This window comes from Mobula birostris, chromosome 2 (genome assembly GCF_030028105.1).
Source record: "Mobula birostris isolate sMobBir1 chromosome 2, sMobBir1.hap1, whole genome shotgun sequence".
NCBI lineage: Eukaryota > Metazoa > Chordata > Chondrichthyes > Myliobatiformes > Myliobatidae > Mobula > Mobula birostris.
In genome coordinates, this window is record NC_092371.1 from 94348083 (window position 1) to 94482864 (window position 134782).

Sequence of the window (134782 nt, forward strand, 5' to 3'; positions counted from 1 at the left end):
GAAGGAAATGTCGACAGATTACGGGAGAAGATAACTTGGGGCAGATGTAATTTAATCCTGAAAACTATGAAGTGATAAGGAGAATGAGAAAAGGCAATATAAACTAGAGGTTGTGATGAAAAGCCTTGGACCTGATCAACAACTTTAACTCCCTTTCCTCAGCTATTAACTGACCTGCTGAGTATTTATAGCATTTTCCGTTTCATTTCAGATTCTAGCATTTGCAGTTTTATTTTTATTTCCAATATAATCTAGAGTATGTTTCTAAAAGAAGTACAATAATAGAGGTCTGGGAGTATATGTCCTTGTAAAACAGAGGTCGGCAACCTATTTGCCTCTGTGGGCCGGATTGCGTATTAATTAATGAGCGGACAGTGGACCAGATAAATGCCATAAAAAAACTTGAAATGTGGAAATTATCCATTTAAATACATCTAGTTATGCGTTGCCTCAAATTAATGAATGACTCATGCTAGAAAATCATTTGTGCGTAACCAAGGATGCCAATTAGTAATCAAAGAACTCAGTTTAGTTACAATTTATTTCAATCAAGGCATCTTTTGAATCTATTAAAAGAACACAAAGAATCTTTAAACATAAAATGTATGAATACAATGCATTGAATGTTGGTAAATTAAGTATAATAAAAAAGAAAATTTTAATGCAAACAGTCGATAAATCATTGTGAAACTTGATGCTGTTTGTTGCTTGAAAGCTTCTCAATATTGGGTGTCAGACTTGTTGATGCCAAGAGCAAGGCATTATCTAGATGGGCACCAGTCAATCTTGTTCTCAAATGGTTCTTGGTGTGCTTCATTTCTGAAAATAATTGCTCACACAGATAAGTGCTGCCAAACAATGATGCCATCTTTTTTGCATGGTCCACTAAGTTAGGGTCTCGTAATGTCACCTGATATTTGCCACCTTCTTCACAGCAACATTTTCTAGGCAAATGAGACAAACTGGTTTCCCAGCTTGCTCGAGGAAGGAGTAATCTGGTGTCCAAGTGTCTTGGAAATTTGGGCACTCAGTGCCTACCTTCCTGCGTTTTGCATTCATTGCCATTGGAATTTTTTTCTTTGATTTTATTTCGAAACGTGAGTTATTCAACAAGTATAGTAGCACATGTAAATATCTGGATATTTAGCGTAGATTTCTTGTTAAAACACAGTGACGCTGTTTCTGTTTACAAATTTGAACGATCCTATCTGAAAACCTGCGCGTGCACGGAGAGTATCTAATTCATATTAATAAGGTAGTCTGCCTTCCTGTCATTCGTATATACCAGTGTTTTGTTTGGAACAAAACAGAACCTGGAGCCAGTGTAACAAGACGCCATGCATGTCCATCAGTGTGGTCCTGGGAAACACTCAGAATAAGGAAAAATCGCTCGTGGGTTGGATAAGCATAGTATCCCAATATTTGCTCGCGGGCCAGTCAAAATACCTTCGCGGGCTGGAGGTTGCCTACCCCTGTTGTAGAAAGTGGCAAGGGTGATTGAGAAAGTGGTTAATTGCTTTTCAGATCCTGCATAATACGAGAACAAGAAAATCATTGTTATTTATTTTTCTTTCTTTTTCAATCTTTTTATTAGTTTCATAAAATATAAACATAACATAGCAATAATACAAAATTGTTGGAAATACATTGTTATACTTAAAATGAGTAATTACAAAACCAAATAGTATAAATTGACAATCCTCCCAATCATGTAGGATAACAATGAATAATACAGGACAAAAAAAAAACTGGAGAAAGATCATGAAAAAAATAGAAAAATAAACAAACCCCACCCCAAAAAAAAACTAAACTAAACAGAATTAGTCAACTAAACTAAAAAGACTTGGGCAATTCTAACAACGTAAAAATGGAAGAGAAGAAAACCTTAGTGTCGACGACTCCATTCCTCTCAACCAACAGTACAGAGAAGTAAAATGAGTTTGGAAATGGTCAAATTACATCATATGAAAATGCTGAATAAATGGCATCCAAGTTTTTTTCAAATTTAATAGAAGGGTCATAAACCACACTTCTAATTTTTTCCAAATTCAAACACAACATAGTTTGTGAAAACCAGTGAAATACAGTAGGAGGGTTAATCTCTTTCCAATTCAGCAAAATGGATCTTCTAGCCATTAAAGTAAGAAATGCAATCATCCAACATGCTGAAGAGGTTAAATGATTTGAGTCTATCATTGGTAATCCAAAAATAGCAGTAATTGGGTGAGGTTTTAAGTCTGTATTCAAAACCGTTGAAATAATATCAAAAATATCTTTCCAATATTTTTCCAACAAAGGACATGACCAAAACACGTGAGTTAAAGAGGCTATCTCGGAATGACATCTATCACATATAGGATTAATATAAGAATAATAACGAGATAGTTTATCTTTGGACATATGAGCCCTGTGCACTACTTTAAACCGTATCAACACATGTTTAGCACATATAGAGGATGAATTAACCAATTGAAGAATTTTTTCACATTTTTCAATCGGTATAATAATCTTCAGTTCTCTTTCCCAATCAGTTTTAATTTTATTGGAAACATCAGGACATAAATTCATAATTATGTTATAAATAATTGCTACAACACTTTTCTGAGAGAGATTTAGATCTAAAATTTTTTCCAAAGTATCCATTGGATATGAGTGTGGAAAATTAGGAGAAGCAGTAAGTAAAAAGTTTCTAATCTGTAGGTATCTAAAAAAGTGAGATCTGGGTAAATTATATTTATTAGAAAGTTGATCAAAAGACATGAAACAATTATCCAAAAATAAATCTCGAAAACGTACTATACCTTTGGTTTTCCAATCAAAGTAAGCTTGATCCATAGTGGAAGGTTGAAAAAGGAAATTAGATAAAATAGGACTTGCTAAAATAAATTGATTGAACCCAAAAAATCTTCGCAATTGAAACCATATACGTAAAGTATGCTTAACTATTGGATTATTCATTTGTTTATAGATTTATTTTTAAATATATCCTGTTCTGGGTATTACAAAGATTTGGAGAGATTCAAGGGGAATTTACCAAAATGACAAACATGAGATTCTGCAGATGTTGGGAGTCCAGAGCAACACATACAGAATGCTGGAGAACTCAGCAGGTCAGACAGCAACTACAGAAGTGAATAAACGGTCAACATTTTGGGCCAAGACCCTTCTTTAGGACTAGAAAGGAAGGGGAAAAATGCCAGAATAAAAAGACGGGCTGAGGGGAAGGAGGACCAGCTAGAATATGATAGGTGGGGCCAGATGAGTGGGAAGGTTAAAGGGCTGGAAAAGAAGAAATCTGATAGGAAAGGAGAGTGGTCCATGGGAGAAAGGGTAGAAGGTGGGGCACTAGGGGTAGGTGAGGAGAATAAGTAAAAGACCAGAGAGTAGAATAGAAGAAGAGGGAAGGTGATGTTATTGTTTTTACCAGAAAGAGGAAAAAATTTTCATGCCATCAGATTGGATGCTATCTAGACAGAATATGAGGTGTTGCTCCTCCACTCTGAGTGTGGCCTCATCAAGGCAAAATGATTCTTACGATGAGAAACTCTAGTTTTGTTGATCAACTGGAGAATTTAATTCTCTTGGTAACAGAGAACGATATTTGAAATCAAGGTTATGAAAGATAGAAAAAGAGAGGAGTTCCTCACATTGGTGGAGGTTTCAAAAACTAGGAAGCGCCAAAGGGGATATATGAAAATACTTTTTATTTACAGAGGTTAAGTCTGTACTGTCACTGTAAGGAAGATAGTGAATTGTCACATTCAAAAAGGAACTGAATAAATCTGTGAATGAAATAGTTTACAGGGCTTTGGGGAGAAAATGGTGGAGAGGGCCTAGCTGGATTCCTGTTTTATACAACAGTTATGCACATGATGTGTGCAATAACCTCCTTCCATATTGTGATCCTGTGATACTTGGGGACTCTTTTAATTAGTCTTGGTGTCTCTGGTAATTTAGTGGTTGACTGATTAGAGCAAAGTTCTCTTACAACACTGTCCTCACCACCATTTTGCAGTGAATTAAAGTCAGCAAGTACAAAAAGTGCAAATAAGTGACCTCTGAATATATCAACCAAGGAAAGAAGTTTTTATCATTTGGAAGTAGTGGTTACCCTAATAGGAACACTTCAAAATAGGATACCACAAAAACAAAATACTGCTGATCTTGAACATCTGAAAAAAGAATACTGAAAATGCAGGAAGCATTTAGCTGATCAGGTAGTAGAGAGCGAAAGTTACTATTTCCGTTTGATGATCATTAATGAAAATTAGAGAAGGAGCACAGATTCTACACATTAATGATTACTGATGTCTTTCTCAGATATCCCACCCTGCAAAAACTCAATTCAGTGAGGTAGCACCATCAATTTGCAGTAGACTCCCAGAACTTCCAGGAGAGGTGAGATGTCTGCAATAGAGTAGCTCCTTAGCAGCTAGCCAGCTAGTTTAAATAACGTTAGCTATACTAATGAATGAATGACACCTGTTAAATTCACCTCAATATGTCTTTTACAGTCTTAACCCACCATGGGCAATAGAAAAGTCACTGTTGCTAACAGTGCAGCGAGCAACATTGTCATTATTTTTGATCCCTATTAGGCAGAGGTACACTTTAGTATAGTGTGGGGTGACGTACGTTTTATATTTTCCTTTTTTGGAACACCCTGCCATGGCGCTCTGTCTCTCTCTCTCTCTCTCTCTCTTGTGGTCGCTTTTGCGCTTGCTCTCTCTCACACGGTCGCTCGCTATCACACACGCAAGCGTGCGCGCGCGCGCGCTCTCTCTCTCTCTCTCTCTATCGTGGTCACTCTCTCTCCCTCTCTCGCTCGCTCGCTCTCAAAAAAATTGATTTGCGGGATATTGTATATAATTTGCGGGCATCAGGGAGCCACTATTAACATGCGGGAGACTCCCAGAACTTTCAGGAGAGGTGGGATGTCTGCTTTCTGTCAAATGAAGTGGTAAGGATGTTATGTTTCAGGGTTGTGGATTTCCATTTAATCAGTTTCTGAAGGCTGTCATTGTGTCCTGCAACTCATTGTGTGTTTTCAAGTGATGGGTGAGTGGAATGGGTCAGCGTTACTCAGGAACAAAACTTAGAGTGACTGCGTAAAGCATTGGGGGGATAGAGTACTATACTAGTGGACAAACTACCATAGCAATAACTGGAGTGCCATTCACTGTATTGTTTCCATTCTACAAAGCTATGATTGACTCACAAGCTGATTTGTTTCTGAGGCTCATTAGTATCAGTGCATCTGGGCTGTTTCAACTGCTGCACAGTGGCTGGGTGTTCATGGCATGCCCTCTCCAAGGATGGACGCCTATTAGTGCTGGAGCTGCAGTGGCTGGTCCTATTGAATTCACCACACATGTATCTAAGTTTCAGAGTCACCCAAGTACTAAGGTTTTCAAGTATTATGTTCATAATCATTTACTTTCAGTATTCTTATGTTTATGATTTGTCTCACTTTTAATGTCCATTCACATATAGAAATTAAAAACAAATTTTCTATGATATTATTGCAGTAAAATTCCAATATCTTGTTTTCTGACTAGTCAGAAGTCCCAGTAGTTCAATGTCCAGTCACCAGAGGATGGATGCCATACTCCTGCTAATATACTAGGACCCCGCTTCCCTTTCTCATTCTAATACTGTACATTAGTGCAGAGATGGCAAACCTGACTGCATGGATTTCCTCTGGGCGCTCCAGTTTCCTTCCATATTCCAAAGACTTACAGGTTAGTAAGTTGTGGGCATGCTATGTTGGTGCCGGAAGCATGGTAACACTTGCAGGCTGCTCCCAGCACATCCAGACTGTTGGACATTGATGTAAATGATGCATTCACTGTATGTTTCAATGTACATATCACAAACAAAGCTAATGTTTATCTTTATAATTATGAACTTTTTAATGAAATGGTTGTCTCCTTGCTTATTTGTGTGTATTCATTGCTTTTTTCTTATTAAAAGTATAGCAGAGACAGATTGAAATAAATTAAATATTTTAGAAAACCTGTTCAAAAATTATTAATATTTTAATTTATTGTCCCAACCAACTGGCAGGCATGTTTAATCTCTCATTGCTACAGTCAGAGGTTCCCACCTGCTTCAAAAGGGCAACAATGATACCAGTGCCGAAGAAGAGAAGGATGAACTGCCTTATAACTATTGTCCAGTAGTACTCACATCTACAGTAATGAAGTGCTTTGTGAATTTGGTTATGGCTAGAAACAACTGCTGTCTAAGCAAGGACCTGGACCCACAGCAATTTGTCTATCACTACAATAGGTCTACAGCAGATGCGATCTCATTGGCTCTTCATGCAGCCACGGATCACCTGGATAATACCAATACTTATGTCAGGCTGCTATTTATTGACAATAACTCAGCATTTAACACTATCAGTTCTGATCAAAAAAACTCCAAAACTTGGGCTGCTGTACCTCCCTCTGCAACTGAATCCTTGATTTCCTCACCAGAAGACCACAGTCTGTGTGAATCAGAAATAACATCCACACATCCCTGATAATCAACACTGGTGCACATCAAGGATGCGTACTTAGCCCACTGATCTACTCTCTCTACACCCATGACTTTGTGGCTTGGCACAGCTGAAGTACGATCAATAAATTTGCTGATGATGCAACTATTATTAGCAGAATTTCAGATGGTGACAAGGAAGCATACAGGAGCAAGATAGATCAGGTGGTTGAGTGGCATTGCAAAGTCAGCCTAGCACTCAACGTCAGTAATACCAAAGAATTGATTGTAGACTTCAGAAAGGGTAAAACAAGGGAACGTACATCATCAGAGATCCTCATCAGGGGATCAGAAGGGGAAAGGGTGGACAATATCAAGTTCCTGGGTGTTCAAGTTTTCTGAGGGTCTGTCCTTGGCCCAACATACTGATGCACAAAAGCAGCTATGTTTCATTAGGAGTTTGAGGAGATTTGGTGTGTCACCAAAGACACTTGCAAATTTTTACAGATGTGCTATGGAGAGCATTCTAATTGGCTTCATCACTGTCTAGTATGGGGTGGGGGAGGGGACCACTGCATAGGGTCAAAATGAACTGTAGATAATTGTAAACTCAGTCAGTTATTTTCACATCTTCAAGGAATGATGTCTCAAAAATGCACATCCATCATCAAGGTCCTCCATCACCTAAGACATGCCTTCTCATTAAGAAGGAGGTACAGGAGCCTGAAGGCATACACTCAGTGATTCAGGATCAGCTTCTTCCCCCTATGCCATCAGGTTTCTGAATGGACATTTAATCCATGAACACTACCTCACTATTTGTTTTTTTTTTTCTTTTTGCAATACTTACTTTAATATATATATAGTAACTTATTGATGCATAACAACATATTTCATAACATATGCCAGTGACATTAAATTTGTGATTCTGATTCTGATTATTTCAAAGGTTCATTTATCAAAGTATACAACTCTGAAATTCTTCTTCTCCAGATAGCCATGAAACCAAGAAAGAAAAGAAAGGCAGCACGATCATCAACCCCCAAATCCCTCCTCCTGAACAAAACATGAGAAAGATTGCGTGAGAAACACAAAATATTAAAAACTATAAGACTGAAAAAAAAGGTTATAGTCTAAGTCCATATTCAAAATGCAGAAAACCTGGGTAACATTCTCCGGGCACAGCGGCAGGCCTCTCTGGTACAGAGTAATCAAAGGACAGGCAGCCGGCACTCAACCACCACACTCGCCTCAATGCTTCAGTCTCCCTCGTCACTTTAATCGGTGCACAATGGAAGCTTTAATCGGTGAATTGGAGTCAAACATAGCTTGTGCCCCATCCCACAGCCTGCCTGTCATTAGATTCATGCACACTGCCTCTGTCTCCTGGAATTCTCTCAGAGACAGCAGAGCTCTGCAACACCCAAATGATCTCCAAACAGCAAATCACAGGCTCCAACAGTTTCAGAATTACATCCAAAACAAAAAAACAAACATAAAAGCCAAAAAAAGATGTGGTTTCACAAGCTATCCAGAGATGTCAACCAAAGGAGCATTGTACGCAGGTGCCATCTTGATTGGAAGTCAATTGTCTTTTAAAAAGACAATTGAAAAATACCATCATTTCTTAATGGATGTTTAAATAACTATTTACTATTTAAATACTAATGTGTACACCAGGTCTACGAGGATTTCAAAACATATCATCCAATTCATGTCTTCTCACAACTATCTGGCTGGTGCCAACGGTTCCTGTGAAAACATCTCATGGGCTGTAAAAGAACATTTGCTGATTCACTTGGCAATAAAGGTAATCATAATGTATCTTTCCATGATGGGTAGTGTTTAAAGAATCAAGGGGTGGCACTACATGGCTGTGCCAACAGGATTTTTCTGTATGCCTTCTTAAGCAAACATGCCATAGGTTGCCACCCCTTGTCCTGTGGGGGCATACCTTATTCTGATTGTTGAAAGTTGCTTCTGTTGCGATTGGTTAGTTTAGAAGCTGCAGCTGCTTTTCCGATTGGATGGCTGCCTGATGTCCAGTTTCAAATATCCTGAGTATATAAAATAGCACGTGGAAGAAACTTGCTTTCTTCTTCCTTTGTTTAAGGCAAGGATGCACATAATGATTGAGAAGGTATATTCTATGTGCACTTTTAACTAAGTGTGTTTGTTGAATGTTCAATGTTTGTTGAATATTCAACATTGTAGTGTCTAACTTGGGGAACATGAATGTTTGGTCGAATTTTTACTGTTTGTAAATAAATGATTAATATACCTATTTGCAAAGAGTGCTTTCTGTATCACTCACAACACGCTGGAGGAACTCAGCAGGTCGGGCAGCATCCGTGGAAACGATCAGTCACCAGACGTACAAACCTGATTGAACATTGCATTTGGTGCTGTGAACAGCATTTGGTTTTTCAGTCATAGTCATAGTCATACTTTATTGATCCCGGGGGAAATTGGTTTTAATTACAGTTGCACCATAAGTAATAAATAGTAATAAAACCATAAATAATTAAATAGTAATATGTAAATTATGCCAGGAAAAAAGCCTAGGACCAGCCTATTGGCTCAGGGAGGAGTTGTAAAGTTTGGTGGCCATAGGCAGGAATGACTTCCTATGATGCTTTGTGTTGCATCTCGGTGGAATGAGTCTCTGGCTGAATGTACTCCTATGCCCACCCAGTACATTATGTAGTGGATGGGAGACATTGTCCAAAATGGCATGCTCTTTTCAGACACCACCGTGAGAGAGTCCAGTTCTGTCCCCACAACATCACTGGCCTTACGAATGAGCTTGGTGATTCTGTTGGTGTCTGCTACCCTCAGCCTGCTGCCCCAGCACACAACAGCAAACATGATAGCACTGGCCACCACACACTCGTAGAACATCCTCAGCATCGTCCGGCAGATGTTAATGAACCTCAGTCTCCTCAGGAAATAGAGATGGCTCTGACCCTTCTTGTAGACAGTCTCAGTGTTCTTTGACCAGTCCAGTTTATTGTCAATTCATATCCCCAGGTATTTGTAATCCTCCACCATGTCCACACTGACCCCCTGGATGGAAACAGGAGTCACCGGTACCTTAGCTCTCTTCAGGTCTACCACCAGCTCCTTAGTCTTTTTCACATTAAGCTGCAGATAATTCTGCTCACACCATGTGACAAAGTTTCCTACCGTAGCCCTGTACTCAGCTTCATCTCCCTTGCTGATGCATCCAACTATGGCAGAGTCATCAGAAAACTTCTGAAGGTGACAAGACTCTGTGCAGTAGTTGAAGTCTGAGGTGTAAATGGTGAAGAGAAAGGGAGACAAGACGGTCCCCTGTGGAGCCCCAGTGCTGCTGATCACTCTGTCGGACACACAGTGTTGCAAGCACACGTACTGTGGTCTGCCAGTCAGGTAATCAACAATCCATGACACCAGGAAAGCATCCACCTGCATCGCTGTCAGCTTCTCCCCCAGCAGAGCAGGGCGGATGGTATTGAACACATTGAAGTCAAAAAACATGCATTTTTGAGCAGAAATGCATTTCCTTAATAGGTTATTTAAAAGGGAGGACCCTCAGTATGAGAAATGCAGAGTCCCAGGGTGGACAGATATTAGTGCAGGCTTTGGATATCTGGCTGACTCACTGATGGGTTATAAAATGCCAGTAGATTGGTCAGACCAGTTAGATTTCACCAGGGTGGAAATGGGACATAACATTGTTTCTATGCTTAAATCACTGGATTTTCCCAAAAGAAAAGATAGCTAGCGGGATGCTTTCTGGCTGTTTGCAGCAATTGTAAGGTGAGTCCTAATGAATTGGAAGATCTCAGTCAGCGCTATATTATTCTAAGCAAATCACTATTGATGGCTCAGAGTAGGGCTATGAAGTTAGAAGATATGAAATTACAGATAGCCTGTCAGCAAATGAAAGTACAGAATTTAGAGGCAGCTTGAAGGGCCTATTGGGAACCTGATCCCATTAAGGTTTGAGCCATGTTGAGACGAGGCGATGATCCTACTACAGGGCTGGATGATGAAAATGAGAGAGAGAGAGTAGAGTGGATCCACCAGTTTAATCATCATCTCCCTTGTGTGTACAAAACAGTATAAGCCTGGTCAGTGATTACGCGTTTCCACACCCGCTGTGTGGAGCATCGATTCGCAGCTTCTTCCTCTCCGGAGGGGGAGGAGGAGGCTCAGGAATGTGCGGGAGATGGTGTGATGAACATTTTCAAGACAACAGAGCTCAGAGAATTCACCGCTAAGTAAGTTTAGGGGATAGGTATAGACAAAAGGCTGGTGAGTCTTTGGCCATGTGGTTATTGAGGGTATGGGGGAGTGGTGTACCAAAGTGAGCCTATCTAGTAGAACGATGGGTGTCTTAGGGAGCTTACTGTCCCAACATGCGATCAATAATACCCTGAGAACACTGCTTGTTTCCCCTGAGCATAATGCGTCACTAATGTTCTGGGTAATGGCAGCAGCTAAACTTAGATATCCCAGTCTTACTGAATGGAATTTAAAACCCCAAACAGAATGGAGCACAGTAGAGGAAAGTATTAAGGTTCTATGTCAGTGGGCTCTTATCACAGAAATATACCACGATCATGATAGCCCATCAGAGAATGTTGAATTAAGTTCTGGAATGGTGGGACACATGGTTACAGAAGCAGTTTTCCTAATAAAAGAGGTAGTGCTGTCTTTAATAGCATGAGCTGCTGGTTATCCTATAAGTGCAATGATTCAATTATTACAAGGTTTAGAGTATGTAGAAGAGGATGCACGTAGCCAGGTACAGAAGTTAGATGAGCAGATGGAGAGTCAGGGATCCCACATGTCCTGTAAAGAACATTTTCAGTGTTGCTTTAAGCTGGGGTTCCAGAGGAGAAGGTAAATGGGGTTCCTACCCCTACCCTCTCTGCAATATGGAGGAAGTTCTGTATGAAAAAGCAAAAAAGGGAGACAGTTGAGGAGGAAGGGTCTTTCTTTAAGTTGTCTACTGATAAGGGTTCCTTTTGTCCTCTGCCAGATTCCTCATACTTCATTCAGGGTTCTCTGCAAAGGAAATCGGTTCGCCAGCAGTGAGAATTGGTGGTGGGGGGGGGCGGGGCAGGGGGTGGTTAGTACATTCATTTCCCATTGTTGTAGAGAGGAAGTCATTTGTATCCCTCTTCCGTGTAAATGCATGAATGATTTGAATGCAGGGAAATGTGAGGTGTGGCCAGACACATCAGTTTGCTTGTGTGTGTGTGTGTGTGTGTGTGTGTGTGTGTGTGTGTGTGTGTGTGTCCTTTAACAGATTGTAAATGTGTTGGCTCCCACCCAGTTGCTTTTTCCTTATCAGTTGTTCTCTGATAAGTGCTGTTTCTCATGAGAAATTAACTAGTCTGTTTTAATTTTGTACAGTTCCATAGGAAATTTTAAAGAAGAGGAGTACATCCAGGCATTGTGCTTTGTGATTTGTGTTTTGTGTTCTAATCTGTTTATGTGTGTATTATGTCTTAGTTTGTTACATTGTTACTTGTTTTCCCCATGGTTTTTGTAATTGGTTTTAGGGATGACTCATTTTTCATAGTGGCCCTAAGAAATTTGAGTTGAAATTTGGTCAAAATTTGGGCAACTTTATTCCGAATATGAGATGGCACATTTCAGAGGGAATTGAGCATTTGGGGAGCATTTGTTGGATGCTGATTTCAGGGAATTGGGCATTTGGTGGATGCTGATTTCTGGTGGGAGATCCAGGGGATGGCGTTTTGAATTTGCACACTGGACCAACAGGTCAGGTGCTGAATTTGTATGAAGATTCTACTCCATCACAGAAGGAATGCTGCTGATATCGATCCCTTTGGCAACAAAGAAAGACTATTGGTGGAAATTATCTGACCTCTTGGGTTTTGGCATTCTGTTTTGGGGGAGCTAGGAGGGAGTAATCTATTTCAGCCAACCTCAACCTTAAGGTAACAGCCCTGGTGGAGTGAGTGCTTTGAGGGCTGGTATTTTCCTATGTACCATTTATACAATTGGAAGGTCCTGACTCTTAAAAGTGATTTCCCCATCTGCCTGGGAGTGCTGGTGTAGGTGGTATGTTGAGTACAAGTACAAGATGCATGGTGGATGGCAAGTGTGAGCAGGAGCTGTACCCTAGGATGGGCTATGATGGTCTTGTGAAGCTGGGCACTTGTTGGAAGCTGAATGGCACTTAACTGGATATGCAGTTCCGAAGCCTACCTGTGGTTCCCACAGGGTGGTGCGGTTGATATTTGGTGCCGTAAGTATGCCACCCCAGTGCCCTGAATGAGCACGATGCCCATGCTGGTCAGTAAGAGAGCTATTACAAAGAAAGGGTGTTTTGAATGATAGCCTTTCTCAGCATGGTACAGCCAGACAATCCTAGGATGCCTTGGACTACCTGCTCACAAAGGAAGGTGGCACTTGTATTGTTATTTATTAAGAATGCTGCACCTGCATTCCTGATGGGTTGGTGAACATCAGTTACCTGGTTGATCATATCTCAGAGTCAATGTATAAAACTAAGTGGGGACCATCTCATTGGTTATTATACTCCAGGTGGGGCTGGTGGCCTCTTGGGGCACAGGGAGGCTGGTAGACTACTGTGGTATGCTGGGAGGTGATTATTGGGTTTACAGTACTCTTGTAATCTATGTATAACTTAGTTGGGAGTTTGTGAGTGTCCTACTAGTCTGAGGGTTAGATCATCACGTTTGCAACTTTTGAGCGGTGGGGTACCCTGGGGTACCTTATTCCATTGTGATTGGTTAGTTTAGAAACTAACTTTTCCAATTGGATGACTGCCTGATGTCCAGCTTCAAATATCCTGAGTATATAAAATAGCACGTGGAAGAGGCTTGCTCTCTTCTTCCTTTGTTTAAGTCAAGGATGCACATAACAATTGGGAAGGTATACTCTATGTGCACTTTTAACTAAGTATGTTTGTTGAATATTCAGCTTTATATTGTCTGCAACTTGGGGAATATGAATGTTTGGTTAAATTTTTACTGTTTGTAAATAAATGATTAATATACCCATTCACAGAGAGTGCTTTCCGTATCACTTGCCAGAGGCACAAGCCTGATTGAACATTACACATCTGTACTAGTGCTTTGGTTCCCCTGCTTTCTCTGAAACACCAGGGCCTTAGTTTCCACATTCACCACTCACCACCAAAGTCCTAAGCATGCCAGACTATCACTGTACTTTGATGGCTGGAAACATTTCATAAGATTCCATGGCAGGTAATTAGTTGTATGGCAGTGTTTTACAAAAAAACCCACACATAGAATATTTCTCATCTACTGAACAGATCTGTTAAGTGTCATTGACTCTGTTAGCAACTGTCACAGTGCATAGATATAACGTCCCTAAGTGGCAGTCTGTCTAACCTAATTTATGTATTGTGCAACTTATGTCAGAATATGACACTTCTAACACTTCACATCTTCTCAAACTTGGCACAGATGTCATTCTGTATTTGCTTATTTTTAAAGTTAAAATGACAACTACAGTATAACTTCTAATAAATGCTTATCTTTCCATAATGATATCAAGATAACACTAATGCCCTTTGTCAAGCAGCAAAAACTTCATGAAAACTGTATCAATCATTGAGCTCTTCACCCCATTGCAGAATACAATAAAAACTGAGTAAAAGAATGCATGTTAAGTTCTGTAGTCAAGGTTATTCAAGGCAAATGGTTGATCAATGGTATACATAGCTCTGAATCTCAGCAGGTCCTCATTGTGTTCCATATTTCCTTATTAGTGTTAGAGCTGAATAAATGACCACATTTATTCTTTTACAAACAAGTGATGGAATCAATTATGATGAAAGCAGTATGTCTACTGCACTTTGCAGGCAGAAAATAGAAATCTACAGAGCAGGGTAATATGGCCACAAAATATCTTGGACTAAGAGGTACCAGAATCGCTAGCAAAAAAAAAAGATAGTGTCAATAGCAGAAATGGTCAAGCAGGATCTGTGGAAGGTGAATCCACAAAATTTATTGGGTCTTAGAATTGAATGGAATACACAATACAGTTCAATCTGTCTATATGCTGATGTTCACATTCCATTACCTTCATAAGGTCAGCTGGTGGCGCAGTGAGATCAGCGCTGGGCTCGAGAACGGAGGTTCCCGAGTTCGATCCAGAGACAGACCGCCCCTGTGCATGCTCTCCATCCACGCCGGGTTGATGTCGAGCTCGCAACTCGGCCTCATAAAATAATTCTGCGAAATGTCTGTGCGAGGAGTGGCGCCCCACACAGCCTTTCGAATTGCCCTTGTAAGGCATGAAAATGCCCGATGCTGGCCTCTCAGGTCTGAGTCGACATCATCATCATCATCACATTCATAAGACTGTAAGATATTGGAGCAGAAATAGGCCATTCATCCATCGAGTCTGCTCCACCATTCAATCATGGGCTGATCCAATTCTTCCAGTCATCCCCACTCCCCTGCTTTCACCCCATACCCTTTGATGCCCTGGCTAATCAAGAACCTATCTATCTCTGCCTTAAATACACCCAATGACTTGGCCTCCCCAGCCGCTCGTGGCAACAAATTCCACAGATTTACCACCCTCTGACTAAAGTAATTTCTCCACATCTCAGTTCTAAAAGGACGTCCTTCAATACTGAAGTCCTGTCCTAGAATCCCCTACCATAGGAAATAACTTTGCCATATCTAATCTATTCAGGCCTTTTAACATTCTTAATGTTTCTATGAGATCCTCCCTCATTCTCCTGAACTCCAGAGAATACAGACCAAGAGCTGCCAGACATTTCTTATATGGTAACCCTTTCATTCCTGGAATCATTCTCAAGAATCTTCTCTGAACCCTCTCCAATGTCAGTATATCCCTTCTAAAATAAGGAGCCCAAAACTGCACACAATACTTCGCGCGGTCTTACGAGTGCCTTATAGAGCCTCAACATCACATTCCTGCCCTTACATTCTATACCTCTAGAAATCAATGCCAACATTGCATTCACCTTCTTCACAACTGACTCAACCTGGAGGTTAACCTTTAAGGTATCTTGCACAAGGACTCCCAAATCCCTTCGTATCTCTGCATTTTGAATTCTCTCCCCACCTAAATAATAGTATGCCTATTTATTTCTTCCACCAAAGTGCATGACCGTACACTTTCCAATATTTTATTTCATTTGTCACTTCTTTGCCCATTCCCCTAAACTATCTAAGTCTCTCTGCAGGCTCTCTGTTTCCTCAACGCTACCTGCTCCTCCACCTATCTTTGTATCATTGGCAAATTTAGCTACAAATCCATTAGTACCTTAGTCCAAATCTTTGACGTACATCGTAAAAAGCAGTGGTCCCAACACCGATCACTGTGGAACTCCACTGGTTCAAGCTTCCTCTTATTGTTTACTTGTAAAAGCTCATCGAAAAATGACATGTTAATACATAGAACATGGCACTGCATATCGCAATGTTTATCATATCTCTAAGGAAAATAGGAATCCTTTGACTTATCAAGATGTATCATGAAAGGTCTAAATGCTGGAACTTCATGTCCAACAACAGTGTGGGAAAACTTCATCAGAAAGACTAAAGCAGTTCAGGAATGTATCTTCATCACAACCTTCTCAAGGGCAATTAGGAACGGGCAATAGCTGCTGCTATTTTTAAATGATAAAAGAAATATATTGTTTTACTTTGTTAGCAAATATAGTTTTGAAATAATTCATTATTTGTGAAATATTGTTGAGGTAGTTCTGAGATTTAAGTATGTGTCATTTTTTCAAAACATAATGCCAGTCTTTAATCAGCAAAAGATATTTCAGTGCTTTTGGTTCCACCAGTTCACACAGAAACAAAAATATCTATGACGACCATAACAGGAGAATCTTCTGATATGAAGAAATTGTAGCATAAAGCTATGTGTACATAGCTGACATTTTGAAATCGCTGGTATGTTTCTTAGTTTTTAATTTTACCATTGCCCTAAGGATTATCCTCACAAGAACCCTCCAGATTAAATGCAATATGCCAAGTTTAATGCATATAATCAATTTATCAAATAAAGGCACCACTCCCACATTATAACTTCTAATACTAGAAAGGCTAAGTGTTGTTACATTGAAAACATTAAATAATTCCAACCTAATGAGGTGATAATTATAAAAATAACAGAAAAAGAAAGTTCTGCAGAACAATAGTTACATAGTTCAAATTTCAACATTTTATTCTCCTTACTTTAGTTATATATAGGAAAACTATCGTAAATAAATTGTAAAATTATTTAAAAGTTAATAAGTAAGTAATATGATACTTAAATAATTGAGAAAATATCATCAGTAATAACAGAAAAGGGTTCGTGATTTATTAAATAATATCCCATACTTTGTGAAACTGCAAAAATAATCCTGGTCATCTGCTCCCCTTTCTTATTGTAATTACCACTTGTTTGGGAAAGCTTCAGTGAAATATGTTGAAAGTAAATGATAAATACATTATTACTCTTGTGATAAGGGCTATGCCATCATAATATCAATCTAATTGAGACTGAGAAGCAAATGGCGAAACATATAAACATTATCGAGTTGAAACAATAAATCATCACTAATCATCTAAATATATTCCATGTTACTGTTCACAATGAATCAGAAAATACATTGCTCAAAAAGCCCTTTTCTATAAGAGTGAATCTTATGTTCATCGTCTCTCCTCTTCCTCCTCCTCCTTCTTCTTCATGAAAATGGAGATGGATGGATTAGTAAGTTTGCAGATGATATGAAGATTTGTGGTGTTGTGGATAATGTAGAAGACTGGCAAGAATACAGCAGGATCAGTTGCAGATACGAGCAGTGAAATGACAGATGGAGTTTAAACCCAGCCGAATATGAAGTGTTGCACCTTCAAATGTAAAGAGACCGTACAAGAGCAGAGGGATCTTGGGGTCCAAGATCATAACTCCCTGAAAGAAAGAAAACTGGCTATTCAGATTGTTAGGGTGGTTAAGAAGGCATACATGCTTAAGAAGGCATACTTATCTTTAATAGTCCAGGCATTGCGTTCAAAAGTCAGGAAATTAAGTTGCAGCTTTATAAACGTCTAGTTAGGCTGCATCTAGAGTATTACGTACTACGGAATTATGGGAAAGTTACATACGTGGATAGAGCGTTGGCTGATTGGCAGGAAACAGAGAGTGGGAATAAAGGGATCCTATTCTGGTTGGCTGCTGGTTACCAGTGGTGTTCCACAGGGGTCCGTGTTGGGGCCGCTTCTTTTTACATTGTACATCAACGATTTGGATTATGGAATAGAAGGCTTTGTGGCTAAGTTTGCTGACGATACGAAGATAGGTAGAGGGGCCGGTAGTGCTGAGGAAACGGAGAGTCTGCAGAGAGACTTGGATAGATTGGAAGAATGGGCAGAGAAGTGGCAAATGAAGTACAATGTTGGAAAGTGTATGGTTATGCACTTTGGCAGAAAAAATAAATGGGCAGACTATTATTTAAATGGGGAAAGAATTCAAAGTTCGGAAATGCAACGGGACTTGGGAGTCCTTGTACAGGATACCCTTAAAGTTAACCTCCAGGTTGAGTCAGTAGTGAAGAAGGCAAATGCAATGTTGGCATTCATTTCTAGAGGAATAGAGTATAGGAGCAGGGATGTGATGTTGAAGCTCTATAAGGCGCTGGTGAGACCTCACTTGGAGTACTGTGGGCAGTTTTGGTCTCCTTATTTAAGAAAGGATGTGCTGACGTTGGAGAGGGTACACAGAAGATTCACTAGAATAATTCCAGGAATGAGAGGGTTAACATATGAGGAATGTTTGTCCGCTCTTGGACTTATTCCTTGGAGTTTAGAAGAATGAGGGGAGACCTCATAGAAACATTTTGAATGTTGAAAGGCATGGACAGAGTGGATGTGGCAAAGTTGTTTCCCATGATGGGGGAGTCTAGTACGAGAGGACATGACTTAAGGATTGAAGGGCGCCCATTCAGAACAGAAATGCAAAGAAATTTTTTTTAGTCAGAGGGTGGTGAATCTATGGAATTTGTTGCCACGGGCAGCAGTGGATACCAAGTCATTGGGTGTATTTAAGGCAGAGATTGATAGGTATCTGAGTAGCCAAGGCATCAAAGGTTATGATGAGAAGGCGGGGGAGTGGGACTAAATGGGAGAATGGATCAGCTCATGATAAAATGGCGGAGCAGACTCGATGGGCCAAATGGCCGACTTCTGCTCCTTTGTCTTATGGTCTTATGGTCTTAACCCCTCCAAAGGCAGCATATCTTTTTTTAGATCTGGGCTCCAAAATTGCTCACAATACTCAACATTATGTTCCATGCTTGCTTTTATATTCTCGCCCTCTTGAACTGAATGGTAAAGTTTCATTCAGCCTCCTTACTACTGACTTAACCTGAGGGAATACTGTACTAGGACTCCCTAGTCCCTTTCCACTTCCAATTTCTGAATTCACTCCCTATTTCGAAAATAATCTACACGTCTATTTCTAAAACCAAAATGCATGTCCATATACTTCCCTACACTCTGTATTCTATCTACCATTCTTCTAATCTATCCAAGTCCTTCAGCAGTTTCCTGCTTCCTCAGCCCCTCCACCTATCTTACATCATCCACAAACTCGGCCATAAAGCCATCAATTCCATCTTCCAGATCATTAACATATATTGTGAAAAGTAGTGGACCCAACACATCACTGGCAGCCACTCTTTGTCACCTGCAGTCAGCCAATTAGGCTCATGTGCAGCACTTTGTCAAGGGCCCTCAGAGATTCCAAGTAAAAAATATTCACAGACTCTCCTTTGTCTATCCTGCCTGTTATTTCATCAAAAAATTCCAAATATTTGTTAAAATAAACTTATCAGGCATAATTGTACATTACATGGATTGTTAGGGAAGTACATGAAGTAAATAGCGTTGGAAAGTTTGAAAGAAAGTTGCCAAAATTTAATGAGATAGAATCAACTACAACTGTGAACACTATATTGTGTTTTTGTAATTGGCAGCTGGTCTTTTAGTCAAAAGGGTATTTTCTGATCCCATTTAATCTTATTTTAATTCCTGCTAACTGACAATCTTATAAAAATACTGAATTAGTTCTATACAATTAGGCTATGATACATCATGATGCATAGAAGAACTTAGCAAATATTTGAATATATGCAGCCTATTTGATTAAAAAAATTAATTCAAATTAATTATAACATTGATATGTACAGTACTTCAATCTCCATCAATTCTGTGATTTACAACTTCTTTCTATGCCAATATGTCAAATGGAGAAGAAAACTCTCATACTGTATGTAAAAGAAGCACACATTTAGGTAAATTTCTCAGTACTCTGCAAAATTTAGCATAGTAAAGGAGTTTCACATCTTGTTATTTCCAGAATTTAAACAGTTAAGCTGACATCAGTGGTGGGGAAGATGCTGGAATCAATTATAAAAGATATAACAGCGGCATATTTGGATAGCAGTGGCAGGATAGGCCTGAGTCAGCATGGATTTATGAAGGGGAAATTGACTAATCTTTTGGAAATTTTTAAGAATTTAGCTATGAAAATGGACAAGGGAGAGCCAGTGGATGTAGTGTACCCGAACTTTCAAAAAGTCTTTGATAAGGTCCCACATAGGAGGTTAGTGTGCAAAATTAGAGGAAATTGTATTGGGGGTAGGGTACTGACATGGATAGAAAATTGGTTGGCAGACAGGAAACAAAGAGTAGGGATTAATGGGTCCTTTTCAGAATGGCAGGCAGTGACTAGTGGGATATCGCAAGGCTCGGTGCTGGGACCGCAGCTATTTACAATATACATTAATGATTTAGATGAAGGGATTAAAAGTAACATCAGCAAATTTGCAGATGACACGAAGCTGGGTGGCAGTGTGAAATGTGAGGAGGATGTTATGAGAATGCAGGGTGACTTGGACAGGTTAGGTGAGTGGCAGATGCAGTTTAATGTGGATAACTGTGAGGTTATCCACTTTGGTATCAAGAACAGGAAGGCAGATTACTATCCGAATGGTGTCAAGTTAGGAAAAGGGGAAGTACAATGAGATCTTGGTGTCCTTGTTCGTCAGTCACTGAAAGTAAGCATGCAGGTACAGCAGGCAGTGAAGAAAGCTAATGGCATGCTGGTCTTCATAACAAGGGGAATTGAGTATAGGAGCAAAGAGGTCCTTCTGCAGTTGTACAGGGCCCTGGTGAGACCACACCTGGAATATTGTGTCCAGTTTTGGTCTCCAAATTTGAGGAAGGACATTCTTGCTATTGAGGGAGTGCAGCGTAGGTCATGAGGTTAATTCCCGGGATGGAGGAACTGTCATATGTTGAAAGATTGGAGCAACTGGGGTTGTATACACTGGAAATTAGGAGGATGAGAGGGGATCTGATTGAAACATATAAGATTATTAAGGGATTGGACACGCTAGAGGCAGGAAACATGTTCCCGATGTTGGGGGAGTCCAGAACCAGAGGCCACAGTTTAAGAATAAGGGGTAGACAATTTAGAACGGAGTTGAGGAAAAACTTTTTCACACAGAAGGTTGAGGTTCTATGGAATGCTCTGCCTCAGAAGGCAGTGGAGACCAATTCTCTGGATTCTTTCAAGAAAGAGTTAGATAGAGCTCTTAAAGATAGTGGAGTGAAGGGATATGGGGAGAAGGCAGGAAAAGGGTACTGATTGTGGATGATCAGCCGCGATCACAGTGAATGGTGGTGCTGGCTTGAAGGGCTGAATAGCCTACTCCTGAAACTATTGTCTATTGTCTATTGAATTTGGATCCATCCTTAATTCTTATAAGAAGGTTTAAACCTAAAAGAATCCAAATGGGCCTAGTGCCTTTTTTTACAATTTATTGCACCTCTACTTCAGCTATTATTTCTTCTCACAAGTCTACCTACAAGTATTAATGTGCAGACATATCACTTTAAAGGTGGAAGAGGAACACAAAAGAAGACTGCAATTTACGCAAGCACTTTCTTAGGAGTGGGCACAGTGAAGTGTTTGTTTGCATTTACGAGGAAATCTACAGATGCTGGAATTTCAAGCAACACACATAAAAGGTGCTGGTGAACGCAGCAGGCCAGGCAGCATCTCTAGGAAGAGGTACAGTCAACGTTTCAGGCCGAGACCCTTTTTCAGGACTAACTGGAAGAAGAGATAGTAAGAGATTTTAAAGTGGGAGGGAGAGGAGGAGATCCAAAATGATAGGAGAAGACTGAAGGGGGAGGGATGAAGCCAAGAGCTGGAAAGTTGATTGGCAAAGGGGATATGAAAGGATCATGGGACAGGAGGCCTAGGGAGAAAGAAAGGGGGAGGGGGGAATCCCAGAGGATGGGTAAGGAGTATAGTGAGAGGGACCTCTCTCTGCTTTCCGCAGGGATCGCTCCTTCCGCAACTCCCTTTCCATTCGTCCCCCCCATCCCTTCCCACCGATCTCCCTCCCGGCACCCATCCTTGTCAGCGGAACAAGTGCTACACATGCCCTTACACTTCCTCCCTCACCACCATTCAGGGCCCCAGACAGTCCTTCCAGGTGAGGCAACACTTCACCTGTGAGTCGGCTGGGGTGATATACTGCGTCCGGTGCTCCCGATGCGGCCTTCTATATATTGGCGAGACCCGACGCAGGCTGGGAGACCATTTCCCTGAACACCTACGCTCTGTCTGCCAGAGAAAGCAGGATCCCCCAGTGGCCACAAATTTTAATTCCACGTCCCATTCACATTCTGATATGTCTGTCCACGGCCTCCTCTACTGTCAAGATGAAGCCACACTCAGGTTGGAGGAATAACACCTTATATTCCGTCTGGGTAGCCTCCAACCTGATGGCATGAACATTGACTTCTCTAACTTCCATTAATGCCCCACCTCCCCTTCGTATCCTATCCGTTATTTATTTATTATTATTATATATATTTTTTCTCTCTTTTTCTCCCTCTGTCCCTCTCACTATACTCCTTGCCCATCCTCTGGGATTCCCCCCTCCCCCTTTCTTTCTCCCTAGGCTTCCCGTCCCAAGATCTTTTCATATCCCTTTTGCCAATCAACTGTCCAGCTCTTGGCTTCATCCCTCCCCCTCCTGTTTTCTTCTATCATTTCGGATCTCCCCCCTCCCCCTCCCACTTCCAAATCTCTTACTATCTCTTCTTCCAGTTAGTCCTGACGAAGGGTCTCGGCCCGAAACGTCGACTGTACCTCTTCCTAGAGATACTGCCTGGCCTGCTGCGTTCACCAGCAACTTTTACGTATGTTGTTTGTTTGCATTTATTAGTTTCTTATTTTGGCTTTAAAATTATCAATCTTATTGTGATAACATGGTAAACAATTCAAAATAATAGACACAAGGGGAAATTTAGTCACTGGTGCCTGGAGCTACACTACAAAATAAACTAAATCTTCTTATACAATAGGTACACAACTCAAGCTGACCCTTGAAACAATCTATATTACGATTCTAAACTAATTTCAAGTTGACGCATTTAAAAGAATTTATAATTTCTCAATTCTTAAAGTCAGAAAGTTCAAGAGTTTAATAAATGATAATATTAAGAATCTAAAAGCTAGCTATTGTGTTACTTTTTCCTGGTTTTAGTCCTTATTTCCTTCATACTTGGCCTTCAATTTTACATAATGAACATGTTTATCAGACCTTGCTTGAGTTAATTATTTATGAAGTCCCAAGTTAATCAATTATGTATATCATAACTGAATGAAGTCCACATTCATTCCTTGCTGAATCCTTCATTGTGTCAGCTGTAGTGTGAGTTACTGTTTGCCAGATGAATGCCATTTATATTGATTCTTAAAGCTAGTTAAAAGATTTAGGGATAGTCTGATATAAAGTCGTAATAAAACTTAGATAAATACATGAAGGGAAATGTGCATCAGATTATGGGGAGAAAAGCAGGAGTTGGATTAATTGGTTAATTCTACCAAAGATCCAGTACAGAGGCAATGAATTATTGACTTCATTCTGTGTAATATCATTCTGTGGCTCTACAATACTTTTAGAAAATAGTCTGTTCATGATTTCAGTTAGCTACTGAACTGTAACATAACAATGGACATTTCTTTCTTTTCAGACAAAGTTTTTGGGCGATACATATTTCAGGCTTGTTTGTTGATTGTGAGCCAAATTTAAGTTTTGGTGGAAGCATGCTCTCAGTTTGGAATATAACCTCAAGAAATTCTCTTGCCCTGCTTACTGCATAATTATACAAATAAAAAGATCAAACCACATTCACGTTATGCTAATATCACCGCTATATATACAACACAACTTGAATGATCTTAAGAGGTTACAGTCAATACAGTTTTATGAAAGGGGATTAATGGTTGTCAAATTTATTACAGTTATTTGAGGATGTATCTATGAAAGTGGATAAACAGGAATGACTGAATGTCTATTTGTCTATATAGATAGTATTCAGAAGGGCAAAACATGAAACACTACTGCACAAGCTAAGATCTTCTGCAACGGAGTGTGATACAGGATTGACTACCTGACACTAAACAAAGAATGGAGATAAATCAGTAATCAGTAACTAGTTTGTGTCAGAGTGATCAGTGCTGGGACCTCAACAATTTACAATACACATAAATGGCTTAAGTGAAAGGGAAGAAAGTATAATGCTTCCATATTTAGTGATTATACAAATATAGTTGGGAAATTAAGTTGAGGGAAGTTTAAGTCGTCTCCTTCCGGAACTAAGGTGATTTCAACCTAAGTCATTCAGCTACAATATCCAGATGGCCCTTGCACACATGCAGTCTCAGAAACCAATTCCAAGTCACCACTAATTCTTTCGTAGAAAGTGCAAGAAATTGGGGTCTTACACTAAATACTCACAAGACAAAGTTGCTCTTGCTGCCTAACAACAAGGTGGGAGCCTGGAAAATGTGGGTCACTTTCCATATCTCAGGAGCCACATCTCAGCATAGATAGGCATCAAAAGAAAAAAATCATTACTGTCTCCATTGTACGAGTATTGTGTTCCACCATCTAAGGGAATTATCTCAAACCCAACATAATCCTCATGATGCTCTTATACTTTGCAGGGTTGAGGACTACCTGCACTTCAAAGCACTGGAAATCTGCTAAATCCTCTCAATCCCTTGGTGGAATAAGCAAAGTAACACAGATCTTCTCCCAAGTCAATGCTCCCAGAATCAAGGCTCTAATTACATCCATTTAACGCTGATGAGCATATTTTCATGTGCCCAATACCAGACTCCTAAAACATGCATACTGCTTCATGTTCAAACATGGAAATGACAGTAAAAACTCACTTCGAGACATTCTGAAAGCTTCTTTGGGAAAATGTAACATGCTTATGGACTTATAGAAACATACATAGAAAATAGGTGCAGGAGTAGGCCATTCGGCCCTTCGAGCCTGCACCGCCATTTATTATGATCATGGCTGATCATCCAACTCAGAACCCCGCCCCAGCCTTCCCTCCATACCCCCTGACCCCCGTAGCCACAAGGGCCATATCTAACTCCCTCTTAAATATAGCCAATGAACTGGCCTCAACTGTTTCCTGTGGCAGAGAATTCCACAGATTCACCACTCTCTGAGTGAAGAAGTTTTTCCTAATCTCGGTCCTAAAAGGCTTCCCCTCTATCCTCAAACTGTGGCCCCTCGTTCTGGACTTCCCCAACATCGGGAACAATCTTCCTGCATCTAGCCTGTCCAATCCCTTTAGGATCTTATACGTTTCAATCAGATCCCCCCTCAATCTTCTAAATTCCAACGAGTACAAGCCCAGTTCATCCAGTCTTTCTTCATATGAAAGTCCTGCCATCCCAGGAATCAATCTGGTGAACCTTCTTTGTACTCCCTCTATGGCAAGGATGTCTTTCCTCAGATTAGGGGACCAAAACTGCACACAATACTCCAGCTGTGGTCTCACCAAGGCCTTGTACAACTGCAGTAGTACCTCCCTGCTCCTGTACTCAAATCCTCTCGCTATAAATGCCAGCATACCATTCGCCTTTTTCACCGCCTGCTGTACCTGCACGCCCACTTTCAATGACTGGTGTATAATGACACCCAGGTCTCGTTGCACCTCCCCTTTTCCTAATCGGCCACCATTCAGATAATAATCTGTTTTCCTATTTTTGCCACCAAAGTGGATAACTTCACATTTATCCACATTAAATTGCATCTGCCATGAATTTGCCCACTCACCCAACCTATCCAAGTCACCCTGCATCCTCTTAGCATCCTCCTCACAGCTAACACTGCCACCCAGCTTCGTGTCATCCGCAAACTTGGAGATGCTGCATTTAATTCCTTCATCCAAGTCATTAATATATATTGTAAACAACTGAAGTCCCAGCACTGAGCCTTGCGGTACCCCACTAGTCACCGCCGGTCACAGTTTGAGGATAGAGGGGAAGCCTTTTAGGACTGAGATTAGGAAAAACTTCTTCACACAGAGAGTGGTGAATCTGTAGAATTCTCTGCCACAGGAAACAGTTGAGGCCAGTTCATTGGCTATATTTAAGAGGGAGTTAGATATGGCCCTTGTGGCTACGGGGATCAGGGAGTATGGAGGGAAGGCTGGGGCGGTGTTCTGAGTTGGATGATCAGCCATGATCATAATAAATGGCGGTGCAGGCTCGAAGGGCCGAATGGCCTACTCCTGCACCTATTTTCTATGTTTCTATGTTTCTATGTCCCGTTTATTCCCACTCTTTGCTTCCTGTCTGCTAACCAACTCTCCACCCACACCAATACCTTACCCGCAATACCGTGTGCTTTAAGTTTGCACACTAATCTCCTGTGTGGGACCTTGTCAAAAGCCTTCTGAAAATCCAAATATACCACATCCACTGTGAGAATCACTGGCTCTTGACCAATCAAAATAGAGACAGAACATCCAGAAAAGTACTGAGAAGCATGTGACTCTCAGCTGCTCATGGAAAACCATGATAACAGCAAAACAGCAAACCTCCATCCCTCATCCAATCAAACATCTCCTGGACTACCTGAGGTCAGCCTGCAGATCCCATAATGGCCCCTGGGTTGAAGCCAGTAAATTTTGACCTGAAGGGCTGCCTGTGAGAAAAGGAAGAATGTAAATTATGAGGAGGAGTGGCGAAGGAACTCCAGTAAGTTGTGGAGAAATATGAGACCGTCAAGGTGCAAAGAATTGAAATACTATATGTGGTGACAAAAGTTAGTCCAAAAATTAAAACAAAACAACTGCCAAGCCTGCAACCCCAGAGAGAAATTTTATACTTGTGTGACATGCCCACAACTCCAACGATTGCTCTAAAGAATTGAATTCCTTATTTTGGTCCCTTATTAGCAATTAGCAAAAACACAATTAAACATTATTTCAGCAGTCAGCAAAGATATAACTTCCACGGTCCCAAGCTGCATATTGCCATGAAATAATCATGAATATGTAACTTGCCCCCTTTGCTTTTACCACACACCCACTCAGGTGACTAGTTACCATAAAAAACACACAGCACAGAATACATGGCTCCTGCATTCCAACCCCTAATTATTATACTGTGATAATTACAACTACGTGCTACTAAGACACAGGAGACATAAAATCTCAACATTTACACAAATGTCCTCTTTTGGTAAACTGTCCATTCTGGATTGTGCTCTTCCGCTAAATCTGGTTGTCCCTTTTAACTGCATTCAGGAAGTTTATCTTGAAACACTGCTGCCAAAGCTCATCCAAGCACAAAACTGAAATCCCATTAACTCTTAAATTCATTAGGTTCCAGGGCAGTACTCGCTACTGTGTTTGCTTCATTCATGGCTTGTTCTGAATATGCACCCTTCTCATCAGCTCCAGGCTCATTTTCACTTTCCACAGTAGCCACAGTAGTGGCAAAACTGCCTCCTTTAGCTTGAGAGCAAGTTTGTGATCAGTTTTGTACACGCATTTGCTTACTGCAGATGATGTAGCATTGTATTTCTTTCTAAACACTGGGTGTGCAGCAATCTTCACTTGCCTTTCAATGAAAAACTCTGGTTAGGCCACACTTGGAGTACTGTGTCCAGTTCTGGTCACCTCACTATAGAAAGGATGTGGAAGCATTGGAAAGGGTACAGAGGAGATTTACCAGGATGCTGCCTGAGTTTAGAAAGTATGCATTATGATCAGAGATTAAGGGAGCTAGGGCTTTACTCTTTGGAGAGGAGGAGGATGAGAGGAGACATGATAGAGGTGTACAAGATAATAAGAGAAATAGATAGAGTGGATAGCCAGTGCCTCTTCCCCAGGGCACCACTGCTCAATACAAGAGGACATGGCTTTAAGGTAAGGGTTGGGAAGTTCAAGGGGGATATTAGAGAAAGGTTTTTTATTCAGAGAGTGGTTGGTGCGTGGGCATGCACTGCCTGAGTCTGTGGTGGAGGCAGATACACTAGTGAAGTTTAAGAGACTACTAGACAGGTATATGGAGGAATTTAAGGTGGGGGCTTATATGGGAGGCAGGGTTTGAGGGTCAGCACAATATTGTGGGCCGAAGGGCCTATACTGTGCTGTACTATTCTATGTTCTATGTAAATCAACAAAGTCAGTGAAAGTAACCTTACGGTTATGCCTTTCTTGTAGCTTTTACATTGCCGATCTCCATTTTTAAAAAAATTTCATTGTGTAATTTATTTAGGACAATTTTGATATTAGCAGGCATGTTCAACTCATGCATGGCCTGCATGTCTTCCATGGTATTGCAACAAGAAAAAGACTGCAGTCTTGAAGAGCTTTCACAGCTTCTGATTTGATATGTCGCCAAGAAAGAGCCTTTTCCATGTAGGCAGCAGCAATTTTGTACTCATCAGTAAGACGTTCCTATAATAAAGCTTGGGCCTTTAGATATCCCTGCTCTGAACCAGCCGCACCTTTGACAAGCTCTCTAGGGCACTGTACTGTACTGTTCGAGAAAATAGAGATGGTCATCATAGTTATCCGTCTTGCCTTCAATGCTATTCTCGAAAGCCCTCATAAATAGAGGACTCTGCAACGGATTGCCACTGAAGATTTGAATCTCTCTTTTAGGCAGAGATGCAATGCTTTGTTGTTGCATCACGATTCTTGTTAATTCCCTTTTGTTTCTTTATGGCTTCCAGTGTGGCAGTTCAACCTTTATCATCTGAAACATGAGTGTCATCACATCGTAAGTCAATGTTCACAGAAGCACCTTGTGCTATTAGATATAGCATAGGTTCAGAGTACCTCTTTAGTACTGGCTGAGAGTGAACTACCACTTGGGATTCAAACTCATGGCTTGTAAAGTTTTGATTCTCAAATGTATCCACTTTGACATCGAGTATGTTGGATTTTCTCTGTTGCATGTCAACATAGGAACTCTCACTAGAAAACTGCTCTGCAGTAGCACATTTAGCACTTAAAGCTCTGGCACTTTAATTCTGGCTATTGTGGCTGCAATTTCTTCAGCAACTTACGCTCCTCCATCTTCCTCCAAAGCTGTTCCACTTGTTCCTGGCTTCTTCAAAGCTGTTCCTGGTCTCTTTGAAGTGTTCAACCTTTTCGTCCAAGCCGTGCTTATCCCTCAATATTTGTTGTCTTGCATGCAATTCAGCTAAATAAGCCTCCATTTAAATGTGTACCGATGTGATATTAGATTCACTGGATATCTTGCTAGCAACAGAATATGCTCCATGCATATTAGACATGCTGTCTTCAACGTGCATGCCATTCTGTAAACCATCACCTTTATATACAGTCACAGCTTGATCTCTGACTTCATATATATTTTCATTTCGCCCAGGGAACTGACCTTTAACGTGTTATGTTTGCTTAATTGCTCCCTCAGCTTCAAGGTCACTGCTTCCAGCTGAAATAATTTTGTCTATCAGACCAAACAATGGTAGTTTCAATTCAGCTTTTCAACAATAGAAGCAATTCAATTATTTCAATTCTTGAGCATTTCAACTGAACCAAGGATTGAACACTTAAGGCAACCACCACTACACAGCTGGTCACAGCAATCTTGACCACTTCAAAACTGTGTTTCAAACCGAACACATAGCGTGAATAACAAAAAAAGGTTGTTGTTTGGTAAAAACATAGAACTTAGAACATAGAACATAGAATAGTACAGCACAGTACAGGCCCTTCAGCCCACAATGTTGTGCCGACCCTCAAACCCTGCCTCCCATATAAGCCCTCACCTCAAATTCCTCCATATACCTGTCTAGTAGTCTCTTAAACTTCACTAGTGTATCTGCCTCCACCACAGACTCAGGCAGTGCATTCCACGCACCAACCACTCTCTGAGTAAAAAACCTTCCTCTAATATCCCCCTTGAACTTCCCACCCCTTACCTTAAAGCTATGTCCTCTTGTATTGAGCAGTGGTTCCCTGGGGAAGAGGCGTTGGCTATCCACTCTATCTATTCCTCTTATTATCTTGTACACCTCTATCATGTCTCCTCTCATCCTCCTTCTCTCCAAAGAGTAAAGCCCTAGCTCCCTTAATCTCTGATCATAATGCATACTCTCTAAACCAGGCAGCATCCTGGTAAATCTCCTCTGTACCCTTTCCAATGCTTCCACATCCTTCCTATAATGAGGCAACCAGAACTGGACACAGTACTCCAAGTGTGGCCTAACCAGAGTTTTATAGAGCTGCATCATTACATCGCGACTCTGAAACTCTATCCCTCGACTTATGAAAGCTAACACCCCATAAGCTTTCTTAACTACCCTATCCACCTGTAAGGCAACTTTCAGGGATCTGTGGACATGTAACCCCAGATCCCTCTGCTCCTCCACACTACCAAGTATCCTGCCATTTACTTTGTACTCTGCCTTGGAGTTTGTCCTTCCAAAGTGTACCACCTCACACTTCTCCGGGTTGAACTCCATCTGCCACTTCTCAGCCCACTTCTGCATCCTACCAAAGTCCCTCTGCAATCTTTAACAATCCTCTACACTATCTGCAACACCACCAACCTTTGTGTCATCTGCAAACTTGCCAACCCACCCTTCTACCCTCATATCCAGGTCGTTAATAAAAATCATGAAAAGTAGAGGTCCCAGAACAGATCCTTGTGGGACACCACTAGTCACAATCCTCCAATCTGAATGTACTCCCTCCACCATTACCCTCTGCCTTCTGCAGGCAAGCCAATTCTGAATCCACCTGGCCAAACTTCCCTGGATCCCATGCCTTCTGACTTTCTGAATAAGCCTACCGTATGGAACCTTGTCAAATGCCTTACTAAAATCCATATAGATCACATCCACTGCACTACCCTCATCTATATGCCTGATCACCTCCTCAAAGAACTCTATCAGGCTTGTTAGACACGATCTGCCCTTCTCAAAGCCATGCTGACTGTCCCCCTGATCAGACCATGATTCTCTAAATGCCCAGAGATCCTATCTCTAAGAATCTTTTCCAACAGCTTTCCCAGCACAGATGTAAAGCTCACTGGTCTATAATTACCCAGACTATCCCTACCACCTTTTTTGAACAAGGGGACAACATTCGCCTCCCTCCAATCCTCCAGTACCATTCCCATGGACAACGAGGACATAAAGATCCTAGCCAGAGGCTCAGCAATCTCTTCCCTTGCCTCGTGGAGCAGCCTGGGGAATATTCCGTCAGGCCCTGGGGACTTACTCGTCCGAATATATTTTAACAACTCCAACACCTCCTCTCCCTTAATATCAACATGCTCCAGAACATCAACCTCACTTATATTGTCCTCACTGTCATCACGTTCCCTCTCATTGGTGAACACCGAAGAGAAGTATTCATTGAGGACCTCACTCACTTCCACAGCCTCCAGGCACATCTTCCCACCTTTATCTCTAATCAGTCCTACCTTCACACCAGTCATCCTTTTTTCTTCACATAATTGAAGAATGCCTTGGGGTTTTCCTTTACCCTACTCTCCAAGGCCTTCTCACGCCTCCTTCTTGCTCTTCTCAGCCCCTTCTTAAGCTCCTTTCTTGCTTTCCTATATTCCTCAATAGACCCATCTGATCCCTGCTTCCTAAACCTCATGTATGCTGCCTTCTTCCACCTGACTAGATTTTCCACCTCACTTGTCACCCATGGTTCCTTCACCCTACCATTCTTTATCTTCCTCACCGGGCCAAATTTATCCCTAACATCCTGCAAGAGATCTCTAAACATCGACCACATGTCCATAGTATACTTCCCTGCAAAAACATCATCCCAATTCACACCCGCAAGTTCTAGCCTTATAGCCTCATAATTTGCCCTTCCCCAATTAAAAATTTTCCTGCCCTCTCTGATTCTATCCTTTTCCATGATAATGCTAAAGGCCAGGGAGCAGTGGTCACTGTCCCCCAGATGCTCACCCACTGAGAGATCTGTGACCTGACCCGGTTCATTACCTAGTATTACCTAGTATGGCATTCCCCCTACTCGGCCTGTCCACGTACTGTGACAGGAATCTGTCCTGGACACACTTAACAAACTCTGCCCCATCTAAACCCTTGGAACTAATCAGGTGCCAATCAATATTAGGGAAGTTAAAGTCACCCATGATAACAACCCTGTTATTTTTGCACCTTTCCAAAATCTGCCTCCCAATCTGCTCCTCTGTATCTCTGCTGCTACCAGGGGGCCTATAGAATACTCCCAATAGAGTAACTGCTCCCTTCCTGTTCCTGACTTCCACCCATACTGACTCAAAAGAGGATCCTGCTACATTACCCACCCTTTCTGGAGCTATAATAGTATCCCTGACCAGTAATGCCACCCCTCCTCCCCTTTTTCCGCCCTCTCTAACCCTTTTAAAGCACTGAAATCCAGGAATATTGCGAATCCATTCCTGCCCTGGTGCCAGCCAAGTCTCTGTAATGGCCACTACATCATAATTCCATGTATGTATCCAAGCTCTCAGTTCATCACCTTTGTTCCTGACAAGTTGCTGTTTATTTGGTATAACTATCAAAACCTTTGCTGACAAAATGTAGTGGCAAAACTTGATCCAAAAATCAAAACAAACAATTGCTGCCAGCTTGCGACCCCAGATGGATATGTTATATTTGCCTGACATGCCCACAGCTCCAATGATTGCTCCAAAGAGTTGAATCTCTTACTTTGATCCTTTATTGGCAATTAGCAATAATTGGCATTATTGAGCGTTACATCAGTAATCGGCAAAGATAGGACCTCCACAGTCCCAAGCTACAAACTGCTGTGAAATAACTTATCCCCTTCACTTTTACCACACACCCACTCAGGTGACAAGTTATCATAATAAACACACAGCACAAATTACATGCTATAAATCTAATGAATGTTGTTGTTCAGAGAGATCTGAGTGCCCTGTACGTGAAATACAGAAAGTTTTAAAAAATGGGAGGGCACATGGAATTTTAGTCTTTATTGCCAGCAGTGTAGAGCAGGAAAAATGTGAAGCCTTGCCACAGCTATAAAGAGTGTCAGTGAGGTCACACCCAGAGGGCCGTGTACATACACATGGGCATCTTCCAATACATAGAGCAATGCAGCAAAGGAACAGGCTCTTTAGCTCATGATGTCTACACCGAACTGAATTAAACTAAAGCAACACACACAAAATGCTGGAGGAACTCAGCAGGTCAGGCAGCATCTATGGAAATGAATAGATAGTTGACATTTTGGGCTGAGACCCTTCTTACTGCTTTGGATTTCCAGCATCTACAAACTTCCTTGTGTTTCTGATTTAAACTAGATCTCTTTCACTTATATATGATCCATATTATGTCAATGTTCTCCTTTATCTCTGCTTTGGGGTTCTAACTTCTTTCTGTCATTGAGCCTTTGGGTTTTCTTTTTTCTCTCTGTTTCGTGGATGTCTGTGAAGAGTAAGGATTTCAGGTCGTATACTGTAGGCATTCTCTGATATTAACTTGAACCTTTGAACTATCTAGATGATGGGATTAATGGTTAGTATCAGAGAATACAAGTCTGCAGATGATACAAAATAGGTAGTGATGAGGAAGCAAGGAGTCTGCAGAAGGACTTGAACAGATTAGGAGAATGGGCAAAGAAGTGGCAGATGGCGTACAGTGTAGGGAAGTGTATGGTTACACACTGTGGCAGGAGGAATAAAGGTGTAAACTATTTTCTAAATGGGGAGAAAATTCAGAAATCAGAGACATGGGTGTTCTCATTCTGGTTGAGTCGGTGGCAAGGAAGCCAAATGCAATGTTAGCATTCATTTCAAGAGGATTAAAGTATAAAAGCAAGAATATAATGCTAAAGCTTTATAAGGCATTGGTCAGACTGCACTTGGAGTAGAGTGAGCAATTTTGGGTCCCTTACCTGAGAAAGGATGTACTAGAATTGGAGAGGGTCCAGAGGAGATTTGAGAACTATCCTAGGAATGAAAGGATTAACTTGTTTGAGGTGTGTTTGATGTCTCTGGGCCTGTACTTGCTGGAGTTTAGAAGCATGAGGGAGATATCATTAAAATCTATTGCATATTGAAATGCCTAGATGGAGTGGAAGTGGAAAAGATATTTCCTACAGTGGCGGATTCTAGCCTCAGAAAAGAAGGAGGTCTCTTTAGAACAGAGATGGCTAATGTCTTTAGCCAGAAGGTGTTGAGTCTGTGCAATGCATTGTCATGGACGGCTGTGGAGGCCAAGTCATTGGGTATATTTAAAGCGCAGGGTGACAGGTTCTTGATTAGTCTGGGTGCAAAGGTTACAGGGAGAAGTCAGGAGAATGGGGATGATAGATTGGCAGAAGAGACTCGTTGGGCCGAATAGGCTAATTTTGCTCCTGTGTCTTATGGTCTTATATTTACGTGTCTAAGAGTCTCTTAAACGCTGATATCGTATCTGCAAAAATATATATACTGCCTTCAGGAACTTTGGAAAGGAAGATTGGAAACATGATGATAGTGTGTAAGGATGACAGCCACAAAACTATCAAATTCGGTGCCCGGGGCCCCGATAATTACTAAATGAACAATTTGTCTCAGACTTCACTGCCCATAGCGTTTCAATAGGCTAGATTACAGCATCATCACTGCAACCCTTCCACAGATTTTACAGGAAATTACTCGGAGATCATGAGTCATGATGTCAACCCAAAAGACATTAAGTTTGACTGATTTAAGTAAAAATTAATAAAATCAATAACTACCGCTAACGCCGCTTGCAAGAACGCGAGCCCGGCTGAAAGCGGGGGAAAACACAGAAGTTCTTAAATCAGGCTCCTCCCATGCCGACGTCAGTGCTACAGGCTGGAGACGCTGGTTGCCATGGAAGCTATCAAGAAGCGCAGGTGTTTGGAGATGGTTGTTTCTGTGTAAATGTTTGCACCCATAAACTTTTCACTTACTGCACCCCCCCCCCACCGGATCAGGGAGAAGTAAGCTTAACAGGTGACACCACCCTTGAAGGAAGGAGTTGGTGCATTGCCGCCCCCGCTCTGATAGTGTCGTGCTTCTGGGCCTGCAGCCTCTCTGGGATTTACAGCAGGAGCGAACGGCATGAATAACGGTGTCTTCATATACACTCCGCCCGTCAGCAGGGACAGAGTGATCTCCAGGTTCCCCAAGGTACGTCTGTAATATTTTAACAGCATCTGATCGGGGGCGGGGGCGGGCTGTGTTTAATGGTGCCGGTTGTTTTGTTTCAGCAGCAGAAATTAGAACTAAGGTAGTTCCTCCAAGTTTGTAGACATATCTATCTTTATCGGCTGATTTTATTCAGACAGGATGCATTTCCCAACACAAGCAGTTTGCTATGCACTAAGCAAGACCAAGGACTCCAGACCGGACTCAATGTCAGCAAGACTAAGAAGCTGATTTGACCTCAGGAGGAGGAATTCGGAGGTCCAGAAGCCAGTCGTCATTGGGGATCAGAGGTGGAGAAGGCCAGCAACTTTAAATACCTTGGTGTTATCATTTCATAGACTCTGTCCTGGCCATTATGAAGGAAGTGCAATTACGAAGAATGCACGGCAGCGCCTCTACTTCCTGAGGAGTTTGTGAAGATTCGGCATGACATGTAAAACTGACAAACTTCCGTAGATGTGTGGTGGAGAGTATATAGCCATATCACAGCCTGGGAGGGACGCACAAATGCCCTTGAACAGAAAATCCTACAAAAAGCAGTGGATACGGCCCAGCCCATCACGGGTAAAGCCCTCCCCACCTCTGAGCACACCTTCACGGAACGCTGACTCAGAAAAGCAACAACCATCATCAGAGATCCCCACCACCCAGGCTATGCTCTTTTCTCGCAGCTGCCATCAGGAAGAAAGTACAGGAGCCTCAGAACCCACACCACCAGGTTTAAGAACTGTTATTACTCCTCAACCATCTGGCTTTTGAACCAGTAGGGATAATTTTATTCAACTTAACTGGTCTTATTACTGAACTGCTCCCTCAACCTATGGGCTGACTTTCAAGAACGCTTCATCTCACATTCTTGATACTTATTGCTAATTTATTTATTGTTATTAGTTTTTCCTTTGTATTTGCACAGTTTGTTGTCTTTTGCATGTTGGTTGCTTGTCCATCCTATTGAGTGCGGTCTTTCAGCGATTCCATTATGTTTCTTGGATTTACTGTGCATGCCCACAAGAAAATGAATCTCAGGGTTGTATATGGTGACATATGTACTTTGATAATAAACCTGATTCTGAAATCTCGGATTTAGCTAATTCACAATCTATTAAATTAGCTGATTATGTTCTGTCAGAAGAGGACATTGCTCAGCCTTCTGTGTTTACTGCTGCTCAACTCTCAATAGATTCACACAGGATGCAAAGCAGCTTTAACACAAGGACAGTATAGGTGGCACCACGACAAGGTCCTGTTGACCCTTGCTGACACACTGGAGTGGGAAAGATGTAAAAAGAGACCATCTGGCAGAGAGGCAAACAGGGCAGTTATTTTCATCAAGGAGAGAGCCACACCAGTCATATCAAAGAGGCCTAAATCCAATCTGCTGCAAACTGCCAAATTATGGGAGATGAGGGTCAATGTGGGGAGGAAGCCGCAGTTCCCGGAGGTGGTGTAAACCACACTTTGACCAGACATTGTGCGGTCCAGTGAAGATAAGAAAATCATCCTAGTGGAGCTCACAGAACCATGGGAGGAAGGATGCAATGAAAAACATCATGAAACAAAGGCCCTGAACTACCAGTCCTTGGTCCAGGAGTGCAGGGACAAAGTATGGCAGATGTGGCTACTTCCCCATGGAGATCAGCAGTAGAGGTTTCCCTGCAAGGTTGGCATGGAGGTCGCTGTCTGCGCAGGGCCTTGATGAAAAGAGCAAGAACCAAGCAGCTGGCAGGATTGGGGAGGAAGCAGGAAAAGCCTCTTGCTGGATATGGAGCAGGAGAGAGGAGTAGAGCTGGAAGTCAGGAGCAGATGGGCAGTGATTTGGCCACCACCACTGACCCACCAACCGAAGAGTGTAGTGGTTAAGGGTCGAAACACTCTATGAAGGTTGAGCATCACCTGACAACATCTGCCCCTGGCCAAAGGCTATGGTTACCTCATCAGGTAACTGAAGAGAGCATCCCAGTGTATGATGCAAGTGTAATTGTTAAAATAGTAATAGGCATTTGTTCAGATTCACTTTTAGAATAAACCATCACAGTTTGCAGAATAAAGATGATACTTAATAAGTTTTGATTTTCTGCAAATCTGGAAAATTTGATTTGCCATCGGTCTCTCCATAGCCAATAACAACAGGCTTCAGAATCTCTGGAAACAAGTTAAAATGATTAGGACTGAGATGAGGAGAAATCACTTACTGGAATTCCGTGCTGCAGAAGGCTGAGGTAACTGAATCACTGAATATATTCAAGAATGAATTATATCGAATTCCCTCTCAGTTTCTCCCTAAATATTTCACCTTTCACACTAAACTTACGACCTCTATTTCCAGGTGCACCCTGCCTCGGGGGAAAGCCTGCATGTATTTACCCTGGCTATATCCCTCACAATTTTGAATACCTTGAAAAGACCTCCCCTCATTCTCCTACACTCTAGGGAATTAAGTTTTAATTTATTCAACCTTTCCCAGTAATTCACATCCTGAAAACATCCTTGTAAATTTGTTTTGCAATCTTTCTAGCTTATTGGTATTTTTCCTGTATAATCTGTGCCAATTTTGTTCATTTACAGTCAATCGTAAGAACATGACAGATGAATTCTAACGTCAATAGCTTTTAGGAACTAATACACAGTTTTACTAATACTGCAGAGGTATTGGTAGTGTTCTAATTTGTTCTATATTTCATTTAAATCATAAATTGTTACTTAGTTAAATTGTAGATTGTCATTATTATGCCTTTTAACTATTTTCATGAAACTTCAGCTAATTTGGGGCAGCCGCTTAATTGGGCCAAATCGTACTGGTCCTGATGTGTCCCAATTAACTAGAATCCACTGTGCTTGTATATCCTATCCCTTACAATAACTTACCCATGACTGATGTCAGGCATACTAGCCTGTGATTTCCCATCTTGTTCTTAGACCATTTACTATCCTTCTGTCCTCCAGAGCCTCACCTGTGGCTAAGGATGTTTTAAGTATCTCTGCCAGGGCATCTGCAATTTCTGTACTATCCTCCTACAAGGTCCGAGGGGGCACTTTGGATTTATCCACCCTAATTTGCCTCGTGCATCAAGTACCTTCTTTTCTGTAATCTGGATACAGTCCATGACCTCATTGTTCTTTTGCCTCTGTTTTGTACACCAAGTAAATACAGATGCAAAATATCCATTTAAAATCTCCCCTATCTGTTTCAGCTACATGCATTCATGATCACGCCCATTTTTGAAGAGGAAGAATTTTGTCCCTTGCTATCCTTTTGCTCTTAATATATCTGTCACAGTTCTTGGGATTCTCTTTCATCTTCCAGAGCAACCTTGTGCCTTCCTTTAACCCTTGTAATTTCCCTCTTAAGTGTTCTCTTGCATTTCTTATATTCCTCAAGTGTCTTATTTGATCCTAAGTGTCTCCTTCTTCTTAACCAGGGCTTCAATATCCCCTGAAAACCAAGGTTCCCTAATCCTGTTAGCCTTGCTTTTATTCTAGCAAAAAAAATACAAATCTTGTTCTCAATATTCCACTTACCAAGCATTCCTTTGCTAGAAAACACCCTATCTCAATTCACACCTGCCACCTCTGATGCCATCAAAAGTGGCCTTTTTCTAATTTAGAAACTTAACCCAAGGATCAGTCAGATTCTCCATAATTGCAGATGGATCCCAAAGGAAATCTTGAAACTAGTGGAATGGTGATCACTGAATCCAAAGTGTCCCCTTACACACGCTTCTGTCATCTGCCCTGTCTTGTCCCTCTCCAGTAGGTACCTCTACATATTGATTAATGAAACTTTCCTGAACACATTTGACAAACTCTATTCTATCCAGACCTTTTACAGTAACATTCTTCCTGGACTCGGAATCGAACCTGGGCCGTGGCAGTGAGAGCATTGAGTCATACAAATATTATGATAATATAGAAAGCAGGTGGGCATTTTATTGTTTAGATATCAACAAGCCTCCTGTATCCATTGGTAAAGTCAGAGCAGAGAAAGATAGATGATTTAACAGTACAAGTAAATCTTGATATCTCTGCAATTAGTGATGGGGAGAGAAATATGACATCTTAAGCTAGAGCAACACATACAAACCTTAATATCTTAAGCTAGACTGTCTCATGTCCAATTTCAGAAACTGAAAGGAAATACATTTGTATAGCACTTTTATATCCTCGTGTATTAATTAACAACAGCCATTGTTTTATTGTGAGTGCATTTTATCCAGTCATAGTTTCAAGTTTTCTTTTTTTGTAATTTATTTTTTATTGAAGTTCATCATCAAACAAACATTTCCATAAGATGTATTTCAGATACTGTACATATATATCATACATTCATATTTGTCACAAATCTCCACATAGTATTTATCTGAGGTATGCACTTACAGAAAGGAGAGGAAAGAAAGAACAATCAAAAGAAGAAAATCATGTACAAAGTAGGGAGTGATTTTTTTTTTAAGAACATATTCACTGACTTGTGAGAATAAAATCAGGTCTATGAGGTGTTATGTAGTTAAACCATTTATCCCAGTATGAATCAAATCATTCCAACTTATGATTAACAGATGCTGTTATCTTCTCCATTTGGTAAATGCCCATTGTAATTTCCATCCATACAAATAAAGTTGGGCTCCCCTGTGATAACCATTTCCTGGTAAGGGTCTTTATACCAGCCACCAGCAGTATATTCATTAAATATTTATCTCTTTTCAACCATTCTTGAGGTATATACCCAAAATATATGGTCTTACATTCTAAGGGTATTTCACATTTAAAGATGCCTTGTAGGGCATTGTGTATCCCATTCCAATAGTCTGTGATAATGGGGCATTCCCAGAAAATACAATAATGGTTTCAATTTTGATTTCCACAATTTCTCCAGCAAACAGGGAGGTTACTATCATCATCGGATTTCTGAGAGGGTGTAATAAAATATCTTATCAAGTTTTTCCACCCGAACTCCCTCCATTTCTGTGAACTGGTACACTTTCATTGATACCTCCATTTTATTGTCCAGTCTTCCTCAAATATCACTAACCCTCCTTCCTTCTCCCATTTTGTTTTAATGTATGAAGTCGAATGTGTTTTAAGATTTGACGAATCCTTATACACGCTTGAAATTATTCTACTACCGTTGTCTGAATTATATGCTTTTCTAAATAGCTCTATCAAACATGTACTTGGTTACATTTTTAACCGTCCTATTAACATACTGTCGCATCTGTAAATACCGGTAAAAGTCTTGTTTTTCTAATAAGTGTTTCTCTTTGAGCATTTCAAAACTGAACAGTGTTCCTTCTTTCATTATATTGCAGATAGCTGTTATTCCTTTAGCTGTCCTGGCCTTAAATCTAGCATCCAGTTTGTTCGGCGTAAAATCTGAGTCATATGCATACCACTTAAGAATTGTAATGTCTCTCTCTATCTTATATTCTTTTATAATACTTTTCCATATTTTAAGAGTTCATTTCACCCACGGGTTATCAATAGTATTTATGTAACTTTGTAGGTTGTTATCAGCCAAAATTGCCTGTATGGGGTTGGAAAGTATCCCCTCCTCAATGTTTTTGCATTGACTGTCATATGATGGGTTGCACCAGCATATCACAGCTCTCAACTGTGCTGCAAAATATTAATCTCTAAGAGAAGGTAGGTTCCCATCCCCCCTTTTCCTTGGCTAATTGCAAAGTTTTGAGACGAACTCTAGGCCTTTTACCTTGCCATACATATCTTGATAGCCTCTTGTTCTATTCATTGAATTGATTTTGGTTCATTGGTCTGGGCAGTATATTCATTTTAATAGATTCAATCCTTGAACTAAGACCAAGAAAAGGAATTAGGTTCCTTAATATCTTCCTTAATTTTTATATTTAGGCTGATAATTGCATTCTGATAATTTTGCCAAATCTTTTGGCATAATGATGCCCAAATATTTGACAGACTCTGTTTGCCATGCCCAAGGATATCTACTTTCAATTTCTCTTGGTGGGCTATAGTTATATGAAAGTAGTTAGGTTTTATCTATGTTGATCTTGTATCCTGATAATTGGCTGTATTGTTCAAAGGATTGCATCAATTTAGGTAGAGAGTATGGTGGTTGCCCTAGATAGATCAAAATGTCATCTGCTTAACAGGCCAATTTCTGTTCTGTTCCTTTAATAGTAATTCCCCTGATATCTTCATTTTGTCTGATGTATTGAGCTAATGGTTCCAGATATAATGCGAAGAGTAGCGGTGACCATGCACAACCCTGTCTCGTGCCCCTTTCTAGGGTAAAACTGTTAGATAAATATCCATTGATTTTAATCCTGGCAGTACGATTGTCGTATAGTGCCTGTATAGTTTTAATAATTGTGTCATGTAGATCAAATCTATGTAAAACTCTGTAAATTCTAATTAACCGAATCAAATGCCTTTTCAGTGTCCACGCTTATCACTATTGCTTCAATTTCATTTTTTTTTATATGATCCATAATGTGAAGTGTCCTTCGTATATTGTCTTGTGTTTGGCGTTGTTGTATAAAATCTCATTATGTATCAGTGTGGGTAGAAACTCTTCTAATCGTTTGGCCATGATGGAGGTAAATATTCTATAATCCACATTAAGAACAGATATTAGTCTAAATGACCCACATTGCATTTTATCCTTGCCTTCTTTCGGTATAGCTGAGATTATTGCCTCCTTCCAGCTGGGTGGCATTTGTACCTTTTTTCGAGCCCAGTTCAGTGTGGGGAGCAAAACAGGAATTATCTCATCTCTAAATTCCTTATACAGGTTTCCCCCGCCATCCGAAGGTAGAGCGTTCCTATGAAAGTCGGAATGTCGTAAAGCGAAGAAGCAATTACCATTTATTTATATGGGAAAAATTTCTGAGCCTTCGCAGACCCAAAAATAACCTACCAAATCATGCCAAGTAACACATAAAACTTAAAATAACAGTAACATATAGTAAAAGCAGGAATGATATGATAAATACACAGCCTATATAAAGTAGAAATACTTCTCTACAACGATTGTCTGCACAGATCTCCGTAGCGGAAATCTCATGCAAGCACTGTTGGCAGAAACACGGCACAAGCGCCGTTGGCAGAAAATCTCACGCAAGCACTGTTGGCAAAAACGCTCTCTCCAGTAACCTTTAAACTATGAAGCTCCCAAATCATACCAAATAACACATAAAAATACACAGCGGATATAAAGTAGAAATAATGTATGTACAGTGTAGTATCACTTACCGGAATTGGGACAGCGCCGAGCACACTGATGGTGTGTTGGACTGAGTTGTCGGAGTTTGGGGTGGTGAGGTGGCCCCCACCCTCCGGGCAGCGACCCGATACCGATCCGCGAAGCATGTAGAGGTACAGCGGTAGCCAGGATGCATCCAGCACTCTTTAAGAAAAAAGCCAAAATAAACATACTAGTTAATTAGGTGCCGCCCGGCACCTAAATGTTGGCCCAGATCAGAGGCTGCAATTGCCTCTGATCTGGGCCGACATTTACGTGCCGGGTGGCACCTAATTAATTAGCTTGTTTATTTCGGCTTTTTATTTAAAGATGTGCTGGGCGCCTCCCGGCTACCACTGCATTCTCCTCGAAGTGGTATCTGTCCGCGGCCTGGGGGTTGGGGTGGTGGGACACTGGGGTGTCATCTCATCGTCGATCAGGGCAGGCAGCTCATCTTCTTCTATGTCTGCCTGCCTCGATGTCGAAGGTCAAGTTTTGTTGTCTGCTGTGGCTGATGTGGAAGGCTTGCTTGACTGCTAAGCCTCGTGCATTTTTCTATCATACAGTTCTTAGTAAGCACTCAAACCATCCTGCAAATATGCCCTAAACCGAACAACCCTTTCAAAATTAAAGTCATACTTTATCATTGCAGCGCAAATTTCACGCAGGTACTTCACTTTCAATTCCTGGATGACTTCACCTTTGGTCCGTTTGCTACTGTATTCGGTTTTGATTGTTCTCCTTTCCTCTTGCAATTGCATCAGCTATTCATCTATCAGTTCTTGGTCATGGGATGCCAAAACCTCTTCAACATCATCTTCGTCAACTTCCACAAGCCAAACTCACATTATCCTTACTTCGTTGACCACGATTGAAACACTTAATTATGTCTAGTTTTACGCTAAGTGTAACACCCTTACGAGCTCTTTTAGGCTTTTCCGATATCTTAGAGCTCATCTTGCTAATGGCTCACAAGCACGTGTTAAAGAAATGCCTGCGAGAATGCTGTTCCGAATCTGGGGGAGAGCGGCTGCCTTTTTTCGCGCGCTGATTTTTTTCCGCAGGCTGCCTTTTTTCGTAACAGTGAAAACACCTTCTGTTAGCGAAAACAGGGAACTAATGTAGGTCTTTCATAACAGTGAGGTTTCGTAAAGTGAACGTTCGAAAAGCGGGGTCACCTGTACCACTCTGCCGTATATCCATCTGATCCTGGTGACTTACTTAACTTAAGCCTACTAATTGCAGTTTTTAGTTCAGCTTCAGTTATGTCAGCAGTCATCGTTCTATTTTGTTCTTTCCTTAAAGTGGGTAACTCTAAAGAATTCAGGAAGGTGTCAATCTGGGCTATGCTTCCCCCTGGAGCTTTGGAATATAGAGTTTTGTAAAACATTTCAAAAGCTTCTTGAACTTCACTTAGCTTATTTTTTTTATCACTTTTGTTCTTGGATCCCTAATTCTTTGAAGTGTATTTTATACTATTTTTTTTCAGTTTCCATGCCAGTATTTTCATAGATTTAGATCCACTTTCATTGTGTCTCTGTTTCAGAAACATTAATTTTTTTCTGATTTCTTGTGTAGCCAAACTATTAATTCATTCCTATTTTTTAAAATTTCCTGTAGTGTATCCTGTGCCAAACTCAATTTGTGTTTTTTTCTAGTTCCTTCAGCTTATTTTTTAATTCCTCTAATGTTTTATCCTTATTTTTTTCTTATATGAAGATATCGCTATAATTCTCCCTCTTAAGACAGTCTTCATAGTATCCCATAGAATGGGAGGTGAAACCTCTCCATTGAATTCTAAGTAAGAACCAATTTCTTTTTTAATTTGTTTCTTAAAATAGAAATCATTGAGTAGACTTGAATTTAGTTTCCAAATAGTAGGTCAAAATCAACAGATAAATATATAGGTGCATGGTCATTTACATCTATTGTCCCAATTCCACAGGTGTCTATTTTGTCTTTATCTTTTCCAAATGTTATGAAATAGTCTGTTCTTGTAGATACGGAATGGGAGGCAGAATAATGAGTGTAATCCCTTCTGTCAGGGAAAAGGTCCCTCCATATATCAATTAGACCAACATCCTCAAAAAGGATGTTAACTTTCTTATGTAAGGACTTTGTTTCATAAGTCTTTCTATTGGAAGAGTCTAACTTTGGTTGTAATTGTGAATTTAAGTCTCCCCCACATATCAAGAGACCGTCTGTTTCCGTTACCATAATATTAATAATTTTCTGGAAGAAACTAATATCACTTCCTGGGGGTGCGTATATATTCAATAAAGTAACTGGATTTCCATCTATATTCCCCCTTACCAGAATATATCTGCCCTCCTTATCTCCCATTTCGAATACTTTTTCAAATTTAGCTTGCTTGAGATGAGAATAGCAGCTCCTCTTCTATGTCCTGATTTATATGAGGAGAAAAACAAATTAGTGAAGCCCATTCTCTTTAATTTTCCATGCTCATTATCACTTAAGTGAGTTTCCTGTAAATATACTACATGGGCTTGTTCTTTTTTCATTTTTGACAGAATTTTACTTTGTTTGATTGGATTTAACGGCCCATTGACATTAAAAGAAATGAATTTTACTTTGTCCTTAGCCATGTGTATTTATCTGTTAGTATACCATTGAAATTTGTAGAATATAACTTAATCGATCTACTCCCTGAACAAACAAGAGCCAAGAAACGTGAATAATTTAAAAAAAGTTAACGAAAGTGTGATTCCAAGGCTGGGGTCTCTAGATGACCCTGGGTTGAGCTAGAGGAAATGTCTAACCGTGGAAGATAGCTCCTCCTACCTGTGAGTTGAGGGCCCCCACTGCAGTAAAAGTAAGTAAAAAAAAAAAATCTATATATATATATTCTCATTTTGGTGGGGAAAAAGGAGTGAGTGAATGAATAAGAAAAAATTGAGTAATATAAAATCCACATTATAATACGTATTTCTTGAGCTAGGTATATCACCAGCTATTTTTGCTTCTGTTTAGTTTATCAGCACTTTTAAAGTTAGCCAAACCTTATGGCTCTTTTGAAGGAGGTGAGGGCTGTCTTCGGAGAACTCACAGTCGCTTTCTAATATCCTTCTCTCGTCCTCCTCCCGTCTCCTGCTTTCTCAGTTCTTTTATTATTTCCCCAGCAGATCGGGATAACTGCTCAGCCAGACTTTCCCTTGGTTTGACCACGCTAACAGGCAGCCCTCTGTTGCTTATGTCTCTAGTCGCCTCTTCCACTGTCTGATATAGCTGTATCCCTCCTTCGTAAAATACTTTCTTTTGGCTTTGGAATATTCCTTCTGTTTCTGTAGGACTGCCGGGTGGTAATCATGATCAAAATATATTAACTTCCTGTTCCAAAGCACCCTCTTATTATGTAGTATTATACTTAAATGCACCGCACAGCCCTGTAAATTCCTTTTATAAGATCATAAAATTTAGACCATAAGACAAAGGAGCAGAAGTAGGCCATTCGGCCCATCGAGCCTGCTCCGCCATTTTATCATGTGCTGATCCATTCTCCTATTTAGTCCCACTCCCCTGCCTTCTCACCATAACCTTTGATGCCCTGGCTACTCAGATACCTATCAATCTCTGCCTTAAATACACGCAATGACTTGGCCTCCACTGCTGCCCGTGGCAACAAATTCCATAGATTCACCACCCTCTGACTAAAAAAGTTTCTTCGCATTTCTGTTCTGATGGGCGCCCTTCAATCCTTAAGTCATGCCCTCTCGTACTAGACTCCCCCATCATGGGAAACAACTTTGCCACATCCACTCTGTCCATGCCTTTTAACATTCAAAATGTTTCTATGAGGTCTCCCCTCATTCTTCTAAACTCCAAGGAATAAGTCCAAGAGCGGACAAACGTTCCTCATATGTTAACCCTCTCATTCCCGGAATCATTCTAGTGAATCTTCTCTGTACCCTCTCCAACGTCAGCACATCCTTTCTTAAATAAGGAGACCAAAACTGCCCACAGTACTCCAAGTGAGGTCTCACCAGTGCCTTATAGAGCCTCAACATCACATCCCTGCTCCTATACTCTATTCCTCTAGAAATGAATGCCAACATTGCATTCACCTTCTTCACTACTGACTCAACCTGGAGGTTAACTTTAAGGGTATCCTGTACGAGGACTCCCAAGTCCCGTTGCATCTCCAAACTTTGAATTCTTTCCCCATTTAAATAATAGTCTGCCCATTTATTTTTTCTGCCAAAGTGCATAACCACACACTTTCCAACATTGTACTTCATTTGCCACTTCTTTGCCCATTCTTCCAATCTATCCAAGTCTCTCTGCAGACTCTCCGTTTCCTCAGCACTACCGGCCCCTCCACCTATCTTCGTATCGTCAGCAAACTTAGCCACAAAGCCATCTATTCCATAATCCAGATAGTTGATGTACAATGTAAAAAGAAGCAGCCCCAACACTGATCCCTGTGGAACACCACTGGTAACCAGCAGCCAACCAGAATAGGAATCCTTTAATCCCACTCTCTGTTTCTTGCCAATCAGCCAATGCTCTATCCACGTATGTAACTTTCCCGTCATTCCATGGACTCTTATCTTGTTAAGTAGCCTCATGTGTGGCACTTTGTCAAAGGCCTTCTGAAAATCCAAATATACAACATCCACTGCATCTCCCTTGTCTAGCCTACTGGTAATTTCCTCAAAAAATTGTAACAGGTTTGTCAGGCAGGATTTTCCTTTAAGGAATCCATGCTGACTTCTGCCTATCTTGTCATATGCCTCCAGGTACTCTGTAACCTCATTCTTGACAATCGACTCCAACAACTTCCCAACCACCGATGTCAAGCTAACAGGTCTATAATTTCCTTTTTGCTTCCTTGCCCCCTTCTTAAATAGCGGGGTGACATTTGCAATCTTCCAGTCTTCCGGAACCATGCCAGAATCTATCGACTTTTGAGAGATCATTGCTAATGCCTCCGCAATCTCCACAGCTACTTCCTTCAGAACACGAGGGTGCATTCCATCTGGTCCAGGAGATTTATCTACCTTTAGCCTATTCAGCTTCCTGAGTACTTTCTCTGTCGTAATTGTGACTGTGCACACTTCTCTTCCCTGCCACCCTTGAGTGTCCGGTGTACTGCTGATGTCTTCCTCAGTGAAGACTGATGCAAAATACTCATTCAGTTCCTCTACCATCTCCTTATCTCCCATTACAATTTCTCCAGCATCATTTTCTATTGGTCCTATATCTACTCTCACCTGTCTTTTACTCTTTATATACTTGAAAAAGCTTTTAGTATCCTCTTTGATATTATTTGCTAGCTTCCTTTCATTGTTAATCTTTTCTCTCTTAATGACCTTCTTGGTTTCCTTTTGTAAGGTTTTAAAAACTTCCCAATCCTCTGTCTTCCCACTAATTTTTGCTTCCTTGTATGCCCTGTCCTTTGCTTTAACTTTGGCTTTGACTTCTCTTGTCAACCACGGTTGCATCCTTTTTCCACTCAAAAATTTCTTCTTTTTTAGAATATACCTGTCTTGCACATTCCTCATTTCTCGCATAAGCTCCAGCCACTGCTGCTCTGCTGTCTTTCCCACCAGTGTCCCTTTCCAGTCAACTTTGGCCAGTTCCTCTCTCATGCCACTGTAATTTCCTTTACTCCACTGAAATACCGACACATCAGATTTCGGCTTCTCTTTTTCAAATTTCACAGTGAACTCAATCATGTTATGATCACTGCCTCCTAAGGGTTCCTTCACCTCAATCTCTCTAATCACCTCCGGTTCATTACACAATACCCAATCCAGTACAGCTGATCCCCTAGTGGGCTCAACATCAAGCTGTTCTAAAAAGCCACCTGGCAGACATTCTACAAATTCTCTCTATTGAGATCCAGTGCTGACCTGATTTTCCCAATCTACTCGCATGTTAAAATCTCCCACAATTATCATAACACTGCCCTTCTGACAAGCCTTTCCTATTTCCAGTTGTAATTTGTAATTTAGGAGCAGACTTACCCATTGAGTCTGTTCTGCTATTCCGTCATAGCTCCCCTTACTAATCAAGAGCCTATCAACCTCCACTTTAAATATACCCAATGATTTGGCCACGACAGCCATCTGTGGCAATGAATTCCACAGATTCACCACCCTCAGGCTCAAGAAATTCCTCCTTATCTCTATTCCAAAAGTACATCCTTCTATTCTGAGGCTGTGTCCTCTGGACCCGGAATCCCCCGCTATAGGAAACATCAACGTCCATTATCCACTCCACGTCCATTCTATCTAGGTCTTTCAATATTCAATAGGTTTCAGTGGGATCCCCCTCATTCTTCTAAACTCCAGCAAGTACAGGTCCAGAGCCATCGAATGCTCCTCATATGTTAACTCTTTCATTCCTGTGATAATTCTTGCGAGCCTCCTCTGGACCCTCTCCGATGCCAGCACACCCTTACTTAGATGAGGAGCCAAAAATTGATATAGTACTCCAAGTGCAGTCTGATTAATACCTTATAAAACCTCAGCATTACATCCTTGCTTTTATATTCTAGACCTCTCAAAATTAATGCTAACATTGCTATCTATTATATTATGCATTAATAAACAAAGACCTATTTTTATGAAGATAGCATTCAAATTTTAATTTATTTAAGATAATTTGTCATCAGAGATATTTTTTGTCCTCATTTTGAGTGTAGGTGGTTGGACTGTGGCCTTGGGCTGCAGATCACCTCTTCTATCCTTTGAAATAATTAAATCTGGTACAAATTTAGCCAGTCTCCATTTCAATGGAAAGAAACAGTTATGAGAGAATTTTCAGTTAGTTTACATTTATTTGTTTAAAATGTGTTCATTTAAACATATTCAATCATTTTAAAATCTTTTAAGTGTTTTGATTTAGTTTTGTTCTTTTTAAAATTAATTCTAAATGAATGGAATGTTTCATATGTTTGGTAGTTTATTGCAAATTTATTACAGGCAAATTTATAACAGGTTGGTCAGCTGGCAACATCTTTTGATGGAATTTAAGATCTGAAGACCTTGTGCCTCATAGACCTTGCGAATCAGATCAGAGCCAGCTTCACTGAGAAATCTGTCACGCAGGTAGATGAGCAACAGGTGTGGGCAGGTTGCTGCCCCGTGGGAACTTTGGCCCAAGATCTCCTTCATAAATCTTAACAGAAACTTCAGGAGAAAATGTTTAATTTAAAGGTTGATGGAAATCTAAAATATAACACAGGAATAGTCGAGGATATGACTTAAGATAGTGAAAGGCAAACTTTTGAGATTGGCGTGAATAGAGGGTTATACTGAATCAGCTCGATTAGCCTGAAGAGAGAAAAATGGTAGACTGTTCCAACTAACACACCTTGTCAGTCCACTCAAAAGAACAAGGTGGTTTTTGACCACTTTTGCTAGAAACAATGTACTCCCTAGGACAAGACAAAATTCTAATTTCCATTACACTTTTCAAAGTTGAATGAAATAGATTTATTACAAAAATATTCCCATGTTGTTGCTATCAAATGAAATTAACTGTTTCAAAAGGCCTTCCTATGATGATCAAGAAGCCTGTCTCCAGTAACAGGTTCAGAAATTTACCACAATATGATTCCATTCCTGATCAAAACTGTAGGTGAATGTTTGATAGCGATGTGAATGATCACATTATTGAGTTTAGATGGTATACCTCCTCTCCACTTACTCTACCCCACCCTTCTACTCCCCATCTCCCTCTATGCACGCTCTATTCCCATTCTTCTCCCATCTCTCCCTTTCTTCCCTCCACTTCCTCCCTCTGTCTCATTATCACCTATATAAATACATCAATAAGATTTTCATTCTCTAAGCTTTCTCACAGGTTCTCTCACTCACCAAATCTTGGTATTCTGTTTGGATCAGGATCATGACTCTGCATCTGTCCTTTTTTTAATTGCACATTGGTCAATTCTGCCCTGTTCATAATAATCACGATATAGAAGGGTTTATTCACAGACTCTGCTCTCTGGGATCCTGGAAACTTGTTTGAAATATTACAGTAATCATTGCTGATTTAGTTTAGAAAACACAGTCTGTGGGATCAAAGTACTGCTGTCGTTGTATTAAACCAGATTACGGTGAAGATGTTGCCAGGGAAACTGCTGCAAGATTAAAAGAGACTTAAGCTTCTGTATCAAAAATGAAATTGCTGCTCATTCAGGTTTAGTTGCTGTACATTCTGTATTTCCTCCCTGCATCTCTGTGTTTTATTGCTGCTTTCCAGCAAGGACAATGGAAAGGTCTTGAGTATTGTCAGGTTCAAAGCTCAGCCAACAATGGGGCACATTCCAAGCATTACAAATAAAAACTGAAAAGTAGTTAGAAATGAAGGTTAATCAACAATTGAGATTTCAAGAAGATTATTTTCATCTTGAACCAAACTGATCCAGGTTCTGAACTACTTGTCTTCCAAACATGAGAAATTGACCACCTAAATGGAGTTGAGAAGGGAGTGATATAGTTGGGGTATGTTTTTTTTACAATATTTTTATTGAATTTTACATATATTTCACATGTACAAATAAACAATAATAATAATTAAACTAAATAGTGAAACATGTCCTCATGTTTTTCACAATCATCAAAGGAAAAGAAATATAACATTTCACATACTTCACATATTTAACAAAGAAATAAAATAAAAACACATCAGAAAAAAAACGTAGAAGCACTCAACAACACACAGCTATTTCAAAATGACTGTGCACCTTGACGTCCAAGAAACTCCAATAAAGGTTTCCACACATTTTCAAATTCTCCTGCCCTTCCTCTGGTTATGTAAGTCAGTCTCTCCAATAATATACAAGATGCCATACATGTATTGAAGGTATATCCATTTTTCTCCAAGATAAAGCTATCATCCTCCTAGCCTTCAGGAGTCCAAAGTTAATTAAAATTGACTGTTTTGAACTAACAGTAAAGTTCTTTGGATATATACCTAGCATACATATTTTTGCTTGGTGAGGCACCTTTACTCCAACAGTCTCAGATATAGTCTGAACAACTGTTTTCCAGTATTTTTTTTTAAATTTTGGACAGTCCCATACACAGTGAAACAGAGTACCCTTTTCTTCTAAACATTTAACACAAGTGTCCGGGATGTCAGGGGGCCAACGGTTCAGTTTGACCAGGGTTCTCGTTAACCATTTGTGTTGTAATAGCTTCATTCTCATGTTAATTGATTGTTTTTGGGCTTTTAAGCATGCTATTTCCCACTCAGTTTCTTGTATGTCCTCTTGAACATCCAGTCTCCATGCCTCCAGCCTGTCAATGGTGGACTTCTTATCATATGACATCAAAGCTGTATAGAATAAAGAAATCTGACTCCTCCTCAATTTGGGGGTATGTTGGGGCATAAATTCAGGATACCTGTATAGAGAGGCTCAAGGGGTAGAAATTAGCCAAAAGTCTTCCAGGACTTGCTTCAGGTTCTCTCTTTGTCACCCTCTCTCAGCCTTACCCTCTTTCTCTTCCCTGGCCTCTTACTTGCCTTTGCCCTCCTTTCATCACCCTCTCCCTCCTTTTCCTTCCTATCGCCCTCACCCATCCTCTTTCCCCTTCCTCCTTTCCTGCCCTCCATATCTGAGCTTCCCTATCACCCTTGTCCTCTCCCTGGGTTTGGGGTGATGATGGGTGGAGAAGGAAGTTAAGTTTAATTTATTATTTCTCCTTGTTTTCCATTGTCTTGTCTGTTTTCCTGCCATTGGAGATCTAAGTACATAATTTACAGTGGGCAGTATGCTGGATAGAAGCATGCAAGAGATTTTAATAGCATGCATAATGTCACAGTTTGGACTTTATTGACCACTGTTTTATGGCTTAGAGATTGTCCTTGCTTGTGCTGTTATTCAGTGGCACAGTTTGAAAATTAATGGAAAAGTAAAGTGACTTTTAAGGCATCTGATCCAAAGTTACCATTTAAAAAGATGGCATTTCCTCTGTTTACTGGTGAAAGTAGTGTTGATGATGTTTAAAAATAAATTGATTTTTTGTAAAGATTAGGAAGGGAAATACCTTATTATCTTTGTAACTCTTTGAATACATTTGGCACATAAAGTATCACATAATATTTTCGTAGAAGCAAACTATATGCACATACATAGTGATATAAAGGGAAGTAGACAAAAGGATTTTTAAGAAAACATATTCATCTTTTTAAAAATCTGAGCATTAGCCATATCTTGCTGTAGTCATAGTGGTGGTGAGCAGCCATCTTGACTCACAGCAGCTCATGTGGTGAAGGTATTCTCTCAGTGCTATTGGGGAAGCAGTTCCAGGATCTGGACTCTGTGCCAGTTAAGATACACTGACATCGCCTTTTGCCCTTGACCTTCTTGGGACTGAAGGTCACAGGCTGGGAGGTGATATTGACATAGCCCTGAAAAAAAAATTCTCTTTTTTTTCTCCCTCTGTCCCTCTCACTATACTCCTCGCCCATCCTCTGGGCTTCCCTCCCCCTTTCTTTCTCCCTAGGCCTCCCATCCCATGATCCTCTCCCTTCTCCAGCCTTATATCCCTTTTGCCAATCAACTTTCCAGCTCTTAGCTCCATCTCTCCCCCCACCCTGTCTTCGCCTATCATTTCAGATCTCCCCCTCCCCCTCCCGCTTTCAAATCTCTTACTATCTCTTCTTTCAGTTAGTCCTGACGAAGGGTCTCGGCCCGAAATGTCGACTGTGCCTCTTCCTATAGATGCTGCCTGGCCTGCTGCATTCACCAGCATTTTTTGAGTGTGTTGGTTGAATAGATTTTGTTGATGTGTTTCACAGCAGCCACTGTCTCTGGTGGTACAAGGATGGAATGTTTAGAGTAGTGTTTCGGGTGCCAATTGAGGGGCTGCATGGACAAATTTGAAGAATTTATGTAGAATTTGTGGTCTAGCACTTTAGAATTTTTTTCAGGTACTGGTCAAAGTTAATGTTTGAAACATTTTCCACAAGATGTTTCCTGCATATTATTCTGGAACGCCTATGCCTGTGTGCACAATTACTTATAAAAATGTTTATATCTTGTAAATTAGTTTTAAAAAAGGTAATTGGATCAAACATGGGTCAAAATGCACTTAACAGAACTTTGCAAGAATTATCTGAGTAGGATGTACTGGGTAGGGAATATCCTTTATTTGTCTATTTTATCCCCATTCCTGTACTACACTGCTTCAGTCAGTCACCACTGGCAGCATGCAAGGCAGCATTGGAGAGGATCCAGAGGAGGTTCACTAGAATGATCCTGGAATTGAAAGGGTATGAGGGGCCTTTGGCTTTGGGCATGTACTTGCTGAAGTTTAGAAGAATGGGGAAGGGGGTTCTCAGTGACAGCTATTGAACAGTGAAGGGGCTAGATAGATGTGGACATCTTCTATAATGGGGGAATCTGAGACCAGAGGACACAGCCTCAGAATAGATAGGCATCCCTTTAGAACAGAGATGAGAAGGAATTTCTTTAACTATGGAATTCATTGTCACAGAGAGCTGTGGAGGCCAAGTCATTAGGTATATTTAAAGTGGAGGTTGATAGGTTCTTGATTAGTAAGGGTGTCAATGGTATGGGGAGAAGCCATGAGAATGGGATTGAGAAGCATATTTGGGCTGAGTGGCCTAATTCTGCTCCTATGTCTTATGGCCTTGTAGACATAAATAGGGAAGTGTTGTTCTAATGAACAAATGCTGCATGTTGGCAGGGTCATATTCCTTGCAGGAAGTTATCAGGGAGGGCTTTGTAAAGATATGAGTGAGGGCTCTGAATGCCTGCAGTCTGGAGAAGTCTGTTATGCTGACAAATGGCTAAAGAAGTTCCTCATTTCCATTCTAAAAGGAACCACCTCAATTCTGAGGCTGTACCCTCTGGTCTTAGACTCTCCTACCATAGGAAACATCATTTCTATATCCACTCTATCAAGGCCTTTCACCATTCAATAGGTTTTAATTAGGTCACCCTCATTCTTCTGAATTCCAGTGAATACAGACCCAGAGCAATCAAACACTTTTCGTATGACAAGCCGTTCAATCCTAGAATCATTTTTGTGAGTCTCCTTTGAACCCTCTTCAGTTTCAGCACATCCTTTCTAAGATAAGGGGTCCAAAACCGCTCATAATACTCTAATGTGGCCTCACCAGTGCTTTATAAATTCTCAACATTACGTCCTTGTTTTTATATTCTAGTCCTCTTGAAATGACTGCTAACATTGCATTTGCCTTCCTAAGCACAGACTTAACCTGCAAATTAACCTTTAGGGAATCCTGCACATTGGACTCCTAAGTTCCTTTGCATCTCAGTTTTTTTGTATTATCTCTCCACTTAGAAAATAGACAACCAAAGTGCATGACCATACACTTGCCAACACTGTATTCCATCTGCCATTTCTTTACCCTTTCTCCTCATCTAAGTCCTTCTGTAGCCTCTCTACTTCTCAAAAAATCTGTTCCTCCATCTGTCTTCTTATCGTCTGCAAACCTTGAAACAAAGCCAGCAATTCTGTCATCCAAATCATTGACATATAACATAAAAAGAATCGGTCCCAATACAGACCCCTATTGAGTCACTGGCAGCCCACTCTTTGCCTTCTGCCAATCAGCTTTACCCATGCTAGACTCTTTCCTGTAATACCATGGGCTCGCAGCTTGTTAAGCAACCTCATGTGTGATGCCTTGTCAGTGGCCTTCTGTAAAATCCAAGTACACAACCAGTAAAGGCTCCCTTTATTCCCGCTCTTTGCCTCTTGCCAATCAGCCACTGCTTTATCCATGCTAGAACCTTTCCAGTAATACCATGGGCTCATAGCTTCTTAAGCAGCCTCACGTGTGGCATCTTGTCAAAGGCCTTCTGAAAATCCAAGTACACAACATCAACTGATTCTCCTTTGTTTGTCCTGCTTGTTATTTTTTCAAAGAACTGCAACAGATTTTTCAGGCAAGATTTTCCTTTGAAGAAACCATGCTGACTACAGTCTATTTTATCATGTGCCTCCAAGTGCCCTGAGACCTTATCCTTAGAAATAGACTCCAATATCTTCCCAGCCATGGAGGTCAGACTAACTGATGTATAGTTTCCTTTCGTCTGCTTCTCCCCCTTCTTGAAGTGTAGAGTGACATTTGTAATTTTTCAGTCTTCCAGAATCTAGTGGTTCCTGGAAGATCATTACAAGTGCCAGAGGTGTACAACAACTGGTCCGAGTGACTTATCTACCTTCAGACCTTCCAGTTTTCCCAAGAACCTTCTCTCTAGTATTGGTAACTTCATATACCTTGTGTCCCCTGACAGCTCAAACTTCCACCATACTGCTAGTGTCTTCCACAGTGAAGACTGATACAAAATACTTTTTCAGTTTGTCCATCATTTCTTTGTCCCCCATTACTACCTCTCTAGTATTGTCTTACAGTGGTGCAACATCCATTCTCACCTCCCTTTTACACTTTATGTATCTAAAGAAACTTTTGGTATCCTCTTTAATATTATCGGCAAGCTTACTTTCATATTCAATCTTCACCTTCACAACTTTTTAGTTGCTTTTCTGTTGGTTTTTAAAAGCTTCTCAGTCCTCTAACTTCCCACTTTTTTTTCTCTGTTATATACCTTCTCTTTGTCTTTTATGTTGGCTTTGGCTTCTCCGGTTAGCCATGGTTGTGTCATATTGCCTTTCGAATACTTTACGAATACGTTACGAATACTGCTCTACCATCATCCCTGCCAGTGTTCTTTTCCAATTAATCTGGCCAACTCCCCTCTCATGCCTCTGTAATTCCCTTTACTTCACTGTAATACCAGTACATCTGACTTTAGCTTCTCCTTCTCAAATTTCAGGGTGAACTTAATCATATTATGATGACTTTCCCCAAGGGTTCTTTTACCTTCAGCTCTCTAATCAATTCCGGTTCATTGCACAACACCCAATCCAGGATAGTTGATCCCCTAGTAGGCTCAAACACAAGCTGCTCTAAAAAGCCATGACTATTGTAATGCGCCCTTTTGGTGTGTATTTTCTATCTCCAGTTCTAATTTGTAGACTACATCCTTACTAATGTTTGGAGGTCTGTTTACATCTCCCATCAGTGTCTTTTTACACTTGCAGTTCCTTAGCTCTATCCATAATGATTCAAAACATTCCGACCCTATGTCACCTCTTTCTAATGATTTGAATTCATTTTTTATGAGTACCACAACTCACCCCCTCTGCCTTCCTGCTTGTCCTTTCAATACAATTTATATCCTGGATATTAAGCTCCCAGCTATAATCTTCTTTCAGCAATGATTCAGTGATGCCTACTACACTATACATGCCAATCTGTAACTATGCTACAGGTTCTTCCATCTTATTCCGTACACTGCATGCATTCAGATTTAATACCTTCAGTCCCGTATTCACCCTTTTCGATTTATCTGCCTTTTATGTTGTAACTCATCCTGTTGGCTACAATTTTACCCTATCAACGACCTCTACTTATTACACCTTGCCTCAATTTGTAAAACAGCTACCTTATCTTCAGCACTATAACCTGCCTTTCCTACGATATTTCTTGCATTGAAATATACACAGCTCAGGACACTAGTCGTACCATGCTCAACCTTTTGATTCCTAACCTTGTCTAAGGTCTTACCAGCATCTGCCTCCACAACCCCTCCAGTAACTGTTCTGGCACTCTGGCTCCCATCCTCCTGCAACTCTAGTTTACACTCGTATTAACAAGCCTTCCACTAGGATATTAGCACCAGTTCAGGTGCAAGCCGTCCTTCTTGTACAGGTCCCACTTTCCCCAGAAGAGAGCCCAATGATCCAAAAATCTTATGCCCTCCTTCCTACACCAACTCCTTAGCCGTGTATTAAAGTGTATAATATTCCTAGTTCTGACCTCACTAGCATGTGGTACAGGTAGCAGTCTTGAGATCACAACCCTCGAGGTCCTGCCCTTTAATTGGGCGCCTAACTCCCTATTCACAAGCTCATCACATCCTACCCATGTCATTGGTACCTACATGGACCACGACCTCTGGCTGATCACCCCCCCCCCCAACTTAGAATGCTGAGGACTCAATCTGAGATTTTCCTGGCCCTGGCACCAGGAGGCAATATATCATGCAGGGATCTAATTCTCAGCCGCAAAACCACCTGTCCGTTCCATTAACTAACGAATCCCCTATCACCACAATGTGCCTTTTCTTCCCCTCTTCCCTTTTGAGTCACAGAACTAGACTCCAGGCCAGAAACTCGACCACTGTGACTTTCCTCTGTCAGGTAAACCCCCCCCTCCCCCCACCAACAGTATCCAAAGTAATATACTTGTTGTTGGGAGGTTTGGCCTCAGGGGTACTCGCACTGGCTTCTTAACCCTTTTCTCCTTCCTGACTGTCACCCAGTTTCCTGTGTCCTGCACCTTGTGTCTAATTACCTCTCCGTATGTCCTATCGATCCCCTCTTCAGTCTCCCGAATTACCTGGAGTTCATCCAGTTCCAGTTCCAGCTCCAACTCCTTAACACAGATTGTTAGAACCTGCAGCTGGATGCACTTCTCACAGTTGTAGTCATCAGGAACACTAGAAATCTCCCTGCCTTCCCACATCTCGCAAGAGGAGCATTCAATTATCCTACCTGGCATCGCTACAGTCTGAGCTGAGCAGATATAAAGAAGGGATGGAGAAAAAAAACTTAACCTCGAACTTTTCTTTTCTTTTCTTTGCTCTGTCTTACTGAAGCCTCTCTTCGCTGAAGCCTTGAGAGTTAAAGCCTCAAGATCACCACTCTGGCTCTGTCCACTCAGACGACGGCTGCTGCAATGATGGCCCCTGCACTTGCCTCTACCTTCCTTTAATTTGCTCTTGCTAATCAATTCCAAATGTGGATTGATCACTGGTCAAAGCTCTATCGCACTGCTGCTCCCTTTTCTACTCAGGCAGTGGACCTGATTGAAAGCCTCCTCTCAAAACTTCGGATGTTCAGGTTGGTCACTGGTCAAAGCTCTATGCATGAACAGAGCTAATAATCTTGACCACATCCTCCTCTTCAATTTAGATTTCTTGCATTTCCTCTATCATTGACCTTCACATTTTCCTCTTTCCAACAAAACAAAAATAAAAACCATACAAATGCTCATTCCAATTCAAATTTATAAATGCAATTATCCTGTAGTGCAGGCAAAAATAAATCATCTCAGTACTTCCCCTTAGTGCCAGTCTTCTGTGTATCTTTTATTCTCTGCTACACCTATCAGATGCTTCTTTGGTTGTTTCATTATGGGCAGTGATAATTGATAAACTTCAAGTGAAAAGACTAAAGAACTGTATGGCCTATTAGCAGTGGTTCCTAAAGTGGGTGATATTGTTCACTGGAGACAGTGGGAGTTTCTAAGGGCAATGAGATAAAGGGGGTGGTGGGGGAAAGGAACTCAATAACAAGGGGACAGTTGAGGGACTGCAGGCTTAATTTAAGGACTGAATTTATTATAAGCTTCTGATCCGCAGTGGCTCATAATTGATTATAATGATCACGTAATCACCTCATCTTTTGCTAACCCACCGTTCTCTTAGATTTTGCTTGAAGTGTGTTATAATTTTTGAAAACCAATGCATTATTCCTATATGAGAAATCTGGACTGAAGAAATCAGAATGACTGGCATCCTGTCACATTCACCTCAATAATAAACAAATGCTTTGAGAGGCTGGTCAAAGATTACACCTGCAGCATGCTGCCACCCACACTGGACCCCTACAATTCATCTTCCAACATACCCAATCAACAGACAACACAATAGCTACAGCTCAATACACCATTCTTGGACTACGGTCCAGCATTCAGCATTCAATACCATAATTCCCTCCAGGTTTGACAAGATGTTCGAAACTTTGGCTTTCACCCTGCCTTGTGTAGCTGGATCCTGGACTTCTCATCAGATCGCCTGCAGGTGATAATAATGGACTCCCTCACCTCTGCCCCTCTGACCCTTAAAATAGTTGCCCCTCAGGGCTTTGTACTAAGCCCCCTCCTTTATATACCCATGACTGTGTCGCCACCCACAGCTCCAATCTGCTAATTAAATTTGATGACAACACTACACTGATTGGCCTAATCTCAAATAATAATGAGGCAGCCTACAGAGAGGAAGTCATCACCCTGACACAGTGACCTCAAGAAAACAACCTCTCACTCAACGTCGCAAAAAAAAAGGAGCTGGTTGTTGATGACAGGAGGAATAGAGACAAGCTAATGCCTATAGACATCAATAGATCTGGGGTTGAGAGGGTGAACAGCTGTAAGTTCCTCAGCATAAACATCACCGAGGATCTCATGTCATCTGTACATACCGGCTGTGTGGTGAAAAAGGCACAACAGTGCCTCTTTCACCTCAGACGGTTGAAGAAGTTTGGTATGGGCCCCCAAATCCTAAAAACTTTCTACAGGGACACAATTGAGAGCAACAATTGAGCTGCATCACTGCCTGGTATGGAAACAGTACTTCCCTCAATCGCAGGACTCTGCAGAGAGTGGTGTGGACAGCCCAGCGCATCTGTAGATGTGAACTTCCCACTATTCAGGACATTTACAAAGACAGGTGTGTTAAAAGGGCCCAAAGGATCTTTGGAGACCCGAGTCACCCCAACCACAAATTATTCCTGCTGCTGCCATCTGGGAAACAGTACTGCAGCATAAAAGCCAGGACCAGCAGGCTCTGGGACAGCTTCTTCCACCAGGCTATCAGACTGCTTAATTCATGCTGATGCAACTGTATTTCTATGTTATATTGACTATCCTGTTGTACATAATCTTTATCATCAATTACTGTAATTGCACATTGCACATTTGAACGGGCACGTACCGTAAAGATTTTTACTCATGTATATGAAGGATGTAAGTAATAGTCAATTCAATTCATTTCAATCATGTTATTTCCAAGGCCCACTCCGCATATTACTGCTATTTGCTACTGTAGTACAGTGTTAGCTAGTACAATTTTCATACTCTAATAATACCATTACACAATTACTATGAATTAGGGTGTAGCGTTCAATGTGGTAAAGTTAAAAAATCTGCCCTTTAGAATGGCCTTGACTGCATTTCTCTGGCCAACAACCCAACTGAGATATCGCTGCCCCATTTTATGTATCTTCAGGCAGAGATTCAGGTTTTGCCTGAGCTATGATGAAATCATAATTTTCCCCTTTATTGATCACAGCTCTTGAGGTTAGACTTAAACAATAGATGATCGACTGTGGTCATTAAACCATAATGAAAATGGCAGAAGTGGACCAAACAAAAAAGAAGTGTGAAGTATCCGAAATATTGATTTCTACCAGCACCAAGCAACCAGCAGCAATCAATGTATCTGTTGTGTGAAAAAGATTTTTCAAATGAGGCAATGAAACTGTCTAGGCTCCTTGAATATTTGAAGAGATTAACAAGACCTTGGCTTATTCTCAGTCACTTCATAAAAACTTTCAGAAATGGAAAAACACCACTTGCACTGTTGCTAGTACTTCACAACAAAACATTGATGGTCTGAGTGCTTCATGCAACATTTCATTGCTCGTAGTTAAATATGGAAAACCCCATACAGTTGAAGAAGAACTGATTGTGCCAGCAGTGAGGGAGGTTCTGAGTACTGTTTTGCAGAAGTCACCAAACCAAATAATTAAATCAGCAACAACTCTGTTCAAAGACAAATAGATGAAATTTCTGAGATTGTGCAACATACTTAAGACAATAGAATTTGTTCAGCAGTTGGATGAGTCAGTTTTGCCAGGCAAAACATCTTTGCTTCTTGGTTATGATCACTTCATAAAAGTTGTAAGCATCGCTCAAGAACTGTTATTTGCAAGAGGACTAGGAACAGATATGAAAGGGGAATCGTTATTTCCGGTTGGTGAGCAATTTTTCACAGAGAAGGACATTCTACTCACCAACATCCTTGCTTGTGCAACAGATCAGGCACCATCAATGATAGGAAGCGACCGTAGGGACATTGCGTTCTTGAAAAAAGAGTTGTACCTAACATACTTTTTATTATAAAAGTATGTATGTATGCAGAATACAACTCTGATATTTGCCTTCTCCAGATAGACATAAAATATAAAAAACATAGAAGTATTTTGAAAAAAGGCATTATTCCCCTCCCCCGCGCAAAAGGGAAAAGAAACAAAGCCCTCCCAACCCTTTCCTTGCACAAGAGCTAACAGATCCACATGGAGAAACAACAAGAATATCAAACCCCAAATCCCCAACTCTCCAATCAGCAACAAGAAGCAGGCCAATATGAACTACAGTTAGTTTGAACTACACTCCAACGCACAAATCTCAGAATTTCAATAACTGGATCCGTAAATTTGCTGATGATACAAAGATTGGAGGTGTAGTAGACAGTGAGGAAGGTTTTCAGAGCCTGCAGAGGGATTTGGACCAGCTGGAAAAATGGGCTGAAAAATGGCAGGTGGAGTTTAATACAGACAAGTGTGAGGTATTGCACGTTGGAAGGACAAACCAAGGTAGAACATACAGGGTTAATGGTAAGGCACTGAGGAGTGCAGTAGAACAGAGGGATCTGGGAATACAGATACAAAATTCCCTAAAAGTGGCATCACAGGTAGATAGGGTCGTAAAGAGAGCTTTTGGTACATTGGCCTTTATTAATCAAAGTATTGAGTGTAAGAGCTGGAATGTTATGATGAGGTTGTATAAGGCATTGGTGAGGCCAGATCTGGAGTATTGTGTTCAGTTTTGGTCACCAAATTACAGGAAGGATATAAATAAGGTTGAAAGAGTGCAGAGAAGGTTTACAAGGATGTTGCCGGGACTTGAGAAACTCAGTTACAGAGAAAGGTTGAATAGGTTAGGACTTTATTCCCTGGAGCGTAGAAGAATGAGGGGAGATTTGATAGAGGTATATAAAATTATGATGGGTCTAGATAGAGTGAATGCAAGCAGGCTTTTTCTACTGAGGCAAGGAGAGAAAAAAACCAGAGGACATGGGTTAAGGGTGAGGGGGGGAAAGTTTAAAGGGAACATTAGGGGGGGCTTCTTCACACAGAGAGTGGTGGGAGTATGGAATGAGCTGCCAGACGAGGTGGTAAATGCGGGTTCTTTTCTAACATTTAAAAATAAATTAGACAGATACATGGATGGGAGGTGTATGGAGGGATATGGTCTGTGTGCAGGTCAGTGGGACTAGGCAGAAAATGGTTCGGCACAGCCAAGAAGGGCCAAAAGGCCTGTTTCTGTGCTGTAGTTTCCATGGTTCTATCTCTGAGATCTTCAGGACACAGCGGCCCCTGCGAGGACAGCGACTCGAACCAGCGACCCTTTCAAGGGCAGCATCTTGAACCAGCGACCATTCACTGTGTAATTCACAAACATCTTGTTGCAAAAAAAACCTAGTTGATTGGCTGCACAAATCATTAAATGCGGTTATCATAGCAGTAAATAAAATCAAATCACATGCTCTCAATTCTCAACAATTTCCAGAGGTATTGAGAATAATGAACAGTTTGAACACCTGCTGTTGCATACAGAAGTCAAATGACTCTTGAAAGGAAACTGTTTGAGATGCTTTTATGTGATTTTTAAAACTCTTAAAAAATTTTGATTAATTCAGTAATCAACTCAAGAATATTAGACATGACACTACTTATTTGTCAGAATTATTGGCAAAGTTTTATGAAATCGATCTTCAATTGCAAGGAAATGAAGTGAATCTTATCAAAGTCAAATCAGTTGTCTCCACATTTCTGTCCAAGTTAACCCTACTTAAATGCAACGTTGGTTGACGTGACCTTTTCCAATTTCCAAGCCCCTTCAAGCTGGAAGAGAAAGAAAGAATACAGGTTTCCTCCGCCATCCGAAGGTAGAGCGTTCCTATGAAACGGTTCATAAGCCGAAATGTCGTAAAGCGAAGAAACGAGTACCATTTATTTATATGGGAAAATTTTGTGAGCGTTCGCAGACCCAAAAATAACCCACCAAATCATGCCAAATAACACATAAAACCTAAAATAACAGTAACAAATAGTAAAAGCAGGAATGATATGATAAATACACAGCCTATATAAAGTAGAAATACTTTTCCACAATCATTACTGAACTGTTCTCCATAGCGAAAATCTTACGCAAGTGCCGTCGGCAGAAAATCTCACGCAAGTGCTGTTGGCAAAAGCACGGCGCAAGCGCTGTCCAGTAATCTTTAAGCTATGAAGCTGCCAAATCATACCAAATAACACGTAAAAATACACAGCCGATATAAAGTAGAAATAATGTATGTACAGTGTAGTATCACTTACCGGAATCGGGACAGCACAGAGCACACTGATGATGGTGTGTTAGGCTGAGTCGTCGCAGGTTGGGTAGTGCAGCGACACGTAATTGTCGGCCCAGATCAGTGCCGATTGCATTGCCTCTGATCTGGGCTGACAATTACGGTTGGGTTGGCACCTAATTAATTAGCATGTTTATTTCGGCTTTTTTCTTAAAGATGTGCTGTGTGCCTCCCTGCTACCACTGCATTCTCCGCGAATCGGTACAGTATCTGTCCGCGGCCTGGGTGTTGGAGTGGTGGGACGTTGGGGTGTCATCTCGACATCTGTTTCCATTAGAGCAGGCAGCTCATCTTCTCCTATGACTGCCCGCCTCGATGTCGAAGGTCGAGGTTTGTCGTCTGCTGTGGCTGATGTGGAAGGCTTGCTTGACTGCTGAGCCTCGCGCATTTTTCTATCATACAGTTCTTTGTAAGGACTCAGAGAATCTTGCAAATATCCCCTAAACCTACATACCCTTTCAAAATTAAAGTCATACTTTATTATTACTCATTCGGTTTCGATTGTTATCCTTTCCTCTTCCAATTGCATCAGCCCTTCATCTATCAGTTCTTGGTCATGGGATGCTAAAACCTCTTCAACATCATCTTCGTCAGCTTCCACAAGCCAAACTCATCTTGTCCTTGCTTCATTCACCACGATCGAAACGCTTAATTATGTCTAGTTTTACACTAAGTGTAACACCCTTACGAGCTCTTTCAGGCTTTTCCAACACCATAGAACTCATCTTGCAAACAACTGCTCACAGGCTCGTGTTAAAGCAATGCTGGCAAGAATGCCATTCGGAATCCAGGGAGAGTGACTGCTCGGGGCACGCACTGCTTTTTATTGCGCGCTGAATTTTTTATCGCACGCTAGTTTTTTTTCGTAACAGTGAAAACACCTTCTGAAAGCAAAAACAGGGTACTAATGTAGGTCTTTCATAACAGTGAGGTTTCGTAAAGCAAACGTTCGAAAGGCGGGGGACACCTGTATATTATTGCGTCGCCTCTGATCTGGGCCGACATTTATGTGCCGGGCAGCACCTAATCAATTAGCTTATTTATTTCAGCTTTTTTCTTAAAGATATGCTGGGTGCATTCCGGCCACTGCTGTACCACTGCATTCTTTGCAGCCGGGAGGTTGGGGACCACTGTTATAATTGACATCACTATATTCATGCGAGGAAAATATGCGCTGTGTGTATAATATTAAATTCGGTAGATAAACCCCTTTAGAAACGAAATTGAGTGTATTAGCCATTTATAAGTGACTTATCACCTATATTCTGGACGTGATTAACACCCCCTTCACCCCCGGTCGGCTGGTCCGCAAGAATTCTGTCAATAATAACTGGTCCACGGTGCAAAAAAGGTTGGGGACCCCTGTTCTAACCTTTCTTTTTAAGTGATATTAAAAATGGATCATACTATTAATTTACTTAGTTTTAACGTGAAAGGATTAAAAAAACTTAAGGACCCAATTATCACTTTTACAGGAAACTCATGTTCGTAAATGTGACAAATTACGCCTCTTCAATCATTGGAAAAGACTTCAGTTTCATTCCTCCTTTCAGGATAAGTCCAGGGGAGTTTCGATTTTTATAGATAATGCAGTTTCTTTTTGTTCAACATAAAGCAATGTCTGATACCAATGGGCGTTTTGTTATAGTATCAGGAAAATTAGATAATAAATTAATGGTATTTGCTAACTTGTATGCGCCGAATACAGATAATCCAGGGTTCTTTGAGCGTTTTTTTTCCACTTTTGCCAGATTTAAGTCTTTACTCACTGGTTTTGGGCAGAGATTTTAACGTTGCTTAGACCCAGTTTTAGATCGGTCATCTGCTAAACCAGCGACACTTAGTAAATCAGCCTTGGTTATTCAATCTTGTCTAATGAAATGTGATATTGTTGATGTCTGATGTTTCTTATATTCAATAGATAAGGAGTTCTCATTTTTTTCTCATGTCCATCATACGTATTCCATGATTGCTTATTTTTTTATTGATAGCCAAATGATTCCACTAGTTCGATCCTGTGAATATAAAGAGATTGCTGTCTCAGATCATGCTCCTGTGTTTTTATCTTTAAATCTTCCTGGTCTCCCTCAAATAAACAGATTTTGGCATTTTAATCCAATCTTGCTATCAGAAAAGGATTTTAAAAAATCTTTGGAGAGACAAATTACTCTTTTTTTTTGAAGAGAATACTCGGGAAGAGACTTCTAGTCTTATATGGGATGCCTTTAAGGCTTATGTCGGAGGATAAATCATTTCTTGTACTGCAAATGTTAAGAAAAAAGCTAATAAAAAGAGAATTGAACTAGCTAATCAGTTGAAACAATTAGGTCAAAAATATGCCTTGGCTCCAGAACCAGCTTTATATAAACGGCATGTTGAAATTAAAAGTAAATATGATCTTCTTTTAACATATCCAATTGAAACCCAACTTTTAAAAGATAAGAGTGAATTTTATATTCATGGAGACAAAACAGGTAAATTACTGGTTAACCAATTAAAAACCTTTATAGTTAAACAGCAAATTAAAGAAATTTGTAAAGCTAATGGTGATAGGACAACTGACCATTTAGAAATTTTATTCCGAACCTTATAGTTCTGACCCTCCTAAAGATAATACTGTAGTGAATATTTTTTTAGACCAATTAAACATCCCTACACTTTTAGATGATAACCGAAAACAGTTGAATCAACCTATTTCTTATGAGGAAATTGCCGAGGCTGTATGTTCATTGCACTCAGGGAAGGCTCCGGGTCCTGATGGATTTTCTGGAGAATTTTATAAGGCTTTTTCCTCATTTCTTATACTTCATTTATAATCAGTCCTTTCGGACTCCTTTAAGTTGGGTGGGTTACCACAATCTTTTTATGAAGCTTCTATTTCGCTTATTCTTGAAATGAATAAGAATCCAACTGAATGCTCTTCATATAGACTTATCTCCTTAATGTTGACACTAAAATTCTATCTAAAGTTCTGGCTCGTAGGATTGAAAATATTTTACCTTCTATCATTTCTGATGATCAGACAGGATTTATTAAAAATCGATATTCCCATTTTAGTATTTGTTGTTTATTAAATGTTATTTATTCTCCTTCTAAAGAGATATCGGAATGTGTAATATCCTTAGACGCCGAGAAAGCTTTTGATCAGGTTGAATGGAATTATTTATTTAAAACCTTAGAAAAGTTTAATTTTGGGCCCAGTTATATTCAATGGATTAAATTACTTTATTTCTCTACTTCTGCTCAGGTTCTTACTAACTCTCAGAATTCCAAACCATTTAAACTTCAGTGTGGAACTAAACGTGGTTATTGCTTTCCAAGAATCTAATGATGTCACTGGTATTTTAAGGAGAGGTACTATTCATAAAGTTCCGCTTTATGCTGATGACCTATTGCTTTATATTTCCAATGTTCAGACTTCAGCACCTTCTGTACTTTCCTTACTCTCCTGTTTTAGTCAGTTTCAGAATATAAACTAAATTTTCATAAGAGTGAACGTTTTCCTTTGAATAATTTGGTATCAATTAATACTAACCTTCCTTTTAAAATTGTAAGAAATCAATTTACTTATTTGGGTGTAACAATTACTAAGAATTATAAACACTTATTTAAAGATTTTTTTTTTTACCCTATTGAGTTATATAAAAAGGGCACTATCAAAATGGTCGCCCCTTTCATTATCGTTGATTGGCCGAATTAATTCTATTAAAATAAATATCTTGCCTAAATTTTTATACCTTTTTCAGGCCCTACCCATTTTTATTCCTAAATCCTTTTTTGATTCTCTTGATTCTATCATATCTTCATATATATGGAAAAATAAACTTTCTCAACTAAATAAAGTTCATCTTCAAAAACCTAAAAAGAATGGAGGTTTAGCTTTACCAAATTTTAGGTTTTATTACTGGGCAGTCAATATACGGAACCTCACATTTTGGTTATATTGTATTAACTGAGTGGACTGTCCGGTTTAGGTTTCTTTAGAAGCTAACTCTGTTAATAAATTTTCTATTATCTCTCTGCTTGGATCCTCAATTCCTTTATTTTTAAGTAAACTAACTTATAGTTTTGTAGTTAAACATACTTTGAGGATTTGGGTACAATTTAGAAAATATTTTGGTTTATTGAGATTTTCTCTTTCAAGTCCCATTTTTTCTAACTATTTTTTTAAAACCTTCTATGACTGATATAGTTTTTAAAGATTGGAATAGACTGGGTATTAAATGCTTCAAGGATTTGTTTGTTGAAGGAAGTCTCTTTTCGTTTGGGCAGATGCGAGCTAAATATAGGTTACCAAAAACCCACTTTTTTCGATATTTACAAATTAGAGACTTTCTGTGATCTCAATTTCCAATCATACATTTCCTAAATGTCCCGATAAGAATTTATTAGATGTAATTTTTTATATAATTTTGTTTGCTTAGCATAACAAAACTTTCAATTTCCCTTTGAAACCTTTTTATAATGGATCAATATCTAATATTTATACTATGTTGTTGGGAATGATAAACATTCCTTTAGACAAAATTAAAAATCTCTGGGAACAAGACTTACAGACTTCAACTTCTGAGGAAACTTGGAATGAAATTTTTAAATTGGTCAATACCTCACTGTTATCTGCCCTTCACTCCCTCCTACAATTTAAGGTGGTCCATAGGGCCTACATGACTAAAGATAAGCTGTCTTATTTTTATTCGGATATACCTCCTTATTGTGACAGATGTAACAATGGAAAAGCTTCACTAATTCATATGTTTTGGACATGCCCGAGTCTTGAAAAATATTGGAAGGAAATATTCCAAACTTTTTCTGTACTTTTTAAAGTAAATTTTAAACCTAACCCTTTGATTGCCTTATTTGGTATTGTTGGAGGAAAAGATATTATTTTGGAGACAGCTGATTTGCACATTTTGACTTTTATTTCTCTTATAGCTAGGAGGGCATTGTTGTTTAGGTGGAAGGATGTTGCTCCGCCTACTCATGCTCAATGGTTAAATGATGTTATGTCATGCTTAAATTTAGAGAAGATTCGTTGTTCAATTTCTGAATCAAGACAAGACTTTCTAACATTGTGGGGACTATTTTTAAATTATTTTCAAAATCTTTGATTCATTATTAAGTATGGATGTTGGCTAATAATATGTTTTACTATATGATAGGATTTTTTTCCTTTTTTCTTTCTTTACCAAACTGCTTTTTTTGCTAGTGGGCTTAGATTTTTTTTGTATAATAAAATTATTATTACTTTTCAATATTACGATTCAATTTAACTTCCATGAATATGGGGTTTTGAGACTTCAAGTGTGATTCTAATATATTGTATTCTGTACTCTGTATTCTGCTTTTATGTAAGTAATCAATAAAAATATTGGAAGAGAAAACCTAGCACATTTATTTTTCCTTTATTTACACACTTAGTCCAGCAGTTGTGGAGCATACGGATCCCTTCTTTGTAGTCTTGGACCTCCAGAAGTGGTCTACAGCAAGGGTGATTGATAAGTTTGTGGCCTGAAGTAGAAGGAGATGAGGCGAAACTTCAAACTTTCTTCATTTTCACTCAGAGTTGAACTGCACATGCTTGTAACGAGGGCTGTATAACTCATTTCCTTCTACCTTAGGCCACAAACTTATCAATCACCCCTGCTGTGGACCACCTGGAGGTCCAATACGCTGTCATTACATGCACGTGCAGTTCAACTCTTTGACTGATAATGCAGAAAGTTTTAAGTTAATAACTCACCTCCTTCTACCTTAGGCCACGAACTTATCAATCATCCCTGCTGTGGACCACTTCTACAAAGTGGTCCGTATGCTCCACAACCACTGGACTAAGTGTGTACATGAAGGAGGGGACTATGTTGAAAGATATATGTGCTAGGTTTTCTAAAATTGACTCCTTCTACCTTCGGCCACGGACTTACCAATCACCCCTCATACAATGAATTTGAGGAAATTACCAGTAGGCTAGACAAGGGAGATGCAGTGGATGTTGTATATTTGGATTTTCAGAAGGCCTTTGACAAGGTGCCACACATGAGGCTACTTAACAAGATAAGAGGGCATGGAATTACGGGAAAGTTACGTACATGGATAGAGCGTTGGCTGATTGGCAGGAAACAGAGAGTGGGAATAAAAGGATCCTATTCTGGTTGGCTGCCGGTTACCAGTGGTGTTCCACAGGGATCAGTGTTGGGGCCGCTTCCTTTTACAATGTACATCAACGATTTGGATTATGGAATAGATGGCTTTGTGGCTAAGTTTGCTGACGATACAAAGATAGGTGGAGGGGCCAGTAGTGCTGAGGAAACGGAGAGTCTGCAGAGAGACTTGGATAGATTGGAAGAATGGGCAAAGAAGTGGCAAATGAAGTGCAATGTTGGAAATGTATGGTTATGCACTTTGGCAGAAGTAATAAACGGGCAGACTATTATTTAAATAGAGAAAGAATTCAAAGTTCTGAGATGCAACGGGACTTGGAAGTCCTCGTACAGGATACCCTTAAGGTTAACCTCCAGGTTGAGTCGGTAGTGAAGAAGGTGAATGAAATGTTGGCATTCATTTCTAGAGGAATAGAGTATAAGAGCAGAGATGTGATGTTGAGGCTTTATAAGGCGCTGGTGAGACCTCACTTGGAGTACTGTGGGCAGTTTTGGTCTCCTTATTTAAGAAAGGATGTGCTGACGTTGGAAAGGGTACAGAGAAGATTCACTAGAATGATTCCGGGAATGAGAGGGTTAACATATGAGGAACATTTGTCCACTCTTGGTCTGTATTCCTTGGAGTTTCGAAGAATGAGGGGAGACCGTATAGAAATATTTCGAATGTTGAAAGGCATGGACAGAGTGGATGTGGCAAAGTTGTTTCTCATGATGGGGGAGTCTAGTACGAGAGGGCATGACTTAAGGATTGAAGGGCGCCCATTCAGAACAGAAATGCGAAGAAATTTTTTTAGCCAGATGGTGGTGAATCTATGGAATTTGTTGCCACGGGCAGCAGTGGAGGCCAAGTCATTGGGTGTATTTAAGGCAGACATTGATAGGTATCTGAGTAGCCAGGGCATCAAAGGTTATGGTGAAAAGGAGGGGGAGTGGGACTAAATGGGAAAATGGATCAGCTCATGATAAAATGGCGGAGCAGACTCGATGGGCCGAATGGCCAACTTCTGCTCGTTTGTCTTATGGTCTTATGGACTGATAGGAAATTACAAGAGAGCTTGGGGGATGGAGACAAAAGTGACCACAGGCAGTGGGATCTCGAGGAAGAAACAAGATATTGGAAGAACTCAACAAGTCAGACATCATCTGCTCAGGCAAAGGGATAGTTGAAGGTTCAGGCTGAGACCCAAATGGAACCAGTGGAGGGAAGGGGGAAGGAACTGAGATACAGTGCTGGGAGGAGCAGGGTTGATTTCTAGCATCTGCCAGAGGGACAGAGGGAGTGCCACCTGGTTCCACATGCCCCTATCTCCTTTGCCCTCTGTTCCCCTTTTGCACCCTTCCCTTATGTGCTTCCACTCACTACTTTCCTTTCTCATCAAGTTCCATAATTTGCAGCCCTTTATTGTCTCCACTAACGTACTCCTGCTTCTGTCACACTTTCTGTGCCTGTCCCCTCCCCACCCACCTGTTTCCAGCTGGGTTTATCAACTCTTCCTCAGGTGGATTCACATGTCACCTGCCAGTTCCTGCATCACCACCTCCTCTACTGGCTGTCACTCTGTTACCTATGAATCATGATACATGGTCTCAACTTGAGAGGTCACTATCCCTTTGCCCCCACAGATACTGCCTGAACGCCTGTGTTCTTCCAGTAGCTTGTTTCTTTTGCTCCAGACTCCCTGCTGGGGCACTTCACCTTCCTATTCAGAGGTCAGATGATAAAATAAATAGTAAGTGACAGAAATACATCAAGGAAACAACATGACCCACCCTCACCAGGCAGGTTGTGTTACCTGACAGTTGGTTATGACAGTAATTGGTTACCTTTGCTACTATGAAAGCCACATTTGCCTTTGCTATTAATGATATAAACTAGCCCCCGGTTATTGCCCTGCATTTTTTGCTATCCCACTTCAAGCTGTAAAATAAAACAATTAAGACCATCTTTCTTCAATAAAAGCATTAGATTGAACCAGAATCTGGTTTAATATTACTGGCATATGTCGTGAAAGTTGTTGTTTTGCAGCAGCAGTACATTATAATGGCCCTTGTGGCTACAGGGATCAGGGGGTATGGAGGGAAGGCTGGTGCAGGGTTCCGAGTTGGATGATCAGCCATGATCATAATAAATGGCGGTGCAGACTCGAAGGGCCGAATGGCCTACTCCTGCATCTATTTTCCATGTTTCTATCTTTCTATAATACATAATTTTAAAATATGTAAATTATATTAAGAAATATATTTTTAAAAAATTAAATAAGTAGTGCAAAAAAAGAAAAAAAAGTGGGGTAATGTACATGTGTTCATTGTCCATCCAGAAATCTGATGGTGCAGGTGAAGAAGCTGTACCCAAAACATTAAGTGTGTGTCTTCAGTTTCCTGTATCTCCTCACTGATGGTAGCTGTCATGACATGAACAAAGTCACCAGAGAGACACTGAAGCTAGTGGATATAGAGAAGTTTTATTCAACAAAAACAAGCAACGGGCATCATATTGAGACAATCGTGGAAGAAGAGGCCTGCTTGACCCAATTTTACATGATATTTTACATGCTAAAGATGAAAGGTTAACAGCAGGATAATTCTATAGTTACGAAGTATCTACAATGCTTCCTTTGAATTACATTTAGTTTTTAAACACTTCCTTCTTCACACTTGTGCCCCAGGCACCCAAAATGAATGTTAATCAGCACTATCTGGTTTGCAATCAACTCCAGTCTACAGCTCCAGGAATACCACTGTTCAGGGCTGCATTTTAAATTCAATTTACAATCCACGTTCAGGTCTGATGGTGAAATTAAATATTTGCTATATACCCTAACTCCTGAATGCTCCATAATAGTAGCAATAAGAAGAGGACATGTCCAGGCATTGAATTCTTTTTACTGGTCCAGCATAAGGAATGACTTTATGAAATAACTTCCTGGGGGAGTTAGTAAAAAATGGGTACTCAATTTGTATTTGCTAACACCAGAGTTTTATCATGGTGGCTAGGCAAGTATTACTGGAGTTAGAATTAACCAAGATGAGTAATCTGAGTATGGGCACTGTTGTTAAAACAATCGGAATGAGCGTATAGCTGTCTTTTCTTTCTTTGACTTGACACAATGCTGTACTAATTTGTTCTCAATCTTACCGCAGTGTTACAGACCTGAGGCCTGTCTTCAATTTAAAGATCATTTCCATGTTGAAGTTAAATCTGCCTGCAAAGGACGACAGACCAGAAATGCTGGGTGAGGAATTTGAGAGCTGTGGTAAAGGGTAACTGGCACTAATCTCAACTAGATTTGATGGAAGGTATTTTAATTGAGAGAAGGTTCCTTCTGCTGACTCATGTGATCTGACTTTTAATAACAAGATCTAAAAGATCAATTAATCTTTGTAGGCAAAATCTACTCAGTACCATTGAGCAGTTTAGTACTTTACTAAAAGCATCCAGTCACAGCAAAAAAACTGAGTAAAATCTTTAACTCTTCAAGGATCCCAAGAAGTGAAGGTCAGAGCAAGAATTTTTTGGAGGATGGGCAGAAATGGGAGAATTTTTGCCACGAAACATAACTGAAGAAAAGGTAAGCAACGCCCACACAATTCTGGGGGAACTGAGCAAGACAGTCAGCATCCATGGAGGGGAATAAACAGTTGACATTTCAGGCTGAGACCCTTGCTGAGTTCCTCCAGCATTTTGTGTACGTTGCTCAAGATTTCCAGCAGCTGTAGTATCTCTAGTTTATGAAGAAAATGTGGTTTTCTAGAAAGCTGTTTTGTAGGTGCAAAATGTATTGTGCATAAGTTGAAGAAACAAAGTGGATTGGATCAGGCAGATGTTTTTTTAAAAAGTGCAGAAAAGAATAACACTATTTCACTTAATTATGAGCCTCATTCCCCCTGCAGACTCAAAATATCAAAGGTGGTAGTAGTCGGGGACCTTTATGTGGGAAAGACAAGCCTGATTAACAGGTGAGTGGTACTAATTTATTATGATGCACTAAATTTTGAGGCTAGTCTAACATACTTAATTTAAATAAATGCCTGATTATTTATCTGTAGTATATAACAAAGAAGTATTTATACCTGTTTTGCATGATGATGATTATTGGTTTGTAAGCATGCAAAGCAGCAGTTTTGACCTCAGCAACATCTCAGAGTACAAAGTGAATAACTTGGATTTATATAGGGCCTATTACACTAGAGAAATTTCCAAAATGGAAATTTTGCAATGTAAACATTATTGTACGTTGAGGACACATGACCAGTTTGCTTAGTTAGATCCCATAAGCGATGAGGAGATAATGACCATTCAATCACTTCAAGTGACATGCCTTGTGGCACAACGGGCAGGAACCTTGCCTTTTCTTTAGCTTTTGACTGTTTTTTTAATGTGTCCGACAGGGTGATCAGCAGCACTGGGCCTCCACAGGGGACTGTCTTGTCTCCCTTTCTCTTCACCATTTATACCTCGGACTTCAACTACTGCACAGAGTCTTGTCATCTTCAGAAGTTTTTGGATGACTCTGCCATAGTTGGATGCATCAGCAAGGGAGATGAGGCTGAGTACAGGGCTATGGTAGGAAACTTTGTCACATGGTGTGAGCAGAATTATCTGCAGATTAACGTGAAAAAGACTAAGGAGCTGGTGGTAGACCTGAGGAGAGCTAAGGTACCGGTGACCCCTGTTTCCATCCAGGGGGTCAGTGTGGACATGGTGGAGGATTACAAATACCTGGGGATACGAATTGACAATAAACTGGACTGGTCAAAGAACACTGAGGCTGTCTACAAGAAGGGTCAGAGCCGTCTCTATTTCCTGAGGAGACTGAATCCTTTAACATCTGCCGGATGATGCTGAGGATGTTCTACGAGTCTGTGGTGGCCAGTGCTATCATGTTTGCTGTTGTGTGCTGGGGCAGCAGGCTGAGGGTAGCAGACACCAACAGAATCAACAAACTCATTTGTAAGGCCAGTGATGTTGTGGGGATGGAACGGGACTCTCTCACGGTGGTGTCTGAAAAGAGGATGCTGTCTAAGTTGCATGCCATCTTGGTCAATGTCTCCCATCCACTACATAATGTACTGGGTGGGCAGAGGAGTATATTCAGCCAGAGACTCATTCCACCGAGATGCAGCACAGAGCGTCAAAGGAAGTCATTCCTGCCTGTGGCCATCAAACTTCACAACTCCTCCCTTGAAGGGTCAGACACCCTGAGCCAATAGGCTGGTCCTGGACTTATTTTATAATTTACTGGCATAATCTACATATTACTATTTAACTATTTATGGTTCTATTACGTTATTATTTATGCTGCAACTGTAACGAAAAGCAATTTCCCCTGGGATCAATAAAGTATGACTATGACTAATTCGACACTCATCCCAGCACGGATGGAAAGCGTGCAAGGAGCTAGCTGAGTTCGAAACAGGAACCACTCACCTTGAAGTCCAGTGCGTATACCACTACAATACCAGCTGGCATATTGTTGAAGAATAAATGATAGTTATAACACTCAGGTAATACTGTAGATCATTAGGATCTCAGTACAACTGGAAGATGCCCCCTCAACAGGGCAGCATGCCCTCCGTAGCAGATTGGAGTGTCAGCCAAATAGTGTGGTCGCTTCTTGAGAATGCAATTTAAACCTATAACCTTAATAGGAAGGAGTATCTCCATGTATTCATGGCTACACAAAACACAATGATGAATATGTTTTCAGAGGCAGCTGAAGGGAAAGTTGGGATCAAGATGGATTGAAACAAGGCCATGCACCATTTAAACTCCTCAATTAGAAGGATCATAAGGTTGCAAGAAGGTTTTATTGAAAGGGTACTGAAAGAATGTTTCTCCTCTTGGAGCGGCAATATCTATAATTGAGGGACATCTTTTCAAAGTAAGATAAGAAGAATTTATGTCTGTGAGAAGATTATATTTCTCTGATTTTCTCTATGGCAGAGAGCTGTGGATATTCCAGGATAAGATGGTCAGATCTTTGGTCTGAAGGATACATGGATTAAGGATATCAGGCAGAAAAGTGGAGTAGAGGCCAAACTTAGATCAATCATGACCTCCTTGAATGTGAGACGAGGTTGGAGGGGCTGAATGATCTACAACTGCTTCTTACGTTCTTCCTTGTAACATTCCAACCCTTGTTCATCTTTGCGCTAAAGCATTATGCTGTGGAGTTAGTTGTAAATAACAGGTCTGCATCCTCCTGTGTGATTGGTGGGTGTTGTGACTGACTGAAACTGAGCCACATGGAAGCTGTAACTGTCTTCATTCACATAGGAGATCTCCAGGCAAGTGAGACCAGAAGGCACAATGATTTATTCTTCAACACAAAGATTACAATAAATGATTAACTACAGGTTCAATTACTATAATAACCTACTTTAACATTTGGAATATAGCCAGATAAATTTACAGAATTACATGGCAGCACATCCCAACCTTTTGAATATTCGATAGTGGTGTCTGCTCCAAAAACCTCAGTACAAAGTATACTCCTTTGGTAACAATGTTGAAGGATGGCTCCATGAATGTACAACTAAACAAAAGATTAAGTGGCAGAACAGAACTGTTGTGAACTGTGCTTTAAATTGCAGGGATACATTTTCAATAACACACACAAAATGCTGGAGGAACTCAGCATTCTAATAGCAGAAACATTCATTTTCTGTCTTTATCAATGAAGTTTCAATGGGTCAGTGTCAGAATGCCCCACGCCCAATGATTGGTTTCACTAGCTGCAAAGTATCAGTCGGAAGTTAAATTGAGTACAGGTTTCATTTCCTGAAGACACATTCTTAGTTAATCCATAATGTCATTCGGGAATGACCCCTAACAGTAGTGAAGAAGAGTCACTTGTAACATAACATACATTTGAATCTATTATCTGTCTCCTGGTTAAATCTATCTTGAATTTGCTTGTTCTAGCAGAAAAGACAGAATTTCCATCAAAATTCAACTATGCTGGAATTACTTGGGAAGTTTCCCGTTACCATTTTGAATAATGATGAAACCTCTGCCTATTATCAATAACTGATAGGATTACCTTTGCTGGGAGTATCTGCTTTCATAATCTTAATAGAATTTTATATAATTTTCTGGAGTACTGACTGCCCCTAGATTGCTAAAAATTATAGGGAGCTTTCAGCAAAAATAGTTCACAATGCAAATGGCTACTTGGAGCATCTCTTCCAGAATAGAAAATGTGTATATTTTTGGGATCATCTGTTGAGATGGCAAAACAGATGTTCCACCATCAGCGTACTCTTTCCTCCTATCACAGATAAGAGCAGAAAGATCACTCGGTGGCTGACTGGGTCAGGCAGTGGAGCTGGGACTCACCCAGCAAGGTGAGGGATCAGGCACCAGCTAGAATTTATTTGTATCTATTTATCCTTTCATGCATTTAATTGCTACATTTTGAACCTCTGTGTATAGTTGTGTCCTTGAGTTTAGGACAGCTTTTACAATTTATTAAATTGTGATCCCATTGAAAATTTCAGGTTTTGTAAAGCTGTGTTTGACCGAGACTATAAAGCCACAATTGGAGTTGATTTTGAAATTGAGCGGTTTGAAATTACAGGAGTCCCATTCAATCTCCAAATGTAAGTACTGATTAAAATTGCATTAACAGAACTTCAAAAGTTGCCCACTGAATCAAGGATTTCTATGTTTTCAGGTTTTAAATTATTATTTTGAAAATGCATTCTTTGAAGTGTTGATTCTTCCCTCAGAAATTACTGACTACCCTGATCAGGCTCGTTCACAACATTGGCACGTAGAGCTAAGAATTGGGCTTGCAGTGGAACAACCTAAAGCACCCCCCTTATCCTTCCCCTTGCCAACTAACCCCACCCCCCAACAAATGGCATTTAGGCTTGTTAATATATTCAAAGACTTTTGATGAGGTATTAAGCTGAGACTTCATCTGTTCTCACAGACAGAAGATTATAGACTGGTTTCTGTGGGATTTCTGGAGATCTCAATCTAAAATTAAAGGGTGTAAAGGTCGTAAGGTAGAAGGGCTAAAGTGTGTGTACTTCAATGTAAGAAGCATCAGGAACAAAGCTGATGAACTAAGAGCTTGGATACATAGATGGAATTATGATGTAGTGGCCATTACAGAGACTTGGCTGACACCAGGGCAGGAATGGATTCTCAGTATTCCTGGATTTCAGTGCTTTAAAAGGGATAGGGAGGGGGGAAAGGGGTGGAGGGGTGGCAATACTGGTCAGGGATACTATTACAGCTACAGAAAGAGTGGGTAATGTAGCAGGATCCTCTTTTGAGTCAGTATGGGTATAAGTCAGGAACGGGAAGGGAGCAGTTACTCCATTAGGAGTATTCTATACGCCCCCTGGTAGCAGCAGAGATACAGAGGAGCAGATTGGGAGGCAGATTTTGGAAAGGTGCAAAAATAACACAGTTGTTATCATGGGTGACTTTAACTTCCCTAATAATGATTGGCACCTGATTAGTTCCAATGGGTTAGACAGGGCAGAGTTTGTTAAGTGTGTCCAGGATGGATTCCTGTCACAGTATGTTGACAGGCCGACTAGTAGGAATGCCAAACTAGATCTAGTATTAGGTAACGAACCGGGTCACGTCACAGATCTCTCAGTGGGTGAGCATCTGGGGTACAGTGACCTCCGCTCCCTGGCCTTTAACATTATCATGGAAAAGGATAGAATCAGAGACAACAGGAAAATTTTTAATTGGGGAAGGGCAAATTATGAGTCTATAAGGCTAGAACTTGCAGGTGTGAATTGGGGTGATGTTTTTGCAGGGAAATGTACTACGGACATGTGGGCGATGTTTCAGGATATCTTGCAGGATGTTAGGGATAAATTTTCCCTGGTGAGGAAGATAAAGAATGGTAGGGTGAAGGAACCATGGGTGACAAGTGAGATGGAGAATCTAGTCAGGTGGAAGAAGGCAGCATACATGAGGTTTAGAAAGCAAGGATCAGATGGGTCTATTGAGGAATATAGGGTAGCAAGAAAGGAACTTAAGAAGGGGCTGAGGAGAACAAGAAGGGGGCATGAGAAGGCCTTGGCGAGTAGGGTAAGAGAAAACCCCAAGGCATTCTTCAATTATGTGAAGAACAAAAGGATGATAGGAGTGAAGACAGGACCAATTAGAGATAAAGGTGGGAAGATGTGCCTAGAAGCTGTGGAAGTGAGCGATGTCCTCAATGAATACTTCTCTTCGGTATTCACCAATGAGAAGGAACTTGATGACGGTGAGGACAATATGAGTGAGGTTGATGTTCTGGAGCATGTTGATATTAAGGGAGAGGAAGTGTTGGAGTTATTAAAATACATTAGGATGGATAAGTCCCTGGGGCCTGACAGAATATTCCCCAGGCTGCTCCACGAGGCAAGGGAAGAGATTGCTGAGCCTCTGGCTGGGATCTTTATGTCCTCATTGTCCACGGGAATGGTACCAGAGGATTGGAGGGAAGTGAATGTTGTTCCCTTGTTCAAAAAAAGTAGTAGGTAATTATAGACCAGTGAGCCTTATGTCTGTGGTGGGAAAGCTGTTGGAAAAGATTCTTAGAAGTAGGGTCTATGGGCAATTAGAGAATCATGGTCTGATCAGGGACAGTCAGCATGGCTTCGTGAAGGGCAGATCGTGTCTAACAAGCCTGAGGAGGTGACCAGGCATATAGATGAGGGCAGTGCCGTGGATGTGATCTACATGGATTTTAGTAAGGCATTTGACAAGGTTTCACACGGTAGGCTTATTCAGAAAGTCAGAAGGCATGGGATCCAGGGAAATTTGGCCAGGTGGATTCAAAATTGGCTTGCCTGCAGAAAGCAGAGGGTCGTGGTGGAGGGAGTACATTTGGATTGGAGGATTGTGACTAGCGGTGTCCCACAAGGATCGGTTCTGGGACCTCTACTTTTCGTGATTTTTATTAACGAACTGGATGTGGGGGTAGAAGGGTGGGTTGGCAAGTTTGCAGACAACACAAAGGTTGGTGATGTTGTGGATAGTGTAGAGGATTGTCGAAGATTGCAGAGAGACTTTGATAGGATGCAGAAGTGGGCTGAGAAGTGGCAGATGGAGTTCAACCCAGAGAAGTGTGAGGTGGTACACTTTGGAAGGACAAACTCCAAGGCAGAGTACAAAGTAAATGGCAGGATACTTGTTAGTGTGGAGGAGCAGAGGGATCTGGGGGTACATGTCCACAGATCCCTGAAAGTTGCCTCACAGGTAGATAGGGTAGTTAAGAAAGCTTATGGAGTGTTAGCTTTCATAAGTCAAGGGATAGAGTTTAAGGGTCGCGGGGTAATGATGCAGCTCTATAAAACTCTGGTGAGGCCACACTTGGGGTACTGTGTTTAGTTCTGGTTGCCTCACTATAGGAAGGATGTGGAAGCATTGGAAAGGGTACAGAGGAGATTTACCAGGATGCTGCCTGGTTTAGAGAGTATGCATTATGATCAGAGATTAAGGGAGCTAGGGCTTTACTCTCTGGAGAGAAGGAGGATGAGAGGAGACATGATAGAGGTATACAAGATTTTAAGAGGAATAGATAGAGTGGACAGCCAGTGCCTCTTCCCCAGGGCACCACTGCTCAGTATAAGAGGACATGGCTTTAAGGTAAGGAGTGGGAAGTTCAAGGGGGATTTTAGAGGAAGGTTTTTTACTCAGAGAGTGGTTGGTGCATGGCATGCACTGCCTGAGTTGGTGGTGGAGGCAGATACACTAGTGAAATTTAAGAGACTACTAGACAGTTATATGGAGGAATTTAAGGTGGGGGGTTATATGGGAGGTAGGGTTTAAGGGTTGGCACAACATTGTGGGCCGAAGGGCCTGTACTGTGCTGTACTATTCTATGTTCTATGTAAAATGAATCAGCTGTTAGCATCACTAGCTAAAGCTGATTATAATGTCCTTAACACTCACGTGCTTGGCCTTGCTGTGATCAAGGGTGGAGAGTTTCTGCTTGCAGTTTATTTACACAACATTTTTTTTACATTAGCATTCACAATAAATGTGCCAGGTCTGCAAATATTGCAGTTAGTCCGTTGGTTGTGGAATGGCGGATTTCTGTCAGTGGCATTCATCAGCTGTGTGTAGCATCTCTACTTTGATAATGAATGTTCGCCTACCAGCCCGGACTAGGAGTTGAGGATGCCATTGTCTACCTGCTGATCCGTGTCTACGCAGTTACGTACCCTGTAACTGGGTTGCCAAACCAGCAGAAATGGATCACTCAGTTGGAGTCTGAATTACTAGAACTAAGAACGTTTTGTTAAAGAAACGAGCAACACAGTAATCGAAAGGATAATAAATGCAACAGTTCAGCAATGATAAACACACATGTACACAGAATTAAGATAACAGCATCAATCAAGCTCTATCGTTGTCTAGGGGTAAATGACCAATTTCAAAGTGACACAAAGTTCAGTCCAATTTAGTTCAGTTTGCAGTAATCGTTGCCATGGCGATGGACAACGTGGGGGGAGGGAGAGAGAGAACGAGAACGACTGATCATTCAGACATGGCTTCCACTCACAGACCGGCGATGTTGCTCGCAAGCAGCTTTCGGGCAGGTCCTTTGTGATGTCACCTGAGGTCACCGACTGTGACCCCTCCTCCAGATGTGGTCGATCCTCTGCAGTGAACCCAGCCCCCAAGCGAGGGTGGACACACACCAGGTTCCCGCTGATCGTACCTTTCCACCCTGTGCGTTTATGGCCCGGTACTTCCCACCGACTTGTGAGAGGTGCACCGCTTCCAGGGTCTCGTTACCTCGGGTGTCGTGTGTGTCCTGCCTTAGCGAACCTGTCCCTTTTTATCCCCCTGCTGGGGTATCGCCTGTCCATCACTTCAAACAGTTCAGGGTTCAAAGGGGGAGCCACTCTTGACAATACCCAGACTGATGGCTCCTTCATTAACACCTCCAAATGCTGCTTCATTGTGTGCCTTATCTCTCCCTCCCCTGAGGACAGGTGGCAGACCAACTGCTGATGCCACTGTTGCTAGCCCAGTCCAGCAAACATCTTAATTTATGTGTATTCTTGTCACACTTCCCCCCTTTAAGGATTTTTACCGGGGTAAAAATTACAAACATGAGTACATTATTTGATACACACAAATATACATCTTTATCAGCTATTTGGCTAATACAGAGAATTTGAAGTTGTCAACACCTTGACAGACAGTCATCACATTTTCTGTTCCTTTTATATGTGTTATTAATAATCCCTTAGACCAGGCTCCAACTCAGCAAACTTCATAGTGGCCAAAAACACTGATGAATTGCGATCAATGTAACCTCTCATTTGGTTTTGTCCCAGACCACAATAACAAGGGTCGTCCCATTCCGACTCAGTTTTCTCTCGCAAGGGCTTAGTAGGAGGGGGAGGGGTAGTGACCCGCAGAGTTATTGCAAAACTTCCTACAGTACCCCACCTTCTGAGGGCCCTCTTGTCTGTCGGGGTTGGGAGGTCAGCGATAGCCTGCACTGTAGCTTGCATCGCTGCCAGCTGCCCCTGTGTCACCACAATTTCCAGGTAAGTGACCTTCGCGTGGCCGAACTCATTTTTTTCAAGGTTCACTATCAAGCTGGCTTCAAGTTGCATGCCATCTTGGTCAATGTCTCCCATCCACTACGTAATGTACTGGGTGGGCACAGGAATACATTCAGCCAGAGACTCATTCCACCGAGATGCAGCACAGAGCGTCATAGGAAGTTATTCCTGCCTGTGGCCATCAAACTTTACAACTCCTCCCTTGGAGGGTCAGACACCCTGAGCCGATAGGCTGGTCCTGGACTTATTTCATAACTTACTGGCATAATTTACATGTTACTATTTAACTATTTATGGTTCTATTACTATTTATTATTTATGGTGCAACTGTAACGAAAACCAATTTCCCCCGGGATCAATAAAGTATGACTATGACTATGTCTTCCAAAGTATATCTGTCACGTTGTTCTATGCTTCCCACTATATTAGGATTGGTTCCTTGGCTTGAGGAACATGGGTTGGTGAGGAATATACTAGACCGTGACGTTAAGGCAAATGATCTGGTCAAGATGGCACCTGTGTACAGTGCTCCTTCAGTCGACATCTTCTTGATAGATCATGAAACCATATATTTCACTTCTTTTATGCCTTTTACATTTATTTTTCATCTTCAATTTGATTCTGGAACTGTTGGAGCTTGTGATTTGCAGTTTGGATATCGTTTGGGTGTTTCAGCACTCTGCAGTCTCCGAGAGGATTCCGAGAGACAGAGGCAGCGTGCGAACCTTGTGGCAAGAAGTTTGTAAGATGGGGCGCGAGCTGATGTTCGTCTCCACATCATCGATTAAATCTTTCCTTATTCGCCAATTAAAGCAACGAGAGCGATTGAAACATCAAGGTGAATACAGAAGTTGAGCGCTGGCTGTCAGTCTTTTGATCTCTGGTGAGATCACCCTGCTATGGAGATGGGAGACTGCCTTTTGACCACTGCTGGGATCGCTCTGCTACAGAGAAGAGAGACTACCTTTTGATCGCTGGTGAGATCACTCTGCTACGGAGAGGGGAGACTGCCTTTTGACCACTGGAGGGATTGCTCTGCTAGAGAGAGGAAAAGGCCTGCCCCTGGGTTGGGCCCGGAGAATGTTATCAACCTTGTCTGCATTTTTGATATGGACTTGGACTATAGACATTTTTTCAGTCTTTAATGTTCTGTGTTATTCAGTCATCTTTTATATACTGTGTTTCTCGCCCAATCTTTCACATTTTTTGTGTGCGGCGGGGGGGGAGGGTGGAAATTGGGAGTCAATGTGCCTGTTCCATTTTTGCTCGATTTTTGTGTGGGGGGACGGATTTGGGGGTTGATGACCATGCTGCTGTTCTTTTCTGTTCTCTTCTTGGTTTCGTGGCTATCTGGAGAAGAAGAATTTCAGAGTTGTATGCTTAGATAATAAATGAACCTTTGAACCAGCTGATAGGTCACAGAACCTCAAAGATGGAAGTATAAACTGTTTGGTTTGTTCTGCACCTCAAAAAGAACTGTGACAGAAATTCAAAAGTACTTATGTTAGAATTTTTGCAATGTCCTGAAATTGTGGAAGGTACAATACATACACAAGACTTTCTTTCTGTAACCCTTTCACATTGTACCTCCTGTGAGCGACCTAGAGAGTAAAACAAGTTTTTAAAAAATGGAATTGAATCATGGAATTGTTTTGCATCTCTTCACAAATTAAACCAGAGACTTCCTCGAATGATTCAGTCTTGCACTCATCGTGAATTTTGTGTCAGCTCTGCAGATAATATCATCATTCCCCATACATCATTTTGGAATATTATAGAAAAAAAATTAGACCAAGTATCCAGGGAGTAAAGATGTCTTGTCAATAACTCTTTGGGTTCCTTCGCTCAACAAATGCTGACAAAGCCACTTTGTATTTTGCTTTTTACCTCTGAGGCAAGGATTCCAATCCCCTGATCTCAGTTCTGACCACAAAGCCCTGGCCCAAGATGTTCATAAGGATCCATGTTCTTATGTTCTTATCTCCATACACCAGACACAACCTCATCCCTGTTTATCTGCAGCCTCCCTTTCCTGTCACAGGTACTTACTTTACAGTCTGGCTGACTGCAGGCCCTGATTCTTAACTTCTCCAAACCCCTGAGTCCAGCTTCCAACTCAAGCAGCACATTTTTGCCAATAAAAGATGTGCACTTTTTTTTTTTAGCAGGGCCTGGACCAAAATAGTCCTTAGCACATCACTGATATGTTCACTTATTTGTGGCTATCTTGTGAGGTTTTAAGAGTTTCAAGCATTATTACTGGAATTCCTAACTCACAACTCCTTAACCTGACTTGAACTGATATTCTAGTTTCTTGAGATAGTGCAATGCCTGTACAAATGATGTTTGGATCCTACAATTCTTTGGTTCAACCAGCACCAGAATCCTATGGAAAATTAGGAGAAATCTGAACATAATGTGCTAGTGAGAGAATTGAACTGATGCACATTTCTGTTGTCTTTAGCTGGGACACAGCAGGGCAGGAGAAGTTCAAGTGCATTGCCTCTGCCTATTATAGAGGTGCTGAAGGTAAGCATAATTTGCAGTAGAGCAGCAATGTGATATTGTCTAAGTGATTGTTCCAATATGATGTTTCAATACTGTTCTAAATTTGTACTTCCAGTCATTATAATAGCCTTTGACCTGGCTGACATAAAGACCCTGGAACACACAAAGTAAGTCTTGGTTTATCATCAATATATATGGTCCTTTCATTAATTCTTATTTACTTCAATGCATAGTATGTTAACTGCACTTACTATAAATCTTAATTGATCAGTATTTTCACAGGTGACCTGTAACAAGTCTCCTTCTTAGGAATTTCTTCACAATTAAGAATTACTTGGTTTCACTCTGATTTTATGGGTTCTGAACTAGCTTACGAAGACAATGTGGGAAATGCGGACACTACTTTGGGTGGACAAGTCAGTTTCTTTGATGAGTAAAAAAATGTAAATAATACTGATGAAGCTGGCTTTTGGATTTGGTTAAAGGTGCCCACAACCTGCAGCCTTCATGCAGGCTCAGGACAAGACAGGGCAATGAATGAAAGAAAGCACAAACACAAGCACAATGCTACTTGACTCAGGATCTCAGGATAGTTAATATTGATTGTGGCAAACTTAAAAATATCCCTATTTGTATTTGTTGGCTATGTTGATTTAATTTCCTTCCCTTTGTGTGGTTACTTTGTCTGGCAGCATCGTGGTTGAAAATTTGTTGTGGCTTCAATTTCACTCTTCTGTATCTAAATCTAAATATCATTGTTGAACATTATAGTTCTTGAGCTCAGATTAGAGTTAGCTTGCAGATCATTTTTTTTAATGGCCAAACTTTTAATTATCTCCTAATCCTCTCAGCATTAATATCTGTCTCATTTGTTTCTCTCTTGGGGGGATTTTACTACGTTAAAGATACCATAGGGCAGGGGTCCCCAACCTCTTTTGCACTGCGGACTGGTTTAATATTGACAATATTTTTGTGGACTGGCCGACTGGGAGTTGGGGGTGGGGGGGGTGGTAGGGTTGCCAACGGAGAAGATTAGCAGTCAAGTACGTTGTGTTTACCCCGAGAAAGACTACGATGACCATGAAGCCTTGCGCGGGCACCAGTGCACATGCGTGTACGTGCTGGTTTTTTTTCCAAAAGTCATTTCTGGCAATTCTGTTCGTGGGGGGGGTGCGGGGTGTTAATCACGACTGGAATATAGGTGATAAGTGGCTAATACACTCAATTTCGTTTCTAAAAGGGTTTATCTAACGAATTTAATATTAAACACAGCGCATATTTTCCTCGCGTGAATATAGTGATAAGTCGATTATCAGGGGAGGACAGGGGAACTTGAAGTAAGTGTTGAACGAACTTCCAGTAGAAATGGTAGAGGCAGGTTCGATATTATCATTTTAAGAAAAATTGGGTAGGTATATGGACAGGAAAGGAATGGAGGGTTATGGGCTGAGTGCAGGTCGGTGGGACTAGGTGAGAGTGGCATTCGGCATGGACTAGAAGGGCAGAGATGGCCTGTTTCCGTGCTGTAATTGTTATATGGTTATATAAGTCACTTATAAGTCAATAGCATCATAACATTTTAAGTAACGTTTGGATATTAAACACACAGCACATACTTTCCCCGTATGAACAGATAAAATCATTGCAATGCACCAATATTGCTGAATCAGTGGGATTGTTCGCTGGCAACAAGACGGTGCATCAAGGGGTGATGGGAGACAGCGATACTCGAAGGGTGTTCCTTGTGTCCAGTCTATTCCACAATTTAGTTTTCGTTCCATTCATTGCAGAGATATGTTGGAAATGAAAGCAACGTTTTCAGTGCTTTCGTGGCTATCTCAGGATATTTAGCCTTGACTTTGAGCCAGAATGCCGACAGAGATGTTATGTCGAACATACTTTTCAACCCACCGTCATTTGCAAGCTCGAGGAGTTGATCTTCTTCCCGCGCAGACATGCATGACGCACGGGTAATGACCTCGCGTGCGTTCAAGCTCAACAGTGCGCGTGACAGGGAATGAGGAAAGGTGCAGCTGACTCATATCGCCAAATCATATTGTTTCCTTGCAGCCGGGTAGCACATGCTTTGTGGCCCGGTACCGGTCTGCGGCCCGGTGGTTGGGGACCACCGCCATAGGGCATCAGCTTTTTGTTGATATTGAATAACCAGAACTGTACGGTACCCAACAGTATCTCGGCGCATTGGTCTTCGTAAATCAATGTATTCAGTACAGGAGATGGCACGTTATGTTGAAGTTGTACAAGAAATTTGTGAGGCCCAATTTGGAGTATTGTGTGCATTTCTGGTCACCTGCCAACAGGAAAGATATCAATATGATTGAAAAGTACAGAGAAAATTTACAAGGATGATCACTGGTCGACATACCTGAGTTATACGGAAAAGTTGAATAGGCTAGGACTTTATTCCCTGGAGCATTGGAGACTGAGGGAAGATTTAATAGAGCTATACAAAATTATGAGGGCTATAGACAGGGTAAATGCAAGCTGGCTTTTTCCACTGAACTAGGGTAAAACTAGAACTAGAGGTCTTGGGATAAAGATGAAAGGTGAAATATTTAAGGAAAACATGAGGGGGAACTTCTTCACCCAAAGGGTGGTGAGAGTGTGGAATGAGCTGTTAGCAGAGGTGGTTTGATTTCAGTATTGAAGAGAGGTTTGGAAAGTACATGAATGGGAGGGATATGGAGGGCTATAGTCCAGGTGCAGGTCAATAGGAATAGGTAGAATAATAGTTTGGGAGGGACTAGATTGCCTGAAGAGCCTATGAATTCTCTAATGAGTTCTCTAATGTTGTAAAGTGAACTTAAATGTCAATTTTAATCACCTCTAGTCTTTTATCTTTCAAGGCTTTAATGGGTGAAAGTCCTATTTGACTTCTACCTCTCACTTGGTGTCAATTTGTTTCCATGATAGAATTGATCAGTTCATTAATTCTTCTCATAATCTTGAATGGCAACAGGTCAATTTGGGGTGCCTCATTTTGCAATGAGAACAAATTAAGATTGTTTACATTTATGTGCCTAGGCATTGAATTGCATCGCAATCCAAAATCACTTTTATCAAACAATATGCACAAAATGCTGGTGGAACTTAGCAGGCCAGGCAGCATCTATGGAAAAAAGCATAGCCAACGTTTCTGGCAGAGACCCTTTGGCAAGACTGGAAAAAAATGCTGAGGAGTAGATTTAAAAGGTGGGGGAAGGGAAGGGAGAAACACAAGGTGAAACCTGAAGGGGGAGAGATGAAGTAAAGAGCTTGGAAGTTGATAGGTTAAAGAGATACAGGGCTGGAGAAGGGGAGCCTGACAGAAGAGGACAGAAGGCTATGGAAGAAAGCAGGGAGGGGCACCAGAGAGAGGCAATGAGCAGGCAGGGAGATAATGTGAGAGAGGGAAAAGGGGATGCAGAATGGTGAGGGGTAGACATTACCGCAAGTTGGAGAAATCAATGCTCATGCCATCAGGTTGGAGAAATCAATGCTCATGCCATCAGGTTGGAGGCTACCCGGATGAAATATAAGGTGTTGTTCCTCCAACCTAAGTGTGGCCTCATCACGACAGTGAAGAAGGCCATGGATAGACATATCGGAATAGGAATGGGAAGTGGAATTAAAATGGGTGACCACTGGAAGATCCCGCTTTTTCTGAAGGACAGAGTGTAGGTTCTCGGTGGTGGTCTCCCAATCTATGTCATGGTTTCACTGATATACAGGAGGCCACACCGGGAGCACCGAACACAGTATGTGACCCCAACAGGCTCACAGGTGAAGTGTTGCCTCACCTGGAAGGACTGTTTGGGGCCCTGAATGGTAGTGAGGGAGCACATGTATGGGCAGGTGTAGCATTTGTTCCACTTGCAAGGATAAGTGCCAGGAGGAAGATCAGCGAGGAGGGACGAATGGATGAGAGTTGTGTAAGGAGTGACTCCTGCAGAAAGCAGAAAGTTGGGGGGTTGGAAAGATGTGCTTGATGGTGAGATTCTGTTGGAGATGGTGGGAGTTCCAGAGACTTGTGTGCTGAACGCAGAGGCTGGTAGGGTGTTAGGTGAGGACAAGAGGAACCCTTTCCCTTGTAGGGTGGTGGGAGGATGGGGTGAAAGCAGGCGTGCGTGAAATAGAAGAGATGCAGTTGATGGTAGAGGAAGGGAGCCCCTTTCTTTGAAGGAGGAGGACTTTTTTTACTAGCTTTGCAAAAATCTTTTGTTGGGCGAACACTTTCAATCTTGTGTTACACTGCTTTGGCATACTGTTTAAAAAAAGTATTGATTAAAAAAAACTTTGCTTGCCTCTTTTGCTAACCTTCTCAAGTTTAATAGTATTTGTTTCTGTGGCAGGCAGTGGTTAGAGGATGCACTGAAAGAAAATGATCCGGGTTTAAATTCCATATTTCTTGTTGGATCTAAGAAGGATTTATTAGTGAGTAATTTTTTTTCCTCAGCAATTAATTTTATATTCAATAAGTTACAGTTTATTCTCCTAATTTGTGCTATATGAAGGAAGGCTTGGATGATAATTGTTTGGGTGCCTCAAGTGCTGGTCTCCAGTATGATGTCTGCAGGACGTACATACCTTCCTGATGCAAAGCATATTAAATGCAGTCTTACTAAAAGCATAATTGGTATTAGCATAAGTTCCTTTGTATTATGCTGAGCAAGCAGATCATGGTTTGACACCAATCTGCTGTTTTGAAGTTCACATAACCTTAGACAGCTGGACAAGCATCAGCAGCAAAAAGGTCTCTAGACAGGCTGTTAAGGGATCAATGTCCATACACAAGTTCATTACTCAATTTCATATGGTTGTTGGGTTAATTTTTCATTGGAATGATACATTCCATAGTTGCTTGAATTTTTTGGGCAATGCAAGTAACAGTACTATCAGATAGCAATATTTGTCCCCCTGCATTCTATCAACGCTAGCTCTGCTTATGTTAGTATGAGGGCTCAAAGATGGCACAGTGCCAGCAGTGTATTGAACGGAATGGGAAATCACATCTATGTTTTGAGGGTTATGCAATTTGATTGCCAGAATTATTTCTGCCATCACTGATTTGGATTCAGTGACGAAATTGATTGATGCATCAGTGAAAATAATGTAAGCATAAACAGGCAGGTCAACCAGTTCTTATTTCACAAGTGGCTTCTATGTATATATAAGACCATAAAATATAGGAAGAGAATTAGGACATTTGGCCCATCGAGTCGGCTCCGCCATTTCATCATGGCTGATCTATTTTTCTTCTCAACCCCAATCTCCTGCCTTCTCCCTGTATTCCTTCATGCCCTGACCAATCAAGAGTCTATCACCCTCTGCCTTAAGTGTATATGAAGACTTGGCCTCCACAGCTGCCTGTGGCAACGAATTCCACAGATTCCCCCCTCTCTGGCTAACGAAATTCCTCTTCATCTCCGTTCACCTCTCTATTCTGAGGCTATTCAGATCCTAGGATCATTTTTATGAGCCGCCTTTGAACCTTCTCCAGTTTCAGCACATCCTTTCTAAGATAAGGACCAAAACTGCTCACAATGCTCCAAGTAAGGCTTCTCCAGAGCTTTATAAAGTCTCAACATTACATCTTTGCTTTTATATTCTAATCCTCTTGAAATAAATGCTAACATTGCATTTGTCTTCCTCACCACAGACTCAAACTGCAAATTGACCTTTACAGAATCGTGCACCTGAGCTTTTTGAATTTTCTCTCCATTTAGAAAATAGTCGACCCTTTCATTTCTTTTACCAAAGTGCATGACCATACCTTCTCAACGCTATATTCCATCTTCCATTTCTTTGCCCATTCTCCTAATCTGTCTTTCTGTAGCCTCTCTACTTCCTCAAAACCACCTGCCCCCTCCACCTAGCTTCATATCAGCTGCAAAGTTTGCAACAAAGCATCATTCCATTATCCAAATCATTGACATATAATGTAAAGAGATTCAGTCCCAGCTCAGAGCCCTGTGGAACACCACTCGTCACGAGCATCCAGCAAGAAAAGGCTCCCTTTATTCCCACTGTTTGCCTCCTAACAATCAGCCACTGCTTCATCCATGCTAGAATCTTTCCTGTAAGACCATGGGCTCGCAGCTTGTTAAGCAGTCTCATGCTGACTGTGCCCTATTTTTTCAGGTGCCTCCAAGGACCCTGAGACCTCAGCCTTAATAATCAACTTTAACATCTTCCCAACCACTGAGGTCAGACTAACTGGCCTATAGTTTCCTTTCTTCTGCTTCTCTCTCTTCCTGAAGTGTGGAGTGACATTTGCAATTTTCCAGTCTTCTGGAACCATTCCAGAATCTAGTGATTCTTGAAAGATCATTAAAAATGCCTCTACAATCTCTTCAGCCACCTCTTTCATAACCCTGGGGTGTACACCATTTGGTGCAGGTGACTTATCTACCTTCAGACCTTTCAGTTTACCAAAAACCTTCTCTCTAGTATGTGGCAACTTCACACACTTCATGATCCCTGCCACCTAGAACTTCCACCATACTGCTAATGTCTTCCACAGTGAAGACTGACGCAAAATACTTATTCAGTTCATGTGCCATTTCCCTTTTACTATCTCTCCGGCATTGTTTTCCAGCAGTCTGAGATCCACACTTAGCTCTCTTTTATACTTTATTTATCTGAACAAACTATTGGTATCCTTTTTAATACTCTTTCATATTTCATCTTTACCTTCTTAATGACTTATCAGTTGCCTCCTGTTGGTTTTAAAAACTTACCAATCCTCTAACTTCCCACTAACATTTGCTCTGTTATATGCTCTCTCTTTGGCTTTTATGTTGGCTTTGACTATTTTTGTTAGCCATGGTTGTGTCACCTTGCCTTTAAATACTTCTTCCTCTTTGGGATGTATATATTCTGTGCCTTCTGAATTGCTTCCAGAAGTTCCAGTCATTGCTGCTCTACCGTCATCCCTGCCAGTGATCTTTCCCAGTCATTTCTGGCTACCACTTCTCTTGTGCCTTTGTAATTCCCTTTACTCCACTGTAATACTGATACACCTGACTTTAGCTTTTCCCTCTCAAAGTTCAGGGTAGATCTGATCATATTCTGATCTCTTTTCCCTAAGGTTTCTTTTACCGTAATCTTTCTAATCAATTCTGGTTCATTGTACAACACCCAGTCCAGAATAGCTGATCCCCCAGTGGGGTCAACCACAAGCTGCTCTAAAACCCCATCTTGTAGGCACTCTAGAAATTCTCCTTCCTGGAATCCAGCACCAACCTGATTTTCCCAATCTACCTACGTACTGAAATCCCCCATGATATATTTATTTATTTATTCGTAGCATGCATTAGGGGTTCACAGCAGTACCCCAGGAATTTTGCTTTGAAATAATGTGGTGCACACATTTATTTATGTGTAAGTTGGACAGATGGGCTGCTAAGCACACATGTACAAAATAACCAAGATATGCAGAAGCAGCAATACATCTTTCTCTGGAAGTTTACTGAGAAGTAGCATTTACCATCTGATTTACCATTTGCAAACACAGAATAGTTTGAGTTTTATGTATTTGCATGACAGGTAACATTTCTAACCAGTTACTGCCAGGCATCCACTGGGATAATAAAAATTCATTTTCACAACTGTGTAATCTCATTTCTTAATCATTCAGATAATATGTTTTCTCTCTTTATTTCATGAACCAATCTTTTATTCCCCTGCATTCTGTTTTTGTACCCAAGTAAATGTTAGTCCCTAAGATAGGAGCAAGATTAGGCCATTTGGCCCATCAAGTCTGCTCTGCCATTCCATCATGGCTGAATTATTATCCCTCTCAGCCCCATTCTCCTGCCTTCTCCACATACCCTTTGATGCCCTGACTAATCAAGAACCTCTCAACCTCTGCTTGAAGTATACCCAATGACTTGGCCTCCATAGACATCTGTGGCATTTAGTTCCACAGATTCACCACTCTCAGGCTAAAGAAATTCCTTCTTATGTCCGTTCTAAATGAATGCTTCTTTATTCTGAGCCTGTGTCCTTCGGTCCTAGACTCTCCATAGACCTCTATCCAGACCTTTCAATATTTGATAGGTTTCAATAAGATCCCCTGTCCAGCGAGTACAGGCCCAGAGCCAACAATTGCTCCTCATATGTTAATATTGTCATTCCCAGGATCATTCCCGTGATCCTCCTCTGGAACTTCTCCAATGCCAGCACATCTTTTCTTGGATAAGATGTCCAAAACTGCTCACAGTACTACAAGTGCTCTCTGACCAATGCCTTATAAAGCCTTAGCATTACCTTCTTGCTTTTACGTGTTAATCACCTCAAAATGAATGCTAACATTGCATTTGCCTTCCTTATTGCCAACTCAACCTGTAAGTTAACTCTAAGACCCTTTGCACCTCAGGGTTTAGAATCTTCTCCCCATTTAGAAAACAGTTTACTCCTTTATTCCTTCTATGAAAGTGCATGACCATACACTTCCCTACATTATATTCCATCATTCATTGATCACAGTTCTGGTTCAGACTCTGTGCAGCTCATTAACAAACCTCCAGACTGATTGGTGTGGGATGGCTGGTTCTGTTCACATGGGTTACGAAGTCCTTTAAAGGTTTGGATTTGGTTGATCATACCTTGGCCATAAGAGCTTATAGACTGCAGTCTGGTAGCAAGATCTACCTTAGTGGAATGACTACAAGTGGCCTTTCATGGAATTGTTCATATTTTAACATTGAAACATTTCTCTTAGTTTACAGAAACCTGCAAACAATGTCCAGAGCAAAAAACACATAGGAATGGCTTGCACCTTCCTGCAAGTTTCCCTCCAGGTTGCTAATCATCCTGACCTAGAAATCTTTTGCTGTTTCTCATCGTCTCTGGATCAAGATGCTGGAAACCTTGTCTACCAGCACTGTGCAAGTCCCCAAACTAAAGGTTCAGGAAGGCACCTTAGCGCCGGGGATGGAATAATAATGTGATCAAAAGGATGAGAAATAAATAATGTCATGCTGTAAATCAGCATCTTTAAGCCATTGACACCTACCATTAAGCAAAGGGTCCATGGAGCCCAGGTTGGGAACCTCTGCTATAAATGAATATTATAAAAATCTCTTCTGTAGCCTGTCCAAGCATTTTATATTTTCCCTAAAGTGATTCTACTTCATTCAATGTTCATTGAAATCTTTGAAAATAAAAAAATGCATATATTGAAAGTCTGAAACTACAAAAGAAAATGCTGGAAATACTCAACAGATCAGGCAGGATTTGTTGAGAGAGAAACAAAATTAACATTTTAGGTCAAAGATCTTTCATCAGAAAGAGAAGGATTTCATTATCCTTAGAAAATCAAAGTTCCCTTCTTAATTCTATCCAGGCCTGCCGCACTTTAATTTGCTTAGTTCTTTAGTCATCCTTGGCTCAACTGACCTCCCTAGATCTTTACTCTGGTGAGACCACTTCAAATTGAAACCTCTCCTCTCTGTCTCTCCCCACAAGGACTGAGTGACCTGCCGAGTGTTTCCTATATGTTCTGTTTTTATTCTAGATCAATTATACCTCACTGAGCTCCCGGGAAGAATAACTGAATACTGTAACTAATGAAAAAATAATTTTGCAAAGTAATGTAAATCACTTAACAATTCTATTCTTTTATCCATCTTAAAATCTTAGTTGGTGTGGCAAAAATCGAATCATAAGATGCAATTTCTATTATAATGCTGTAAATGTGGTCATGCATATTATATTGATAATTGGAAGTGTACTAATCTAATTTATTTCATTACAGTTCATTGTAAAGAAGATTCTGGTATGCTAAACTATTGCCCATTATACTTTTTTTTTCTTCTGGTAAGCATCAGAAGTTTGAGCTCTTGAGGCAATTTTCATATCTAAGCAAAAGTGCACTTCACATTGATTGTGGAAGATGATTAAGCTCTGGTAGCTGTGGAAGTATAAAAGCTGCAGCATTCAGAAATCCAGCACTCTAACTTTGTGTGTTTATCAAACAGTCCCAGGCTGAATGTGACAGAACAGAAGCTGATGCTATTAAAGTAGCGAATGAGATGCAAGCAGAGTATTGGTCTGTGTCTTCTAAAACAGGTGAGTGTTTGGTAAGCAACTGCTGCTACACCTCTGCACTGAGGAACGGTGAGCGCAGTTTCTGTCACACACACCTGCATGCTGCCACAAACCGTACACCCTCACAAACGTTCATTCTCTCTCTCTCACACAAATAGATCTAAATACTAGAAATAACTAAAACCAGGATGAGAGAACTTATCACTCCTGTCCTAGCTATTCTGCATTTCTTCCTGTATCTTTTAAAATTAATTTAAAATTTTTCTTAATTGTTTTAAAGCTCTTCATAGTCTGGGACCAGAGTATATCCCAGAGTTGTTTACATTTTATAATCCTACTCTACCTCTCAGGTCATCTTTCGCTGGTCTCTTAAATTTAAATAATAGAAACATAGAAAACCTACAGCACAATACAGGCCCTTCGACCTACAAAGTTGTGCCGAACATGTCCCTACATTCGAAATTACTAGGGTTACCCATAGCCCTCTATTTTTCTAAGCTCCACGTACCTATCCAAAAGTCTCTTAAAAGACCCTATCGTATCTGCCTCCACCACCGTTGCTGGCAGCCCATTCCATGCACTCACCACTCTGAGTAAAAAAAACTTGCCCCTGACATCTCTTCTGTACCTACTCTCTAGCACTTTAAACCTGTGTCCTCTTGTGGCAACCATTTCAGCCCTGGGAAAAAGCCTCTGACTATCCACACGATCAATGCTTTTCATCATTTTATACACCTCTATCAGGTCACCTCTCATCCTCCGTCACTCCAAGGAGAAAAGGCCGAGTTCACTCAACCTATTCTCATAAGACGTGCTCCCTAATCCAGGCAATATCCTTGTAAATCTCCTCTGCACCCTTTCTATGGCTTCCACATCCTTCCTGTAGTGAGGCAACCAGAACTGAGCACAGTACTCCAAGTGGGGTCTGACCAGGGTCCTATATAGCTGCAATATTACCTTTCGGCTCCTAAATTCAATTCCACGATTGATGAAGGCCAATACACAGTCGCTTTCTTAACCACAGAGTCAACCTGTGCAGCTGCTTTGAGTGTCCTATGGACTCGGACCCCAAGATCCCTCTGATCCTCCACACTGCCAAGAGTCTTACCATTAATACTATATTATGTCATCATATTTGACCTACCAAAATGAAACACTTCACACTTACCTGGGTTGAACTCCATCTGCCACTTATCAGCCCAGTTTTGCATCCTATCAATATCCCGCTGTAAACTCTGACAGTCCTCCACACTATCCACAACATCTCCAACCTTTGTGTCCTCAGCAAACTTACTAACCCATCCCTGCACTTCCTCATCCAGGTCATTTATAAAAATCATGAGGAGAAAGGTCCCAGAACAGATCCAAGGCACTCCACTGGTGACTGACCTCCATACAGAATATAATCCATCTACAACCACTCTTTGCCTTCTGTGGGCAAGCCAATTCTGGATCCACAAAGCAATGTCCCCTTGGATCCCATACCTCCTTACTTTCTCAATAAGCCTTGCATGGGGTACCTTGTCAAATGTCTTGCTGAAATCCATATACACTACACCTACTGCTTTTCCTTCATCAATGTGTTTAGTCACATCCTCAAAAAATTCAATCAGGCTCGTACATCTCAGGGTGTTAGAGTTCAGAGTTCAATCCTGGCGTCCTCTGTATGGAGTCCCTGTACCTCTTCCCTGTGAAATAGAAACATAGAAAACCTGCAGCACAATACAGGCCCTTCGGCCCACAAAGCTGTGCCAAACACGTCCTTAGAAATTGTCTAGGGTTACCCATAGCCCTCTATTTTTCTAAGCTCCATGTACCTATCTAGGAGTCTCTTAAAAGACCCTATCATATTTGCCTCCACCGCCATCACCAGCAGCCCATTCCACACCCTCTATGCATAGGTTTTCTCCAGGTCCACCAGGTTCCTCCCACAGTCCAAAGTCATTGTAAATTGCCCAGTGATTAGTTTAGAACTAAACTGGGATTGTCATGGATTGTGTGGCAGTACAGCTCAAAGGGCCTATTCTGCACTGTATTTCTAAATAAAAAAATAAAAATAAAATAAACTTCAGGAGCCCAGTTTTATACCATTTCTCTGAGGGTTCCATTGTTCTTCTATCTAGGTTATTGTAGGAGACATTCATGAATTACTCATCTATGAATGTTCGATGATCACTTGCTTTCTTCCTGAACTGGCTGGAATCTCCAACATTTGTCCTTAGCACTCCAAGTCGGGGTAAGAGTAGGCAAGATCCGGAGCCAATTTATAGACCACTCTTTTCCACCCCAATTCACCACCAGCCCTAAACCTTGGATGTTTTTCTTCTCTCTTACCAAATGCCCCTTCTCTAAATTTTAAAATGTCAGTCTCTTAATTTACAACTTCAAGGCAGATTTCTTCCAGTGGTTTATTTATACATCATACTCTTATCTATTTACCAGAAGTGAATAAGTAACCAGAAATAACTATTTATTAGTATTTTGCCGAAGTAAATTATTTTAAAGGAAATTAACGCATATTTGGACAGAGTAAGTTCAGCATACAAGAAATGGAAAATGTTATGTGCTTGCATTGAAATTAAATTAATTGATAAATTACATGACTGGTGCTCAGTAACTGTATAATGTAATCCCCAAAAGAACATTGTGTCACTAAATGTCTTTCTCCCTGATTATTAAAAGCTGTGTTCTTTTCAGTCAATCAGAGAGTGCCTTTGAATGACTCATTGCAAGCTGATGCTGGGTTCCTGCCAGTATCCCTCTGCAACTCTGTCTCTGTTGTACACATGTGAGGCTCATTGCAAGCTGAGGCTGGGTTCCTGCCTGTATCCCTCACAAACTCTGCCAATGTTATACACACGTGTGAGGCTCATTATTTTGACACTCTGGAACCATGCTTTTGCTGGTTTGTCATATTATTGCCCAATTGCATCCTAACCCTTTGAGGTGGCCAAGTTTGCAGGTGATAGGTGGAGGGACAGGTAATATTAGGAAGCGGGAAGTCTGCAGAAGGACTTGGACAGATTAGGAGAATGGCAAAGAAGTGGCAGGTGGAATATAGTGTAGTAAACTATTTTCTAAACACAGAGCAAATTCAGAAATTGGAGGTGCAAGGGGATTTGGGAATCCTAGTGTAGGATTCCCTAAATGTTAACATGCAGGTTGAGTTGATAGTAAGAAAGGCAAGTGCAATGTGAGCATTCAGTTCAGGAGGACAAGACTATAAAAGCAAGAATATAATGCTGAGGCAAGACCACATTTGGAGTATTGTGAGCAGTTTTGGATTCCACATTTAAGAAAGAATGTGCTAGCATTGGAGAGGGTCCAGAGGAGGTTCAAAAGCATGCTCTCAGGGCAAATGAAAATCAAAATGTAGTGTAGGCCAAAACTGGTGGAAGCAGAAATCATGGAGGTACAAATTATAAAGTCAGAGAGGAAAAGCTCTGGAGGAGAATTGAACACCAATTGTAAACTTAAAGGGTTGCTATACTGGAAATCAGTGTAGGTCAACAAACACGTGTATTCGTGAGACTGAATGTGGGTTAGGGCTCAGCCTTCTGAATTTATGATTAACGAATAGAATTCGTGGTTTTAGAATAATGTTGCTCTCATGAATATATGACCTGTACATATTATTAGATTTTACATCACATCAGATGAGTATCTATGCCTGCACAGTAGTACTTAAACTCCCTGTGCAATAATTTATATCAATAATTGAAGAAGAGTAATGATTCAAGTCGTCAATTTAATCTAGAACAGAATGCAATTTTTCATTTTTCTCCAAGAGATGATATTGGAGAAATTTCTGAACAAGTTCATCTATATTATTAATACTAATTGCTTATTAACCTTCCTCATCTTCCAGCACTGAATCATTACAAATATTATTCTTTAGGAATAATAATTTCCTCACATTGAAAGAATGAATAAAGTCAAAGTTAAGACAAAGGCTAGAATTAGAAAAGTGCATATAAATTGGGATTGATTGGTCCAGAAATTACCTCTATGGAAAAGTTGAGGCATTCAGAATTCTGAGAATAATAGTTTGAACTTTAAAGAACATTCTTTACTTATAAGTCCATTAGATTTAGTAGCAAAATTAGACCATTTGGCCTACCGAGTCCGCTCCGCCGTTTCATCATGGTTGATCCATTTTTTCCTGTCAGATCGCCAGCAGGTGGTAAGAGTGGGGCTCACTCACCTCTGTCCCCCTGACCCTCAACACAGGTATCCATCAGTGCTGTGTCCTAAGCCCCCTCCTTTACTCTCTGTATATCCATGACTGTGTTGCCACCCACAGCTTCAGTCTGGTAATTAAATTTGCTGACGATACTACATTGATTGGCCTAATCTCAAATAATAATGAGGCAGCCTACGGAGAAGTCATCACCCTGACACAGTGGTGTCAAGAAAACAACTTCTCCCTCAATGTCACAAAAACTAAGGAGCTGGTTGTGGACTACAGGAGAAATGGAGATAGGCTAACCCCTATTGACTTCAATGGATCTGGGATTGAGAGGATGAACAGCTTTAAGTTCCTCGGCATACACTTCACCAAGGATCTCATGCAGTCTGTATATACCGACTGTGTGGTGAAGAAAGCACAACAGCACCTCTTTCACCTCAGATGGTTGGTATGGACCCCCAAATCCTAAGAACTTTCTACAGGGGCACAATTGAGAGCACCTGACTGGCTGTATCACTGCCTGGTATGGGAACTGTGCTTCCCTCAATCGCAGGATTCTGCAGAGAGTGGTGCAGACAGCCCAGTGCATCTGTAAATGTGAACTTCCCACTATTCAGGACACTTACAAAGACAGGTGTGTAAAAAGGGCCCGAAGGATTGTTGGAGACCCGAGTCACCCCAGTCACTAACTTTTCCAGCTGCTGCCATCCGGGAAACGATACCACAGCATAATAGCCAGGACCAACAGGTTCAGGACAGCTTCTTCCAACAGGCCATCAAACTGATTAATTCAGGCTGATACAATTGTATTTGTATGTTATATTGACTGCCCTATTGTACATACTAGTTATTAAATGACTATAAATTGCACATTGCACATTTAGACGGAAATGCAACAAAAAGATTTTTACACCTCGTGTAAGGATGTAAGTAATAAAGTCAATTCAAGTCCCAACACAGACCCCTTTGGAACACCACTAGTCACCGACAGCCAACAAAGGCTCCCTTTATTCCCACTCTTTGCTTCCTGCCAATCAGCCACTGCTTTATCCATGCTAGAACCTTTCCAGTAATACCATGGACTCATAGCTTGTTAAGCAGCTTCACGCGTGGCATCTTGGCCTTCTGAAAATCCAAGTACACAATTCTCCTTTGTCTATCCTGCTTGTTATTTCTTCAAAGAATTTCAACATATTTGTCAGGCAAGATTTTCCCTTGAGGAAACCATTTCTACTGCCTATTTTATCATGTGCCCCCAAGTATCCCAAGACCACATCCTAAACAATCGACTCCAATATCTTTCCAACCAGTGAGGTCCAACTAACTGGCCTCCCTCCCTTCTTGAAGAGTTAAGTGACATTTGCAATTTTATCACGTGCCTCCAAAAACCCTGAATTGACTCCAACATCTTCCCAACCACTGAGGTCAGACTATCTGACCTTCCTTCTGCTTCTCTCCCTCCTTGAAGAGTGGAGGGAAATTTACAATTCTCCAGTATTCTGGAACCATTCCAGAATCTAGTGATTCTTGAAAGATCATTACTAATGCCTCCACAATCTTTTCAGCCACCTCTTTCAGAACCCTGGGGTGTACACCAACTGGTCCAGGTGACTTATCTACCTTCAGACTTTTCAGTTTCCTAAGAACCTTCTCCCTAGTAATGGTAACTTCACACACTATATGATCCCTGATATCTAGAACTTCCACCATACTGCTAGTATCTTCCACAGTGAAGACTGATGCAAAACTCTTATTCAGTTTGTCCATCATTACCTTGTTCCCTATTACTGCCAGTAAGTTTGTGGAATGCTCTGCCACAAACTGTGGTGGCAGCCGAGTCTATGGGTATATTGAGGCAGAAATTGATCATTTCCTGATCGGTCAGGGCATCAAAGGATATCATGAGAAGGCAGGTGTATGGGGTTGAGTGGGATCCAGGATCAGCATGATGGAATGGCACAGCAGTCTTAATGGGCTGAATTGCCTAATTCTGCTCCTATGTCTTATGGTCTTACTACCTCTCCAGCATCGTTTTCCAGTGGTCCAATATACATGCTAGCCTCTCTTTTGGTATCCTCTTTAATATTATTGGTTAACTTTCTTTCGTATTCTATCTTTACCTTCTAATAACTTTTCAGTTGCCTTATGTTGGTATTTAAAAGCTTCCCAATCCTCTAACTTCCTGCCAATTTTTGTTCTATAATATGCCCTCCCTTTGGCCTTTATGTTGACTTTGACTTCTCTTGTTAGCCATAGTTGTGTCATCTTGCCTTTAGAATGTTTCTTCCTCTTTGGGATGTATATATCCCATGCCTTCAGAATTGCTTCCAGAAATTCCAGCCATTGCTGCTCTGCCGACATCCCTGCCAGTATTCTTTTCCAATCAATTCTGCCATCTCCTCTTTCATGTCTCTGTAATTCCCCTTACTCCACAATAATACTGATATATCTAACTTTAGGTTCTGTGTCTCTAATTTAAAAGTTAATCTGATGATATAATGCTGACTTTCCCCCAAGTGTTCTTTTACCTTAAGCTCTCTAATCAATTCCAGTTCATTGCACAACACCCAATTCAGAATAGCTGATCCTCCAGTGGGTCAACTATTCAAGCTGCTCCAGAAAGCCATCTCATAGGTATTCTTGAAACTCCCCCACCTGGATCCAACACCAACCTGATTTTCCCAATCTGCCCGCATATTGAATACCCCCATGACTATTGTAACGTGGCCCTTTTGGCATACATTTTCTGTATACAACTCCAATAAGGATCTTTTTACCATTGCAATTCCTTAGCTCTATCCACGACGATTCCATACCTTCTGACCCTATGTCACCTCTTTCTAATAGTTTTTTACAAACAGAGCCACGCCACCCCCTCTGCCTTCGTGCCTACTCTTTTAATACAGTGTATATCCTGGACATTCTTTCAGCCATGATTCAATGTTGCCTACAACAACATACTTGCCAATCTGTAACTGTGCAACACTCATCAACCTTATTCCGTATTCTGCACACATTCAAATATAACACCTTTAGCCCTGTATTCACCCTTTTCAATTTTGTCTGCATTTTACATTGGAACTCATGCTATTGACTGCAATTTTGCCCTATCATCGGCCTCTCCTTGCTGGGAGTCTCACTACACATTGCCTCTGTTTGTAAACCAACTACCTCATCGCCAGCACTATCACTCCAGCTCCTATTCCCCTGCCAAATTAGTTTAAACCAACCCAAACAACTCTAGCCAACCTGCCTACAAGTATATTGGACCCCCTTGGGATCAGGTGTAACCCGTCCCTTTTGTACAAGTCATAACTTCCCCAGAAGAGATCCCAGTAATCCATAAATCCGAACCCCTGCCGGCTACACCAGTTCCTCAGTCACCTGTTCATCTGCCAAGTCATCCTATTTTACCTTCACTGGCATGTGGCACAGGCAGCAATCCAGAGATTACAATCCCAATTGTTCTGTTTCTCAGCTTTCTACCTGGTTCCCTAAAATCTCTCCTCAGGACTCCTTCACCTTGTCTGTCTATGCCATTGGTGCCAATATGCAACCTTGGGGTGACTACCTCACTGTAGCTCCTGTCGACAACCTCATTCTCTTGTGTGAGCTTAAGGTCATTGAGCTGCAACTCCAGTTCCTTAATACGTTCTCTCAGGACCTGCAGCTTGGTGCATCTGGTGCAGATGTGTTTATTCAGGAGACTGGAGTTCTCCCAGGCTTATTCTCACTATACTAGGCGATAATAGATGAGGAATAAACAATTAAGAACACAGACAGAGTAACTTACAAGGCAGTCTACATCACCCAAGCCTGATATTGCCTGAACCTGATGAGTAAAAGCCACTCTAAAGCCTGGCACTCAAAAACAAAGGCTGCTCCAAGAATGGCCACTCCGTTTGCACCTGTGCTATTTTTATTGGCCCTTTCTAAAGAATCCCTCTTGCAGATTGGTCACTACGCAACTCAGAGAATCTGCTGTAAAACTCTGCCTTTGAAATCACGATCACCGCCCAACTCAGAGAAAACTGGCTTGAAGCTCTGCTTTTTAAAATCTTGAATACGGACCTGACTGAAAGTTAGCTCTTCTTACGGAATGCCTCTTGTTCATTGGTCGCTCCTCAACTATGAGAATCTACCCCAAAACTCTGTCTTTGAAATCTTGATTGCAGCCCTGATTTAAAAAGTCGCTCTTTTCATGCTCACCTGGTGTGGATTGGCCAACTCGTATTTCATTGTCAGTTAAGTCACTAATGCTAAAAGCATGGCTATTAGTGGTGAGTAAGGTTGAGCAAGAGCCCAGACCAGAATTAATAGCATGAATTGAGATTTAGCAGCTGATAATGTTGCTGATGTTGCAGAGGTGAACATGCCTGAAATACTAAAAGAGAAAGCCTTGCAGGATTGTGGCAAAGGAGTAGATGAGTGTGGCTAATTGGATAGCTCTTTCCAAAAAATAAATGGAATGCCTGGAATGGTCTCCCGTTGTGCTCCCATTTTTGACAGTATGAGCATGTCTTAGGGAAAATTCAGTGCTGATAGAGAAAATACAAAGAAGGTGACTACCATTGAGAATGGAGTTATTGGAATACTGTTCCTTGCCCTGCATGCAAAGTTGCATATGACGAAAAGCTGGGGCAGGAATGATTTATCATGGAAAGGATCACAATTTACCAATATGATCAGGCAGATGCAATGGAGTTAATTTATTTCATGTCTATATCAGAAATTGTCACAATAAATTTTACTTAAGATGAAATAATCTAGTTTTTTGTAATTTCTCAATAATGTGAATGTATAAGTATTTGAAATGCATTAGATGTATTACAATTTTATAAACCACCATGAATGACAAATCATTTTTATGAAATAATTAAACACCACAGAGCTGGCATGCAGTAGATTGAAAGGGGATAAAATTAGGAATACCTCAGATTGGAATAAAGTTACAGTACGTTATCTCCACAGGTGAAAATGTGAGGGAATTCTTCTTCAGAGTAGCAGCCCTGGCATTTGAAGCATCTTTGCTGAAAGAATTGAAAAGAAATGACTTGCCCTCTGCAAAGATTGGCGAGGGAAGCACCATCTGTAAGTGTTTAATGATAGGTGATTTTACAAAAGAAAGGGATTTCTTAAGAGTCTTAAGTTTGGTACTAATTGAAAGCTCTATTTATAAAGTCAAATTGATTTAAGGAGCGACACACACAAAATGCTGGAGGAACTCAGCAGGCCAGGTAGCATTGATGGGAAAAAAGTACAGTTGTCATTTCAGACCAAAACCATTCAGCAGGACTGGAGAAAAAAAAATGAGGAGTAGATTTAAAAGGTGGGGGGAGGAGAGATAGGAACGCCAGGCAATAGGTGAAACTTGGAGGGGGAGGGATGAAGTAAAAACTGGGAAGTTGATTGGTGAAAGGGACGGTCGGCCATGGAAGAAAGAAAAAGTGGGGGGAGGAGCACCAAAGGGAGGCGATGGATGGGCAATGAGATAAGCTGAGAGAGGGAAAAGTGGATGGGGAATAGTGAAGGGGGGGGCAATACTGGAAGTTTGAGAAATCAATGTTCATGCCATCAGGTTGGAGGTTGCCCAAATAGAATATAAGGTGTTGTTCCTGCAACCTAAGTGTGGCCTCATCACGGCAGTGGAGGAGGCCATGGATGGACATATCGGAATGGGATTGGGAAGTGGAATTAAAATGGGCAGCCATTGGGAGATCCCGCTTGTTCTGGTGATCAGAGTGAGATGTTCAATGAAGCGATCTCCCAATCTCCAACATAGATTTACCAGATTGATCCTGGTATAGTAGGATTGTCACATGAAGAATGACTAAGCAGGTTAGGCCTGTACCCTTTTGATGTTAGGAAAAAGAAAAAATATCTCTGTGATTCATACAAAGTTCTCATGGTAGACACGGAGATTCCATTTCCCCTGCTGGAATTTCTATCAGGAGCCAGTTTCATCATAATCTCATCTACACTCTCAGTCATTTAAGACAGAAACAAAGAAGTTTCTTTATCAAGGTAGTGTTGGCTCTGAATCTGGTTGTAGAGCCTCAGTCACAAGAGTGTATGCAAAATAGGTCAATAAATGTTTAGGTTTATATTTTCAGAGTCACAGCATGGTGACAGGCTCTTCGGGCTCAATGAGCTCATGTTGCTCAATTACACCCATCTGGCTAATTAACTTACCTCTGCATCCCTGGAACCTGAGAAGAAACCAGAGAACCCAGAGGAAACCCACGCAGTGACAGGAGAACATGCAAACTGCTTAGTTTAAGACAGCGGTGGAATTGAACCTGGGTTGCTGGCGGTGTGGTACCATTGCGCTAACTGCTACACTACCCTTCATGTTAGAGATACAGAGAATTAAGGAGTATAGGGTTAAAGTACGAAGGTGGTGCTGATTATAAAGATCAACTGTGATATTATCAAATGACAGTACCAGCATCAAGCTTTTAGACAAGACTGGATTGCCTTATTAAGGTACTTTGTACAGTTATTTTTATTTAGAGATATTACAGTAATAAGAAATAAAGGTAATTTTACAACTTGGATGGGTTTAATTTTAGGAAAACAAAATATTAATAAGTTACACACATAAAAAATGCTGGTGAACGCAGCAGGCCAGGCAGCATCTATAGGAGGAGGTACAGTCGACGTTTCGGGCTGAGACCCTTCGCCATTAATAAGTTACGTACATTTCACTATAGGTATTTATTTGGTGTTGGAATTATGCAGTGTGAGAATAATGCAAATCTTATTGAAAGCACTTAGATGCACGTTGGACTGGCGGTTTAGCTGAGAAGATGAACATGAACTTCAGAACAGTTATAATGGTGACATTGAGTAAAATTTAATTTACCTATCCTATGATTGGTATAATAAATTTAACCATTTCCTGAGGCTTCTGTCAGGTTTTCATCCTATTTAAACTTTAACCTAGAGAATACCCATGGACTTTCTGTCTGGGTAAATAAGTTCGTTATTCCCATAGGACTTGAGCCAACTACTTTAAAGCTAAGAAAATAAAAGTGAATTTATTATTTTTGTCAAGCTTTCTCAGATATATATGTATGAACATTAATCTGTATGTGTACATTAATATTTATGCATTGTAACTTTGAGACCCACATCCAATGGTATAAATCTGCAATAAGTTCCTTTTTCACCATAAGGTTGAAAAATACTTCCATATTCTTCTTCTGCACTGGTTTTGTAATCCAGTAAGGTTACTCTAGGACTATAAAATTTAATTTGTGTTAAGAAACCTGCAGATGGGACTTCCAGTTGGCAACCACGTGGAGTAGTTGCAGAGAATGGACGCTCCGTTCTACTTTTTACTTCCACACTCCTTCTTCCCCCTTTTCTCATACCAAACTGTTGGACTTTTTCTTCTTCCCCCTGCCTGCGACTATGCTCGCTTCACAATGACCTCAAAGAGTACTAAATCCGGGAAGAAAAGACGATTTGGGAGCTGGCTTGACAGTTGAGGCTATCTCCGCGCTGCTAGACCAACAGCGTGAGGCATTAGCGGCCGAAATTAAATCTTCTTTCAGTCTTGCTGGAAACGAAACTCAACCAAATCCAATGCAAAGCGGAGGATCAAGCCCAGTGCCTACCCTCTCTCGAGCTCGCGACAGACGACCTGAGCCAGTGTGTCAGTGAGCTGGAAAACATCTGGTCCAGCTTACATGAAAACAATATCAAGCTAATGGCTAAAATTACTGACCTGGAGGGTTGGAGCAGACTGCAGAACCTACGCATCCTGGGCCTGTCGGAGTCTATCAAAGGCGGGCGTCCTATTGAATTTTTTCCAGTCTGCTTTGTGAGATCTTCGGAAAGGAGATGCTCCCATCCCCGCCAGAGATTGATAGAGCCCACCGTTCACTAGCAGCTAAACCAGCCCCAGGGCAGAGACTGCGCCTGGTTATTCTTCATCTGCATCACTACGAGATTAAAGATCTCCTGATTAGAGGGGCCCGGTGGAGAGGGAAGCTAGAATAGCGCAGCCAGCAGATTTGGGCTGTGGAGGACTATCCTCTCGAAGTTTTGAGCCTGCGAGCCGAATACAGAGAAGTAGTGATGGAACCATACAACTGAGGACTCAGGCCTTCTCTACTATACCTTGCATGGCTCCGTATCACACTTCCCAGCGGTGATAAGAAGTGGCTACGTTCGGTAGACAATGCATGGAAATGCATTGACAGTCTCCCCACTACACCAAATTCTTCATAAAATACTTTTCTCCCATACCCTCTGCCAGGTAACGTTAGCAGTGCTTGGACAGCGAGGTCTGGTCTGGCTTGGCCGGTTTAGGTACTGACTACTACGATAGGTGGAATAATATTCATTCAGACTGCTCTCTTGAGAGAGTATTTTCTTTTACCTTTAATTCAGTGAACTCTACAACCTTTCGTAGAAGGAGCACTGGGTAAAGTCTGTTTATTTTTTTTCTTCAAATATCAGTTTATATTTCTGTTTTATGGTTCATTTTTCACAGCGATGTTTAATAAACTTTGGGGGATTTGTTTTATCTCTCACTAAGCACAATGTCATTTTAGGAGTGTTGAATCCTTAATGTTTCCTTTAAATATCAATAACGGAGCTGAAAATGACGCTACGAGTGACAGGAAGTTGTACTGTTGGATGATTATTGTTCTTACAAGCTTGCTGCTGTGCTCTCTGGCAGCTGTCTTATTGTGGGTTGGGGGGTGGGGGGAGGGTACTCCAATGCCAGTACTTTTAAGAACCCTTAGAAGTCCTTGTTATACAGGATTTATTTATGCCCTGTTTCTCTTTGTTTGACATTTTTGCCTCAGAGCTGATACCTGAAATCTTGACACCGCTTATGCCTATCAACCTGTATCTCTTTTAAACGAGAATGGTTAGTCCATTAAATTTTGTAAGCTGGAATGTCAAAGGGCTGAATCACCCTGTTAAAAGAAGGAAGGTATTCTCGCATCTGGAACAGTTTAATATATCAATTGCATTTCTACAAGAAACACATTCGCAGTTCTGACAATTCCTGTCTTATGTCACGATGGTCGGGGCAGAACTTTCACTCCACTAATCAGGCTAAAACCAGGGGGGTCTCAATTCTCATAAATCAAAATGTTTCCTTTGAGCGCCACAATACTATATCAGATACAAATGGCCGTTTTGTCATTGTCTCGGGGAAATTATATAATACATTGGTAGTGTTGGCTAACATATATACTCCTAACTCGGATGACGTGGACTTCTTTGAACATTTTTTTTCTGCGCTGCCAGATCTGAGTTCATACTCTCTCATACTAGGTGGAGACTTCAATTGTTGGTTAGATCCAGTGCTGGATCGATCGTTTCCTATTCCCAGAGTACTAATCAAATCTGCCTCATTAATTCAGTCCTTCCTCTCCAGCAATGGCATCTCTGACGTATGATGCTTTCTCAACCCAAATAAGAGAGAATATTCTTTCTTCTCACCTTTTCTAGAATTGACTACTTTCTAATTGATAACCAGCTGATTCTATCGGTCCGTTCCTGTGTTTATCTGAGTATAGTGATATCAGACCACGCTCTGGTTGTCCTGTCTATAATTCTTCCTGGCCTTCCTCAAATAAATAAGCATTGGCATTTTAATTAGACTTTACTGTCAATTAATGATTTTGTAAAATTTATGGAGGACCAGATAATCTTTTTTCTTAATACCAATATGTCACTTGAAACCTCAAGCCTGGTTGTTTGGGACACTTTGAAAGCATACCTTAGGGGTCAAATAATTTCCTACACTGCGAACATGAAAAGAAAGATCCATAAAGAATGACTAGATCTGGCCAATCAAGTTAAAGAAATAAACCAACAATGTGCTCAAATTAAAAATCCGGAGCTGTACAAAAAACATGTGGACTTCAAACTAAATTTGATCTTATTTCCACTCACTCAATTGAACGTCTACTTTTGAAGAGCAAGAGCCGGTTCTATATCCGTGGTGACAAACCTGGTAAATTTTTAGCCAACTAATTAAGGGGCCTGAAAGCCGAACAACACATTACAAAAATTCAAATGGAAAATGGAAGCATCACCTGAAATCATTCTGAAATCAACGACACATTCAGGAATTTTTACTCCCAACTTTACACTTCTGAATCCCCAAATGATAACGTTTTGGTCAAGAACTTTTTAAACAGCTTAAATATCCCCACACTTTCTCCTGATCTCAAAATGAAACTGAATGAGCCAATATCATTAGAGGAAATAGCCTCAGCCATCTCGTTACAGCAGACTGGTAAATCTCCAGGACCCGATGGGTTCCCTGTAGAATTCTTTAAATCATTTTCGTCACTGCTCTTACCTCAACTAACCTTGGTTCTATCTGATTCATTTAAACAAGATAAACTGCCAGCATCATTTAATGAGGCATGCATCATTCTTCTAGCAAAGAGAGGCAAAGATTCAACAGAGTGCTCCTCATACAGGCCAATCTCTCTGTCAAAATCTTAGCTAAAGTTTTAGCCCGTAGACTGGAGAACATCCTACCCTCAATTATTTCTGAAGACCAAACCGGTTTTGTCAAAAACTACCTCCCCTTTTTTAACATACACCATTTATTAAACATTTTATATTCACCTTCAGATGGGATCCCTGAATGTGTCATTTCCTTAGACACAGAAAAAGCGTTCGACTGTGTGGAATGGAATTACCTCTTTGCTGTTTTAGAAAAATTTGATTTTGGACCAAGTTTTGTCACATGGATTAAACTGTTATATCCGCATCCCACTGCCTCTGTTTTGACCAACTCTCAGCAATCCCAACCTTTCAACCTCAAACGTGGAACCCGTCAAGGGTGCCCCTTAAGCCCTTTACGTTTTGATCTGGCCATACAGCCACTGGTGATTGCGTTCCGCAGTTGAGTGGATCTGACGGGGATTTGGAGGGAGAGAGTTGAGCACAAAGTCTCCCATTATGCTGTCGATCTTTTACTTTTTATATCAAACCCGATCACCTCCTTAACCCCCATGTTCTCACTCCTTAATAAATTTAGCCAGGTTTCAGGATACAAACTTAATTTACACAAGAGCAAACTTTTTCCAATAAATGCAGAAGCACAAGCATCAGAGTTCCATAACCTCCCTTTTAAGGTAGTGAGTAACCAATTTACTTACCTTGGTGTCACAGTAACAAGGAAACATACACTTTTTTGGAGAAAATTTCATTTACTTGTTAAATCATACAAAACAGAGCCTAGTACATTGGTCACCCCTGTCCATGTCCCTGATGGGCCGAATTAATGTTGTCAAAATGAACATTCTTCCTAAATTCTTATACCTTTTTCAATCCATTACCAACTTTCATTCCTAAAGCCTTCTTTGATTCGTTAGACTCAGTGATATCATCCTACTTATGGAAGGGCAAGCATCCCCGACTGAATAAAGTCCATCTTCAAAAATCTAAAAGTGTTCGGGGCATGGCTTTGCCCAATTTCTGCTTATATTACTGGGCAGCTAATATACATTGTCTTAAATTTCTCCATCTCTGCACCTCTTGGATCTGCACTCCCTTTTCTTACGCCTAAACCAATTGTTAATCCAATTATCAGGCACACCCTGAGAGTATGGGTTTAGTTCAGAAAGCATAGTGGTCTCCATGGCTTCTCTGTTTCAAGTCCTATTCTATATAATCATCTCTTCCAGCCTTCTATACATGATTCAACATTTCAAGACTGGTACAGAAAGGGCATCAGGCGCTTTAAAGATCTTTTTATAGACAACTGCTTTGCATCATTTGAACAACTGTCTGCAAAGTTTAACCTACCCAACACTCATTTCTTCAGATATTTGCAAATTAGACTTTTTATCAGCCCTTTGATATCAAACTTCCCTGAGGCACCCAACACAAACATCGTTGATATGTTTCTCTGCATGAATCCATTGCGCAAAGGTCTAATATCTACTATTTGCAACAAGCTAGTGGTCCTGAGGAGCGCAGCCTGGGAGCAAGATTTAAATTTCTCACTGTCAGACAATGTGTGGGATTCAGTTTTTAAGTTAGTTAACTCAACCTCTTTATGTGCCCGCCACTATTTATTACAGTTCAAGGTCGTATACAGGGCCTATATGTCTAAAACTAAATTATCTCGCATTTATCCAGATGTTACTCCTTGCTGTGACAAATCGAAAAGGGGCGAGGCTCCCCTTATTCACATGTACTGGACATGCCCTAGCTTGGAAAAATACTGGAAAGATGTTCTCCAAACTCTATCCCAAATACTTAATTATAATTTGGAACCTAACCCTTTGATTGCTCTTTTCAGCACCTCTGGAGAGGGGGACACTCTCCCTCTAAGTCCAACCAAATGTCGTACACTGTCTTTTGCCTCTCTGTTGGCCAGGCATGCAGTCTTGCTCAGGTGGAGGGATGCTGCCCCACCTACCCACACTCAATGGCTCAGGGACATCATGTCCAGTCTACACCTTGAGAAGATCCATTATTCAATTCTCAACTCGGACATAAAGTTCCAAAAGGTGTGGGGACCCTTTCTTGAATATTTTCAGAATTCCCAGCCAAACTAAAGGTCCATACTTTCTTCTTTTCCTCTGCACATAAATCCCTGACCTCCAGCATTTCCCGGTAAAATTCTACGGACCCAGACTTGTAAACATACAACAGTTTATGTGTTAGGAAAATACACCTTCTCTATACCAATCCAGCTCTGTGGGGACAAAGGCTCTGCTTAACCCCCTTTTGCTAATGCAGTGCTGGCTTGGAGATGGGGATTGGGAGGAGTCTGTTGGGGCAGGGAGGCAACAAAAGCATGATTGTACTATGGGTGCATTTCTTTCATAGGTGTAAATTGTACATTTGATACAATTGTTATGAACTGCACAAATCTTTATACTATGTTCTCTTTATTTAAAAAACCAATAAAAATTTTGAAATTTAAAAAAAGTAATCTGCAGACATTTCTAAAGTTACTGAATTATAATACAGTAATAGCAATGAAGTGCAATATAATATAATTGCTATATAATAGCAATAGTAATGAAGTGGTCAAGGCCCAGTTTGCTCCATCATCAACCAAATGACAGGGAGTAGGGATGGGGGACAGGAAGGGATATCTAATAAAAAAATCTCTTCTGATTCTTAACACATTTATAAGAAACAATTGAGGGTGCACATAGTTGTGTGGCTGTCAACTAGACAGTAAATGTAGAGATGATGTATCTAAAGGTAGGGACAAAATGCAATTGGGATTTTTAAAAGGGGAAGTATATAAAATCTCTTGCAAATTGGTGTACGTTTCTTTTCCTCTAAAACACAGGCATTGAAAGAGCCACAGCTGAAGACTTGGAAAACATGTCAAACTCTACGACTAGCTGCTGCTGAAGTTCAATTGCCAGCCTTGTATGATGTTGACTCTTTCCCCCTGTGTAATTTGTATCCTGCATTCACAAGTCCAGAGTTTCAGGACATCACCTACATAGAATGCAATCTGATGTCAGGTCAGGACATGCATTACTTGTGATTTATAGAAATAGGAAAATTCTAGGATGACTGGAAACTTCAGAAACCAAGCTAAATGTTCTGAAATGAAATTTGTCCTGTATGAGCTGAAAAAAATCATTAATAACATCAATGTAATTACTTTACAAATATATACAAAGCAAGAATTTAAGCAATGGTTAGCATTGCTAATCAATCATTTACTAACTTGAACTACTCATGTCAAAGGACACCTCTGTCTGACTTAATGCCTGTAATAAATAAACATCATTGAAATTGCTCTTTTATAAAACAGTAAGTATTTTGCAAGATGGCAAAGTTTGTGAGCTCTTTATTTGTAATCTTTGTAAAAGTATTGCTCCTAATCATTGACAAAGTTATTTTAATGATTGAAATCCAAAAGATGCCTCTCTGAGAACAGGAATCTATCATGTTTGTTTTGTGAGTGACAAGAGAATATGAAGAGGTGACCTGATAGAGGTGTATAAGATGATAAGAGGCATTGATCGTGTGGATAGTCAGAGGCTTTTTCCCAGGGCTGAAATGGCTAGCACGAGAGGGCATAGTTTTAAGGTGCTTGGAAGTAGGTACAGTGGAGATGTCAGGGGTAAGTTCTTTACGCAGAGAGTGGTGAGTGCGTAAAATGGGCTACCAGCGGCGGTGGTGGAGGCGGAAATGAAAGAGTCCTTTAAGAGACTCCTGGACAGATACATGGAGCTCAGAAAAATAGGGGGCTATGGGTAAACCTAGGTAGTTCTAAGGTAAGGACATGTTCGGCACAGCTTTGTGGGCAAAGGGCCTGTATTGTGCTGTGGGTTTTCTATGTTTCTATAAAACCTGTAGTGAAGGTCCTTTGGTGGGCTAATAGTTATTGAGCAATTCTAACAATGGATGCTGAGCTTGTAAAATGTTTCACTTGTATAACAAATCTGATGGCTATTTCAGGTGATTAGGCCTTCAGTTTTGGACATTCATGGAATCATAAAGCACAGTACTTTTCAGCTCACCACATCCATACTAACATTTTTTGACCATCTATATTAATCCCATTTGCCCACTTGAGGACTAGTTACTAGACTTTACTCCCTTAAACATCTACAGAATGTAATATGGTACTGTAAAAAAAAGCCCAGAGACTCAATCAGCTATGAGTCTCAAGACTGATTGCATTGATCCATTTGATTTTGTCAAAGTATTAATGAAAATACAGATGTAGACGAATATAATTTTATTGCAAGAATTGATTTACTGAGCTGCTTTGAAGAGATTGTGAAGGTGAAAAGACAGCCTCTTAGTATCATGAAATGTTAAAGAAGTCAGCAAAACCTTCGTGTCAGTACAAGCTCTACAACATTATTATCTATGGTTCCTTCCATTTTTCATCTGTATTATTTAGGGTTACAATCCAAAAATCAAATCAGAGATGAGTGGCAGATGACAAGTTCAACAATATTGGCTCCTTTATGGCAAATGACACCACTGAAGTCAAGGATTACACAGGGAGACCTCAAGGCAATTGAAAATTTAAATCAAAAAATTTGGTAAATCAAAATACTGTATTCTGCAACATTTTCTGTCTTTGCTTAAGGAACCTACTTGAACATTTGCAGTAACACACTACACTAGTAAACTTCAATGAAAGTAAAACTTTCTGTAAGCCTAGCAATATACATATATAAGCTTTCTACTAGGACATGCCCTCTTCTCACTGTCACCATCAGGTAGAAGGTACAGAAGCCTGACCGCACACACTCAGCGATTCAGGAACAGCTTCTTCCTATCTGCCATCAGATTTCTAAATGTTTTTGCACTATTTATCTTAACTATTGAATAGATATATACTTACTGTAATTCAGTATTTTTCTCTATATTTATCATGTGTTTCATTGTCCCGCTGCTGTGAAGTTAACAAATTTCACAACATATGCCAGTGATATTAAATCTGATCTGATTCTGATTTCTTTCTATGTGATTACACAGTGTGGAATTTCACAACCACATTTGAATTTTAAGTCCATCAGTTGCTGATGCTAACAGGTTTCAGTGTTTTAATTTGGAGTGTAGAGGCCAAACAGTTTGAAAAAGTCTGTTTCCAAATCCCTAATGGCAGTAAAGTACATCTGGACAAACTGGTGAATACAGATCCCTTTGTGTTAGCTAGTCTTCCAAGGTTGAATTTCCATAGCTGAGGATATGAATATTGCCTTGGAGTTAACGTTTGGATGCTTCCTATTTCCTGATAAACTGTACCAGCTGGCACAGCATTAAACTCAATGCTAAGTAAGTGTTTGGCAGCAGAGACAGTGGTAGGGCTTTATCACTGCAGTGGTATTGCAGGATTGGGAGAGCAAAATAACAATGCTTCCAATTTCTAACAAGGGATGGAAAGTCCATGTGCTTGGAGATTGTGTTGTCTGTCGCCTATCAACATTCACTGGTCAAACTCAATCATGGCTGAAGTGCGAGGAAGCAGTAAGAGACACTGATATCCGTGATACTTTTTGGAGGAGAGTAGAAACTTTAGAAAAAGTGTTTTAATTACATTAAAATCATTTACTTAGCAAAGACTGGTAAGTAATATATTCCTGTGAGATCAGGGATTTGATGTCAAAGATGACAAATTGAAATGGAATATCATTTAACTTTCTGTTCAGTTGCATTCATCTTTTAACAGAATTCATACTTTTTTACTGATTTTGAAAAATTAAACCAAGTTTATATTTAGACACTATTTCTCAACTGCAGTCTTTACAATTGAACATAATTAAGGGTGAAGGATTGAAGTTAGCCATTAACAGGTTGTTGAGTGCCAGTGGGCTGTGAGAGGTTTGGAGGGAGGAAAGGCAGACCCTCATGCATTCAAAGAGACTGTGAGGAACATCACAGTTCAAAGAGTAGTGCATTCCAAGGGGAGACAGTTGTTCGGTAAGAAGCAACAAATGGGTATTTCTACCTTTTAATACATCTTTCATTCTCGGAAGTAAATGTTGGGACTCAGGATTGTAGCAGGAAGTGTTTTGAATGGAATAATCTCTTGTGAAATTAGCACCTTGTCTCCCAGGTCACCATGCTTATAGGAAGCGCATCCAGTTGCAGCTCCTGACTGACCACATTGTGCAGCTGGAACTGCAAATGAGCCCACTTTGGATTGTCGACAACACTGAGGCTCTACCTTGGGCCAAACATTGATGAACCCATAACAGTATCTTGCTATTGCTTTTTTTACACTGATAACATTTATGCCTTGCACTGTATTGCTGCCGCAGAACTACGAATTTCATGACATACGACAGAGATAATCAACCTGATTCTGAGTCTGAGGCTGTCACGTCTCAACCTGATTCTGTGTCTGAGGCTGTCATGGCTGCACAGGGAGAAAAAGTACAGAACACCTGTAGGTAGAGTAGTAATCACAGAGAAGGAGTGATTACAGGAGTGTCTCTGTGCTGTCCTCCAAGATCAATTAGGAAAGTGGGGGTTACAAGGAGACCCACTTGTCCATGTACCCTAGTGATGGGTGTAAATGTGCAGGTGCAGCAGGCAGATAGAAAAGCAAATGGTATGTTGGCCTTTGTGGCAGAGAATTTGAGTCCAGGGGCTTGGAAATAGGTACAGAGGGGGTGTCAGGGGTAGGTTTTTCAGACAGAGAGTGGTGGATGCATGAAATGCACTGCCGGCAGCGGTGGTGGAAGCGGATACAATAGGGTCTTTTAAGAGCCTCTTAGATAGGTACATGGAGCTTAGAAACATAGAATTCTATGTAACACTAGGGAAATTTTAAGCAGTTTCTAATGTAGGCCATTGATGAAAGCACACTGAACAATGTGTATAGTTCTTATCTCCTTATCTGAGGAAGGATGCCCCTACTATGGAGGGTGTACAGTGACTGATTTCTGGGATGGCAGGATTGATGTTTAAAGAGAATTTGGGTTGATTTGGCTTAAGTTCAGTAGTGTTAGAATGAGAGGGGATCACATTGAAAGCTATAAAATTCTAACAGAATTAGGCACACTGTTAGAAGAAGGATATTCCCAAAGGAGGGGAAGGAATTCAGAAATTGCAAGTGTAAAGGGATTTGGAAGTCCTCGTACAGGATTCCCAAAATGTTAACTTGCAGTGTGAGTTGGTAGTAAGGAAGCCAAGTAGAATATTAGCATTAATTTCAAGAGAACTAGAATATAGAATCAAGGATGTAATGCTGAAGCTTTATAAGGCCGTGGCGATGGCGTTCTCTGTTGACCTGAATATATTCTCCACTACACATATATAGAAGTTTGTCAGAGTTTTGGATGTCATGCCGAATCTTCACAAACTCCTGGGGAAGTAGAGCTGCTGTCGTGCTTTCTTCATAATTGCACTTATATGCTGGGCCCAGGACAGATCCTCTGAAATGAAAACACCAGGCAATTTAAAGTTGCGGACTCTCTCCACCTCTGATCCTCCGATGAGTTCATGGACCTCTGGTTTCCTCCTCCTGAAGTCAATAATCAGCTCCTTGGTGTTCCTGACATTGAGTATGAGGTTGTTGTTGTGGCTCCACTCATCCAGATTTCCAATCTCCCTCTTAAATGTCATCACCTTGGTTCAGCCTATGTCAGCAAGCTCGAATGTAGCATTGAAGCTGTGCTTAGTCACACAGTCATAAGTGTAAAGTGAGTAGAGCAGGGGGCTAATCACACAGCCTTGTGGTGCACCCTAGCAAATGAAGATAGTGGGGAAGATACTGTGGCCAATTAGGAGTTAAACTGAGATAAACTGTTTGCCACTTAAATTCACTTCCACTGGTATTTACTGTTAATTACACAACCTCACGTCAACTAACTTACCACAGACTCCAGATCACATCAGTAACTCTCACACACAAGCTTTCCACTGGGAAAATTGCCAATCGTGGAATGATAGTTAAATGCCCTCTCCGCTAGCTCGTGAAGAGATTATTTCAGATATGTTGCAAGTACAAAAATAACGAATTGAAATCAAATACAGTAATGTTAAACTGACTCATCTTTTTGTTCACTGGGTCAGTGTGGCTTTATGTGTCAGAGTTTCGTCATGAAGCATTATGTCACTGAAGGGAGCAAATTAGCCCTTGTGCCACTATGTGTGTTTGAAAGTACATCCCATGTCATAGCTGTGTAATCACATTTTTTAACCTTTGGAGTGCCTATCTGATTATATTTTGGAATTACTATCAAACTTCCTGCTATTACCCTCAGTAAATTTCAGATCGCCACTCAGACAGGAGACTTCAACACCAGCCTCACTAAACACTTCATCACTGTGGATGTAAATGCCACCGTGTGATAGTCATTTAGACAGGTTATCACACTCTTCTTGGGCACTAGTATGATTGAAGCCTGCTTGAAGCAGGTGGGTGCCACACACTGCCAGAGTGAGAAGGTTGAAGATACCTGTGAACACACCAGTCAGTTGGTCAGCACAGGTCTTCATTACTTGACCTGGTAGTCCATCCAGACCAGATGCTTTCCTTGGATTCACTCTCTTGAAGAGAGCCCACACGTCATCTTCAGATACAGAGAACAAAGGATCATCGGGAGACAAGGGGGTGTGTGATGGTTCCTCTCTGTTCTGGTAGTCAAAACGAGCATAGAAGGCATTCAGCTCAACTGGAAGTGAAACTCTGCTGTCCCCCATGCCACTAGATTTAACTTTGTAGAAGGTTATGGCATTCAAACCCTGTCTCAGCTGCTGAATATCCCTAATTGATTCCAGTCTAGTCCTGAATCTCCACTTCGCCTTTGAGATGACTTTCCAATGATCATATCTGCACCTCTTGTAGCATTGTTAATCTTCAGATTTGAATGCCTCTCATTTGGCCCTCACCAAATTCTGGATTCATGGTTCATCCAGGCTTTCTGATTGGGGAAAATTCTGAATAATTTTGTGGGGACACACTCATCCACAGCTGTTTATTAATAAAGTCTGCTATAACCCTGGTGTAGGCACCCAGGTCCTCAGATGAGTTCTTGAACACGACCCAGTCCACAGACTCAAGGCAATCCTGTAACCATTCCTCTGCCTCCTGTGACCACCTCTTAGTTGTCTTGATCTATTACACAAGTCATAATGCTCAATAAATCAAAGACAGTGTTTTCTTGGATCCTAATTCTGCTCTGTTTACAAACTAGAGTTAGAATTTAAGGAAAATAGAAACGTTCAAGTAAAATGTCCTCAATTCCTTTGGATGAAAAATCCAAAACATGTGCTCTTGATTTCCAGCTAAGGCACTATTTTTAACTATAGTTTTCAACACCAGAGTCTTTCCTTTAGTAATTGTGCTTTAAAAAAAAACAGATGAACAACTTGGCAGTACCTAGATATGAAATATTCTTTATGAAACTCTTCAAGGGACTGAATTCATTATGAGGGTCAGCTAACTGTGCCACTGTGCTGCCCTTGTGACAATTTAATTTCAAAGCAGAGAATACCACACCAATTATATTGTGCACTTACAGATACTGATCAAGGATGTGGTTTTAGGAAATATTATTTAAAAAATAATTATACAAATCTTTTTTGCCATAAAGCACACCCTGACCTTACTTTTCACAACACACACCCTGACCTTATTTGTCAGTACATGCACATCATTGAAGAATTTTCATGCCAATTTGTGCAGATGTGACATGACTGGATACTTACTGCTGCAGGAGATCTGATTCCCAGAGCAAGAGTAGTGATAACTTTCAATGTAAGGGCTGTCTACCAGAAAACTGCAGTGATCAGCTTTTGCATTTTCATAGCATCTGTCATGATTCAGGCAACACCTGTAAAGGAAAAAGACCGAAAGTGAATGGGATGAGTAACTTGATCTAAGTGTACTTACTTCCAGTATCTTATGATGACCAAGACAAGCACTGTTGTACTTTGATGTTACCAAGGAATGAGAAGTATCTAAGGAAAGCGTCATTGGCATGTTTCATGTCCCTTCAGGAGTTTCCACACTCTGATCATCTCCAGCTTGTACTCTGATGTTCCCACAACAATGCACTGCTTGAGCAAGCCTTATGTCCAGTGGGAAAGTTCTGCTTTTAATTCTATGCTAGAGGCAAGGAAGAGTTGTGTTTATTTAGGGCTTTTCAAGATCTCCAGACATCAAAATGCATTTTATAATCAATGAAGATCAGGGTCCAGCAATCTCCAAACTGTTCATGGTCAGGTAAACCTGGTGTAGTAATTTAGATTGAGGTGTGAATATTGGCTGGTATGCCCAAGGAACAAGCTGCTCCTCATTTTTTACTACTCCATCCATCAAAATTACTAACATGATCTCTTCTATAGAGTACATCTCATTACCTGTACTCTTACATATCTAATTAGGCTTGCCATCTACGTTTACCTGATTGTGCCCTGGGACGTGGTTTCGGATGTTTAAATCTTTTTAACATAAATTTCTTGCTGTTGTAGTTGTTAGTTTACTCAGCTATCAGCTGGTTGTGGCCATTGATGTACTGACAGAGGTTTAAATCCCATGCAGTAACGAGGGAATATACATCATATCCAGTTAGATACACTTGCAATTTGGTAAATACAAGTGTTGAGGAGTCAATGAGACTGCTAATGCGAACAGAATCTCCTACCTTTACCCAACTGATTTTATGTTCCTTGTGGTTGATGTAGAACCTCCTTCGTTTAGGGGCAATGAGGTATGGTCAATTAATGTTGGTATTACCAGCATTGTCCAAGTCATGAGAATGATTGTAAAAAGAAAGTTCTTTACAGATTGGGTACGAGATACTCAGAAAAGCTGACCCCCATGATAAAACAGAAGCTACTGTCCCTTTCTGAAATTGTCCGTTTGAAATTGTGGTGAAGGGTGGAGACTGGGAGGTGCCCGTCTGTGCAGTCCTGACTGGACCACCCCACCACCCCATGGCCGGCACACAACGGCCCAGGATGATCCAGATAGCTCTGGTGGAGCTCCTTGATGAGCAAGGAATCCAAGATGATACTGCACCTTTCCTCCAGGCCATACCCTTCTTAGACAACCAGATATTGCACACCCCGTCCACAACGATGTGAGGAGGAGGGAGCAGAAGGCTCAACAGAAGCAGGCGATGAACTGTTAGCTCTGGTCCGACACAATGTCCTGAGGGAAACCATGGAGGCAACTACATGGAGAACCAGGTCCACTGTCTCAGTGGCTGACAGAAATTTGGGGAGGGCAATGAAGCGACCACCTTGGAGAACTGGCCCGCCACTGTCATGATCACTGTGCCCCACGGAATGTGGCAAATCCGTGATGAAATCCATGGCATTGTTGGATCAGGGGTATCGAGGGATCATTAGGGGCTGCAGGAGCAAAGAGGGCCCTTGGTTAGAGGAACTAGACTAGCAATTGGGGCAGGCAGCGAAGAACTTACATACTGTACATCTGCAATCATGGTGGGCCGCCAGAACCAGCATTGCAGAAAATCCAGAGTTCATTGTGCACCTGGTTGGCCAGAGAGGGGTGAGGAGTAAGCCCACTGGAGCGCCTCAGATTGAATGCTGCTAACTCGTACTATACATGCGGTTATTAGGTGTGTCGGTCAGATCAGCTTCGTGCTGTAGGGCCTGGCGAATCAGATTTCAAGGTACCAGATGATCAGGGTGAGGATCTGTGAGGATGGAATGATGGATCTCCATCTCAGTTGGGTCAAACTGTCCTGACAGGGCCTCTGCCTTGGTGGTTTTGGAGCGGAGTGGGAAAAAGGTGCTGAAGTTGAATTGCTCAAAGAAGAGAGCCCAGTAAGAATGGCATGAGTTGAGCTAGCAGGTCCAGATCAAGAAGGGCTCAGTGTTTCAGGCAATGTTTCCATTTAGACCATAAGACATAGAGGCAGAAGTAGGCCATTCGGCCCATCGAGTCTACTCTGCTGTTCAATCATGGGCTGATCCAATTCTTCCAGTCATCCCCATTCCCCTGCCTTCACCCCAGACCCTTTGATGCCCTGGCTAATCAAGAACCTATCTATCTCTGCCTTAAATGCACCCAATGACTTGGCCTCTACAGCCGCTTGTGGAAACAAATTCCACGGATTTACCACCCTCTGACTAAAGTAATTTCTCTGCATCTCAGTTCTAAGTGGACGTCCTTCAATCCTGAAATCGTGTCCTCTTGTCCTAGAATCCCCCACCATGGGAAATAACTTTGCCATATCTAATCTGTTCAGGCCTTTTACGTTTGGAATGTTTCTGCGATCCCCCCTCATTCTTCTGAACTCCAGGGAATACAGCCCAAGAGCTGCCAGATGTTCCTCATACAGTAACCCTTTCATTCCTGGAATCATTCTTGTGAATCTTCTCTGAACCCTCTCCAATGTCAGTACTGTATATCCTTTCTAAAATAAAGAGCCCAAAACTGCACACAATACTCCAAGTGTGGTCTCACGAGTGCCTCAACATCACATCCCTGCTCTTATATTCTATACCTCTAGAAGTGAATGCCAATATTGCATTCACCTTCTTCACAACCAACTCATCCTGGAGATTAACCTTTAGGGTATCTTGCACAAGGACTCCCAAGTCCCTTTGCACCTCTGCATTTTGAATTCTCTCCCCATTTCTCCAAGTCTCCTTCTCCATAACGGTGCTGGAGAGAGTTGAACTTGTGTGAGAAGCAGTGGATGTGGAGGGGATGTTTCCTTTGGTGGAAGAACCTAGGACCACAGGACACGCCCTTAGAATGGAAGAACATCCTTTAAGAATGGAGATGAGGAGGAATTTCTTTAGCCAGAGAGTGGTGAATCAATGGAAATCGTTGCCACAGGTGGCTGTGTTCAAGTCTCTTTGTATATTTAAGGCAGAGGTTCCTGATTGCATAATACTTTCAAGTCTGAAGTGAACTTTGCTCATTTGGTTAAATACCAAATATTCCAGTATTTCAAGCATAGCTAAGTTCCCTCTCAATCCTTTCATTTGCTGTTGTACAAGTACCTGTCTGTCTGACTTGATTCCATTTTGAGCACAAGCTCTTGAGCAGAAGGGAATGATGGTTCTCCTTCTGACAAACTTAACATGAATTTGTTGGAATAGTTCCAAAGCAATTCCCATAGTGGTAATGACATCTTCAAAGGTATGGCTTTACATTGCTGGCAAAAGCCACATGGGGATACAACTTGCTCCAACTCTTTATTGCCCTTAGGCCAAACTTGTGGCAATGCCTCCATATTCCAATGTCCATGGACCTGCTTTCAAATTATATCTTGCAAAGTCAATTTAGTTGCAGTGTGAAAGTCAAATCTTACTACTATTGGTCAATTCAACTGAAAATGGAGACAGAATTAGCTCAAGTAGTAAGTACTTAAACCCAAACAATTTCTGGTTTGTTAACCAATCTTTCACTCATAACACTGGTTAACTAGTGCAGTTCACAATAACTCTGGGAGCCTCAAGACCCTGGCCATCTAAGCATACTGGTCATGGAATCTGCCCTAAAACTTCCAGAACTTGCTTGAACAATTCTTCTAACTGACCTTCTACTTTAGTAAGTATCAATGAGTAACTCAAGGGAGAAGCCTCTGTCTCTGCTGACTTTCCTTCAATCTGGACGGTAAACTTGAAGTCATGTTGTCTCACAGTATGGTTACATGTAGCATGGATGTTACATAAAGTCTATGCTGCATCCTGTTATTACTTTTCCCGTAATTTTAAAACTTAAGTACATTGCCAAAATACTAGCTGTATGGATGGCACACAAAACAAAGTTCTTCACAGTATCTCAGTACATGTGACAATGATGAACCAATTTTAATCACAAGAAGAACAGTAGTGGTAATATTGTGCAGATTCTTATATGTGCCTTCCTATAAATTTGTCATTATTTTTGTTCAAGGTGTTGCATTCAAGACTGCACTCTTATCTACTCCCTGGTTTTTCAGTTTGTTATTGTTACATGAGCACTCTCCTGACATTACCCACAACTAGACTTTTAAAAAGTACAGTTGTGTGGGGAATGGTTGTTGGTTCAGCTGCAGCAATTACTCATGCCACTTGCAGGCTTTGTTGGCAGCCTGGGAGAATGTGGATCATTCATTTCCTACACAGAAAGCATGGAGATATTTCCCAAAACCTATAATATTCTGGAGCTGGAAAGAAGTGCTGAAAATGTGCAGGCATTGATTCCTGTAATGAGGGACAGAAGAAATTGATACTGTATGTGGAAATTGGCTCAGTTGTCTACTTCGACTCAGTATTACCACAGAAAGCTAAAGATTATTTGGTTTGCAGTGATAGTTCAAAGGCCAGAAAAATAATGTGGTCTTAGAACTGAATTTCACTACGGTGGATGTGTGGACGAAGGTCTATGGAGTTGAGTGATCTTTCTCTCAATGGTGGGAGCTTGCTGCCGATTCTCAAGTCGGAGAATCTCTGAATAAAAAGCGTTGTGGTAATATCATAACAGCAACTGCTCGTCTCACCTTTAAGATCTCAGCGAACACTTCAGCCAGCACAGGTTTTTAGTACTTGGCCAGGTATCTCATCTGGGTTGGATGCTTTCCGTGGGTTCACCCTCCTGAAGGATATTCTCACGTCAGCCTCAGAGACTGAAATCACAGGGTCACTGGGGGCTGTGGTAGTTCATGATGGATGCGAAACGGGCAGCATCTCTCTGTCCCTTGTTAGAGAGAGAGAGCCTGTTGGGTACCCATAAGTTTTTGTTGTTTGCAGATCATGGTCTCTCTTTGTGTGCTTTACTATTGCTTGGGTGGTGGGCACTGATGCATTTTGCAGAAATGGTGGGAGGAGGGGGAAGGTTGATGCGTTGATGCTTTGTTGCTGCTTACGTGGGGGGAGGGGGGCTTTGGAGATCTAATGTTTATCTGGTTCATTCTTTTGGGAATTCTGTTTCTTGTGGATGTCTGAGAAGACAAGTATTTCAGGTTGTATATTGTATACATTCTCTGATAATAAATGGAACCATTTGAAAGTATCCCTTTGATCTCATTGGCCACCAAAAGTCTCATGAATACTTAGATTAGATTAGATTCAACTTTATTGTCATTGTGCCGAGTACAGATACTAAGCCAATGAAATGCAGTTAATGTGATGATTATTTCAACTTCCATGGAAATAACAGCCAATTCTGGAGAATCCTGTCCATATCAGCCACCATTGTCAACACTCCAAGAAAAATTTACAAAGCATTGGTCCAGAAATGCAGTCTGCTTGTTAAAATTGCCATGTACTCTAAACACAGAGAAAACTATTAGGTTTCATAAATGGAGCTGAGAGGTCAAGTAAGTTCAAGTAATATCTTTTTACAAAGCTGAGATATGGCACTTCAAAAATGCACAAAATGGCCATTATTACATCCTCTAACAAGCCGTAAGAAGCCATGGTTGTGGAAGAGTGAGGGCAAGTGATAGAAAGCTCGAAGGAAGCAGGAAATTTCCAAAACCTGTAATTGCTGTAGCTGGTTTATACAACAGCTTTTCCTGTGTGGTTCAAGAGCATCATTCTTCTCTCATTCAGTCAACTATAATTTCCTGTGATCTTACTTTGTGGCATGGTGGGCTTTGCTACTGTCCTATCCCTTCCGACATTTTTGTATTAAATGTTCTTCCATCAAGGGCCTGAATGAACAACACCCTTTTGCATAGAGCTCAAAAGCTTCAACTGGCTCAGATTTTTTTTAGGCATCTGTTAGTCTCATGAGACCATGGATTTGCGCCTTGGAAGGTTTCCAGGGCACAGGCCTAGGCAAGGTTGTGTGGAAGACTGGCAGCTGCCCATGCTGCAAGTCTTCCCTCTCCACGCCACTGATGTTGTCCAAGGGAAGGGCACTAGGGCCGATACAGCTTGCTATGGGTGTTGTCGCAGAGCTATGTGTGGTTATGTGCCTTGCTCAAGGACACAACACGCTGTCTCAGCTGAGGCTCGAACTAGCGGCCTTCAGATCACTAGACCGACGCCTTAACCACGTGGCCATGCACCAACACAGTGGCGCTCGAATTTAGAAGCACCAAGTTGTGCATTATAATTAAATGTACACTCTGAAAAAGTAAGCAACTTACTGTTTCAAAGACTGCAAATGATAAAGTCCTTCATTTGAAAATTTTAAAGCTGGTAAAGATTTAGGAAATTGGTGGCAGCAAAGAATTAATATAACTTGTAAAACCTTCAAAAATATCCCAAGCAATTTACAGGAATGCCACAAGAGGCTGAACACTGAGAAGCCGCTAAGATAAATGAAGCAGATAATGGAGGGATGTTTTAATTGCAAAATTTCAGACAGTAATTCACTAATTCAATCTTGAGTCTAAGTTTACTGGCTGCTCCCTAAAGGCTTTCACCTTAAGATAAGCATGAATATAAGCAGGAGCTCTGAACACCAGAATTTTTGTCCCACTGGTAGCCTGGAGTTTCATGCATGCCTGTCTATCAAAGGATGACTGATGGATTCCGATGGAAACACTATCTCAGGCCATGAGAATTTTGAATCAACCACATTTATAGGTAATTTTGCAGAAACATTACCAGACTGAAATTAATCTTATTGCTTTCCTTCTCAGCTCAGCATTGTAACCTTGGAGGCAAGTATTTCTATTAACCTAACTAACTTTTCACAGGTTTAGCCTGAGATAGGATGGCAACAATTGCATATTGACATTGACTGACATACCTGTCCAACTCGTCAACACATGTTCCAGTACCGCCAAAGCCACAGTAACACCCATAATCATTGAAGTCCAGGATGGGAGAACTGTCAGGAAGCACACACTTTATAATCTTCCTGAACTGCCAGAGAGCGTAAGGTGTAATGCTGGCACTTGCAACAGCTGTGAAGAGACGCACAGTCTTAATAACAAGAATTATTAACAACTCTTTACGTTTGCACCTTACAAATTTGCAGCCATGTTTATGATTTTAATTCAAAAGATCATTTTGTTTGGTGAGTGAAAATTCATTGCTCTATTTTTTGGGGGGAGCATGTAGCTTGAGAAAAACTGAACTATAGAAAGTGAGAGCTTCCATCCTGATTTCCACATTAGACCACAATTTAAGCAAAATACACACTTCTTCAAAATGCAATCTAGGAATACTTGTATTTCATTTGCTGAACCTTCATGAACTATCACAACCCCTGATGACCTGTGATTTCAGTCTCTGAGGCTGAATTGACAGCATCTTTCAGGAGGGTGAACCCACCGAGAGCATCCAGCACAGATGGGATGCCTGATCCAGTACTAAAATCCTGTGCTGGCTAGAGAGTTCACTGACATCTTTAACCTCTTGCTTTGGCAGGCTGAGGTACCCACCTGCTTCAAGCAGGCTTTATTTACACTAGTGCCTAAGGGGAACATAGTAACCTCCCTCATTCCAATCATCTAATAGCACTTAAGACATGGAGAAGTGCTCTGGCAGGTTGGTGATGAAACATATCAACTCCTGCCTGAGAAGCAACTTGGATCCACTCCAATTTGCCTACTGGCACAATAGGTCCACAGTAGATAACCACTTCACTGGCTCTTCACTCAATCCTGAGACATCGGGGCAGCAAAGATGTACATATCAGGAAGCCCTTTATTGACTACAACACAGCATCCAATACCATCAACCCTTCAAAACTAATCAGTAAGCTCCACGATCTTGACCTCAATACCTCCTTGTGCAATTGGATCCTCGACTTCCTCACTTGCAGACCCCAGTCACTTCAGATAGACATCAACTCCTCCATAATCTTCACCAGCACAGGTGCACCACAAGGCTGCATGCTTAGCCCCCCGCGCTACTCACCATATGACTGTGCAGAGAAGCACATCTCCAATGCCACATTTAAGTTTGTTGACGGCACAACTGTTGTATTTAACTTTAGAGTGATGAATCAGCATTTAGGAAGGAGATTGTAAGTCTGGCCGAGTGATACCACAACTACAACCCCTCACTCAATTTCAGAAAAACCAAGGAGCTGATTATTGACTTCAGGGGGAGTAAACAGGAGGTCCATTAGCCAGTCCTCACTGTGGGATCAGAGCAGTAAAGAGTCAGCAACTTTAAATTCCTTGATATTATCATTCCTGGGTCTAGCACTTACATTATGTTAGCATGTAAGTGCGATTACAAACAAAGCACAACAATGTCTCTACTTGTTTGCAGGGCTTCATCAGACCATAAGAGATAGGAGCAGAATTAGGCCATTTGACCCATCAAGTCTGCTCCACCATTTCATTATGGCTGATCCACTTTTCCTCTCAGCCCCATCCCTTATCCCTTCATGCCTGGATTAATCAAGAATCTATCAATCTCTACTTTTAAATATACATAAAGAATTGGCCTCCATAGCTGCCTGTGGCAATGAATTCCACAGGTTCACCACTGTCTAGGTAACAAAATTCCTCCTCATCTCTGTTCTAAAAGGACGCCCCTCTATTCTGAGCTTATGTCCTCTGGTCTTAGAAACTCTCACTATCTCTCCACATCCATTCTATCAAGGCCTTTCCCCATTTGATAGGTTTCAAGGAAGTCACGCCTCATTCTTCTGAATTCTAGTGAACACAGGCCCAGAGCCATCATATGACAAGCCATTCAATCCTGAAATCATTTTTGTGAACCTCCTTTGAACCCTCTCCAGTTTCAGCTCATCCTTTCTAAGAGGCCCAAACCTGCTCACAATACTCAAAGTGAGGCCTCACCAGTGCTTTGCAAAGTCTCAACATTACATCCTTGCTTTTATATTCTAGTCCTCTTGAAATGACCATGCACTTCCCGACACTGTATTCCATTTGCCACTTCTTTGCCCATTCTCCTAATCCAAGTGTTTTTGTAGCATCTCTACTTCCTCAAAACTACCTGCCCTCCACTTACCTTTGTTTTGTCTGCAAACTTTGAAATAAAGCCATTAATCCCATCACCCAAATCATTGAAATGTAATGTAAAAGAATTGGCCCAAACACAGAACCCTGCAGAGCACCACTAGTCATCAACAGTCAACCAGAAAAGGTTCCATTTATTCCTAGTTTGTCTCCTGCCAATGAGCCACTGCTTCATCCATGCTAGAATCTTTCCCATTATGCTGTCTCACGTGTGGCACCTTGTCAAAGGCCTTCTGAAAATCCAAGTGCACATCAACCGATTCCCCTTTGTCTATCCTGCTTGTTACTTCTTCAGTTTTCCAGGTCTTTCAGTTTCCCAAGAACCTTCTCCCTAGTAACGGTAACATCACAGACTTCTTGACCCTAACACCTGGAAATTCTACTGCTAGTGTCTTCCAGTGAAGACTGATGCAAAGTACCTATCAGTTTGTCTGCTATTTCCTTGTCCCACATTTCTACCTCTCCAGCATCCGATATCCACTCTCACCTCTCTTTTACACTTTATGTATCTGAAGAAACTTTTGGTATCCTCTTTAATATTATTGGCTAGTTTACCTTTTTTTTTGGCATGTGCTTGCATGTGTGCGATTCTGTGCGTGTGCGTGTGCGTGTGTGTGCGTCTATGCATGTGCATGCATCTGTGATTATGTCTTTTTCATGGCTTTTTACAAGGTGCGGAACGAGAGAGAGAGAGAGACTGGCATGCCACCACTCACACAGACATTTTTGCAGTATTTTCCCTTTATTTTACAAGGTTGAGTTGTGATCTCGACACTCAACCCGGCACGGATGGAAAGTGTACTCAGGAGCGAACCCAACTGGTTTCAAACCCAGGAACCTCCGCTCCCAGGTCCGGCACCGATGTCATTGCGCCACCAGCCGGCCCGGCTAGTTTACTTTCATATTCCATCTTTAGTTCCTTAATGACCTTTCAGTTACCTTCTGTTGGTTTGCAAAAGCTTCCCAATCCTTTAACTTACTACAAATTTTTACTCTATTATATACCCTGTCTTTGGCTTTTTTGTTGGCTTTGACTTCCCTTGTTGAACATGATTGTGTCATTTTGCTTTTGGAATACTTCTTCCTCTTTGACATTTATATATCCTGTGTCTTCTGAAATGCTTCCAGAAATTCCAAGCACTGCTGCTCTGCCAGTGTTCTTTTCTGATTAATTCCGGCCAACTCCTCTCTCTTGCTTCTATAACTTCCTTTAATCCACTGTAATATTGATACATCTTCAGCTTCTTCTTCTCAAATTTCAGGGTGAATTCAAACATATTAGGATCAATTTCTTCTGAAGGTTCTTTTACCTTCAGCTCTCTAATCAATTCTGGTTCAGTGCACCCTAGTGGGTTCACCCATGAGCTGCTCTAAAAAGCCATCCTGGAGGCATTCTAGAAACTCTCCCTGTTGGCTTACAATACCAACCTGATTTTTCCAATCTACCTGCATATTGAAGTCCCCCATGACTATTGTAACATTGCCCTTTTGGCATACATTTCCTATCTCCCATTGTAACTTGTAGACCACATCCTTGCTACTGTTTGGGGGTCTGTATACAACTCCCATCAATGGCTTTTTACCCTTGCAGTTCCTTAGCTCTATCCACGATTCAACACCTTCTGACCCTATCTCATCTCTTTCTAATGAGTTCTTACCAACAAGCCACATCGTCCCTTCTGTCTTCCTGCCCGTCATTTTGATACAATGTGTATCCTTGGACATTAAGCTCCCAGTTATGATCTTCTTTCAGCCATGATTTCGTGATGCCTAAAACATCATACTTACCAATCTGTAATTGTGCTACAAGATCATCTACCTTATTCCATAAACTGTATGCATTCAAATACAACACTTCAGTCCTGTATTCTCCCTTTTCAATTTTGTCCACCTTTTATATTGTAACTCATCCTGTTGACTGCAATTTTGCCCTATCATCAGCCTCTCCTTGCTCCTAGTTTCACTACACACTACGTCTGTTTGGAAACTAACTACCTCATCCTTAGCACTATTTCACTGGTTCTCATCCCCCTACCAATTAGCTTAAACCCACCCAAACAACTTGAGCCAACCTGCCCGCAAAGATATTGGGCCCCTTTGAGTTCAGGTGTAACCCATCCTTTTTGTACAGGTCACACCTTGCCCAGAGAGAGTAGCCCCCCACCCCCCCCCCCCCACCTTAGTACTGCCTATGTCTCAAACCACAGGAGATGGGAGGGATTTTTAGCAATTTTTCCTCTCATGTTTACTGAGGAGAAAATGATGATAGAGATGTATGGAAAACATTCATATTACAAGGAGGGATATATTTGGAACCTTACAGTGTATTGACATGAGTAAACCCCAGGAGATCAAATGCATCCTGAGTGGGATTATTGAGAAAACTGCAGAGGACATTGCTGAGATATTTGCATCAATAGGCACTGAAGATTCTCTGAAGATTGGAAGGTAGCTAATGTTGTTCCATACATTAAAAAAAGCTAGCAAGGACAAACCGAAGAGCTACGGGCCACCAGCCTGATAGCAGCAGTGGGGAAATTACTGGAGGTACTGAGGGACAGGATCTACCAGCGTTTGGATAGACAAATTCTGATTGGGAGCTATCAGCATGGCTTTGTGCGTGGTAAGTCGTGCATGACAAATATATAGTAGTTTTTGGAAGAGGTAACCAAAATGGTAGATAAGGGTAGGGTAGTGGATGTCGTATATTTGGACTTTAGTAAGGTCTTCAACAAGGTCTCGCAGGATAGACTGGTCTGGAAGGATAGGTCCCATGGAATTCAGGGACAGGATTCAAAACTGGCCTCAAGGTAGGAAGCACGGATCGTGGTTGAAAGTTGCTTCTTGGGATGGAGGCAGGGGACTAGTGTTGTGCCAGTCTTGGGATCCTTGCTATTCACTATTTGTATAAATGATTGAACGTGAATTTGTAAGGCACGATCAGTAAGTTTGCAGAGGACACAGACTTAGGAGATTGTTGATGGTGAAGAAGGTTATTTATTGACCTGATCAAGAGAATCTTGATCAGTTGGGGAAGTTGGCTCATTTTGGTTACCTCTTCCAAGTGAACTTCAGTACAGATAAGTATGTGGCAATGTATCTTGGAAAGTCAACCCAGCATGAAATGTATAAAGATTTGCTTTATCTGGCACATGTATATTGAAACATCAAAGCATCTAGTCAAATGCATCGTTTGCGTCAACAACCAACACAGTCCGAGGACGTGCTAAGGGCATCCCACAACTTACTAACCCTACCCAGAGGAAGCCTGTAGCTGTCTTGGGGAGAACATACAAACTCCATACAGTTAGTAGCGGAAATTGAACCCCAATCTTCTGATTGCTGGGACTGTAAAGCATTATGCTAACTACTTGGGACAGGTTGTTCTCTGACAAAGATGTGATCGGTAGGTGGGAAGCCTTCAAAGGAGAAATTTTGAGAGTGCAGAGTTTGTATGTTCCTGTCAGGATTAAAGGCAAAGTGAATAGGAATAAGGAACCTTGGTTCTCAAGGGATATTGCAACTCTGATAAAGAAGAAGAGGGAGTTGTATGACATGTATAGGAAACAGGGAGTAAATCAGGTGCTTGAGGAGTATAAGAAGTGCAAAAAAATACTTAAGAAAGAAATCAGGAGGGCTAAAAGAAGACATGAGGTTGCCTTGGCAGTCAAAGTGAAGGATAATCCAAAGAGCTTTTACAGGTATATTAAGAACAAAAGGATTGTAAGGGATAAAATTGGTCCTCTTGAAGATCAGAGTGGTCGGCTATGTGTGGAACCAAGGGAAATGGGGGAGATCTTAAATAGGTTTTTTGCGTCTGTATTTACTAAGGAAACTGGCATGAAGTCTATGGAATTAAGGGAAACAAGTAGTGAGATCATGGAAACTGTACAGATTGAAAAGGAGGAGGTGCTTGCTGTCTTGAGGAAAATTAAAGTGGATAAATCCCCGGGACCTGACAGGGTGTTCCCTCGGACCTTGAAGAAGACTAGTGTTGAAATTGTGGGGGCCCTGGCAGAAATACTTAAAATGTCGCTGTCTACGGGTGAGGTGCCGGAGGATTGGAGAGTGGCTCATGTTGTTCCGTTGTTTAAAAAAGGATCGAAAAGTAATCTGGGAAATTATAGGCCAGTAAGTTTACCGTCGGTTGTAGGTAAATTATTGGAGGGAGTACTAAGAGACAGAATCTACAAGCATTTGGATAGACAGGGACTTATTAGGGAGAGTCAACATGGCTTTGTGCGTGGTAGGTCATGTTTGACCAATCTATTGGAGTTTTTCGAGGAGGTTACCAGGAAAGTGGATGAAGGGAAGGCAGTGGATATTGTCTACATGGACTTCAGTAAGGCCTTTGACAAGGTCCCGCATGGGAGGTTAGTTAGGAAAATTCAGTCGCTAGGTATACATGGAGAGGTGGTAAATTGGATTAGACATTGGCTCAATGGAAGAAGCTAAAGAGTGGTAGTAGAGAATTGCTTCTCCGAGTGGAGGCCTGTGACTAGTGGTGTGCCACAGGGATCAGTGCTGGGTCCATTGTTATTTGTCATCTATATCAATGATCTGGATGATAATGTGGTAAATTGGATCAGCAAATTTGCTGATGATACAAAGATTGGAGGTGTAGTAGACAGTGAGGAAGGTTTTCAGAGCCTGCAGAGGGATTTAGACCAGCTGGAAAAATGGGCTGAAAAATGGCAGATGGAGTTTAATGCAGACAAGTGTGAGGTATTGCACGTTGGAAGGACAAACCAAGGTAGAACATACAGGGTTAATGGTAAGGCACTGAGGAGTGCAGTAGAACAGAGGGATCTGGGAATACAGATACAAAATTCCCTAAAAGTGGCGTCACAGATAGATAGGGTCATAAAGAGAGCTTTTTGTACATTGGTCTTTGTTAATCAAAGTATTGAGTATAAGAGCTGGAATGTTCTGATGAGGTTGTATAAGGCATTGGTGAGGCCGAATCTGGAGTATTGTGGTCAGTTTTGGTCACCAAATTACAGGAATGATATAAATAAGGTTGAAAAGGTTTAGGATGTTTACATGCAGAGAAGGTTTACAAGGATGTTGCCGGGACTTGAGAAACTCAGTTGCAGAGAAAGGTTGAATAGGTTAGGACTTTATTCCCTGGAACGTAGAAGAATGAGGGGAGATTTGATAGAGGTATATAAAATTATGATGGGTCTAGATAGAGTGAATGCAAGCAGGCTTTTTCCACTGAGGCAAGGGGTGAAAAAACCAGAGGACATGGGTTAAGGGTGAAGGGGAAAAAGTTTAAAGGGAACATTGGGGGAGGCTTCTTCACACAGAGAGTGGTGGGAGTATGGAATGAGCTGCCAGATGAGGTGGTAAATGCGGGTTCTTTTTTAACATTTAAGAATAAATTGGACAGGTACATGGATGGGAGGTGTATGGAGGGATATGGTCCATGTGCAGGTCAGTGGGACTAGGCAGAAAATGGTTCAGCACAGCCAAGAAGGGCCAAAAGGCCTGTTTCTGTGCTGTAGTTTCTATGGTTTCTATGGTTACTAGACTACCATGCCAATGAAAGGTAGGCCATTGGGGAATGTAAAGTAACAGAGGGACTTAGGAATACAAGTTCATAATTCATTGAAATTGGTGTCACCTGGTGGAAAACGCATTTAGCACGCTGACCTTCATCAGTCTGGTTATTGAGTATGGGATTTGGGACATTATGCTGCAATTGTACAAGTCATTAGTGAAGCCACACTTGGAGTGTTGTGTACCGTTTTGGTCACCCTGTTATTGGAGAGGGTGCAGAAAAGATTTACAAGAAAATTACAGGAGGTCCTGAGTTATAGGAAAAGGTTGCCCAGGGCAGGTCTTTATTCCTTGAAACATAGGAGAATGACAGGTGTCCTTATAGAAGTGCTTAAAATTATAAGAGACCTGGATAAGGTGGATAGAAACAGCCTTTTCCCAAGGTAGGAGGCACAAAACTAGAAGGTGCAGGTTTAGAATGAGAGGGAAAATATTTAAAAGGATCCTGAGGGGCAGCTTTTTCAAATAAAGGATAGTTAGTATATGGAACAGGCTGCCAGAGGAAATGGTTGAGGCAGGTATAATAGTATCACTTACAAAGGAATTGGAGAGGTTGGGCTTAGGGGCTTATGAGCCAAATGCAGGAAATTAGGACTGTGGCCAACATGGACAGGTTGGGTCACAGGGTTCATATCCATGCTGTATTACTCCACGGCTCTATGTCTCTAAATGGTTCAAATATCTATTAAAATAACAGACAAGGCCATGTTGCTGAACAATTTCCAGAATCATATCTTAAATAAAAATAAATTGATGAGTATTTAATAAAATAATTATCTTAAAAGTATGTACAGCAACATTTAGACTTAGAAGAAGAGGTAATAATTTGCCTTTAAAGTAGAAAATGTCCTGAGCTGATTGTTGGAGGGCTTAGAGAAATCACATGTAATATGATGAGCA

At 41.0% G+C, this 134782-nt stretch overlaps 1 protein-coding gene across 2 annotated transcripts; it reads left to right on the forward strand.

The window, feature by feature from the left end:
- The first annotated feature begins 34722 nt into the window (after positions 1–34722).
- rab36 (RAB36, member RAS oncogene family) lies at positions 34723–112806 on the forward strand. Of its 2 annotated transcripts, XM_072277537.1 has the most exons (10): positions 34723–35037; positions 72866–72957; positions 73616–73681; positions 77225–77326; positions 84732–84796; positions 84891–84942; positions 89128–89209; positions 94759–94849; positions 103989–104108; positions 112321–112806. In XM_072277537.1, exons 1-10 carry the CDS (start codon positions 34969–34971, stop codon positions 112383–112385), a joined length of 804 nt encoding a protein of 267 aa, XP_072133638.1. In that variant the 5' UTR covers positions 34723–34968; the 3' UTR covers positions 112386–112806. The 2 variants fall into 2 exon arrangements, with proteins under 2 accessions (XP_072133638.1, XP_072133644.1); XM_072277543.1 differs by lacking the exon at positions 103989–104108.
- Positions 112807–134782: the final 21976 nt, after the last annotated feature.

What these genes read in the sequence shown, in the direction of transcription:
- rab36 (XM_072277537.1), top strand. Translation starts at nt 34,969, where the DNA reads ATGAATAACGGTGTCTTCATATACACTCCGCCCGTCAGCAGGGACAGA. An exon ending in GTCTGTGTCTTCTAAAACAG is followed by an intron (nt 94,850 to 103,988) that starts GTGAGTGTTTGG and finishes TTATCTCCACAG; the next exon opens with GTGAAAATGTGAGGGAATTC. An exon ending in TGGCGAGGGAAGCACCATCT is followed by an intron (nt 104,109 to 112,320) that starts GTAAGTGTTTAA and finishes TCTAAAACACAG; the next exon opens with GCATTGAAAGAGCCACAGCT.